Source organism: Sylvia atricapilla, chromosome 2, assembly GCF_009819655.1.
Source record: "Sylvia atricapilla isolate bSylAtr1 chromosome 2, bSylAtr1.pri, whole genome shotgun sequence".
Classification (NCBI taxonomy): Eukaryota; Metazoa; Chordata; class Aves; order Passeriformes; family Sylviidae; genus Sylvia; species Sylvia atricapilla.
The window spans coordinates 104645647-104763778 of NC_089141.1; the positions used below are offsets into that span (position 1 = coordinate 104645647).

General features: G+C 41.5%; 1 protein-coding gene across 4 annotated transcripts; it reads right to left on the reverse strand.

Annotated features, from left to right (window-relative positions):
- Window positions 1-3679: 3679 nt before the first annotated feature.
- TAB3 (TGF-beta activated kinase 1 (MAP3K7) binding protein 3) lies at window positions 3680-47577 on the reverse strand. 4 transcript variants are annotated; one of them, XM_066314013.1, is made up of 8 exons: window positions 47277-47575; window positions 21974-22162; window positions 17939-19070; window positions 17621-17698; window positions 14368-14528; window positions 12059-12152; window positions 10421-10504; window positions 3680-8259 (listed from the first exon to the last, which is right to left on the reverse strand). In XM_066314013.1, exons 2-8 carry the CDS (start codon window positions 22073-22075, stop codon window positions 8111-8113), a joined length of 1800 nt encoding a protein of 599 aa, XP_066170110.1. In that variant the 5' UTR covers window positions 22076-22162; window positions 47277-47575; the 3' UTR covers window positions 3680-8110. The 4 variants fall into 4 exon arrangements, 3 of the variants coding, with proteins under 3 accessions (XP_066170110.1, XP_066170109.1, XP_066170108.1); XM_066314012.1 differs by having other exon boundaries at window positions 17621-17794; XM_066314011.1 differs by having other exon boundaries at window positions 17621-19070.
- Window positions 47578-118132: the final 70555 nt, after the last annotated feature.

Sequence of the window (118132 nt, forward strand, 5' to 3'; positions counted from 1 at the left end):
AGTCTCTGCATAACTCTTTCTCTCATGAGAGAAAGCTGAATTCCTACTAAGAATTTATTTAAAAAAACCCCAGACACCGTAACAAATCAGAAATGCTAGGGCTTTGCACCTCAGCCTCACTGGAGGGGAAAAATCCAAAATTAGGAATTAACTATCACCAAGCAAGAGAGCACATTGATACAGTTAACTCATTCTTTTCTAGTATTAAATCCAGAGAGAACTTGAAGTTCTACATGAACAGTGGCCCTTACACTGGGATATGAATTGAATCAGCTGCCATTCCAGATGACCATCTCAGAATGTTTCAATAATGCTTATTTTTCATGACATATCCTGCCTGCACACAGCTGTTCAACACTCAAGAGTTGACTTTAAATGTTCACAGTTCATCTATTTTGATTTTGTCACTTCTGAGAGTCTATTCCATTTACAGAAGTGCTGCTGGAGAGAAGGTGATGCTCAGCAGGTGATCATTTGCACCAAGAACTGTTGTTAATTGGGAAAAATTTTACTGTCCATCAGATTACCTTGGCTAAGGAGCCATCAAATATATGGAGAGCCTCCTTAGCCAAAGTAGGATATATTTCATCTTGGGTTAGTAGCAAAAGGCGAGCAACAGGGAAAACATGACAGAACATTTAAAGGGCACGTGGTATTTTGCTGGCAAGTTTAATAGTGTTACAGTGAAAAATAAAAAGGATTTTGATTTCACTCTTTTGAATCATGGACCTCAGTTTTAACACTGTGATGCAGACTGCTAGATTAATGTTGTGTGTGCAAATCACTGATCACGTGATTGGTTAAATAAAAAACAAAGCCCAATTTACATATTTTTAAAACAAAATCCATTTGAAATACCTCACTTTGGTGTACAACACAAGGTATGCAAATTTTGCTGGCAGTTGCTGTTTTACTGGAGGTAACAATTCTTACTATCAGCATTGGTTTGACTTTAAAAGGGCACCAGGATCAAAGCAGCCAGTCTGCTTCTCAGTTTCATTGAAAAGAATACTAAAGCCTGCAGTAAGTTTCAAAATGACTCTTTTTTTTTTTTTTTTTTTTTTAAGATTTGCTTTTTTGATTCATAGAATATTTATCCAGTTCTTTCTTTGTGATGCAACATTGACTTGAGGTACCAGTGTTTTGAGGAAGAGTCACAACAAGAAGCTTCTCTTACAGCTGTTGGCTTGAGAGCCTGTGTTCAAGCCACAGCTGTTATCGACTCACAGCAGCTTTCAAATTTTCTGAGATTGAAGGGTGATCATCAGGGACAGCTTCATGGTCATACAACATTATTGGTCAAAAAAAAAGTACAAAGATAAAAGAATATCTGTTTGGCTTATGAACAATCAATTTTGAGACAAATGAGAGGCTGGGGAAAATGTAAAATCAGTCACCTGAACAGCAACCAAGCCATGAGGTTTCAGGAGCTACGGTGAAGAAAGTCACCCAAAGCTCTCCACCACCACAGCTCTCACCACAAAGCAAGGCAGATACAGAAACTTCATTAGAGGGAGGGATTCACAAGCTCTCACGAAGCTCAACTCCTTCTCTGCAAAGTTTTCTCAGACCCTGCTTACTCCCATCATCCACATGGAAAGTGTGTTTGACTATCACTCTCCGTGTCCTTGGGAGCCAGGAGGCTCCTCCACGTGGATCTGACTGTGAGCAGTCACACCAGGCACTCTCCAGCACACAAGGTATTGCCAAAACCAACTCCTGTTTTGCAAAATCATCAGATTTAACTGAATGGGTCAAAAGTAGAGAGTAATTATTTCAGGTGAAATGAAATATAATTCCCCAAGCTTGAAATGTGCAAGACTGGTTTGGGATACTATAGAAGGATCCAGCAGAGAGCCACTGAGATTTTGGGATGAGTATTTGAGCTGTGACTATTCTGTCTCTGCAATCAACACCAGATTTTGGCACCAATTGCACAACACATTGTTGAGCTGTACCAGTCTGGAATCACATTCAAAACTATGAAAACCTTCCTTACCTAGCAGCTTTTTTCCTTAAGTATTTCATATTTTCCTTAAACATCTTTTCCTAAAACTCTTCCAAAAAAATAAGAAGCCTTTAATCAAAAGCAAAGCAATACCTGCATTGCACATTTTTCATTCCCAGGCTTTGTGGCTTAGTTTCTAAAGCAGTAATGGAACCATATTGACTTCATAAGCAAATCTGGCAAGAGAGATTTTATTAAAGAAGGGACAATGAATTTTTATCTTCAAAATGGAGCTTACAAAAACAGCAAATACTTGCAAGGTTATAAGTCCTGCCTATCTGGAAAATTACCTGCAGGGTTTTATTTGTTTTTTGTTTAACTCAATACATTACTGTTTTCTAGAGAAACAGAGTATTTTCTGAAGTAGAGCAGCGCCACTGAAAGAGGCTTTTACAGGTCTGGCCTGGCTTTACTGTCAGACTGGAACATGTCACAATTTAGCCTTGACCTGTCAGCTAAAAATTGTTACAGCAAAGTCCTTTATTTAACAACTTCACAGGGGTTCCACAAAAAATCAGGTGACCCACTGAGTCTGGCTGTTCAGACAAAATCAGGTATCAGTCACTTCCAAAAAGTGCATTTACTACTAGAGATGGTCCAATAAAGCATACATGGCACCTACCCATGACAGCATGAACTATCCTAACTAGAAGCAGCAGCACTAAATTCCAGGAGTACTTAGCAGACCACAGGACAAACTATCTCACAAAGAGCCACAGGTATAACACATGGTTCACTGCTGCCAAAACAAAGTAATCCTAAGGAATTTATCAACCAGTTTATGCAATTCAGGCAGATCCTCCTCCTCCTGACTTCATGGAAACAACAAAAACATGGTGACCACTTGTTAGACTGGTGTCTTTCGGCACTGCGTGGTCTCCATTAGCACAATACACTTCACAGCTACCATATATTTTTTTTTTTTTTAACATCAGTTTCAACTGAAAAGATTTCTAAAGCGACAAAACTCAAATGCTTAATTAAAATACAAACCTCTCCTGAAACTGGGATAACTTCAACCTAGCAAAAAGAATGCAAAATGCAATTCTTACCTGTGTTTCCTGAGTGAAGGGCAGCAGGTTTGTCAGTGGGAAGGTGCTGAAGGACCTCAGTGTGTGTGAGCAGAAGGCAGCAGAGGCACGGCTCCGGAGCTGCCGAGGTCTGAGCTGTGGGGAGCTGATGCCGTCCAGGAGATAGAGAACACAGCCCTAGGAAGCGTCTGTGCTCGGATTTGTGCACTTCCACCTCTCCGCCCTCTCCCAGAGCAGTGTCTTTCCAAGAGATTAAAGCAGCAGAGGGACTGCTGAGAAGCAGGGATCCAGCCCATCATCCAGGCTACAGCCCAAAGGTGCTACAGCAGGTGAAGCTTCTCCTCAAAGGGAGAAGCGCTAAGGTCAACCTCACGCTCTGAACCTATGTCCTGTTTCCACACCAGAAGCTGCACAGAATATCCATCACCTAAATGCTCATTCACATCCATGGGAACAGGATTTGGGTCCCAGTTCAATATTCAGCAAGTGCCTAATGATCACCAACACAAAAACCCCAGAAGGCCTGAAACAAACTTGCTACAGGTCCAAGTGGGGGACCAGAAACATTCAGGCTATGAAGGCCAAAAACGGCCATACTTTGAAAATGTTTCCTACTACATACAAGAACAAATGCAGGATGTGATGTTTGCTTAGTTTTATTAATTTATTTTTGCAGGAATCTGCAACTTGGAGTATGCACTTTCTGGAGGTACCATGCATGCATAGCCTCTGAATGCTTTTATACAATTTCATCTCTTAGTAATAAGTTCATTCACAGCATACACAAATCCAGAATGTAGACACCATATATACAGGATTAAACAAGATTGTGTCTTCTTTTTTAATGAAAAAATTTAACAGGGTTTCACACAGCAGGAAGTATGGATTAGATACACTGGTGCCACCATAAATAAATAAGTTTAAAGAACACAGTTTTTTAAAATTGGTTTCAAAGATACTGGAAATCCAGGATTATAATATTGCATTAACTCCATTGATTTCTGATTATTCCAAGAAAAATATTTGCATTTATGGACATAAACAGCAATGAAAGCCCCAACTGAAGAAATGTGGCAAAACTCAGTCATGTCAGGGTTCATGTAAGATTGACATTTTGAAACAAAAACAAATGCAGCTGCACACAGAGACAGTACTGACTGTGAGATGTGATATCTGTGCATGTCTTCCTTCCTTGTGAGATTTGGAGTCACTGCAGTACAGAGCACATCAATTCTGTGGTACCAAATTGGCCGTTGAATTGTTTATGTCCAACCATCCACTTCTCATCAGGATAGTCTTGTTCACATTCTAGGGTACACCATTGGATTTTAAAAGAACTATCATCCTGATGACAAGCCTGTTTTTAACATATTTAATATTCTCACATTCTTTTTTAAAACATTCTTTATTAGTTTCATTTTGTCCCCATTTCTACTCAAGTATTTCTGTTTCCATTTCAAGGGATTTTACAATCAATATCAAATGTAAAAGTACTTAGAAATTGAAAAAGTATTTAGAAATTGAAGTGAGAAATGTATAGCTGGGAGAGATAAAGTAACTGAGAGAAAAGTTTGGTTTTTTTTAAAAAAAACAAGATGTGATTCAGTAGCATATCATAATCAGAAAGTACTGAGACCAGCTCTTAAGAATTATTACACCTTTTCACCACACCTCCCATTTTTCAAGGGAAACACACACATACCACAGACACACAGATACACAATTCAATCTGATCTAAGACTACATTTTACAAAGTACTTCCTTTTGCTTGACTTCCCACCCCTTTCCTCTTCACCCAAACAAGACTAATAATTACATCAAATTAAAAGTAGATCCAAAGCTCAGGATTTCTTTTGGCTTACCATGTTCTGAATAATTTTCCACAAGCCCCACTTTAAATAAACTTTTTAAGAACTACAGTAGTATCCTATAATTAAAGGGAATCCATCTTAATAGCACAGTAAATATAAAATAAGCTTTATAAAATTTCAATGAACAGTGAGATCATTTTGAATAACTGAATGTCCAAGTCAGTTACAAACTCTACCAATCTAGTAGTAGCATGATTGAGGGAAAGCTCAGTCATTAAGGAAAAAAAAAAACACAAGTAGTGCATTAACTCAACACAACATCAGCATCCCAACATTCTCACTCACACACACACACATTTTGTACAATACAGTGCATTTTGTATGCCAGCTGACATTAGGGTTTTATGTGCATTCAATAAATATTCCATAAACCAATCTTTTTTGGTATAATCTACAACTCAGTTGGGGTTTGAATGGTATCACCTGCTTTCAGAAGGAAAATGGATCTTCCAATATTGAAAATACAATTACATTCTAACAAACTAGAAATATTCAAGCACCATGTCAAGTCTTTACTATTAATATTTGAATATGGGCATTTACAAGTAAAAGAATACAACAGAAGGGTGTGGTGGGTTTTTTTTGTTTGTTTGTACAAGCAACAAATGAGAGTAATTGAAAAAAAATGAGTTAAACCATTGGTACAAAAGACTTATTTTTCAATTTAATGGCGCTCACTCACTCTTCCAATAAGTATCTTGCTGTGGTGGCAGCCTTCCTTCTCTTCCTCTGGTGAAGCTGGACTAAGATTTGCAAGTCTCCATGTATTGCAGTTCAGGGCATTTTTGGACTTAATGCATATTTGCACCTCCTCCTTCAAAAGTATCTATTTTGTCTGAAAATGGCATAACTATATTTTTTGCATGACACCCCTACTCTCATTTGCTGTCACTTCAGTTGCTATCTTTTTGTAATTCCAGCAAAAACAAATGCTTCCAGAACTTCACCAGAAGTACAAAGGAACAGAAAATTGAAATAATGCTATGGCAAAGGCATCAGAATAGAAAAGCCATGAAGTTACTGGCATTGTTTGGAGTAATTCATTACACAGCTGATAACAGCAATGCTTCTGCTCATCTGTTTTCTGTTTCTCAGTTTTGTCAAACTGTCCACTGACATGCACAAAATTAATATTTGTCTTTTAATTCCAGCTGACAGTAGTTGACAGTAACTTTCTTACCCCCTTCCACATGTGATGAGCTCCCCTCACAGCAGTGTACATCACTAGGAAGGAAGGAAAACTATCTCTGATGCCTTTGACTTCATTTTGCTCATCAGTGGTGCACACTGAATGCTGGAGATCTCTTAGCTTATTTAAAATTATCCTGAAGATTTAGTTAGTGCAAGAACATATTGAAAAATGCCAGATAAAATAGTGGTTCCTCATCTAAGATCAGCAGTTCAGTTCTTACTGTTGTCTTTACAAACTGTGGGGAGAGAAGACACCAGATTGAGCAATGCAGTCAAGACGAGTTTATCTCTACCCACCCCTTGCAAATGCTGTTTCATTTTAAATAAGGATTCAGACATATGATTGTTCTACCACAGCTTAGCATGTTATCACACATCAAGAGAACTGTGGTAATTGACAATATGGATGTGGCTACGGATGTGGTTTTAGCCATAAGCTAAAAACAGCTTAAAATGAAGTAGTTTAAAACTCTCATGGTATAGTTAATAGCAAATTTGGCCTTACTCAGTCAATTACCATAATTCAGCTGAAGTGCTTGGCTGCATCTTTGAATTGTGATGAAGCTATACCATAAAAACTCAAATGCACTGTACCAGCCTCTGACCAGTACACAGAACACCCTACACAGTCACACAGTTGTGTCACAGAATCATTCAGCTGCCCAAACCCAAGTTTGATCTCAAAGTATCGAGTGCTTTATTCCTGCAGCCTGAAGCATTAAGACAGATGGAACCACCTTTAGAATACAGTGTATCATAGGCAGATAAGTACCAGTAGGATTTTCAATTGCAAGTCTTGTGTTCTTTAACCTATGACAAATATTTCCTGACCAAAATAGAAAGAATGAAGTGTGTAATTCTTCAGGATCTGGCATCTGCCATTTTGTACAGGCTGGTTTATTAATAATGTGCAAGTAAACTTTTACTGAAGAGCTGATTAATTATCTTTCAGCTAATTTTGATCTGGGGCACAAAGTACCTTCTGTGCTGTAAACACCATGAATTCTTCACAAATTGGAAGCTGAAAAGGCCTAAGGAACTGGGTACAAACTCTTCTCAAACACAACCATGGCTGAGCCTAACTCTTCCAAATGGAATTTGGAGCAGCCTGTGTTTGGCATATGTCACTGTGCTGCTGCACAGCACAGGCTCAGAAGGTTGTATAGAAAAGCATCCTTTGAGTTGGAAACACGACGGCCCAATGAAAGCATGCAGCAGGATTTTCATCTGCAACAGGGTAGAATTCATTCTTGGTTTATTACCAGTGTTGACACAGCCAGGTGAGCACTGTACAAGCAAATGGGATTGTAAAAAATTACCTCTGATTACACTCTCTGTAACACTCACACCATTCCTCATTTAGTCACCTCGGGTCACTATTTCAAACAGCAATTTTTTTGTAGACATAAGTTACCCTGAAAAAAAGCAGCAATTACAAATACCCTTCTCCTTGTTTTTTTATACATTGCAAAATTTATCATTGCATTTACCTGTCTTCTTTTTCAGTAGCTTACAATCTAGAAGCACAGGGAGCCTTTGTTTTCCAGCTAGCTGTGGCCAGGTTAAGTCAGCTCTGGCTCTTCAGTTTTTCTGGTTAAGTGTAACACTTCACACCATTACTAAGAGTCCTATAATTCTCTTTTAAAAAAACAGTAGTTTTGGGTTGGTTTTCTTAGAGCCACTAAGCAGTAACTATAACCACAGGAATAAACACCAGTAGTTATTTGCTTTCCTGCATACATTCTTCTCAAAATTAATCCTTTTACATTTTCAGGTTTAGTCTTCTGCTTTGCTCACTGCAATGGGAAGGAACTTAACCCTTAATTTATTTATTTTCTAGTGCAGCAGAAGCAGAAACATTCTAACACATTACTCCCACCCCTTGCAATATGAAGATTGTTGACTGGCAAAGGCCGGGCAGATGGACTGAAAGGTTCCCCATGTTTCCTTCTCTTACAGCTGTTGGCTTGAGAGCCTGTGTTCAACCCAGTGCAAGCCCTGCCTGAATTTCAGGTGTATCGTGGCATTTCACACTGTTCACAGCGATTTAGTGCTGGGTGATTTAGAAAGGTGCAGCTACCACAATTCCATGGGGCCCCTTCAAAGTCTTCATCTCTTGGCTGAGTTCGTGGAGTCTGTTTGGAGCTGTTTTGATGCTCTAAAGAAAAGCCAAAAGAAAACATTTTATTTCAGAAGAGAACAATTAACAGTCAAGACCACACTACTGGAAGGTCACCTAACTGAACAGTATCTTTAAAAGACATAGAAACCTTTTCCTAAAGCACTTCTAATTCAGTTTGTGAAATCTGAATATTTAAAGTATTTCACTTTTGTAAAGTCACTTAACCTCAAGCACCTTAAAACCAAGAAGAGCACTCACCACTGTCAGGTCACTGGTACTGCTAAAGGTTGAATAGCTTAAAACATGTAAGTTTGTTACTGGCACTGCAGCACCATCCTAATAAGGTTTACACACAGCAGTCTATTTCCAAATTTTAAACTACAATAACACTACTTTACCTGAAGGGGAAAACTACTTCTAACTTAGCTGCTTCAAACAGTGACAAAAGAGATATTTTTCTAGCATTTATTGAGGCTGAAAAAGAATACAATCTAAAACCAAAATGACAGGCCTATTTCAAAACAACACAATTCTTCCTCATGCCATCAAGGCACAGATATAGGTATGTAAAGCAGCATTTAAGTCTGTTTTCATTCATAAAATCAGTATGTATGCAAATCACACACTAGACCTTAAACCCACAGAAACACTCAGTTTTCCATGTCTCCTGACACCATCTCAACACCTCAGGTTATCTACTATAAGTAAAAAATACTCTCAGGATGTGGCAACACAACACCTTAGAAAATGTTAATATTTGTTAACATTAACACATACCTAGAAGGTATGGCTAGGCTACCCAACTGCTAAACATCTGGGAACTTATGTCTAACAAAGGCGTGCAATTTCTAACTACACACAAAGTAATTTGCAGTTGCTGCCCCATCTGCTAAGAAATGCAGCAGATGCTGATAACACCCTACAGTATTTATATCTTCAGAGAAAAAGGAAGGAAATAAAAGTAACCTCTTTGCACAGATGCAAAGTCTCCAGCCCAGAAGCTGCACAGTCACATCAGCAGTGCTTGACCTCAACAAATTCCTGGTAAGCCAGGCAGTGTGGGCACTCACTGAGTTCCATTGACTGGCCAGATGGCAGCACAGAGCACACCCTTGTCTGCCCACACCCGTCTGCCTGCCCACGCTTTCAACAGCTCAATATTAAACAATATTTATTATTTAAGAAAAAAGAATTGATGTCTGCATGCAAAAATCCAAGCTCTGAATACAGTACAGCAACCCTAAAACTGATCCCTAATAAGCTGGCAGACAGAACCTGGCTTTACAAATCCTTACAAGGCACTATCTTCCTAACTGCCAATTAAAATAACTTATGTGAGTTTTGCACATTGTTTTGCTTTGAAATAATACATCAAATATGGCAGTGTAATTAAGAGAATGTCTTCAAGCACCATACAGTTAACAATTCCTTAATCAACCGCATGATCACTGTAATTTAAGGTGACCCCAGGCAGCTGCCTGCACACCATGGCTCACCTGATGCTACGGCTGTCCTGGACACTACCACCTAATGCAAGGAACTCCTCCCAGTGTTACCTTTCCTTTGAGCCACAAGCAGCAGGCTCTAGGCTCTCCTTTCTTTTGGGTTTCCATACAGTAAAAATTTTATTACATGGAATAATAATTTTATTACTTTTGCTTCAAAAGAGGGAGAAAATTTTCTAATATGAATTCAAAATTCACCTGCAGAAAACTTTGTGGAGTGTTATCATCAAACAGAACTCATTTACAAACTCTGGAGTGTCAGGGAGACTGTAGGACTACTGATTCAGAAGAGCTACTTCTTTTTCACTAACAAGTGCAGTACATGCTAGTTACAGCAAGAGGAGACACAATATTATAAATCTTATCACACATAACATTTTCAGGGAAAAGATAGCTGTTTTTTTCATATAAGAATATAGTATCATACATTGGCTATTTCAGCTCTTTTTTCTAATAGAGAATAACTACTCATAATCAAGGTGGTATTAACAGAATATGCATTTGCAACAATCTGCCTGAGGAAAACAAGCTGTAGCCAGGATTACTGCATTTACAGAAAAATGTTCCAGTCTGAATTACAGAGAGAAAAGTTAAATAAGTAGAGTTGCTTCCTGTCACCTTAAGGATTGTTTAAAAAAGAAAGAAATCTCACTCAATGCAGATTTGGTGATGATGCCTGTTTGTTGACCTACCTTTTTTATATGGCTTTGGTGGCACAACAGGACCAGGCTCTATGTTATCATAGAAGTTACATGCGGCTTTCGGATCAAAGTTTCCTGTCAGGAAAGAAAACAAAGTGTAACTTGAAGGTTATTTAAATGCCTACACCAGTGATATGAACATCCAAAGGCTTCTTATGTTATACATCTTTTTATTATGACATTATATCTTAGCTTTTTCACAAGTTTTGTCACATATTTTTAGTTTTCTGTCAATCATAGTAATTTTTAGCAGGGCAGTCCCATATATTGAAAAATTAACTCCAGCTCAACATTTTGTATTGCTGTGAAAACATGTGAAATGTGTGTCTTCCTACAGGATACTTCCTTGATAAAAAAGGATTGAGCATATACTAATCTTTTTTACTCTATTTAAGACAAGTTTATGTTGCAAAAAAGACTTTGGAAAACCCTAGTAAATTTCTGTTTGCCAGCCTCTTGGTTCTCAAACCACTGTTCAGTTCTGTATTACTTGGCCACAGGCTTTGTCAGCAAAAAGCAATAAATTTAAGTAAAGGATCTTCACAAAAGAGTAATTTTTTTAATATGCTCTTGACAAAGTTACTTTATGTCACCATTTTCTTGCTAATGCAATTTAACTTGGCCAACAGAAGTACGAACAAGACAAGTTTATCAGGTTGCAACTGAAAAAACACCCACCTTTTAGAGATAAGTTGTCACTGCTAATATAAATTGAACTCTAAAAACTCCAAATATTCACATTTAAGCACATGCCATATTAAGAACCATAGGATCATTCAGGTTGGAAAATATGTCGAAGATCATTGAGTCCAACCACTACCCCAGCACTGCCAAGTCAATCACTAACCCGTGTCCCCAGGTGCTGCATCTACAGGTTCTTTAAATACCTACAGGGATGGCAACTCCACCACTTCCCCAGGCAGCCAGTTCCAACGCTTGACAGCTCTTGCCCTGAAGACATTTTCCCTAATATCCAATCTCAACCTGCCCTGGTGCAGCTTGAGGCTGTTTCCTCTCATCTGTCACTTGTTACCTGAGAGAAGGCTTCTTTCAGTCTTCTTTCACATTATTGAAAAGAGCAGTAAGGTCCCCCTGAGCCTCCTTTTCTCCAGGCCAAACACCCCCAGCTCCCTCAGCTGCTCCTCATCAGACCTGTGCTCCAGACCCTTCCCCAGCTCTGTTCCCTTCTCTGGACTCCCTCCAGCCTCTCAATGCCTTTCTTGGAGTGAGAGTCCAAAACTGGACACAGGATTTGAGTGTGGCCTCACCAGTGCCCAGCACAGGGGGACAGTCCCTGCCCAGGTCCTGCTGCCACACCATTGCTGATCCAGGCCAGGTGCCATTGGCCTTCCTGGCCCCTGGGCACACCTGGATCATGTTCAGCTGCTGTTGACCAGCACCTCCAGCTCCTTTTCCTCTGGGCACCTTTCCAGCCATTCTTCCCCCAGCCTGCAGCTCTGCCTGGGTTTTTTTTGACACAAGGGCAGGACCTGGCACTTGGCCCTGTTGAACCAGTGTCCCATTGATCCAACTTGTCCAGAGCCTTCTGCAGAGTGGTCCCAACCTCCAACAAATTAACATTCATGACCATATCCAAATGATGTTTTTCAAAAAGTATCAATTCAATACCTCTAGATTGAAGGAGATCAACTTCTTTCAGTGTACAGTCAACATTTATCTGGAGTTGTCTGTTGAGACTTCTCAATCTTGTCATTTCCTCAGGCTAGAAAGAAACATCCCAAAATAGTAATTGTGGGAAAGTCAGCATCTTATTTGAAATAGAAATAACACTGCTATATCTTTGTTAACAGTTTTATTAAAAACTGAGTATACATAAGGCACTAAAATAAGTCCACTACCCTTAACTCATCTGCCCTCAAAAAACATTCTTTTATCGGCACATGAGGAAGAAAACAGACAAGTTATTTAATATTAAAATTCCTTAGTAAGATGACATAGCTAAAGTTTATAAAACCACATATTACTAAATTCTGTATAAATGGATGACTTGCTACCTGAGTTTGCATCAAGATAATAAAAAATAGAATACAAACTGCAGCTCACATTAACTGTTACTTGATTATAACTGAATGAGGTCAAAAATTTATTCATTTGCATCAACCCAAGGAGCTTCAAGAAGCCAAACCTTCTAGCCCAGTATATTTAAATCATTCAATGATGAAAGATTGTAATTATTCTTAACAGCATAATCAGTTATTTAAGAGTGTATATTTGCATATCATTAAGAAACCCTAAGTTACTGGAATGCAAAGCTTTCTTAATGCTAGCAGCATTAATCACTAACACATTTTATCCCAGGATACATTCCAGCATCACAGTAACAAAATCAAAGAATATTCAAGGTCACAAGGAACCTCTGGCGGTCATCTGGTCCAACTCCTCTGCCAAGCCTCCAACCAGACTTTGCGTGACTAATGGCCACACTTGGCCTGGCTGTTGGTCCAGTTTTCAATGAACCTAAGTGCTCATCCAGCCCATACTTCATCAGCTTCTCCATGAAGATCTTACAGGAGACAATGCTGAAAGTCTTGCCAAAAATCTAGACAATAACCACTGTCTAGGTTACCAGGAGACTGCATCCTAGAAGTTTAGCAAATTGGTCAAGCTTGGCTTCCCCATGGTGAAGCTATGTGACTACTGCTGACTACAGTCTTATCCTTCATTTGCCCGGAAACGGCCAGCAGCATTAGCTGCTCCATTACTTTCCCAAGGATCAAGGTGAGGCTGACCAGCCTTCTTGAAGTCCCCTTCTTGAAGACAGCAGTGATATTTACTCTCCTCTAGTCTTTGGGAACTTTCCCAAACACCGTTAATCAATCAAAGATTATCTGGAGTGGCCTTGCAATGACACCTGCCAGCTCCCTCAGCACTCATAGGTGCACCTCATCCAGGATTATGACCTCATGTATGCCATGCCTGCTTTGCCTAAGCATCCCCTGACCTGATTCTCTTCCACTAAGGGTGTATCTTCCTTGTTTCACACTTTTCCCAGGGTCTCTGGGACCTGGGACTCCTGAAGGACTGCAAAGACTGAACCAAGAATATATCCTACATCCCATTTCTATATCCAACAAAGCTGTATCCTCCAACTTCCTGAGCCCGCATCTTCACTGGTCTTCCTGCTGTCATCTAGGCAGCAACAGGAGCCTTTCTTTTGGTCTTTGAAATCCTGTGCCAGATTCAGCTCCAGTTGGTCTCTGGCTTTCCTAACCTCATCCTGGCACACTCACTGCCCCTGTACTTCTCCCAGGTACATCTTTGCCAAATGCTGCCCTGAAACAGGTGAGACATAGAACAGCCATAGTATCTAAGCAGCCAACAGCTCTTCTGTGCCTTCCAGCCTACACCTGCGTGCATTGTTTGTGTCAGTCAGTACAGCCAGTAAGTCTGAGATTATTTGCTTAACAACTGCACACAGTGGAAGCTATTTTTCAGCCAGATAAAATTCCCTTATCAGAGCCACACACATGTTTGGGCTAGAGTCACTTGCAGGTGGAAGTCACACAGATAAGAAGAATGAACAAGGAAAATAGGAGAGTTCCAACTACTTCAAGCAACATTGCCACAGAAAAGTTATTTGGCATATCCTGCACATACCAAATGAGAAATACTGTCTACGAGAAGCAACTACTCCAACAATAAAATAGCTTTTTAAAAACAAAAGTTAAACCTTCCTACATGAACACCAAGCTTTATATGGCTAAGGCTTACTGAATAGACTTGGACATACTTTTATTGGCTGTTAGGAAACCAGACACATATCCATTCCATAAACTACAAGAATTAGCTTATGACGAGTCAAACACTTAAAACAAGGTGTTGCCAAAGACTGAAGGTTTTATACTCAGAGGTATTTTTTGAACAGTACACAAAAAATAAATGTGTATGTTGAATTAAAATACTAACAAATTGCTTACTGTTGGAATTGCAGTTGTACAGCTGACTCTTCGAAGCCGCCTCTGCATCAGATCATGCTCCATACCATTGACTTCAGTCTTCAGGCGTTCAAGCTCTTCTTTCTCGAGCTTCAGTTCCTTCGCTAACCTCTCCATCCTTGCTCGTTGATGTAACAGCAAGGCTGATGTTTTGCACACAAGAAATAGTTACTAGCACATAAAAACCTAGAACACTGAATTCTTAACTTATGCGTGAGATTCATGAGTGACCTTTCTGGGAAAAAAAAGGTGATCATAGACACGCAGCCAAGTATCAGTGTGAAGATGCTTTCATGCCAAATGAACTACAATTTAGAACAAAGTTCTTCCAGAATAAAAACACATTTTATACAGTAACTTGAAGTTGTTATTACCATTTTGGTCAAAAGCTTCTTTTTTTGCATTTGGTCTTTCTTGTCTCAAAAATACAAAGGCACCTGTACAAGGAGACAGCTTCTCAGGACAAAACAGCAACCTAGTTATACTAATACTCTACCGACAAAAAAAATACCAAAAAAAACCCCCCAAAAAACAGAGGTAAGTTCAGAAGGTAACACACACTTCATACGTGCTTGCCCAACAGCTGCTGACACACCAGCCTTGAGACATTAGCCAAATGTCAGGCCCAAATTGGGTTTTTTTCCACTGATATTACAAACTGTGGTATCACTTTTAAGTAGTCTTAGCTTTTCAGGGAATATTGTAATCCTCAATACTGTAAGTTCTCCAGGGTTGTAACATAAAACTATAGTGCTTCAACAAAATAAACTAGAGAATCCAGAAAATAAAAAGTTGAGTCAGCTCAGGTGCTTCAGACTCATTTTATGACAGATTTCTGCAACCTCACTCTGCTGTTAAGTCACCCCCTCATTCTCATCATGGTACTGAAATTTATGACTCTCCGTCACAAGCTGATGTTGGGCTTCCAGAGAACCAAATAAAAGAATTTTGACTAGCTAGATGATAATATTCAGTTTCCTAAAAAAGAGCATTTCTCAGTATTTCATCAAGATGCAAAGCTGGCCACATCAGTGTCATACTTAATCCCTTCTGACTGGGTTTGTTTTACCTGATTGAAGTCTGCTAGGACAGAGAAAAATAAGATATTTGATGTGGGTATTCAGACAAACATGCTGCTCATACAACAATGTTCCAGCAAACTGTTCAAAGCAAGGACGCTGTAGAACCTGCAAAACCAGAACCTTGCCCCAACCAGAACTTGCCCTTTTCTTCACCTCATCCAACAATGGCAAAGAAAAAGCACATATCCAAGAATATTAACATATAAGCTAAAAAAAAATTAGAGAAATAAGTAACAACATTACAACTTATTGCAAAAGCAGATGAACTGCCCAACCTGTTAGAAGCTGATATCAGCATTCTGCACAAAAACGTAGCACTGTAATTTGGATTTTGTATGGATTCACCAGTTCATGGCCAAAGAATAAACACCAAAAAGCCTAGCCAAGAATAACATCAGGTGTTTTTGCACTACAGGCACCAGAATTATTGAAGAGAACTGTTCTCTACTTTTTCAAGCAGCATAAGTGATGCAAGCAAAATTAAGAAAAAAAAAGTACAGATATCAGACTGAATGATTTTCCACTGTTGTTACCAAACCCTGGCTCTGTGTGATTCCTTCAACTTAACATGGTGTGACTACCTTTCAGAGCTTCACATTATACTCTAGTACAACTCATCAAATATGACTCATATTACAAAGAAGCAGTCAAAGTACGGACACCAGAATGAATTTCTGGTAACACATTTTACAATGGCTCACATTCCAGTGCAAATTAAATAAACTTGTTCCCTAAATTGAGCTGTTAAATATACTCTTTTTTTATGACTCCTTTGTGGTAGTAAAGAATAAAATGTTTATTCTTCTACAGTTCTTTTTATCAAGAGTTCAGAGTACAGCAATAAAAAAAAGCTCTGGCAGATATTGCCACAAATGCAAACATCCCAAAAAGCATAAAATAATTAATTTTATTTGGTTTGCTTTTCAGAGACACAAATCTAGAGGAAGGCACAAAGGCAAAATCGGGTTTTACACTTCGGAACATGTTTTTCACAAGCTATGTGGAGCTACTTGTATTTTTCTCACATAAATGACAACCTTTACTGAAGCTGTAATAATAACCAAAACAAATAAAGCACAAGACCTACTGGCATTCATTTTTACTAAAGAATTGGCTTTACAGAATTTCTAATTGGGTCTACAAGATACAAAACAGCTTTGTTGATGAGTTAGAAGAGCTCAAAAGGCAGTAAGTGAAGTAAGAAATCAAGAACTACAGATCAGCACTATAAGCTGTCACTTCAGCTATCTGAAGTAAAAAAAGGCTAAAAGGAACAACAGAAGAATTGATTCTTCTTTCCAAACACAAATCCAGAAAGTACCTGTTACAGGTTATCATCCCATCATTACTCAAATGACTGGTTTGAATGCTTGCAGATTGATTCACTCGCTCAATTTAAAATACTGAAAATCTATACAGCAGATGACTCCAAGAAAAGTAGTTTTCAGCTTAGGGTTTAATGTTACATTTTTTTTCCTTTACTGAATAACCAAATTCTTAATTTATATATGGCATTAAAACTATGTTTTATCCCTATGCAGCAGAATACACACCCTAAAATTTGTCCACCAATCTCTTCTTCCTCTTTGAAAACTCTTAAATGGAAGAAGTGAACTTTTGATTTAAGTTCTTCAAAATAATTATTTTATTACCTTTAAAAAATATTTGTATTGACAAAGTTTTTTTAGCTGCATTCTTATCTCTGTCTCTCTTCTTTTTCACTTAACATTCTTCAATCTAATTCAAATGCAGAAGCCAGTTCTTCAGGTATTCTAAAACACTTGAATACGGAACAAATACAAAATATTATAAAAATTCGCATTTATATTTATGACCCAGTTCCTCAATGCAGAATTGACAAAACTGACACACGGTATATGAACAAACTACTTATCATTGATAATGGCAGTGTTTTAAGAAAGCCCCCTAACATCAAAAGCACAGCAACATTAAGATCTTTGAAATTCTACAAATTCTTTAGGTATTAGACCGACATTTGGTAGTATTTAAAAGAAAAAAAAAATCAGAAAAAACGGTCAGTTTTGACATACTTTCTATATATCTCTGTATAGGTTCAAAAATTCTTACTAAGTAGCAAAATCAAACTGAAAATGCATTTCACACCACCACAACTGGCAAGGTGAAACATTTACCTTGAGTGTAAGCATAGTCGTCTGATCCAGAACTAGAACTTCTCTGATACTTATGGCTTCCTTTTTCTCCTCCAGATCCTGGGATTACAGAAATAGGCTGAATAGGTTCTGGTGCTGCAGAACGCTCTTCTTGGTCCACTAAATTTAAAAGATTCTCAGTCGGTGCTCGACCTACTGTGATTTTAAAAATGGTTGGGTTTGGCTGAGATACCATTACCCGAGGAGACTGTGTTGGTGCACCTGCAGGTCCAGCTGGTTGAGTGTAGGTAATATATACTGGATTAACACTAAATGGAGGTTTGGGTTGTCCCGACATACCTCTGGATGGAGAGCTTGAAGGAGGAGTAGTGGCTGTGTACAGCGGGTGCTGGTTTCGTTGAGATGGTTGACTACTTATTGGTGAAGGGCTTCTGTTCATTGCAGTCCCAGGTCTTTGCGGTGGCTCAACTGTAATTTCTATTTTATTCATGGAACCTTTGGATAAACTAGGTCCAGCAAAAGGAGGAAGGTAAGATACAGAGTGACCACCTTGCTTTTGAAACGTCTGGGATGCTTGCTGATACGCATGGGGTGGGACAGTGGAAGGACTAGGAGGCATGAAAACATGTGAACTCTGGTGACTCAGCTGTGGAGGCTGAACTTGATGTTGAGGAGAGCCAAAGGGAGAGGGACACTGGGATGCCGGTGGTGATCGAAAAGCCGACTGAGGGATCTGGGGTTGTTTTGGAGAATACTGAGAAGGTTGGTAGTTCTGTTGATGTGGATATACAGGTAGAGGACGAGGAGTATAATGTGGAACTGGGCCCTGTGGCGATGAATGCCACTGCGTATTCTGAGGAGTCTGTCGTCCTGAAGAACTTTGAGATGTTTGTCTAATATAAATAGAGCCAGGAGTCCCATAAAGATTGCTTGGAATCTGTGGAAGAATTTGTAGAGCTCTGGGTACGCTCTGTCCAGAGGGGAGGTTTTGTGATACTGTAACAGTAATGGGATTTGTACTGTACCGAGGTATGTGCATATACGTGGGAGGGCCTTGCATAGCAGACGTGTTCATTCCTGGTTGTATGGAAGATGGCTGTGGAGGTGGCTGTGGAGGAGGAGTAGCTGCATTTCTATTCTGGTCATTCATGAAAAATGGATTGTAACTAGGAGAAGCTGCCACAACGGCGGGAGCAGAATGTGGTTCTTGAACTAAGCAAATCAGCTGTTTACCTGCCGTGCGCTGCGGGTCAATGTGTCCATCGCTTGAGCTGTGTACCAGTGTACGACCACCATTAAGTTGAGCTCCATCCCCCGCATGATAGCTGGTATGAGGATGAATACCCAGATTAATGTGCAAAAGGCTGTTTCTATTCATTCTGGTGTCATCAGGGCTGTGGTACTCCATATACAGATACTTGCTGCTCTCCTGTGCAAGGGCTCGACAACAGGCATCGAGGTTGTTGTTGTTCTAGGAGCAAGAACAGACACCTGTTACTGTCACAGAGCACAGGAAAGAGCCACCACTCAGTGTTCAACATCCAGCTGAGGCCACAACCAGGCCTAGCCTGGACACAACTAGGGGTGATGTTTCATACACAGGTATTGTGAAATAAAGGTCATACTTGCTACATGATATGCAAGTAATACATAGCTCACATTGCATCTGGCAAAATGCTCTGGTAACACTAGGTACACTATGACATATAAAAAAAAAAAGTCCAGTTTTAGGAAAGTAATGGTTACAACTCTCTGCATGTTCTTCAAGGAACAAGTCTGTACAATTAACTATTTCTAGTAACAACAGAAATCGAATTAAACTAGAACAAAACTGCAAACTCTAGAAAAGCAAAACAAAAATGCAGGTAACCTTTCAATGTTTATCTGAGTGTTTACTGTTTTCACTTTCAGTTTACTGTTTACCTGACTATTTCTCTTCACCCAGAAGTTTAAAACCACAATATATTAAACCAGCTTTTATTGGCAGAACAGTATTTAATAACAGTGAAGTCAAAGTATTGCTTGAAATATGGGGAATTCCATAAAAGACATTACAATTCCAACCAAATTTAAACTGCCTTTAAGAATTTCAAGGCTAAAAAAGGTTTATTCACACATCAGTGAGAAAACAAATAACCCTTTTAAATGTTTGATTTGTTCTGTGGTGCTGGCAGTTGAAACTATAAAGAAAATACATTATGTATCAAGTAAGAAATACAAGGGGGAATTCCTTTTCCTTCTTGCCCTCTCCACTCATTTTAACTTATTGTAGTCAGTTAAAAGAACAACACAAATGATAGCTTTTCCAAATGAGTAAAATCACTAGAAAGCATTCCAGATGGTGGACTTCTTTTTCTCCTCACTTTATCATGTAACATGGTTCAGATTTTAATTTAAATAGTAGCTAAAGAAAACAAATTTCACTTTAAGTTGAACTAAATCTGGCCCTTAGCACCCTAACTTTGTTAAACATGACCCAAGGCTGGCACCTTCTGCGACAGAGAGCATCTCCTTCCATGGCAAGTGAGTTCATATTTATGTATGCACATACACCCCTGCCTTCCTCAGTGTGCTGAAATTATCATTGTAAGGAATATACATTAATAATGGGTGCACTTCTATTTTAAACATGATCACTATATAAATTTGTATGCATATATTACATATATACACATATTGCCTTGCAATACAATTTTCGACAACCACTGGCTAGAAAGTCATGTTACGTTTCTTTTCTCATACCTAGTCAGTCTTAATACCAGAGTGAAGATGATTTTGCCAAAATTTCATATAATTTCACTATCAGATGAACTCACATATTCTGTATGTTCTCACATGAAGAGTTACTACTAAACACGACAGAAGAGTCCAGCACTTAAATAGGAACAGCTCTCACTCTACGGATACCTCTCCCTGACAACCTCCGTTCCTGCTGAGTTCTTGTTCTAGACATCAGTGGTCAGTGGGAAAATCCAGATGTATTGCTAAAAATTTAAGACCAGGATATGTGGGAGCCAGACCCTGTAATAACAACCAGCACCACAATGCCAAGACAGCAGTGTCAAAAAAGTGAACCACTACCATCAGCCACTTGCCATCTAAAACAGAACTTCATGAAGACAGCCTTCAGCTTTCTTAGGTCACTTGGCCAGTGTGCAGGTAAAGAGAAGGTATATAGGACAGACTCTGATCTGATTTTATCAGGGTATGGAATATATTTGTCATTTCAAAGGACCTTTAATTTTTGACAGGTCTAGAACTCCGAACTGAATTAAATCTAGAGCATTTATTGCAAATGGTTATTGGAAACCAGCTCACACATCTTTAAACATAAAGTGGGTTTGGAAACAAAATCTATACTTAAAACCATAACAAGTATTTGCTGTGCAAAGTTAACTAGCTATCCAGAATGCCATATTATAGATACAGCACACCATATGCTTCTGCAGCATTAGGGGTTCTTTAATTTTATCAGTTTTAAAATGTCAGTGACAAAAACAGTCCATCAAAGGATCATGTACTTAACAGTACAGAAGATGTGACTGTCACGAAAAGTAAAGCTTTAAATTGAAGGACTTCCTCTGCTTTAGATTTGCCTGAAAGCAATTAATTTTTACTTATATGATTTAAAGACAAAATGCAAAAATGACAACCCCTATTCTAAGTAAACCTACTCATCTGCCAGGGACAGGCAGGATGCAAGTACAGCTTTCCAACCTCAGCCACGGCCACACAAGGCCAAACCAGATTTTGCGTGTTCCTATTCCGTCCCTGAATCTCCCCATTAACTGAAGCATTCCCAGATGGCCACTACCTATTACATGTGGTAACTTATTATCACTTCCAATTTCCAATTTTAGATGAAGGCAGAGGGATGAAATGGAAAAGGAGTGCAGGGAAAAGAATCACCACCTGACCTAGAAAGAGAGAAGTATGACTTAACCTCTGGAGAGCCATGGGAAAAAGATACCATGAAGAGGGAAAACTCAGATTGCTAGTTAAGTTCAGCTCCTTATCTTGGAAGGATGCGTGACTGTTTACTAAAACCTCCTCCAGTATATGCATGTTATTTATGTAGCCATCATCAATTAACATCCCATTAACCACTTTCTTTATTACCCAATGCATACAGTCACAGGTCACATAGACAATGAAAAAACATCAGTGCAAAATAACCCCCACAAACCTAAGTGAAGAGTGACAAAATCTTTGTACCTAAAAGACAACACAAAAATGCAAGTAGTGGAATCTTCCAAGCTTTTAAAATAAAACCAGGAGAATAAAACTCCACGCTCCACATGTACCTCTAAAAAGGGTTTTCATACTAAACTCATAGTTCATGCCAAAATAAAATACACAGACTCCTCACCATACCTGAAGCATGCACTGAGATACCACCCCTTCAGGTATCTCAGGGAAACGCTGCCGGAGATCATGGAGTACCTGCACGTCAAGCTGCTGGCTGCCCTGCGCCATGCCAGATGGATGATGTTCCAGATTACCAGAGAACGGAAGTCAACAGGCCTTCCAATGGTTGTGGTCTTCTGAGGCTTCCGGCATTTTCTGAAAGAAAGAAAACAATCTTTTAAGCCATCACAACTTTTTATCCTTCCCAAACTGCTTGTGTAGAAAAACGACCATAATGCATTTTAACTACCAAGAGAGGCAATAGCTTAAATGTAAGAGTGGGAATAACCATGTCTCAAATGGTAATACTAAACCACTTAACATACCACAGGTATGTCTATATATATGGCATTGCACTGGACTGCACTAGTTCAGGTCTTTACTAAGCCCCACTGTGGCACCATGTGTAACTTTAATTAGTGTGACCTGCATAAAACAGAACTGTTATATATTTACTCCCTGTGAAATTCTGAACAGTCTGCAGAAAAGTCTGAAGTTATCACCAAGTACAGATGTCTTATTTACAATATACTAGAAATAATAGGCCGGAAAACTAAATAGAATAATTATCAAAAAAATACTCCTCTATTAATAGGGTTCAAACTCTTTTTGTCTTTGTATCACTACAAATCCAAGAGGTCAGAAGCAATTTTTGTGAAACTGAACAAGAATTAAACAGAATTTAAAGAGCTCTTTCCAGGATTAGATAATCATCTAGGTAAGATTTTTGTAATGTATCTGTTACATTCATACTAACATGATGAGTGACAAAACGCAAACCCTAAACCTCTTTCCATTTCAAAATTCTTGTATTCAGCAACAAAGATTCTATCTGAACTTCAAAACCCAGGGAGTACTGGAAGGCAAATACAGTCTGAGTCAACAAATACTTTTTGAGCTTGTGGCTCATGATCACAGCAGTAACCAAAAGGCAGTTGATGTCTAAGTAAAGATTCACAAAAACTTTGCATGAGGTGATGTATGACACAGCCCCTGCCACACATCTATCACTGCTAAGCTTCAAAAGCTTTTCCAACCATCTTGCTCAGTGGAATTCTGAACTGCAGAGAATATACTGCTGTGTTCAAAAAGGAAATGAAAATCAGATACCAGCAGAGCTGGTGTTTAATAATATATTAGCTACCCAAAGTCCCAAGTTTAAATCATGCTTATCTTGACCTCAGTACAACTGTGGGTGGCACACGGCACAGGTATTTCCAGTCAGCTTTTCATTTGTTAGTTCAACAGAAAAGATCCTCTCTGTGTCATCTCATATATTCCAGTACTCAGGGTGACACCTGCCACATCACACTCTTTCAAGATATATGAGACAAGTCTAAAGAACAGTGAGATATGTGAATTATCTTGCTGCGACTTAAGAAATACTGCAATAAACTTATACTGTATGTCATAATTAATTTCTGTCCACTGCAGTACATTTTTTAAAAGGAAATAGAACTTCTTCCACTTTAACCAGAAAATTCCCATTCCCACACTCACGATAGGGGATCTTTTATAAACTAATTTTTTTAAATGATGAACAAACATCATACTCTGAAAGGCAGAGCATCACAAGAATATTCAAAGAAAACCTGACACCAATCAAGCTCTCTGTGTTTCTACACAATTCTCCTTATCCCTGGAGGCAAAGGCTGAAATGCAGTAGTGAAAGAGTACCCTACCAGAATAAATTGCAGTTAAAAGCTCTGTGGAATAACAAATGATGGCATTTGAAACAGAAGTTAATAAGACTTTCAACTGCATGGGTAAGAGCCTTTGCATCACTTCCCTCTTCAAACAAAAGTTTAAATGTAACATGGGTGACTGTGTAAATCTAACATGCAGATTGAAGATCCATCATCAATATATTCCATATTTTTCTACCACAGTTTTAAAATAAGAGGTCAATTTTTTGTTTTCTAACATTTCTAAATATGTGTGGTGAGCAGAAGTATAACAAAGTAACTGGCAGTTACTGGTCAACTGTGAATTTTAACAGACTTCTAAACATAATGGGAAACCAACTTCCATTTTTATTTTGAGGAGTTGAAGCTTCCAACCTTTAAAACTACACAAATAACCTTACAAAGTCTATCAGAAACCCAAAATAATTATTGGGAAGCATGAACAAACACAATCATTCTGAAGTCCTTGGATTATAGAGCTAAGCTACTGTGGAAATTTCTTGGTTTTTTCCCCCCAGCCAATACCATTAAATTTACTACTGTCATTATGTACAAGCCCAGCCTTTTGTCCTACCTATTGTCCAGCATTTGGTTCAGCTTATTCTACTTGACCTGACTACAACTGATTGCACATTTTCCACTCTAAGCAGGCATGAACTGGCTGGAATACAATACCCACTTCCCATGTTGCTCCACAGCACACAGCAGACAGAGAAGCAAATTATTCAGAGAGCCAAGGGCTTACAGCAAAGGCTACACAGCTGAGATGCTTCCGACAAGGACTCCTGCTGAGCCACAACAGGCTAGGAAAGCAATCCTTCAAAGACTTTCTTCCACAGCATTCACAGGCTGAGACACACTGAGGTGCCTTACATGACTAGCCTTGTAATTACTGGAAGTTCAATGCACCAAACACCAACCCAAAATCAAAATGAAAACAAGATGCTTCATCTGTAGCAAGCAGGAAGGAGTTGAGGGCACCCAAACTCTAGATGAAAAGTATCTCATGAAGTTGGAATAAATTAACAGTGGCAGTTCTAATGGCAAAACCCCAGCATGCTGTCACAGAATTGGTCCTGCTGTGTTAACACACAGAGCAGGCCTGAGAGCCACTCTAAATCTCAGGGATTATGCAAACCATGACTCAAGTCCTGAAGAAATACAATAATTTGTTTTCTCACACCTGTTACATGCCCAAATTATATATACATGAAAACAATATATCAACATTTGATCTTTTCCTTAAACATTTGTGTATATTACAAGTTAAGAAAACAATCAACAGTTCCATCAATCAACTGATGCCTCTTTTCTGAAAGAATAAATTAAAAAAGCAGAACTGCTACAGTCTTGATCCTCCCCAAAGTCTGTTCAAACACGTAAAAAAGGAAATCTATTCCGCTACCATCATTTTAGAAACACTAAATCAATTAAAATGAAGATATCTAAATTATCAGGAATAAGATCCAGCTGAAATTATGTCAATAAATACTATCCGAAAATGTATAAATTACATATCGATGTGCACTTATACAATTACTATGTATGGAACAACTAAGTAATTCCTGAGTGAATTTCCAGAAAACAGGCCACCTGAAAGACAGTTTCTCAGGCCTTAATAATTTAAATTTAATTGTTACAGAGTTTTATAACAGCAGATGGGCATTGAAATGAAAGAGGAAATAATCAAGAGGCAGAACATAAAAATAAAATATCAGCTTACAGAATCATAAATATACTGGAGTCAGAAGCAACCCACACGGATTATCAAAGTCCAGCTCCTTGCCTGCATAGGACAGCCCCAAGAATCACACCATGCCTAAGAGGGCTGGCCAAACACTTCCTGCACTTATCAGGCTTGGTTCTGAGACCACTTCTCTGGGGAGCCTGCTCCAGAGTGCCCAGCCACTCTCACAGTGAAGAACCTTTTCCTGATACCCAACCTAAACCTCCCCTGACACACCTTCAGGCCATTCCCTTGGGTCCTGTCTGGTCACAGAGAGCAGTGCCTGCCCCTGCTCTTCCCCTCATATGGAAGTTGTGACTGCAGTGAGGTCTCCCTTCAGTCTGCTCCAGGCTAAGCAAGCCCAGCACCCTCAGCTGCTCCTCCAGACCCTTCACCACCCTTGTGGCCTCCTCAGCAGTTAAAATTCATGTAAAACTGAACAGCTTTCTCCACCTTAATTCCCACCCTCAGTCAACTGTACTAACTCGACCTGTTAAAACAATTTAAAAGCCAAACCAAATACTTTTTACTAGTTTAACGTGCATTCTCTGCGCAATGCATACCCACTGAACATCACACCACTGCATAAAGGAAGATGAAAGGTAAAGAGGGGAAAGGAATACACGACCAAGAACACCATACCACCTCCCTCTTTTCAGCACACCTCAGCCATTTGATCTATTAAAGTCATAAAAAGACACTTTCACCTGAAGCAGATTTGTAACAAAAGCAAAAGTTGTTCTTGTATCAACATGACAGGGATTTTACTAAGTGGTGTCAATATTGGAGTTAGACAAAGGCCATGCTGTGGCACTGCCAGAAAGCTGCCTGTCAGCTGAGCCCCAAAGCTACCACCAGATACCAGGTCAGAACCAAAACCGCACTTCAAACTCCCCATCGCCTGCTCACAGTCCAAGGAATACTAACACTATCTACAAAAACTCCTTCTGAAAACTACGACACACCAAGCGATTACCGGCAGCAGCTCCTTATCACTGGAATGATTACACTCCCTACATCTCCGTTGACGCATTGGTTAAATGTTTCCAAAGGCCAAGATACTGTCCATATACTCCTTGCCAACACTTAACACATGAGAAGACAAGAGACTCACTAGCTCAGACAACATATTTAGAAAGCACTTTATTAGACTGAGTATTAGTATCTTTGGGGTTTTAGCTACTACTGTCTTTTTAACAAATAAGTATGATTTCAGCCATTACTGCATCATCACATCCCAATTCCACTTTTGTATTTCAGTACTCAGGTAGATGTTATGGTGTATAATTATTGTGGTACTTCCTACAGTGACTGCAAACACACAGCAGAAAAGCTGTTGAAGAGCAACATTTCTGTAAATCAGCTTGTATACAACAATGACATGTGAAGATAAAAATTCAAACTGAGTTGCTTCACAAAAGGATTGACTATGCAAAAACGTGGTTTGTAATATCCCATCCCACACATACCTATTATTTAACAGGCATCAATTATAGCCTTGTAAACATGCCCAGCATATGATCTGGCTGCAGATGCAACTGTGTAATCCCACCTCTAATCCTTGAGCAGGCTCTAGAACCACTGCTACCTTAAATTCAAACGTGCCTGCCTGCAGTAGAAAATTACACTGGCTGTAATTAAAAATCATCACAATCTATTAATTCCAATACTGAAAAGAAAGACAACAGATTTGTATGCTAAGTTTGTATTTATTTAACCATTCAAATAAGCAAGAACAATTAACTCATCTCGCAGATATCAACTGCATCAATCCAGATAAAACACTGGACTGCTTTTGCAGCAAAGGCAGTCAAGTGATTTTATGGTAATGTGGCACTTTCACAAAGGCTAGCTGGAAGACCTTAAAATCTCAGAAATACAAGAAACTGAAGTGTTGTAACAGTGCCAAGAGCAATTTTTCCTCACGACCATCTTCAGTCACACACTCACTCTGTATAAACACGATACACGAGAAAATCCAAGGATTACTCTTCTGCAACTGTCCAGCTAAAGTAATTTTAGGATTATATACAGCTAGGTACAACTTCCCCAACTCAGAAATCAGAATGCCTATTTCTTAACAGAACTTTTCTTTATTTATAAGGTGATACATCCCACAGTTTTGGGACTGTATTGCATCATACAGTAGGAAAGACACAACAGAACTTAAAGACATTTTGTCAGCTCAGACAGACTTATAAAGTTCAACAAAGCAAAATTAAAGCAGTCAACATTTAAAGCTGAGCTCAGCATGCTGCTGCCACTGCTCTGAATGACTGGCTATGTCAGTAAAACCACAGCTTCCTGGTTTAACAAGCTGTCTTCTGATGAACAGTCATTCACTTGTGTAAAAGATCAACAGATTCATAAACCCCCGGATGGTTGGAAGGCGATGTGAAGGACAAAAAGAAGTATACAGCAGAATGAAACTAAAAATAAAGCTGACAAGCTATCACTGTTGACCAATTGATCTCTTATGGTAAAATTACACAAGCTCTCCTGACAATCCCACATCCCTGTCCATTTATCCATGTAACACTTAGCCAGATGTGTCATGTGATGGCCTAGAACAGCTCAGAGTACTGAAATGGAACGTAAATCATTAAAGTCAGCATGATTAGTGTCAATTAGAATACAATCATCTCAGATGGATGAAAAAGGAGTAGAGAGTAACAAAATCATTCATTCACTTGTTTGGAGTTTTTTTCCCCAGTACCTTGAACTTAAGTAGTGATCAGTTTTATCCATGTTTGAAACTCTTTCCACAGACTCTAAACGACTAATATTGCAATACAGTGTGGTGTGTCTTTTTGATACAAAAGCAATATATAACTCTGAGGTAACAGAAACCTGGACAGAGGAAACCCATTTTTGGCAGAACAGTGACACTGCCTAGAAACACGACTTAAGCATAAAAAGGTTTCATCTGTAACCTGTGTGCAAGCATGTTAATTACACAGGCTGTTACAAAAATTTAAAAAATCATGATCAATCACTATTCCCTCTTAGTGCTGTTTTGTGTGCTTTAGTATTTGGTTTGCTTTCCTCCCTTTAATTACACTCTGCATCCTTATGAGCCATCAACATCGAAATGAACTAGTGTTGAGCGTTCCTCATTTACTGTTTTCTCTCTTCCATCTATATCACAGAATCATTAAGGTTGGAAAAGACTTCCAAGATCATCAAGTGTGACCTCTAGCTGAATACCACTATGCCCACTAAACCGTACCACCAGGTCTGCCCATTTTCTGAACACTTCCAGGGATGGTGACTCCACTCTTCCCTGGGTAGCCTGTTCCCATGTTTAACCACTCTTTCAGCAAAGAAATTTTTCCTGTTGTCCAAACCGGAACTTCCCCTGGGACAACTTGAGGTCAGTTCCCTTTGCTCTACCTCTACTTCTCTGGGAGAAGATACAGACCCCCCACCTGGCTACAACCTCCTTACAGGCAGATGAAGCAAGCAACAAGGTCACCCCTGAGACCTCCTTCTCTCTCCAGGCTAAATCTGGCTCCCACAGCTGCTCCTTAGCAGAACTGTGTTCCAGACCCTTCATCATTCTCCATTGCCCTTCTCTGTACATGCTCCAGTACCTCAATGTCCTTGCAAATGAGGGATCTAAACTCTGTCTTTTCAAACTAAACATTTATATAAGACATTACTTATTCCATTGCTTTGGAAGCAAAATGGGTGAAACTCATCCCTATCCCATATGCAACTCATATCCCCACAAAGTAGAATTTACTTTTAATACCTACATTGCACTGGGAAATAGTAAAAACTGGATGATAATGAGAAGACCACTTAACTGGAACAATGATACTCCTTTTAGCAAGTAGCTAAGAGGTTCTTGGCCAGTAATTCCTCTACTAAGTAAGTCACAGCATGGTCTGGTTGAGATGAGACCATCAAAGGTCACCCCAGTTCCAAACCCCTGCTGGGGGGGCACTAGACCAGGTTGCTCAAAACCCTGTCCAGTCTGACTTGGGACATGAATGGGACATCACTTGTCTGAGCAGACTCTTCCAGTGTCTCATCACCCTCATCAGAAATTTCTTCCTTATGTCCAATCTGAACCTACTAAAATCATTGCCCCATATCCTGTCATGACAGACTTTGGTAAGTAAGAAGTCTCTCCTAATCTTTCCTCTTAAGTCTCTAGTACACTGAGAGGCCAGATCACATAGCAGTAAATACTTGGAAGGAACTGATGGTTCTTTCACTCCACTGAGCAAGTAGAAGCAGCTCTCACTACAGAGGAAAGTTACTAAAGAGAAAGTTTCCAAGGCAGGGGGGTAGCTCAGGAGTGATTGCAACAATGCAACAAATACCACCTTCCAGAAGGGTTCTGCTGATGAGGAACAACTACAAGTTGCAAAGACAAGTGAGTTTGCACAGCTCACAGATAATCCTGAGGTTACCATAAGTGTCATGATTGTACCCAAAGCTAAGAGAACAATGAACTGCCTTTCTTACGAGGACATCTGATCTATGATTTCTGACTGAACATTAGAGAAATGAGGCTGTGGCTGGAAAAAATCCTACAGGGATTTCCTAATTCATCAACTTCTGTTTTAGCCCAGATAAAAGCAGTTATGATGATGCAAGAAGTTTTTGGTAGTGATATCCTATTCTGGGAATCAAAATGAGCCAGAAAGGATATAAGAAAATGTGAATCTGAGTATATACTATAAAGCATTGAAGGTGGTCTACTGTAAATCCATGGATCATAAAATTCAGCTTTTTCTTCGTTTTTAAGTACAGTCTGCTATTCATATTTCCAAGTTTAGCAATTACTAGAAGCCGAGGTTTATACAAGAGAGAAAGTTATCTAAGAAAGTGCAAAAGTACTGGGCTATTGTTTCATACACAATCAGTTTGAGAAAGTGAGCTTTCTTCTCAGAAGTTTGAGATTAACACTTCTCAAAGAAGCAATGTCTCCAAATATTGCCACAGACAGAGAGTTATCTGCACAGCACCAGTCTGAATCCTGACCAGCACAACAGGAATTCAGTATTGTTCCAGCCTGAGAAGTTTGACAGCTCCTACACCAGGTGATTCTCAGCATTAACTCCTACTGCTACATAACAAATTCATTGCTATGTACTGAATTCACCTGGAAAACAGTTGGAACAGGCTTTGTTCCTAAGATACATTTACAACAGTCAAACACGAGTCTGTCCACAAGACACTTCTACAAAATCAAACACTGCAAGTACTTTTGCAGTAGTTCACATGAGTAAAAATTGACTAAAGCAAGAAGTTGTAAAAAGTCTCAAGACAGAAGTCATAATTTAAAAAAAAAATCCACACAACCACCAACCCACTAAATCTGGATTACTCACACTGAACTTGTAAAATTTCAGTGTTACAATACTCATAAATCAGCTGTTACACATTTCAATGACTGGTCACAAAATTAGCCTAAATGTGTTCCTCACTTTTCTTTACCTTTTCACTTTTACTTGGGCTTCTCCCTATTAAAAATTACTTCTCTAAACAAACAAATTGCTATCAATAAATCTGAAAGAGGCTCCATTTGCAGAGTAAAAGCAACACAATCACCCTGATTTCTCTGGGCCCACAGATACTTCTATAAAAGGCACACCACTGCACTTCATACATTCAGGGCTATAGTATTTGAATTTTTAACCAGTTTTTAACCTGGATGGCTCAGGAAATAATTTTACAAAAAAATCCTCTCAGAACTGTAGCTGTGCAATAACTACAAAATTTAATTCGACTTAGTCAATCATGCTGTGAATCAGCAATACAATGAGTTATACTAACATAAAATCTGAAAAATAAAATCTAATCACTTATGCTATCAAAGAAAATTTCACCTATTTGAATTAAAACCTGAAGTATTAGAATTAAGCAATTATCAAGGCAGAAAGAAGAGGACAAAAGTTCTAAATCAACTGTCTAAATATCAGGTTTCCTGCTCCTGAAATACCTGTAGGACTTGTGTGATGGCTCGCCATAGTAGTGTTGCAAACAACAGTAGAAAACAAACAGACCAGTACAGTTTCTCTGTTAAGTCTCTGATGAGTTTTTCTATAAGAAACCTTGCAAATACTCTATATTCAATACACTGAATCAGAGCTTTCTAATATGTTGATAACTGCCTATATGCAAACACTTTACAGGATGCAGACAATTTCTGTCACACACCTCATCTTAAACATTCACATTTTTCTGCTTCATTAAGAAAATAATCACAAAGTATATTTACACCATAAAGTAGAAGTATTCCTTTTCCTGCAGAAACAGAAGAGACTGTAATTACCACTAGTTTCAAGTTAAGTGACCTGTGTAAGTTTATTAGCAGGCCATATAAGCGACAACTCTACAAAAAGCAACATCAATTGCAAACTGCCTGCACAATTTATTCCCTACGTTTCTACACCCAATGTGGCAAGATGAGAAAGGAGAAAATGATACTGGGACAAACGACATTAAACACTCTTTGGAATGATGACCACCAGCCTCTCCTCACTTTGGCCATCTGAAACTAGAAGAAAAACCCTAGACTGGAAAGAAGTGGAGTGAGGGGATGACAGAACCACCTTTCAGGATCCCCAACAAACACAAATTGATAGAGAATATCACATCTCTTCACACACGAAACTGAGGAGGGAAGTAGACAAGCACATATAAACAGGAACAAAAAGTAAGAAACAAAGAGAAAGCTGATAGAGAAAAAAAGAAGAAACAGACAGGAGTCAATACAGAACAGTACAGAAAAAGATGAACCGTACTCACTACAGCAGAATGCATCAACTTCCATTTTTTAAGTTTTGAATTAAACTTTGGTGGCCTGACTGTGTAAATTTCTTTGCCATGAATAACTGCTATAAAATACGTTGAAATAGTTACACAGCATGCCTGTCTTTTCCATCATTCCAGAAGAATTTGTTAACATAAGGAAATCTAACACTGACCTTGCTGATTCTGTGGTATCTTCTGACAAGTCTCAACAGGAACACCTGCTCATGGGAGTGTTCCAAGACAGTCACATAAAGAGGTTACACACCACTATATATTAATGTTATTTATGTTTACTGCAATATAATATATTGACATAATATTGAGATTATCCATGATCACACCTGTGCAAGTGCTTGACCATCTCCATAGTCAGGGAATTGCTGTGCCAAATATCCTGGGACAAAGCAGGAGGCATCTTAAAATAAAAAATTATCTGCCAACAACATAAATATAAACAGGTATCTATGTGTATGAACTATATATGAATAGATACAGATGTCATATACATCCTAGATCATGCTTTTTACATTTTTTTTTCTTTTGGGGGGAGAGAGAGGGAAGAATGCTTTAAAATCAGATTGTTTCTGCAACATGAGACCACAATCATCGTCTATTAACATTATTTTATCGCATCTTAACCCCAGATGGACTTTATGGGGAGATGTGCCTTAAATACTACACAACGCAGACATTTTGAAATGTTTTCTTCCTACACTGACTTTAGCATTCTGTAGTAAAAAATACTAATGCAAAAAAAAAAAAAAAAAAAAAAAAAAAAAAAAAAAAAAAAAAAAAAAAAAGTCTGGTGAAAGGAAAGCTGTGAGTTTCCCCTCTTTCCATAAGCTTTCCATCTGTTACATCTGTTGAAGGAAGAAGGAATGCAACCTTACATCACTGGTATGTAAAGTAATGTTTAAACAATCAACATTCAGATAAAGCTGTAGCTATCCTGTCTGTGCAATTGCTTGAACAGCAAATCTTTATAAGGAAGTCTCAATATTATTTCAGATTCACTTGTTCCATCATTTTGGGCCAGAAATGGAATAAGTCAAAAGAGATAATGGAAAGACTAGAATGTGAATATGACTGTTAGTCCTAAAATGTAACGATGCATTCCTGCCAAAATTCTTGTACAGATTCAAAGGCCTTGAAGATTATCCAGTATCTCACTTGATGAGAGTTTTAGAGTATCCTCTTCCTAGAGAGAGCTCCAAACCAGGTGTTTTTTTTCTCAACACCTGAGAAACTATAGATAACAGCAGGAAAATTGCAGCCATCTACACTAAACCTTTTCATGAATAAATTAATTTCTGCTTAGGGTCACAGAATGGGTTGAGCTGGAAGGGATTTTAAAGATTACCTAAATCCAAATGCACTGCCATGGGCAGTGACACTTCTTCACTAGATTTGTGTGTGTGTATATGTTTGTTAATATATTTATATTATTTCTATTTCTTGTATTTATTGCTTCTCCCAAATTAAAAATCTAATAGCTACTTGGTAAATTTTTCTGTTCCCAACTCAATCCAAAGTCTGTACACTTGAAAAAACAACACTTATAGCTAAAATATTCCATTCTAATAACACAGCAGTCTTCATACTGTCACACTTTCATGCTCTTCTGTATACTCTGGGCACAATTTTCAACTGATTTTTTTTCCTAACATTTATCCTAGTTTTCTTATTTTTCTAAAATTAAATTGGAAGATTAATTATAATCACTTGTAGGTTCGCTATAGTTACATGAAAGCACAAACTCCTCCTAAAACCCACACATCAGCTCTCTTTAAGGCTGTAAGTCATGGCTTTGGTAGGTTAACCAGATCTGTGCTTGCAGTCTGGACACCTTAAGTTACTCAATGACACTGCCTGCAATGGCAGGTTGGCAGTATTCAGGTCATCAGTCATAACATTTGTTTATTTTTGTTGGTCTGACACCAAGCCAGAAAATTTCAAATCCAAGTGATGAGATTAACACAGTTCCTGGCTGGAGCATGTGTAACTTTTTACATATAGCTGAGCATAAAAAGACCAGTTTTGTGATGATGGGGCTGGATGCTCTTTCCCAGAGCCTGTGACTGCAAACTATAGGCAAGAACATGCTGAACAACCCTGTGGCTTTACAGAAATCAGCCTTGTGGTATACAAAATACAGGGAAAGAGGTCCTTGACTACTAGGCAGTCTTGCCAGAGCTGACACTGAATGGCTGGCTGATAGTGAAGTTACAAGTAAATGTTGCTTTCATCAGGCAGAGATACCAAAAAAAAAAAAAAAAAAAGTATAAATCTGAATATGAGACAAAATTAATGAGGAACACTTTCTGGAATTTTCAGGAATAACTAGTATTTTAGGAAACAGTGACTTTTCAAAGCATTTCACCCGAAAGTTCCTATTCATAATTTCAAAGGTATCATTTCAAGGTATTTTTACAATACTTATTTTTATTCTACATGATAAATATCCTTTCAAGTGTATGTTACACATGCAAGTTAAACACTTTAAGCAATCAGCATCTCTCTAAAGCCAAATCATTTCCACACTGATCTGCCTTACTGTACTCCATTAAGGTTGGTAGGATAAACTGCACTGATTTCATTTCCCTTTTAGGAAGCTATCCTCATAATCCTGCTTTAGAAGAAGAAGAAAAAAACCACTAGGGCTCAAAGACAGCTTCAACCTAAAATAGTTACTCTTTCTACTCTTAAAGAGGTTTGTTTTATTTCACTTCTCAAAAACAAAGGGATGCTGGCCAGCAGCTCAGGGTAGGTGCAGCCTTCAAAATCCATGTCCTCCTTTGTTTTAACAGACCTCTCTCCTAATCTCTGTTAGGATTTATGCAATTTTGTGGGTAACTCAGTAAAGCAACAGCTAAAGAACTGCTGAAACATTCTTTACAGTACACTGACCCTGCTCTGTTATTTGTGCTGGGCTCAGAGCTCTTCACCTCCATCAGAACCCAAGACTGGAACTGACACCCAACCACCAATTTGAGTGTCTCAGATGCACTACAAGAACACAAAAGTCTTTCTTTCACCTGATATGTCACAGTGGTTTCCTTTGCTTAGACACTGCAGCAGAGGAAGAGATGGGGCATTTAGTTCTTTAACACATCTCCCAGTTTCTTTACCGTCAAGCAGTGGGAGTGTCCATATGGTTTGCAGAAAGCAACAATGCGGAGCATGTCCAGCTCTTCAATTAGTAACTGAGAATTTCAACCTTTTCAAACCAGTCTTCTTGTTTAACTCCCTTGAGTCTTAAAGGGGCATCACATACAGAAAACACAGAGGGAAAAAATAAGAAAAAAAAAAAATCAAGGTCATATCTTCCCACAAATCCAATGCAGTCTTATATACAATAGGAGGTTAGATGGTAGAAAAATCTGAAGTTTAAAACAACTTGCTGTCCCCCCCCCGGCCATCCAAGCACAACAGCCACCAGAGTATCCCTCGAGGCACATGAGTGATACATAACGCCTGCCCAGGACAAAGGAGCACAAAGTGAGAGATTTGTACATTTCTGAATAATAATAATAATAAAAAAAAACCCTAACCAGCTGAAAGCAAAAATACATTAAAATAACATTGTAATCTGATGCCTCGATTCCAAAATCATAGCACAAGTAGTCACACCCTCTGCTCCACCAAACAGCCCAATGACTCCTTCAGAATTCTCATAACATTAGTGCAAATAAACTCGGCTCTAAGCATTTACATAACCCAGACTCAAGCGTAAGCTTTGGGTTCCCTCTGCTTTTAAAGGAGAGGGGGGAGAAGGAAGGAGATGAAAACCTTTGACATTTCAGTGCTGTTTAAGCACAAGCCTTATTCTATTTTGTTCTGTGTCATTCCTCCCCCACAGGATGGAAAGCAATGCTGCACATTCAGTATGTGAATGGCCACACGAGCTGAGCAATACCATAACAAACCTGTTAAGTTTGACTATAAATCATATGCAGATTCTCTGTTCCTTCCAGCTGCTGGAGAAATATGTGAATTGAGTAATTAGATACCTCTCAGAAGCCTGTCCTTTGATTCAGCATCAGCTTTAAAAAATCAAAGGTTTTAATATTTAAAAAAAAAACAGACAATACAAAAAATAATTGATGTTTATTTTCACGACTATTTCACCCCACCAGTTTTCCATTATGGCGAACCAAACTCAGTACTGTTCAAAGTTTGGGGGTTTTATTGGCTGAAAAATGATGAAATCTTTCTTTTCTTTTAACAGTGTTTACCTGAGAACCACAATCAAAAGAACCCCCAGTTCTCAAATTTACATTATAATACCATCTCATCCAGCCTTACTGATTCTCTGTTTTAGCCACCCTCTGCCAACATGGGTTACTGGGCTCCCGTCAGGGAATACACAAGACATGGGATACTCAATAGCCACTCATTCTCTATTACTGTCTGCATAGTTTAACCTATGGAGTTACTCTTAATTCAGTATCTTGTTACATATTTTTCCTAATTTTCACATGGATTAAAACTAAATTTCACACAAAATTAAACACTTACAGAAGACAGTGTACATTCAACTCTGTACACACCTCCTCAAATACACAATCGCTATTACTTTGTCAGATTTCCACACCCAACCACTCACTTTGATAAGAGCAACTTTCTGCCTATTTGCAAAGTTAATGAACTGCACACAGTCCATGGACAAAGCAGCCTAATGAGAAACTGCCTTTATAATAACACCTTTTCAAGCATGTGTAAGGGTAAAGACATTCCTTCTGTGTTATACATGCTCAATTCAGCTGAATTAAGCCCAGAATAAATAGAAACTAAACATAAAAAACCCCAAACAGGCACATAATAAAGCCACAGGTTCAAGCACTGTAGTATTGACTTTCTATTTACTATTCACTATGTAAACTTTCAATGACATCATGAAAGAATCATATAAGCATGATTAAATACTATTAAAAATTCTCAATCAGCATGATTTATTACAAAAAAGCAACTTCTAAAGTTCAAATTCTTATTTTCAAATAAGTAACAAATATTTAAAGGAAATCTCATTACTAGAAATCAAAAGCATGTGTCCCTAATCAACAAATTTTTTCATACAACTGCTTTTACCTAAATAAAATGGAACTTCCAAATGTTTTTTACATTTTAAAAGCAGTTTTTAAATTAATAGCACAAAAACACATCTCTAATGAAGACTATGTAATGAACATATGCTAGACTGATCTGGGAGTCATGAAAGACAACTTAACAGTGAATTCTGGAATATTAGAACTGCTGAGTAAGAGGAAAAGGAGAGGGAGAGGAATTCTCAAACATCAAAAGTGCAAAATAATTAATGGAAGGAAAAAAAACACACCCAAAATTATGAACATAGTACACTCAAATACTGAGCTGCCTAGATAGTGTCACAACACAAAACACCAAGGAAACCGCAAACCCAGCAAAAAAAGAGGTGATTTTAATACTGCTGTTGAACTCTGAAAAAACATGAAAAAAATTAAACAAGTGCGTATTAGGCACAAACCCCCTTAATTTCAGGAAATAAGTTGGGGTGGTAGGGGGAATCTTTGTCTAGGGAAGTATTCATCATCATAAAATGCTCACCAACAGCACACACTCTGGGCGCTTCCACAACAGACATTGTCACAAAGGAAGTATCATCTGACTGTTTCATAATCACTTAAAACCAGTAAAAACACAATAATTCTGAAGGAAGAATTTGCTTCTCCTTTCCTTTCAATGCTTGCTCCTCCCAAAACACCACCACCAATCTCGAGACCAAATGGCAACATGGGCATCACTAAGGCTAAACTTTGATTTAAAACACTAAATACCCAAACTGGATCAGCTCCCTGAGTCCCCTCAAAACCCCACAATATCTTGTGTCACAGACAGACACAAAACTTCGAGACAGAAGCAGTCAGGGTGAGCGAGAAAGAAGTGTTAAACCAAAGCGTCAGCATGAGATATGGCCATGAAGACCTCAGAGCAGACTCTCCCTTCAGGTAAAGCACAAACTTATTAGAAACCAGACTTTCTCCTTAAGAAAGCAGTCCAAGTCACAGTCCAAGACTTAACTCTTTGATTCCATTTAGCAGTTTTACAGGAACATCATAGTAGCAAGGAACTATGTAACCAACAGTTCTGGTTGCAACCAATGTATCCAGTGGGTCACACTTTACTCAGTGATTTAGATGCTAAAGTAAAACATGTAACATTTTCTAGAAGTCTTATTTTCCACATTAAATGATAGAAAAATCAGCATCTCCTTGAAATCCAGATGATCTATAGTCAAGCAGTTCAGAAACCTAAACCTTGGAGAACACTGATTGATTGTTCCCAACTTCATGGAAATCTGCCTTCCTGAATCTCCATCTTCTTTTTTATTTGGAAGAACTGGGGAAAGTTCTTAGCCTTGACCACAGGAAAAACAAAGCCATCAAACCAGAATAGTTATAATTTTCAGGGATAAGCAAATACAAATCACAGAATGGAGAAAATAATCCAAAAACCAGAGCAAACTACACAAAATACTAATATTGTGATTGAAAAAATGTTAGTATTTTGAGACACATAAAACAGATATGAGTTTAATCCAGTATCAAATAAGAATGAAAACAAACATCTAAAGGCACGTTTACAATGCTCACAGATCCCTCCTGAAAAGTTATTCTGCAGAAAGACTTAGTCTCAGTATTACACTCAGAAGTTACTCATCTTTGAGCATTTAACAAAACTAACACAAATGTGATGTACTTTAATTTATGTGTAATAAAAACCTATTATAATTCAACCTTGAGGTATGCACCTTAGTAAACTCATTTAATGTTTAAGCAGTCTTTTTTCATAGCTAGTAAAATCATTAACCACTAAAGGAACCCAAATTAAATACTGCTTACTACAAATGCAATAGCTATTTAACTGCTTTTAAATAATGCATTATTTAAATCATCATCAAAATACTTTCTGAATATTAAAAAAATCCAATTTTTTTGTAGAGTACTTGTCTACTGGATAGGTTTCTAGTGGCATTCTGCCATAATGTACATGCTATGAGGTAACCAAACAACTAAGATGCTCATAGTACAGAATATGGGATCATTAGTAGTACTGAACAAATAACCACAAACACCAAGTTTTTCTCCTTGCTTGACTTTTATTATAGTTTTATAAAAATTAAGATTACTTTTTTTATTATGTAACACGCTTACATAACTAACAAATTCTATTATACACAGAAATAACTTGCCCTACAAGTCTAAGTATACCATACACTTGCTGGGAAAAGAAAACAAACACCGCCCTCATCCCCCATAAAACCAACTATAGTGAAAAACAAAACAAAACAAAACTCAGAAAAGCAGACAAAAGAAAGCCCTAAGCAAGTCTAAGTGTATTCCCCTTAAGTACATAGAGCGTTCGTTTTCTGAACAGACTAAACAGACTGTGCATAAACAGTTTCATTTAAAAAAATGAGTGCAGCTTACATAAGCATGTGGCAGTCAACCATTTTTACTGATGGCACTACAACCAACAGTGGCAAAAAAAGATCAGAAAGCAGCACTTAGGAAGTAATTCAAAGTATCTATAGTCCATACTCCAAGGCTGACTAAGTAAGGCTTCTGGCAAAGCTTAAACTCAAATATTTCACGAATTGTCAAGTGGATAGAGCAATCCAAGGATTATGCCCAAGAGAAGCTATTCAGCGTAGCCCCAAAGCAGAAATTTGCTACAAGAACACAACTTCTCCCATAAGACACACCTGTTCTTTCTGGAATCTGTTTTTTAGCACATAATCAAAGCACAAGAACAAAACATATCAAAATGTCAAATGTCACAACTACTTTCTTCTCACCTGAATCATAGAAATTCTAACACTTAAACCTATTTCTTTTTTTTTCCTCTTCTTGTAGAGCTCACAAAAGCTTTACCTTTCAAAACTTTCAAAAAACAAGAGATGTTTAGAGTCTCATTCTTTAAACTTCTTTACAGGATACTGGACAAAACAAAGAATGGTCTGTGGCATACATTTTAACAGGATTCAGTGGTGGGGGAAAGCACATAAGGACTGCTTGGTTTTATGGAGGTCTTTCTAAAACTCAATTCACAGAAGAGAGTTAAATTTCTTTTGCTCCTTTCCTGTCAGCTCCCCAACACCAATCCCCCTTCAGCTAGATCTCTGAGCCATCAAGACCATGAACTACAACCTCACAGTGACCACAGCTTCACTGAGCCCAGGACTGGCAGTAAGAAATTTTCTCCACCTCAACCAACCACCAGAAGAGTGAGCAGAATCTCTCAGAAGATATGGATTTCTAAAAGGGTAAGAGAAGTAGGAGCTCTTCTTCCACCTCCTCTCTGTTTCCAGGACAGGAATCCTCCATCAGACTGGAGACACCAGTCCACTATTACTGTGCTTCAACCTCTCAATAACAGATGGACATGAGAACAAACTGCACTGGGATTGCTGAAATCCAAACCCAAGAACTGAACAGTGCAGACAGGAACCAAACAGCACAAGCCTCCATGCCCTGATCACATCTTGGATAACATATGCTCTCAGGAGAAGTGTCATAAATTTTTGCTACAATTTTTACAGTAAAATGTCTCAGTTATGGAAAAGCAGCTTTTAAGTGACTGGGTGTTCCTCCAGAAATAGAAGTACTGTTTATCACAGTACCAGAAACATCTGTGTTGTTGGGACTAGTGCCTCCATGAGTAACAACTAGAGAGATCACTGAAGATGCCTCAGTGTCCACACTACTATAGGAAGACGTCACTCACCTGATGGAACTAAAGACCATCAAGACCTGCTGTACAGAGCTGCTGAGAGGATTCTTTCTTCTCTTTGGAAAGCTTCTAGCTGTTCTCTACAGAAGCCATCTCCCTCTTACAGACTCTTTACTCCTCGATGAAGGAACATTATTTCAACATTTATGTATTTTTTGACTCTTTTTCTATCTCTTTTTTAATACAGTAGATCATAATTTCTAAAGACAGACCAAAATAGCTGATCTTCCTCAGGTCTCTCGCAGGCCTAAGGCTACCTTCAGCCTCATTTACCTCAACTCCCAAATCTTGAAAAGGATTGGTAGGTAGAACATTTACTTGACTTGGAACTTTCTTTAAAGCAAGAGAAGCATTTACAGCATCTAGAGGCTGGGCTTCAAAAGCAAAAAGGCAGATTTCATTTAAGAGCACCTACATTCTGCCATTTATGAACTTAATTCAGCTGCAATAGATGTGGTACAAACTCGCTCTTCCCTGTCTGACCTCTCTTCCTTTAAACTGGATATTCCAAGAAAACACTAATTAAAAATGTTTGTTGCAGAAAGTGCCAATGAACTCAAACCAACACAGAAGGAAGCTGGATGTGAACAGGGATAATTCTCACCGTCACTGCCTGCTACTGAAACCAGTACACACCAGAGAGTAACAGCTTCAGTGTAAGAGCAGGACAAAGTACTCAACTGCATATTCCTGAGCAGTTACTCCAGAAGTTCTTACCCCCAATGCATGAGGCATTCAGCCCAACAATGAGATCCATTGTGAAACACCTCTATAACACATTGATGCTCATGAAGTTGGGACAGTATGCAAACTTTTATAACCACATTTTCATGATGTTGCCCAAACAGCAAGAAACAAGGCACAGATAAAAGACTCAAATAGCTGTTCCCCTGTGCTGTCCACTTGAAACTTACTAATGAGTTGAAAAAAATCCATGCTAATGTACAAAAGCACTGACAAAAGTTTTAAAATATGATTTCATGTAGTGTTCCAAATTCAGCTAAAACACTTACTCAGCAATTATTGAAGTCACATTTGCAAATGTCCCAATCACACAGCAGCTAAAACTTTATTTTTATCAGGAAAGAACATGAAGTGACTTTTCAGCAGAATATCCACAAAATAACTCAAAAATTTTAACCACATTGAAATCAGCAGTGAGAAGATGATTTTTCATGCAACGTCTGCTAGTAGAGATTCAGCCTATTGGTATTTTTTGGAGCAAATAAGAAGCAACCGAGAAATTGTACTGAATTAACACTTTATCTTATCTAGACACATCATTTCTGATCCAACATTAGCAGGATTACAGTGAGAATTACTATTGTTTCAAGACAAATAAAACAATTTCAAGGAAAAAAAAAAAAGGCAGATACACTTTAATGCAATGCTCTGCAACAGCTTAGTATCTGGTCTAATATTTCTGCAAGCTGATCTTTGAGAACATCCACATGAAAGCAAATTTCTTCCATAACTTCTACAACATCTAGTGGAAAAAAAAAAAAAACCAACAAAAAAAACCACCAAAACCAACAACAACCATCTCCTATTCATAAACTATTATTGATCCTATGCCCAAGTGAAAGAACAAAACAAATATGTAACTCTTTCAAGTGCTAGGAAAAAATGCCTATATCTTGAGTCAAGCCAAAGTATACAAACTCCCAACTGAAGACAAAGAATTACACTTGAGGATTTATACCAACAAAAAACATACATAGAACAAACTAAAACTTTTTGTCAGCCATTTTCTAATGCAGCTGTGTCACTGTAAACCAGGAAGAATTGTTCAAACAGATGAGACTTGGGGGCAAATCACCCCAGAATATTACCAAGGAATGGAAAAATGCTTAAGCTTAAACCTGTAGCAAGATTAAAATACCAGCACTGCTGTGGTTCTTTTTACCAAATCTGGTAAGAAATAGTCAATACTGAATGCAGCTTAATACAAGGTTTTTTTCCTGCCACAACATCCAAGACAAATACTGATAGCAACAGAGTTTTTTTTTTCTAAAAACTCTCCATTTGCCCCTAGATCAACCATGATTTCACAGAAATTTTGACCCACTTTTCAAATTAATGTACACTTTAGTGGATAGGCAATTTCATGTGAAAGAAAGTATTTTATTCTGAGTGTGGAACAAGACTGAATAGAATCTGCTGAAAGGTGTTTTCCAGAAAACACTCTCAGTGATGCACCAGGAAGGCCACATGCAGGTAGGAAAACATCTGTACTTGAGCTGTGACAGCCAGGCTGCTCAACATCAGCACAGCAGAATGACCTCTCTCTGTCTCTTTGTGACTTTGCTATTTGCTTACAAAGCCCCCTGCTTTAAACAACTCTCTGAAAAGAGCAGCAATTTTCCTTTTAATAGAGCCAAATTAGGACAAAACCTGGTAATTCAATGCTTTTAAAATACCACGACTTTGCTTTCAGGCCCTTAACAAAACAAAGCCCACCAGAAGAAGTAATGCTTTTTAAAAACACAAAGCTGTATATAACCTCAAAAGAGATGGTATTTTTCATTTTTACACTGTAGTGCTATGCTGGCCATTTTAAAACAACACTTGAATAGGGAGAAACATTCAACATAGTAATCAATGGGGTGTAAGAATACTGACATGTTACTTCTACTTTGATATTAAGCTGAGACAGACATTGTAATCTATCTGGTATAATTAATCTTCAAAAAGAAAAAAAGTACAAGAGAAATGCCAAACAATAAGAACTCACTGCACAACTTGAACTGTATCAGCAATACAGTAGCATTGTCTCACATTATATTTTGTGACATATATTTCAGCTTCTCAAGTCAATGAAATCACCTCAGTGACCTTTTTTTTCTGGAAGTTGTGCACATGAGTCTCCTGGATACCAATACCACAGTGCCACCTCTTAAACACTGACTGACACAGCACAGAAGTTGCTGACCAATCAATCACCCTCCTCACACAGAACAGGAGATAGCCACTATAGATATTCAGTACCACAGAACACCTTCAATGCCACCGTTTGTCTGGAGCTGCAGAGAGCATTTTGCTTAAGTATTATGAGCACATTCACAGTCTGAAAGCCTTTCAAAGGACAACTGATTGACACTTGATGGTTTGGCAGACTACAGGGACTTATTCCACCAGTGTTTTCAACCAACACCTTCACCATTTGCACACACGAGTCTAAACAAGTATTTCAAAACTCATCTTTCCATTTACGGCGAGAGCTTCACAGGTGAGAACTGGCAACATGACAAAACCACACACTGAACTTTTGCAAAAGGGTCCTCGATCTCCCACAGAAACAAGGCAGGCAATATTGCCTTGTGGACAGTATTTTAGTCTACTATGCCCATACAGAAATAAGCCTAGGAAAAATATGTATTATATAGGAAACCAAGAGTTTGAACTCAGAAAAGAAAAATACAATAATAGAAAACTTTGCCAGAAGTTCGAAAGCAAATCCCTAATATCAGTTTACTGCACTAGGCAGCCCCATAATTTTTCAGTTTGGCTTTATTTTTCTGTTTGAGTAAGGACAGTAACAGGGACAGGAAAAGATATTGCCAAACCACAACTTACAGACACTTCTACCATGTACCTTGCAGTCAAAAGTAGTCCAAAAACTTATGGTACTGTTTCAGGCTTTGTATGAACCGTCTCAGTTTCACACTCCGTTTTTAACCACATCATGTAAGAAGAGTAACTTCCACTGGCAACACCTTTAGTTACACTTTACTTGCACACAGGCACTGCACCTACTTCAGCCCACAGCAGTGGAACAGCAGCATCAGAGATGCTCCCAGAGCACGATGTGTCACAGCATGGTTGAGTTGGATGACTAAGCACGACAGACTTGACGTTACCCAAAACTCACTAGATTTGATCATTGACTCAATGACTCCATCGTCACTAAAATACCTTTGGTGTCAAAAAAGCAAATCAAAGGCTTTTGCTTGTGTTGGTGATTTTGCTGAAACACTGAAGCTGTGAAAGTAGGGATTTGAAAATCATCCCAGCTGAAGACAAAGGGCTTTGAAAAATAATTCAATAAAACATCTTAGGTTTCCTATTTATTATGTACTGCAGCACATACCCATGGAACTCTTGCCCTAACCAAGAACACTTTTGCAGGTCACACTTTGAGGCTCCTTATGCTGTTTGCAAAGACATACAAAATGAACCATCACAGGTTTGAAGTCAGGAGAAAGGCTCTACAGAGCAGCACAATCAAAAACTTTATTTAAGCCCTACATTAGTCTTGAGGGGACAGAGGAGAGTTACTGCTGGATAACCCAAGGAAGCATATCAATGTATCCTCCTGGATGGCTTCAAAGGAGTCTTTTTCCATTAGGATTACCTGCAACTCAACAGAGAGACACCAGCACAGACATCACTAAAGCTGCTTGAAAGTCAGGTATGTTTTCACAATACCTCTTCAACTTATCTAGTCTTCCTCAAGATGAAAATGCATGGAAAGAAAAAGGAGGCTCAATGAGATTCAAGAAACAAGAATGGACACAGATCTCACAATACCCTCATTATATTTACCTGCAGGCATTATCTGTAAAGTTTATGACCCAAAATGGAAAAAAATACATAATGAAAGTATAATTTCATAGTAAGAATACATCACACTTATCCAGCTACCTGTGTTTAAACCAAAAGGTTAAAGGCAAGCTTAAATGCTGATTTCACTATTCTTTACTAATGTATGCAAAATTAGGTATGTTGGTAATTTTATGGACAAACTGAGACAATCTATATATACTTTAATACAGGTTGCTACAGCACTCTTCAGATTACTGCAGTCAACAGATACCATTCACAAGGCAGGACAAAGTGCAAGCCTTAACAAATGTTGTGAAATACTTTATTTTTAAGAATGCTGTTCCTCTCTCTCTATAAAGAGGAAATGAATTTAACATTTCTTCTTTTTACATGAAATATGTTAACTGCAAATATACTTAAGGAGGGGCAGAAAAAAGTATTCCTTTTCTCACAGATTGAGAAAACAAAATTAAAGTTACCAGAACAGTGACTGGCCTTTGACCATACAAGCTTTACCTGTAAGTTTTAAGAATTCTGTTATACTAAGTCCCCTGGAAACATTAGTGATCAGGTGGTCCTGCTACAGAACTGTAAGTCCATAAAGAAATACTACTCAATTTTGTTACAGTAAACACCAGTACTAAAAATAACAAACACATATTGACACATCAGCAGGACAAGTTGACCTGACCATCCTCAATATTTATTTAAAATTGAAGAACAGCATCTTCAAACCTATTAGCATTGAGACCTTCCATGACAGTTTTATGCATGTTTACCTGAACAGTGTCTTACTTTGATTTTTTCCATCACTTTCCAAGTGTGGTGTATCTGAGCCATTCCATTATTTTGGACACGGGGAATCTCCACCAAACCCTGAAGTACAGATTCTCCCAAGCCATCTAAGCAATTGTCTTTCCTCTCCTTGTTTTCTCCTTGCCAAAGCCAGGGAAACAACGGCGAATATCATGTTACAAGTTATGTTTGAGCAAGGGGAAAAGCATAGCGACTGCACAGTCCTACACTAACACTGAACAGCACAAGAGCTGCATCCATCCACCATATCCATTTACGTTACAAAAAAAAAAAAAACAAACCAACTAAAATGAAACTCGAGTTAATCTTCCTCAGAGCCAATACAAGCGGTCGATAAGATCTCAAACCAGACCTGAAGCCAAGAATCTGGACAGAGCATAGCCAAGGCCTCGCTACCTTTGAGGGCCTTCTGTTTCTAGAGCCAAGGCACAGCAGCAGCAGCATCGCGCTGCAGTCACGTCCAAGGGGCAGTGGCAGCGTTTACCTGTGAATCCATTTGCTTTTTATTATTTAATTTATTTTTAGGCACCAAGAACAGCATCAGTGGCCCGGCGGACACCACAGCCTCTGCCGAGGGAACACCCGCACGGGATCCCCGGGCAGCCCGCCCGCCTCACTCCGCACAGGGCTCCAAAAACAAAGACCAAAGTTTTCCCTGCTCGGTGCGTGGGAGTGCGGCAGCAAAACAGGAGCCAGGATCAACACGAGCCGCCTCCCGTCACCACACCCGGGCCCACGCAGGGCAGGACAGCCCCTGCTCCCTGGGGCAGCCGGTCCGTGTCCCCCGGGACGGCTCCAGCCCGCTCCCCCACGGGGAGGGGGGACACCCACAGCCCGGCGGGATCGGGGACCGCGGGGTGTCACCCGAGCCTCCCTCACTGACCCTCGGCAGCGGGGTGGCCCCGTCCGCCCCCAGACCCACGCCCCGCACCTCTCCCTGACCACCGCCCCCCCTCACCGTGCTGCGCTGGGGGCTCGGCTCCGGCTGCGGCTCCGGCGGCTGCATTCCCGCCCCCCGGCTCTGCCCCGGGCCCCGCTGCGGGGGCCCCCCCGCTCCTCCTGAGGAAGGGGAGAGGGAGAGGCGCGTGCCCCGGCGGGCGCGGGGAGCGGAGGCTGGAGCAGGGACGGGGTCCCGGGGCAGAGCGCGGCCGGGAAGCGCTTCCGGGCTCAGTGCGGGGCGCTGGGGCCGCCGGGCGGGGCGGGGCCCCGGCTGCGCCCAACGGCATCCGACATGGCGCGGCCCGCGCGCGCCGGACCGCACGGCTCTCGCGAGACTTGGCGGAGGCACCGGCGGGGGGAGAGCGGGGGACGCGAAGGCGGGCGGCGACTAGCGGGGGAAGGCGTGACGGGGCGGGGCTGGGGGCGGGACCGGCCCTGGGGGGCGGGGCCAGGCTCGGGGGGCGGGGCCAGGGCGGTGTGAGGGCGCTCCGCGCTGGGGCTTCTCTGCTGTCCCTCCTCTGCCCCTTCCCCGCCGGGATATTCAGCGCCTTTAAACGGAGCTTTCCCGGAACCGGGGCAGGACACAGTGCTGTGTGCTAGATGTGACTGGGGGCCTTCGTCTCGGGTTCCCCCCTCTAGAGAAGCCTGAGCGTGGTTGGGCTGGAGTGACTGGAAATAAGGTGTTATTTTCTGAATATTGACGGCAGCGATAAGGTGCGTGGACACAGTGGCTACGGCACAGTTCACAGAATCACAGAATGTGTCAGGTTGGACCACAGTGGGTCATATGGTCCAGCCCCTCTGCCTGTGCTGGGCCATCCCAGTGTACGTGGCTCGGGACTGGGCCCAGGCTGGAATGGGCTGGTGCTGGGCCCCGGTGCTGGAATGTCTCCATGAGGGGGACTCCGTGCCCTCTCTGGACGATCTGTTCCAGTGTGTATTCTTACACAGCACGGGATAGCTATGAGCAGAAACATGCTGGTGTGCTATGCTCTTACCCAAATGTGTCATCATCTTGTGCCAGTCCAAGTAATATTTTTGTGTCCCTCTGCTTGCAGGACGGACTTGGGGCAGTTAGGATTAATATGGATTGATCCAATGTGAACTTTTAATTGACAACTACGGAGGCTGAAATCTTCCTGTTGAGGCAGAACCTTGCAGATGGTTTAGTGGGTGTACTCTGATTTTTCATCCACTTACTCGGCCCCGAGATTACACTCGGTTTGTGTGCCAGAGTAAACTGGTCTAAAGCAGCTTTTCCCAACCATGATTTGTGTTTTTCAGGATTTATGTGCATGTGTTTAGGTATTTTTCTTTGCTTAGACAACGTCTGTCTTTGTGTAGGTTTTTTTTTTCTTTTTTACTTAGCGCAGTTTCACAAAACAGCACTGCATGGATACCGATGAGAGCAGATGCTGAGCTCTATGACCACCCTCTGTCTCTCTCTGGTAGAGAATTAGAAGTGCAGGGGGGACGTGTGTCTTGTATTGTCATTACTGGCTCTCCACGTCGTCTTCCTTGTGCAGAGGCCTCGGCTCCTGTGTCAGAGGTTGTGTGAAGTTAATTAGGGAATTCCTGTATTCTGATCCCTACATCGGAAACACGCCAAGCCTGACTAACAGTTCTGGAGAGGAAAGATGCAAAACCGGAAGTAAACAGGATCTCGGTGCAACAATACTTGCATCTAAAAGAGATTAGTTCTTATCCTGTGATTGGAACTATTATCAAGATAGTGAAGTGCATATTCCTCAGCAAAAATCCATAATTTCCAAATATATTTCCAAATAATCCAAAATATACATGTGTGCTGCTAATGCAAATTAATAACTCCCATAGCTGTATCTAGTCTCCCTTAAAATGTAAGAAGCAGCCCTTGGTAGAGCTGTTGGTGTGCACATGACAGTCTTTGTGCCCTGGCTTACACGTGATGGCCCTGGCTTCCACAGCATTTTTGGTATTGTCCAGCTACTGTCTTAGTTCATCCTGTCATTGTCAGTTCCAGGTTGATTTTTCAAATCAACATCTGAGTCACTTTGTCACTGCCTCTTTGTAAACTCCTTGTACTAAAGCCCCAGTGTGTCTTGGCAAACCACTGTAGCTTCATACAAGTGGGCTCCATGGCTCCATTTCACTTCAGAAGCAACCAGTGCTTTATTTTTGTTTGGAAATTACGCTTTTCCTCTGCAATTTCCCTGCAATGGAATAATGGAGGACTAATCCAGCAATTGCCTGACTTTTATCCCACTTTCAAAGCAGGAGTGTTCCAACAGAAATTGCAAACACTCAGAATTTTTCATCTACTTTTAGCTAGTTGTAGGCTTGAGAGCAGGATTGTGAGACTGGGAAATTAATCAGTTTTGAAACTTCACAATTAATCACAGCACAGCCAGGGCTGTGCTCAAGAATTTAAGAAAAAAAATCCTTATGGGTATTAGGTGCCTGATTACCCTAGAAATCAAAGATTGTGTGTGTGTTCTAACTTTGCTGAACACATCTCTGAGGGCAGTTAATTTTATTGCTGATCCAGCTTTTCTGTCTCTTAGCCATATGACAACTGCAAAAATTGATTATATGGAAAAGTAATGTTAGGAAAGCGCTTAATGCATTTTTAGCTGCTTCTAATGGGATTTAGCAGCTGGAAACAAGGAGAGCTGGCACTGAGTAATCAGGGCTGTTCTTAGATAGCTGTGTGGGAACCAGAGTATCAGGACTCTGAAATAAATCACCATTTTTTTTCTTGTATTTTAAAAAATGCAATATATGCAATGCAGAATTTGAAAGCTAGACCTCAATACTTGCAGCTCAGACAGTTGACTCAAAGTCAAATGGAATTCATTGTTAAATCCAGTCTGTGTAATGACTTCTGGATGAAAATGCCCCTGGGTTCTGTGTGATTTTTTTTTTTCTATTTAAAGCTTATGGCAGTTACTACTTCCCATCTTTGAAAGGCCTCAGGTTTGGATTTAAATTCCATGCTACATTAATTTTTTAGCAGAACAAAAATGTAGTTATTTCTTCTCCCCTCTTCTCTTTATGAGCAACAGTCCAAGAGACCCATTTTCCTATTTTGGAAGAAAGCAATTTTATGCATGTTTGTGCCTAGGAACTACAGTCAGAAAAGCATCTTGGTAAAATGACCCTTCCATAGGCTTTCTGTCTGAATAGTTCCTATGCTCACTTAGTTCCATTTACAAATCAAAAGCATAATTTTCCAATGTAAGCACTGTAAACTGAGTCTTGAATCTAAAAAGTCAGGCTGCATTCTTTCCCCCTGTTACACTACGGGTGGTGTTTTGTCACTGAAATGCACCAAATAAGTTTATTTGGTGATGCCTAAAGGGGAATATACTCCCACTATGTGGGAATGGAATGCATCCATTTGTCAGAATTTTATTAAAAAAAAAAAAGTTGTATTTTTTGGTCCTAAAATACTTCAAGTATTTAACACTATAAAGAAAAAAAAATCAGGAATGTGTGCCTAGAGTGAGAAGGTAACATTTTTTTTCATACTATTTTCCTTATGGAAGGAAATTACCTTGGGATGAAATCTGAGCAGTCATCTCTAGGTCTCTAGGTCTGTGGTTCTACTTGGTGTCAGATCCTGCTGACCCCCTGTGGTAGTTTGTATTCAGGAAATTGCAGAATTCAGGTTCTAAGCAGGATTATTTAGGTGGATGCCTATGGAACTGGAGCTCACAGCCAAGGATATCCTTTCTATGATAACTTTAATTCTGCTTGCATATTCTTTAACAAGTCCTGTGCCATTGGGTTGTAATTCTGCCCCACTTCACTGTGTTTCATTACATTTGAGGAATGTATCCTTGGCCTTTCCTCACCTTAAGGTGAATTCTCTGCCCTAAAAATATTTTCTAGGGCACAATTCATCTACTAGATTCCAAATTTAAACAAAACTTTTTTGAATTATGCATCATCCTTTGTACTTTTCCTTCTGCTAAAGCTGTTTGCAAAGCTGTTGTAAAGCTGTTTTGACTGCTAGATACCCTGGTTATTTTTTCATTTCAAATTGGTGTCAGCCATGTCACTGAGGTAGCAGTAGAAAATGTTTGTTTTAACAGGGATATGGATCAAGAAGTTGAGATCAAATGAAGGTATCTTGGAACTTGTTAGTAGACACAGCAATAGTGAAGCTGAGAAGTCAAAATAAACCTCTGAGAAAATGGAAAATGTTCCCAAAAACAGTCAAAAATGTTATTGCTTTATCCTAAGGTGGAATCTTTTGCTGCCATATGAAATGCAGATCTAAATAACTACATATTGTTAGACCCTCAGAAGGGTCACCTGACACAGTTTGAGGAACCTGTTGGTGCATGTTCAAGAGTGGATGTGTGTCCAGGAAAGGATAAGTCATTATCCCCCACTATTCCCTTTTCCTCTTATTCTCCACTGCAGATATATAATGCTGTGGTCACATCTCTTTTTGAACCAGAACATTTTCAAGGCATGCCTTTGTACTTTGAAGTTCCGTGAGTGACTCCAGCAGGCAGGGACAGAACTCTGCTGCTCTTTGGGAATGATCTTCTGCCCTGGAGAACAAGGCAGACACTGGGAAAAGCTACAGAGCTGCTCCCCCAGGATGCCAGCCCCCACCTCTTTGTTGGCTTGCAGTCATCACTTTTATTTTGCAATTTCCATGATTAAGTTTGCTGCTTTACAGATTAGTCTGTGACTTGGAAGAAGTAGACTTTTTGAAGAACAGATTCTTCAAAAGCATGCTTAAAAACTTATGAAAATTTCAAGTGTTCCTTTTCAGAAGCTCCTTAACTGCTGCAGTCCTGGCATAGTTTTCACTAGAGCTGTTAAGTTGGTGCTGAAAGACTGATGAATTAAATCAGTCATAACATATAAGGGATTGGGGCATAAGTGTTTTCTCAGTGTTTGAATGGAATCTGTAGTGTGAGGAAAGTGAAAAGACACCCTTGTGTGTATGCCTTTTATGAGCATGCATTTTTGTGGTTAGGGTTCAAAGGCCTTAGTAATAATTTAAGTGGAATTTGTGATTTTTTGTTTTCCTGAAGTGACATGAAGACCGTGTTTCTCTTTTGGATGATATGTATAAATATAATTGATTCCCTTAGGGGTGTTTTTCATCACTGTTAACTTTGGTGCTCTGGTCAGATGTAGTTTCTGAATACCTAGGGTTCCCCTGTGGTAGCAGAAATTTAAATGAACGACGTCATTTGCTCCTTCTGTGCCAGTGCTATTGTGTGGGACCTCTGTATTCCAGAAAATGAGCTTCCGTTTTTATCTTAGGTGTGGCTGTCCTTCCGCAGTGTACACAATGCTCCTGGTCTGCGTCCATTGTGCCATTTATGTGTTGCATAGATGCACCTAGATTGGGGAGTCTGACCTGTAAAATTGCTTTTACGGATGTTTAAATTCTTGACAATAAAAGAAACACATTTGTAAATTGCCGTAATAGACAATTCTGTGTGCCTTCCTTAACTTAGCATGATTTGGTGGTTTGCAGTTCCCTAGGGAGGAGAGTAACATTTCTGCCTCAATTCCTGTAATCAGATGTAACAGTATCAGGGTGTTTTTTCCAGTTCCCAGATTTTTCACTGAAGTGTGACATTTGAAAAGGAGATAGTGCTTTTGAGTTGTACTGACTGCTTGTCCAAACTCATCATCACAAACAGTCAGTGGCCCAGCCCTTGCTCAGAGCCGGGCAGAGAGCAGATCACCACATCACATCAAATATGGCTGCTAGTGAAAGCAGTCAGAATGATGGCAGGGCAGAAAAACCCTGTCTGTAGAAACGAAATACTCATGGGAATTCAAGAGAGTTCTGTGCAGTGTATAGAAAACATTACTGCCTAAGGATCAAATGTTCTTTACACTCTTTCTTGCTTTCCTACTCATTTGTTGGGCAAGAGAGATACAAGGGGTGCTACAGCCCTCTGAGTTGTTACAGAGAGAAGGAACAGTGTGTTTTGACTGTGAAGCAAATACTTCGCTTTAGTCTCTGTTGTTATATTCCTGGAAAGATGCACAAGAGTAATAAAATATGATTTTCAAACTACGCTCTGTAATACCACACAAAGGTGCAACCCTGCTGTGGGACATGAGGTTTGGGCAAGGTTCCTATTTATTATATAAAATACAACCAATTTCTTTCTGTGATTGTTTTGATTGTATTTTTATAGCGTGCTATGAAAGTTTCATTTCAGCCATGCTGAAATATTTTGGGCCAGCAGTAAGAGTGTAAGTTGTGTGGAAAACTCTTTCAGCATGTGTCTATTGAGTCAGCACTTGCAGTGTCTTTACTCAGTAAATGATGGGGCGTGACCACGCCAAGTGTAATCCAGCTAGCACACAGTTTGACAGTCATGTTAATATAGCACTGTAGGTTCTACTGACGGCTCACAAACATCATATATAGAAAAAATATATAAATATATTAAAATATTTTAAAAATATAAAAAATATATATATTATAAATGTATACGTATATGTAGGCATTTCTGCAGGTTTGTAGAGTCAGTGATGAAATGTGTGCTGCTGAGTCTATATTACTTCTGTTTCTAGCTGGATGAAAGTTAATGTAAGTGTTCCTACTACACCAGAACCAGCTCTTGTGGCAGAGGTATCTGCAGAGAGGCTGCAGTGGTATCATAGTACAGACTGGGTTACTGGCCAGAGATTTAGGTAATTTATGACCTGCATGTGTTCCTAAATAGTAATGGAGAATTTTGTCTCAAATCACTGGGCAAAGCTTGTAACTTCTTGCACCTTGAAAAGGAAGCTTTAAGGTACAGCCCTGTAATTAAATATTTAAAAGTGTCTTGACTGTTGATTTGCAGTTTATGACATCTTGCAGTACTGCAGAACAGCCTACAGCCAGAGCAGTTCTATAACTCGAGCACTTTTGGAGGAGGACTGGGGTGGTTGAAGAACACTGGTAATTCAGGGGGAGTTGAGGCCCGGAAGTTTTTTAAAGTACAGCGTGTGCTGCAAGACTTTATTGAAACAGTTCCCCTCAATTTTTGAGAAACTAACACTTAACTCTGAAGGCATCTCTGACTTCCAGTTCCAAACTCTCTTTCCAGGACAATAATCAGTAAAGTATTGAACTCCCAGCAGCATGGGCCATATTGTGAGTATTTTATAGGTGTAATGATAATGTAAGGCCAGGGCAGGGCACAAGACAGTGTTAATGGTGCACAAGGACTGTGCACAACATGACCTCAGTGATTTTGCAGCTGGGACACTGTGGACTGATGTGTGCAGTAAGGGGATTTTGCAGAGTCACTCGCAGACATTTCCCCCAGAGAGCTGGGGACAAACAGCTGCTATTTCCAAAGTGACACCAAGTCATATGTGGGGTTTGAGCTGTTAGTTAACTTGCTTTGCTGAGGACACTAGTTTATAAGCAAGGGACATCTCTTGTCTCAGCCAGCTGAAAAGCACTAGCCCTTCATTCTGTGTGATGCTGGGGTCAATAGTAGCAGGTGCCTCCTACATTTCTGGTGTGGTATACCCTAACTGAACTGGAATGGGAAGACAACTGACAAAAAAAAAAACAACATCTTCTTACACCTGTCTTTTTGCTGAGGTCCTTTTGCTAGCTGCCATGGATTCCTCAGTAGTAACTTTAAATCCATTAAAATATTAAGCAACACAGTATCAAATAGTATGATTCTCTTTTGATCCAAAGACCATTGGCTTTTTCCAGTTACAGGACCTAATATAAAGCATATGAAAACAGAAAACAAATCCTGCTGTCATCAGGTGGAAGTAGATTAATGTTTCCTTTTTAGGAAATTCCAGATGGTCTATGTAAAGGTTTTCCCTGGGACACTAATAATAAAGATTCAACACCTTCTGCTCTCTTCGAAAATATACACTCCTGAAATTGATTCCACCATTCTTCTCCTTAATGAACAGAAGTAAATTTTCTGAAGACCAGGAAGAACTTCCTGCTGGTGGTTTTGTATGGATTACTTAAATTTTATAAAATTGGGCAACTATTCTAACATGCAGGGCTTAAGATACATTTGTTCTGTACTAATCAAGGCTCTCATAGTCCAGCCTTCTGTATTTTTTTTCTACACAGATTATCAGAGCATGAAAACAAGTTCTGAATAACCGTCTGTCAGGTACTGCAGAAATAAGAGCAAGTAAAGAAAGGACAGAAAATTCCAGCAATTCTCCTGAGTTATATGACCACACAAAATCTGGATGGGTTTTCTTCAAGCCAGTAGTTTGAAAAGGTAGGCAAAGTTTACAGGGGGTAAAGGAAAAAAAATCAACCAGAAAAAAAATAAAATATGAATGTTGACTTTCAGAGAGATGTACCTCAGGGAACTAACACCTTTTAAATAAGCCTTTAATCAGACATTCAGCTTTCCAGCACAGAAACTGAACATCTTTTCCAAGCAATGTATTTTCCTTTGTGTCAAATCTGTGCCAGCACAATAGTAAACACAATGAATGCAGGTTAAAAAGAATTAAAATCTTCATTATTAGAACAAGATTAATGGAGAAGAGGAAGTAAATATTCCATATTTCAGTCAAGGAGTATCAGGGAGCTAAGTGAAGCAGTAAACAAATCAGGGTAAGTATTTCACTTTTCACTATTAATGGTGTGACTTAAAAAAAAATCACATTTTTCAACACTTCCAATTATATGTGAAACAAGGGAACTGCTCATTTCCAAAGACGGATAATTATTTTTTTTTTAAATTTATGTTTCCACACAATCCTTTATTGCAGTAAAACACAAAGCATGTTCTTGACTTTTTTCACATCAGACAGCAGCTGACAGCCTACTGTTGGAGGTTTCAAAGCTTACTTTTTTGTCTGTTTTGTCCCCAAGGCAATGTTTTGTTTCAAAGTCTGCTTATGCCTTTGAAATTGTACCTTCAGCAATATAATAGCTGGAATGGTGTTACTCATCCTTGGATCCAAAACTGTTACGCGAAGTTACCAGGCTGTGTTGCATGTGGCTTCAAGTGAAAGCCATTCAGTTTTCCAGTAATTGGAAAGTACAGTGAAGTTTAAAGGAACAGCTGCTTCTGCTTTTAAAAATTGCCTTTCAAACCTCATTCACACAGGGTCTGCTACTTGTTAACATTCGAGTCAAGGCAAAATTATCTGTGCTTCCTTTGGCACAGAAGCTAATCCTCATGCATGGTTTGCATGGGAAGGCAGCCAGACCCGAAGTGTAGACAAAACTCCGTGAGTATCCCCGGAGCGAGGGTTTGCAGGACGCCTGGCCCTGCGCCTTTCTTAGCAATGCCATAAATCTTCTGGAAGCCATCAGCATAGGGGAGGCTGAGCTTCATCGCTTCTATTTCCTATCTCACTGTAGTCTTTCAGCCAGAAGATGTGTCTGCCAAGGTGTGCATAGAGGGAGCTGGTGTAGTTCCAGGAGTGAGTTTGTGCTATTGAATTCTGTCAGCACTGCAGCTTCACCCAGATAAAAATGTTACTGAAATCAACAAGCTTGCAAGGACTTGCAAAAGCTGTGTGATTTGCTGTTTGGTTTGGTTTTGTGTAAGGATGAGAGGCAGGTTTTAGGACTGTTGCAGCAGCCATCCTGTTAGAGGGTAGAAATGAGCTGAGACACACACTTCTTGTTTATCACAGCATGTAAAGGGTCCTGGTTTATTGCTCTTTACAGCTCAGCCATCCTGACTCCAACTATTCACTGACTCTGGCTACAGCAAGCTCCTGCTGTAAGTTTCCATTGCAGCTTCTGACTACTGGTTACTTCCTGCTAAACTCTGACTGCATACATTAGTTGGCAGACTGACTGCAGGCTTTTACCCAGCTAGACTGTGACTGCAGGTTCCAACACCAGACTCTAACTGCTAATTGAGACTGACCTCACAGCAGCGACCCTCTCCTTCCCCCTTCTTCAAGCTTCCTCCTCCTCCACAATCCCCCTCACCAGCTAACTCATTCCCTTTTATCACACTTGTCTTTATTGGATGTACTTGTGACCAATCAGGGGTGGGGCTGTATTGGGTAACTAACACCGCTGTTGCTTATCCAATGCAAGGTTACCTGTATTCCCTTCTCCTACATAGGACAATATTCAAATGGGATCACCATTGCTTATTTTTTAAGTAACTATAGAAAAATTACACTGTGCATAGAAATTAACTCTTAAACCCTTCGCAGCTGGTTTTATGATTAGATTTTAAGGAACACATTTAAACCTAATGCAGCTGGAAGATTTTTCAGTGATTTAATGTGCGCAGACTCAGACCCTTAATATCTGAGAAAAGAATTAAGAGAAAGACATACTCATTTGAAAGAGATTAAAGCATGTAATAGCTTTCCTCCTAAAGGTAATTTTTTTCCTGGATTTTCTTCTCAGTGAATTATGACCACATGCAGATTTTCTTTGCTGCACAAGTTTTGGTTGTTAATTACAGGAGCCACAGACATCAGAGAAACTTGTACTGTCAATTTGTATTCCATTTCAGCCCTCTCAGTTGTCATTGTAAGCTGAGAGTCTTATCTAGATTTTACTATGGCAGGCTAATACCCCTGAAACCAAGTCAGGAGAGAAGAGCAGGGTCAAAGTGTGTATGGGGTTGGAATAGGAATATTTAATTGCCATTCAGTGCTGGCAAAAAAGAATACACAGGATGATTTTACATTAAATAAGGTGAAAAGTACCTGCATCTGTTCCACCAGAGCGTTTGTAATATGTGTCACCAAATCCTGAAATTAGCTTAGAAATTCTGAGGAAGTTTAATTTTTCTCTTGCTTGTGATTTTGCCGGTACAGTTAAATAGTTTTATTGAGACATTTGCTTTCCAAAATACAAAGCCTTTTTTTTTTGTTCTCCAAGTGTTCATTTACAGCAACAGTTTAGCTCATATACAGCAATTGCTTCCTAAACAATAAACAGCAGAAATGTATACTTCCTAACGGATCTCCTATTCATCCTTCCCAAAATATTTAAGGTAGATAATTAACACTGGGTAATTAAAAGTATCTTCAGTCTCTGTAACTGTACAGCCCATAATTTCTCGTAGTACTATGATTCATTTTATCTGATATTGTTCAGCACATATCTTTGTAACAATTTAATTTGCGTGCCTGGTTGGTATACTGCCTTTCCTCGGTTTCCTTTATTTTGTGAGATGCTCAATTAGTCACAAGTCTGAACAGACAGATTCAGGCAGACTCATGGCTTGGAGTACCCCTTGCTCACTGAAATCCTTTATAGGACTTAGAAAGCACAGTATCCTTAGGGCTAAGCCTCCAGTGCAGCAACACAGCCCTCAATTTATAGATAGCCCACCAAAAGGGAGCTATTCCATGGTCATTACTTCCTAGCTAAAGGAGGCATGCATCCGTGAAGATGGATCTGTTAGCCATGTGCATCTTTTTCCACAGCTTTACAGAAGGCCCAGGATATTGACATCCCCGTTCTCCCCATCACGGGCTTTGTGTGTTCTCTGAAAAAGCCCAGCTTCTCACTACACCTGGTAAGCTGTGGTAGTTTTATGGCCAGAGTGCTGCATGAATCTGAAACTGCAGGTTTGGCTCGGCAGAATTGACTTCTAAGTAACAACTGTATTCTAATATGTTACATGAAAAGATAACAGTTTGATATTTTCATTCAATAAAATGTTTTATGAGTTAGCTGTTTAGAGATTAGCACCCTTCTTCTGATAAAATTGCTAGGTGAATGCAGATGAGAATGCAGATGTTAACCTATCTATGTTGTTGCTGTCTAAATATTTTAACAGAAATACCCTTAATAAGAACGTATTTCCAAAGTGATTGTCAATTTGGTAACAATTTTGATTCAAATCACAGAGAACATTGGACTATGTTCTGTATTTAGCCTGGCACAAGGCTCCAGCAGAGAATAAGGTGGACAGAAGTATTTTCATTTTGTTGCTGTGCTGTCTGAATTCTGGGCTAGATTGGGTCTGCTTGCTCTAGGCCACAAAGCTCAAGGGTCAAAAGTCATAACTGTGTCAAATTCAGAATCCACGTAAGAAAAATTAAACTTAGCAGAGCTTGGCACTAATGTACAATGCTTTTGTCATGGGGTCAAAAATCACTCTTGATTATATTTTTGATAACTCTTTGTGATGAACTGTGTTGCCCAACGAGAAGAAAAGTTTATTTGTACATGGGAAAATAAATTGTTCCTACCATGACTCTCCAGAAATGCCTTATATTCTGTGCCAGCTCCTACATTCCCCTGGCCTTTGATACTCATGAATCATTTCAGTAAACCTTATTCCTTCTGGCTTTATTTGATTTTTCCATACTGAGATGTATCATAGTGGATAAATGTTGTGCCATTTCTTTGTCCAGTGATCACTTTCTCTCTGCTTTAAAAAAATCTGTGAATTTGGTTTTCCTCTTCCATTAGATCGTGTAGTGAAACAATTGGATCATTCTTAAGTATTATAATTGCATTTTTTCAAAGTTCCTTTGTCACATTAGTTGCTATACACACATTTTTCTTTCCATGTTATTTCTAATCCACCCTATCAGAATTACCTAAGCTCAAAGAATCAATGAAGAAGATGCTGAGGAGGATTGAGAGGAACAGTAGCTAAGAAACTAGCCAGGCTTCCAGTGAAGAGACTGAAATATCAGCCTCCAGTATAGAAAGACACTTCTTTTGGACATTTTTAATGTTTGCAGGGAGCAAAGATTGGGGTGTTTTATTTGCCGTCTCCAAAAGTCTCTTAGCAACTAGATTCCCTTCTTTTAATTTATAACAGTTCATGACTATTCTGATGAAGACCGAAGACATAATAAAGAAAAAAATATAAGGTTCTTTTTTTACAGTGCATTTTGTTCACAAGAAAGGGTGCCACAGATTGTACACCCTAGGGCACCCTATAACGAGTTGTATAAGAAGTGTGTGGCATGGACATGAAGCAGATTGAGTACATTATTTCTGCGGCTTTCTCTTCCTTTTGGCAAGGGGTGTGTGAAATTCTCACCTGGCAGAAATCCAAAAGCTGAGCATTGGTAGCAAAAAGGTAGATGTAAATAGCTGAAGCCTTTGTTTCCCAACCTATGTTGTGCAACTTTGCTAGGTCAGAGGACTGAGTTTGTGTGAGATCTATGATGTAGAGAGAGTTACTGTACTTTTTTGCTTTCAACTGCTGATAATGCTTGTGCTAGAGTCCAAGACCAAGTTCAGAACATGTTCTGATACAACATCATCACCACCAAAATAACCCAAACTTCTGAGAGAATGCATCTGAGTGGCATTGTGACTTGCACACGAATGACTGTCAGCAGATTTGAGTCAAATTTCATTCTCAGTTGCCTAGCTGAACTTAGATATCCATCACCACTTTGACACACACCCTTCTGGGCCGGTTCCTGCTGGCAGTCCCTCCTGTTCCAGAAGTATACAGTGGCATTGCCTCTTGCCCTAGGGAGGTTCAGGCTGTGGATGTGGGGTGGTTTTCAGGGACTGAATCTGTAGTGATCAGCTGACTCCTTTCTGATCCTTTCATTGATACTGCAGTCCACTGCACATGGCATCACATCCACATGACAGATCTGGAACAGAGCTGGCTTCCCTGCTATCATTAACTTTGGTTCATCATGACCTGCCAAGCTCTCCAGTAGTAATGGGATAAATATAACCCGCTGAAGCAACAACACGAGTGTAAGCAGCAACTTTATCTTGCCATTTCAACTTTACACTTTGGAAAAGGAATGACTGCTCTGAACAGCTATCACAGCAGTTGCTGATATTAGCCTGAGCTGTTGATGGTGACAGGGTTTCCAAAGGCGTCCCAGTGGATTCACTTTTTATATATGTCAGCTTGTAAATGGTTGGAACTTCCTTTTGGCATTACAAGGGATCAGCAGTAAAGAAGGTACATAAGCCAATTTCTCTCTTGTAGTTGATGCAATTGGCTTTTCAGACAACCAGGCCCAAAGTACACATTTAATGCTTTCACATTGTACACATTTAGTGCTAGTTTTTTTATTCATTTTAGTGGAACAGCTTTCTTGGGTTTGCCCAGGATATATGTTGATATAAATAAGGGGTACCAAATCAGGTTCCTAAACTTGACCATCGAAGAATTCAGTGCCGCAGAAGAAGGGCTAAATATTTATCTCGTCCCTACTGCTGTAAACCCAAACTAATACCAAAAAATTGAAATAATTTATTTTGACAGGAAACTATGGTACCTAACATAGAATATATATAGCCTTGAGCACCCACTGTGGTAAATCTCTACTGATTTCACTATGGGACTGAGAGCAAAATGTGTCACCTGTAATTTTAAGAGACCAGCAGCCATAGAGACCAGTCTGCAGTCTTTATGTTGAATGGATGACATTTTATTAAACTTCCTCTAGGAGTGCAGATATTATGAGTAGGTATAGGGTGTACCTGTGCTTCTCATTAGTCGCTCAAGGATGACACCTTCTGTGTTATGCTTGCTACCATTGTACATTAATCTACTTTACAGTTTTATGTCAAATACTTCCTTGAAATCCAAGTAGATTATGTCCATTAATCACTTTGCCCAGTCTGTGTTCCTTGTGATCTCATCTCTTATTAATATCTTTAGGATCTTGCCTACCACCAAGGTCATACTGGTCTATAATTTCTTAGCTCCACCTCAGGCCTTTTTAAAGAGGGTTGTGTTTGTGTTATGGTGTCCTTCAGTAGTTGCTTCATTTTCAGAAGGCTATTAAGAATCTTTCACCTGGTTTGTATGGTTTTGATTTATAAAGTTTTCTAGAAGTACTGAAAATGTTGCTGTAGTTGGCCCTTTTGGTGTTAAACCTGGACTCCTCGCTGCCAGAATCTTTCTACATCTGGCACCATCTCATCTTCTTTTACTACATAGAAAGTACCTCACTTCAGTTTTCATTTACCTCTTTATAGTGTAAAGTTTATAACTGCAAATCAAAAATCCTTTATCCTGGTGTTTTGTGGGTTTTTTGTTTGTTTGTTTGTTTGTTTTCCCTACCTGCTTCTGTGAACATGTTGGGGGTTTTTTGTTTTGGTGGATTGTGGTGGGTTTTTTTTTTTGTTTGTTTGTTTTTGTTTTTGTTTTGTTTGTTTGTTTGTTTGGTTTTTTTTTTGTGGACAAAGTGTAGGCAACATACGGGATTGCTGAGGCTGTACAAGTATTCTTGATTAGATTCTGTTTTTCAGGGGTGGAAATAAAAAAAAACCAAAGAAAATCCCAACTGTTATTAATAACTATCTGGCTCTCATTGTATTCTGTCTTCTCTTTATATATCCATCAAGTTTGAAAGAAGTCCATTAGAGGCCAGACCACTTTACTTTGAATCCTTCAACACATTCCAAGCATAGCAATGGAATTTAGAAAGTAAAAAGAAAGCAAAATTGCAGCACACTAAACAACTATATACAGATTACAAGCTAAAGCTGATTGAGTTGAGGAAAAGTTATCAGACAGAAATAATATTTTAGTACATTCTATAGATAAAGTCTTTGTCCAGATTGGAGTAATTTCAGTTAAAAGTGGTGTCCAGAAAGTTAATTAAATAAATAGCATCCTTGCCAATAGCTTTAACAGAAATCCAAATAGGCTAAAAGAGCTATCAACAAGAAGTACTGTACCTGTCATAATTAGAACCAAGCCTGGCTACTGTAATGAGTCACAGAGAGAAGTTTTGACTTCATTTTGTCAAATGTATGTGTGATATGCAAGTAAACAGGAGATTTCACTGGAAATCTTTATTAGAAGTCCTTCAAGAGAATGAAAATATGTTAAAAATAAACCATGGAAATTTGCTTTATTTATTTCCAAGGAAAACATCTTGCTGTTCTAAACTTTCTTACCCTGATAATTTCAATCAGAGATATGAGTGTATATATATATTTGACTTGGATTCTCTCCAAAGTTCTAGTTCTGAGCAATATTGCCCATTCATGTTGTATGCAGAGTAGTGCAGGTGAGGGCATTGAACATGCCACATATATGGTGTCAGCATTCTCAGCATGTAGCATAGCTTCAAAAGCATGTCACAAATTAAGATCATGTTTAATGTACTGTTGTCTTTGTTGATGCTTATGAAATTTGCCACTAGTGTTACAGCTTTTTTTTTTTTTTTCTGTTTTGGCACCCAGTCTCTTCACCACGGTGTTAACATATGTGACTTGATCAAGGATGAAGCATAATGGTGTATCTTTTGAAAAAAAATGTGGGGTTTTACCACAGTAACTACAAATATGGTGGAGGGGGCCTGAGTGGAGTTCTTGGCCCTTTCAGGGAAAGGGAAATGTTTGGGCAGGAGTGGGCGCCTTCAGTGGATCAACACTTGGTGCAAGGCTCGTGTTGCAGACAGAAGTTTGGCTCCTACCACACGTGCAATTAGGAGGAGTAAGGATTTAAAGCAGGAGAAAGATCCATCTGACAAGGTGTGGCGAAGAGAGTGTCTTTGGGAGGCTTCAAACCTAATGAAGGCAGCTTGAAACTGGTAAATTACTCTATGATGGAGAGCAAGCATACAGTGTTTAATCTCATGGTGCACCGTGTTTAGACTGATTTCAGAGAGACCACACACTAAAACTTAAGTATGAGTAAGAACCATACCAAAACTGAAATCTAAAATCCCTTATTTTTTCTTTTTTCTTTTCTCTTAAAACACCAAGTAGCTACATTTTCTTTTCATTTCCTTCACACAAATACAAATGACCACCTGAGAAAGAGAGGCCATAAACAGCAACTCATGTATTTGCTTAGTGTGCACTTGAGCAGAAAGAGGGGCTTAAATCCCTCGTGTTGAACAAGCTCAACACAGTAAAATCAGTGAGCTCCCAAAGCTGCTCTATCACTGCACCCATAAGAGGGCAGCAGAAACTTGCAGAACAGGCCACAGATGCTGTTTCATTGCTTTTAATTTCACACTCAGGAAGAACCAGAAGAGAAAAGAAACAATTCAGAAAAAGAAAAAGAAACACTTCAGAAGCACTTCTGGTAAAAGCTAGATTCATGCCTTATTTTAACAGCTTTGAAGTGATCTAGTGCAATTCTGAGCACAACAATTTCCAGCAAAGCAGTGTAACTACCTGTTGGTGAGAGCAGCTGTTTTGCATGTGGTAGTTGGAGCATTAGTGGTGAGGATATGAGGCCATGTTAGTATAATGGTAATTAAGGGAAAGATATGAATAGTCATTACAGTGACTGAACAAAACATTGTGGTAGAAGAAAACCAGACTAGTTTTTTAACAAATCAGTGTTTGGTAGCATGGAATTTTGGATGAATGCCTTCAAATAATAAGGAGAAAAATATGTTGGAATTTGCAACAGGGATATACAGGTTTGTAGTGACACTCAAACAACACCTGTTGGAAAATAAAAAGATTATTCCCTAATTTACAACAATCTATGGATTTCCAACACTCGTGCATTTTCAGAAATTGTATCCACAGTAATGAGTAGCATTTGGAAACAATAAAAAAGAATTAACATGGGATACAGGGACTGTCAGCCTAATGATCTCTCCACATGTCTACTGTGTCATACAGAAGGTATGAAATTAGTGTCAATAGTTTTTATCTGTAGATGATACCTTGAATTAAGTTGGGAGTAGCAAGTGAATATAAATAAATGATGCATTTTTCTTGCTATTTATCTGAGTTATTAACAGTATTTTGAAGGGCCTGAAGTAATTGTCAGAAAGTAAGTAAATCCAGTATTATTACCCTGAAATAAACATTGAGAGTACTTCTGTGAGTAAAATTTTATTACTGTACCAAAGAGGCACCCATGAGAAGAGGAGATTTAAAGGGATTCAAACATAAGCAGAGCCCACTGTCTGTAATAATCTATGAATTGCACACTAATCTGGACAGCTAGCAGCTAGTTCATCTGCTTAGGAACTCCTTGCAAATTTCACTCAAATCTAATCTTGCTTTCCCATCTGAAGAATTTTTGGTATATAGCATGTACAGGCAGAGTCCTGGAAATGGCACTGAAGCCTGTTCTGGCAGCTCTAAAGGCATGGAAACCAGTTAGCTGAAATTATTCAAGCAGCCAGCTCTTCACTTCTTCCCTCAAGCAAAACCACAAATCAGAGCTCAAGGAGAAAAAAGCAAGAGATCCTTCCTCAGAGACAAGAAAGGTCTGCTTTGCAGAGGGTTTCCAATCCATACTTCTTCAGGAATGTACCACTCACTCGTGGCTCAGCTGACCTTGTTTCTTTTTAAAATCACATCCATCATCATAGAGCCTTCATGCTCTTTGTGTTGGATCAGGCAGGTGAATTCACCTCTCCATCAAAGGCAGTACCACAGTGATTTCCCAAACTAAGAAAAATGCAGAATATCGTGACATGGAGCAAGGATTTGGGAGGGAAAAAAAAAAAAAGCAGACAAACTAAGGCATGTCAACTGTAGGGTTTCTGAATTGTGTTTTTTTCTTTGGCTTTTTAGAAAGATATTGAGAATGTGTAATTCTTGGGGTTGAGACAGAAGTGCATCTAAACCCAGTTTAGCAGAAACTGTGTTTCCACAGGAAATGTTCATTCTTACAGAATCTGTCCAGATCTTGTGAATTTAAGAGGGAGACTGCCCTGTGTGGGATTTTGCTTCTGCTGAAAGGCAGGAGCTGGCAGTACTCTCTTCCATCTAATTGCTGACATCAGTGAGAACTAGGTGGCAAGTGATGTTATTTCTCATAAAAGCCAGATGCTGCCAATAAACAGTTAACTCAGTTTGCTGGTGTGTTTTTAAAGTGTTTTTTCCTCACACAGTGGTACATCTTACATTGCTTTGAATATTCATTCCTTTTTTCAGCCCTGAGTAAATGAATACACCACTTTTCACTGTCTGTAATTTATGTAATTACCTTTGTCATTTGGATAAGATTTAAGCAGATGAAAGGATTGAAGAGAGGACAAGGGTTTTTTTCTGTAAGTTTTAACAATAAAAGTAAACGTGTGATTTTAGTAAAATAAAACAACAAACATTCTTTGTCACACTTGAGAGCAGCCCTTGGAGGCTGCAAGCAGAATGCTAGATGCTAGCTAGGATGATGCTTTCAGTGCTGTCATGAGTGGCAGAAGGAGAAGCATGTAGAATTATTATTTCCCCTGAAGACTCAGAACACAAAATAGTTTAAAGCTGATTATGCTTCAGTTTTTTCTCAAAAGGGTCTGAAAGAATAATAGAAAGCAGGCCTTGGGCGACAGCATTTGTTCCATAAATGACACTCATCACAGATATTGGTAAAGCATCTTACAAATGTCCTATATTGGACTAGCACCTTTTGCACCCAGTGCTGATTTTGCACACTTCTTAGTCCATCTAAAATCAGGTTTGTGTCATATTAGTCATTTTTTTTTTATAAAAACTGAAATAGCCGTGCGGGGTAGCCCCTGGTGTAAACACTGCTGTAAATGAATAACAGTTATTAGATTAGCATAAACAATTCTCTCATGGAAGGATATTGTTAACTCAGCACAGCTAAACTAATAAGAATTTTCTGTATTGAAAAAACCTTTGAGAAATGTGAGGAGGTCCTGGAGAAATGTATCTTCAATCCTTTTACAGTCCCTCTCAGGGAGTAGTATTTTAGTGCCAATCCCCACTCAGTGTTCTGTTAGCATTTCCTCATTACTGCTAAACCTGTTGACTTCACTGACCCAGGAACTCTTGGCAAAGAATCCAGCGAGCAATTTGCTTTATTACTTTTGCAGATCGTAGTCTTAGTGAAGCTGTTTGTGAAATGGTCATCATTTGTGCTGCCCCTCTCTGAGCATCTTTCATTAGACTCATCTGATCAGTCTGTAACTGGACATAAGCACAAGGCTAAACCTTAGGTCATCGATGATGCTGACACAGACAACATAAGGCAAAGAAGAGTGGGGAAAGGGATGAAACAGAACTACTGGGAAGAATTGAGAATGAAGAACAGGAACGACTGCAATTTGGGAATTTGTAAACTTTCCTGCCTCAACCATAAAACTTAAAATAGAATGTATTTTAAATCAAATACATAACAGATGTATTTCTATCACTACCTCGTCATGTTTCCTTAATTCCTCGTGAGTCACAAAGTGTTCTTCCTGAAGAAGCTTGTCTGTCACTTTCAAATAAATTTGTACATCACTAAGTACTTCATAGATCGGAAGTCAGTAGGGGTTAGGAAAAGGCATGCCAGGGCCTTTAATTTCTTCATGGTTAAATGAACAGTAATTCATTCAGAGGCTAAAAACGCAAAATAAAAGGAATTATCACTTGAAGTGGAAGAGTTTTTTGTCATGCAATGGATACACAGGTACAAAGACTATGACAATCCTTGCTCTTAGCCTCTCAGAAAAAGCATTTTAAAAGTGAATGCTGTTTATGAGAGAAAAATGGACAGGCTAGGGTTTTTGTTTTTTTTTTTCTGTAATATCCATTATCTTCTTCCAACATGGGCAAATATTGCTGTTGATCCCATAGTTCTGAGTTCACTAGGCAAGGTAATACTGGCAAATTAACCCATGAGACCCAGAGGCAGGAATTTTCTGGCTTTTTATTAATTTTTCAGCTGAAAAGTTTTCTGGAGTTGTTGTTCTATGAAATTGCACTTTCTCCCTCTAGTGACTGCTTCTGTCTGTCGTCTCAGGTTTAACATGGAATTCTCAGAGACAAGGCCATTTACAGTTTGTATTGCAGTCAGGTACCACCCCATCAATGCCCCAGCACTCAGCTGCTTTTATTGTTGCTGTTAGGTTTGCAGTGTTGGTGTGCAACAGTTAATGGGGCCAAATCAGGCTTAGGGATTCTATCTTGCACCACAGCAAAATCCCACACTGTGAGACAACAGCAATCCTTGAACCAGGGACTAGAGGCACCCCATGGAGCACGGTGCAGCCTCTGGATTTCTTTTAGTGTCAAGGGTTAACGTCGAACCAAAGGACCACACGCTGCTGTCCAGCAAGTGCCAGGTTCCATAGTTCAGAACATTGAAACCCAGAGTGTTTTCATTGTCATCCTGAATTGCAAAGTGGGTGGCCAACATCTGCTGTCACCCTATGTTTGCAGTTCAGCAGGTAACACTTGCTCCATTTACTCTGGTGATTTTAACTCTTTGCCATCTGGGTCATACATCCAACATCCTGCTGCATTAATATTGAGTGTTATTCTCCCATATGTGTTAGAAATTTTATTGTTGACAGGAACCTACTGGAATCTGAATGTATGGGCCATTGTGATGTCTGCATTGATAGGATTCCGATTGCTGGATTTCAATTCTGCCTGATTTAGGGCTCCTGCAAATCAGCCACCTGAATTGGGTCAAATTGGGCAATTTTCTGGGTGTGGTGTCCCCATCCACCCCAAGGTTTTGTAGTGCATCTGGCTTCATGCATGTGGCAGAGGGGATTTGGAAGAGATAAAGGATCATTTTCCCCTAGTTCCTTATCACAGGCATCACTCCCTGTATTTCCATTTCCATTTCCTTCAGGGGATGTAATTAGTTTTCTAATCTGGACAGAGCTGGGAGATTAGCAGCCTGCTTCAGCATCATCTCTACCTTTTCTTACAATTTTTGTTTTTTCTCCTTTTCTTCCTGTAACTATTTCTGGACCTACCTCAATAACAGTAATAATTCAGCTGCTTTCCTTCCTTTTGTGGCCTCAGAGAAAAAAAAGAAAAAAAATGTTGCCCTATCTCTGCATGTCCCTCCTCTGCAGGCACATTTTGTTCTAATTTGTCCATTTGTTATTGGTCCTTGAGACTCAGCAAAGAATTAACTCCTTGTTGACAGAGTAGAAGTTAAAGATAAAAATTGTCTAACCTAACACCGTCTTCTCGGCTAGACCATGGCACTAAGTGCCACATTTAATCTTTTGTTAAACACCTCTAGGGGTGGTGACTCCATCACCTCACCACAATGCCCAGTGACCCTTTCTGCAAATAACTTTTTCCTAATGTCCAGCCTAAACCTCCCCTGGTGCACCTTAGGAATATGTCCTCTTGTCCTGTCACTGGTTGCCTGGGAGAAGAGACCAACCCTCACCTGGCTACACCCTTTTTTCAGGGAGTTGTAGACTATGAAAAGGTCTCCCCTAAGCCTCCTTTTCTCCAGGCTGAACACTCCCAGCTCCCTCAGCCAATCCTCATAGGACTTGTGTTCTAGACCATTCACCACCCTTGTCCTGCTCTGGATATGCTCCAGCAGGTGCTGCTGGAATCAGCAGTTCCATCATGGGGATCTCCTGTTTCTTTTCAGGCTGTTCCTTTTAGGAGGGTGGTCCCATAAACTGCAACACCCAAAGGCTTGCAGAAGCCATTGTGTCACTTATTTCTGACCATCAGATCTTGACCCACAGCTGGAGGCTCAGCCACCTCTGGACACAGTTTGATGGGTGCGGGGAGACAGCCTTGTGCACACAGACCTCCTGCTTTTCTCCTGCACTCCCCTCCCAAAGTGGGAACATTGCCTGTGTCTCCCAGGCCGCTGAGAAGTGACTCTTGGCACAGGTGGAACTGTGTCTTTGGCCCAGGTGTTCAGTCCTGGCAGTGATGGAGCTGCAGGGGAGGCCCGTGTGACAAGAGGGAAGATGCAGCACGGGGGAGGGAGGAGGGAGGAAAGAATTGTGAGGAAGAGCCCTGCCAACAGCAACCTGAGAGCAGGATGAGGAGGAGGAGCAGGAGAAGGAGGAAGATGAGGTTCTCCTGGCACCAGAGTAGGGGCACATGGACACATGGACATTTCCTGGAGAAGGTGTAGCCCATGCAGCCCGTGCAGTGCCCCTGCGGCAGCAGGTTTATCCTGAAGCTCTACAGCCCTTGGAAGGAGCCTTATGCCAGAGCAGGAGACAAGTACGATGAGGATGGAGCAGCAGAGAGGAGCAGGTGGAGTGTTCCCATGCATTCTGTCACAGGGTCCCAGGGAAAAGAGATCAGCAACCCCCCTCTCCACCTCTCCTCAGCAAGACATAAAGAGCAGTGAGATCACCCCTGAGCTTGTTCTTTTCCAGATCAAACCCCTCAGTCACTCCTCATAAAACAGCTGCAATGCTGAGCCCTGGGGAACATCTCTGGTGTCTGTCTAGGAACTGGATGTGACTCTGTTCTTTGGGCCACGCTCCACAGCCAGTTTTTTAACCAGCAAAGAGCACACCATGAGCAGCCAGTTTCTCCAGGAGATTGCTGTTAGAAACAGTGTTAAAAACTTGACTAAACTCCAGGGAAATGAGACTCTCAGCCTTTCATCTGCTGAGTGGGTCGGCTTGTCCTGGGAAGAGATGGGGGTACTGTAGAAGGCCTTACATTAAGTACTTCACTGCCTTCCCCCTCCTCCCCTATCATTGCCACTTTCCCCCCATCCAGTAAAGGCTGAAGGTTCTCTTGACCCCTCCTTTTGTTGCTAATGTAGTTATGCAAATGGTTTTTATTGCCTTTTTTGGGCACTGGCCAAATTAACTTCCAGTCAGACATTGGCCCTTCTGATTTCCTCTACAAAAGCTGTGTAGTCTTTCCTCTACAAAGGCTTGTGTAGTCTTCCCAAGTGGCTGTCCCTTCTTCCAAACCCTTCTGGTTCTATGTGAGTTCCACCTGAGTTCCATCCAGTGCCCCAGCTGACTGCATGAGCTGTTGCTGGGGGCCTCTGGTGACATCAGAGGGGACAAGTCCAGATGCCCCATGCAGCAGTACTGTCACAGCTGCAATGCAGCTCACATTTGTCCATTTTCAATCTGTGTTCAGTGCTCCGAACCTGCCTAGCTCTGAAGAGCAAAAGGAGTGTGCAGTGCTCATAAGCTGACCTTTTTGAGTTCAGGTGTGTGCAAAAACAAATTAGAAAATGAAGGAGGCGGCAGGAAGTGCTGGGTTATCCAGTCTTGTATTGTTGTGATCTCCACTGAGAGATTACTTCAGTGTATTGGAAGAGGAGAAAAGTAAATGTCAGATCTTGAAAAAGATTATCCTCACCTTATCTTCAGAAAGTTCATTTTAGTGAAAGGAGTCATGAACTGAAAAGCATTAGAATCAATGGATAATCCAGTGGTTTGAGGTCTCATTAACCAAATCTCCCTCTCAGTGGGAGTGGCTGTAAGCCTGCAGTGACCCTCAGCACTATCTGTGTGCTGCAGACATGAAAACAGAGTTTGGATGACTGCTTTAGCTGCTTTTATAGATTTTATACTGTGTTTTAAGAAGCACAATTCAAGAACACAGAAGTTCTTGAATTACTAAATGAAAAGACATTAAGTAAAAAAAGAATTTAGCCTGTTACCTGTCTTCACTTTACCTTTTTTTGATTTTTTTTTCTGTTCAGCTGCCTTATACGTGGACTCACCTGAAAATTGTATTAGAAGACAGTTTTAATGTCATTTGTTGAACTGATGTTTATGCTACATACTTTGCAATCTGTGTCAGCACAGTGCAGCATCACGTAAATCATCCATCCTCTGCTACCTGGGTGCTTCTGACAGGAATGGTGGCATGCAATGACATTTTTCATACACTTTCAATAGAGGTGCGTAAAATCATTCATATATCTGTTCTTTCAGAACAAGATTAAGGAAAAAGCCTAACATGGGAAAGCATTTTTACTTTGAGCTTCTGATTTGTGTACGTTAGCAGTGGAAACTAAACACAACTTGCATTTCTACCACATATCCAATTCTGAGCATTTGGAGACAGACTGGTACTCTTGGAGAAGTTCCACTCATTTATAGAAATTCAGTTCTGAAAACTGTCTCAATTATCAGGGATTAAGGCTGAGGCCAGCTGCTACACAAACTCTTCTGAAACTGTAGGATGAGTGTATTTGGCCACATCTCCCAAGCCCCATATCATGAGTGGAGGTACACAGGGTGCAGTTTAGATTTCTCCTTGCCATGCATCCATGTATTAATTTCTCAGGTTCGCTGATTTAGGCATATCAGCCGTGAATAGCAGTAAATAATAATCACTTGCTCTTTCACAGCAGTTTCTCGTGGAGACCACATTGCCAAAAGGCAGTATTGCCTCAGGTTCACAGGTGAGAAGCCACTGAGGGCAGAGAGCAGTCAGTGAGAGTACAGTCTGGATTTCCTGATCCAGACAAGAGGGGAATTCCCCAGTCCTAATGTGCTGTCCGTGTTTTTCTGTGAAAAGGTGCTGCCAGTGCTTTTTGTGCTGTGCACCTCTGAAGAGCTTCATGTGTGCTCACCCCTAATGTAAGCAATCTCGACAGAAACCACTGTGCCAAACTCTGAAAAGCTTTGTAAGCTGCCAGTGCTGTCTGGCTGTTTTATCCTGCTGGACCATATCAGTATGCTGGATCAGCTTCTAGAGCAAGAATTCTTCCTTTTAAGAGGAATCATACATGTAGCTGCAGAGTTTGTTCCCTTTTCCCTGATACCTTGAAGCTGTAGCACTGTTTCTAATGAATTAAAGTGGAATACAAGGCAAGATTTGAAGCATTTATGCAGTCTGTATGTTCCCCAACTCTCTTCTGTGTTTTATTTTCCTTTCATGTTTATTTGATGTTTCTGTTTCCTTGTGAAAATTAGTTTCTCTTCAATAAAGGAAAATCTGAGAGTAGACTGAGACTCAGGAGTTCTCAGCTATGTGGTGGCAAGTGAAATTTGGCATACTGGGTCATCATGGATGAGCTATTTGTGAGAGACTGAAAACATGAAAGAATTAATGGATACATGAAGTAATTAATGTCTCAAGCACTTTGTAGAAGAGAAAGGGTATGCTACCATACCAATGAGACAAAGTGGGGTTAAAAAAGAGATTCTTGTAGAGGCAGGATAACATTTTCTGGGGACCAACTTCCTTATCTTGGTAACTATCTCTAAAAACAAGTTTGAGACAGAGTTGCATTTGCATCTCTGACAGGGATGAGGGGAATTTAAAGCACACCAGCTTCCAACCCCCTTCCAGGTTCAAGAATAACAAAATGTGCGTGTGCTGCAAATAGCACAACTGAGGGGGCTGTGTTTGTACTCACCATCCGGAGGAACTGGACCAGAGACAGCACTGGAACCCTGGTGGTGACCCAGATCTTTTTTCTCTACCTCTTTTTTTCTATCCTTCCTTCTTCCCTTCTTCTACTTCTTAAAAGTTTAATTAGTTGCTGCCATAGACTGTTCAGAAATGTTTAAATCATGTTTGGAAAATTCACTGTCAATGCCCTAATGAGTCTTTATCCACTATAAACAAACTCTGTTTTTTTTAATGCTCACCACTTACAACACTTGAGTAGGTAGATTCTCCTGACAGTGATGAGGACATGCTGCTTACATCAGCATGACCCTCTCTGTCATACCTCATTTTTTTTTACAACCAACACTTTTCTTTAATTCCCTGAAACAGCTGGATCACAGTGACTGAAGCTTAAAATCAACAATAAGGACAACTCAAAGCAAGCCTCTCATCTTGAAAATTTTGGTATAAATTCTAAAGCTTAGTAAATGCATCTGAAAAAGACATTAAAGTCCACCAACATTAGCTAGAGGAAGGACTGCTAGGCACAATGATGACCTTGGGTTTCAGTGACCAATTCATACCTAAAAACAGCAGTTGCAAGGAACTTGTACTAAAACCAAAATCAATTGGCCTATTCATTACACCACTAGGGAAAACAGCTGGAGGAGAATGAAATGGAAAAGACCAAAGGAGGGTGGTAAGCCTGACAACTCAGTAGTGCTTGTCATTTTGGATCCCTGCTGGATGATCTTTTCACAGAGAGAAGTTTCCTTGGAAAAAATGTATTAAAAATGGAGGAGAAATGGGGCTGGCCATTTTGTATCAGGGAGCGAATTCCTGGATAAGTAAGTTAAATCAAATGCAGATAACTGATTAGAAAGACCTCTGGCCAAAACTGTTGTTATTCTGTGAGCAGAAGGAGAATAAATTAAGCTTTCTCAGACAGCTACAGTAAATATGAAGTTATTGCATAGATTAATGTGCTAATGATTTATGCACCTGCCCTTTACCTGTGACTCCTTTTCTCTGGGATTAACTCTAATTTTCAAGGACTCAGCACATTGAAACAGCCTATTTTCATTACTGATTTTACATTTTTTCTCTTTCTCTCATATCACTTTCTTTCCCCACATTTAAAAAGTCAATATTCAGTCTTTCGCTGTTAAAAAAAGTTTTAAAATGCACAAGGTTTCAAGTGCAACTACTAGAGATATTTTCAGTCCCTCTATGTAATGTGTAACTTTTATTTCTAATTCTAAAAATGTCTGTAAAGTGTAGCTGTTAAAGTCAGTATGTTCTCATGCTTAAAAACGCCAGTTTCCATCCCTTTAAGGCTACTAAAGGGTTATTAGGATTATGCCCTGAATATCCAGTGTCAGAGGGACTCTGCTGCCTGTGGCCTCCCCAGACTCTTTGCTGCTGGTCAGGCATCTCTGAACAGCAGCAGTGCAGAACTGGTGCCATGGTTTTGCAGGAGGGCTGAGGTGAGGCTGCACCTCAATATCAGTCTGCCCCAGTGCCACTCACAATGATGTAGTAAAGCACCACTGCATACATACTTTGCTTTCCACCACTGAGATTTCCTTCACTGGAGACCCACTTCTGTGTTTTGCATGACTGGGACAGCATGGCCTGGGACAAATAAAAACATTTGGCTTTTAAGCAAAGAGATTAAAAAATTGCTTCAGTAATAACTTCAAAACATTCGTGGCTCCATGCATTTTGATCTGGTGCACCCTTTTTGTGGCTTCCAAGGCAGTAGTACCCAAACCATCTGAAACAGAGACAGAATCATGGCAGTGTGATGTAAGCACTTGATGCTACGTGGTTGTCCACTAGCACTGACATGAGAGCACCATACAAGCCTCAGACAAAGTACATAAGTTTTATCAGCCCTAATTTGAGATGCATGACCTGAGTGCTGTACTTCTCTTGGCATGTCATACCATGTGAACTCCAATCAAAACTTTATACCCTCCTATCCCCTCAAGCCTCAGAAACATATTTACAATTAGAGGTGAGGAACCAAGTATCAACAGAATAAACAGAACAAGGGTCAAATTGTCAAGTATTCCTAAACTGCTGATTTATTCTGTCTTTCTGTTCATATTCCATCTCTCCTTTTAACCCAGAAAGTGTTTACCCTACAGAGATTTTCTCTGTAAAATGTATCAGTGAGGTTGGGCTTCAGATCTCTGACCTGCAACTCCTCTGCTGTATTACAGGTTATGTTATGTTTGTTCTTGTTGTTTTGAGCATCAATAGTGCAGTAAAAAGTGTATGTTTGAATAAACATAGCTTTGCACAGGATGTGCCAAAAGGCAAGATCATAAAGTTTAGCTTCTGCAAGGAAATATTTTGAGGAATGCAGATTCAGAAGGGAGCACCATGACCCTTGCAAACTATTCCAGAGGCTGTTCATTGTGTAAAGTGAATGGGGTTTGTATTATACTGCAAACACCTAAATGTTGCAGGGCACAGAATACTTGCCAGTACTTCCTATAGTGAAGCAAAATATAACCAAAGCAAGTGTAATGTAGCTCAAAAATAGAGAAGGTGATAACACTAGGTCCCTGACATAGCAAGGGGTGTGTTATTTGACATAGAAAACCCAGAGGGGTGTGCAACTCCTCATGCAACAAAGAAAGAAAGAAAAAAAATCATAATATAAAAGCTTTTTTTTCAGTTTTGTTGTTGTTGTTGTTTAATTAAAATCTCTCCTGTTTTACCTACATCTAAACTGATCCATTTTCTGCATTTTGGGGCATTTGATCTGGTCTCTCAGATAAGATTCGGCCAGTTAGTGGCTGGTTCTGCTGCTATTATAACCACCAGGGGACACCTCAGAGCTGGCATAAACCAGCAGGGCTGCAGGGACAGCCGCAGAGCAGCACTGCCTCCAGGCTGCCTTAATTTTAGCCAGTATTTTAAAGTGTCCTGCTTTTTATTTATGGCAATTTTGATAAATAGGTATTCAACAGAAATTGCTTCTAATGCCCTAAATTGATTAATAAGAAGTTTATGCAATACTTAGTGCAAAGTAATTATTTGGCTCATAATTAAATATAAGGTTATGACAAAGAGTGATCAGGTCAGTCAGGAGGGGCTGTAACACAGCAACTGTAAGGGAGTCAAGATTTCCCCTATGCTTTGTTTACTTAGTCTGTGAGTCCAGTGCTCAAAGTTTTATATTCACACCTTCAGAATTACCAAATATTGGGAAACAAAGTAGGAAATTTTTCATCTTTTCACTGTGTATAGGTGTGTAAAGAGTTTATGTTCTGTTCTGAGCCAAGAATACAGTTGTTGGGACTCATTTATCTGCAGAGAAAGCAATGTCAAAAAACATTAATATGTTTATATAGTATAAATAACAAATCATCACGAGTTTTTATTAAAGACTGGTCTTTTGATTTTCCTATGGCTTTTCAGTGAAAAAAAAAAAAAAGCAGAAGCTAAAAAAAATGAATGAACATAGGTTAATTCAAATTAGAAAGAGGACGTTATAATTCATAATGTCTGTCTTTTCTATCTTAGAGTTTTGAAGAATAGTTTATCACAAACCAATTAATCTCTCTAAGAGACCTCCAGTTTCTTTGAGCGTGTGCAAGAAATGGGCATGGCTGGACTTTGCTGTGGGAAAAGGGTTTTTTTCTCACATTAAGTGTATATCCTCAGATAAAATAAACACCAGTATGGCCTCATGTGATCCTCTTTCCAAAGAACACACAGAGGTTGTAACTGAACTTATTATTCAGATGTATTCAACTACTGAAAGCACCTAATAGGCATGACACGTGCCTTGGGGATTTTTCAATGTTCTTAAGTCACAATGTGTTAAATGACAAAAGCAACCATATCTGGCACGTTTTTCCAATCTGAAACTTGATTTAAGGACAAGTTGAATAAACAGGGCCTAAATTCACAAAATCCATAATTGCCAAGTGTTTTTATTCACAGGTTCCCCCATCAATGTCAACAGCTCAGGTGCTTGGACAGCTGTGTGTGTCACAGCAGAGTCACCTGTGAGTTCAATGCTGCACCTCCCTGGACTGCTGGGAGGGCTGCTGTCAGTCCTGCTGTGCCCTCAGGGGGCTGCCATGGGGTTCGCTGGTTTTGCAACTGGTGAGACATGCACTTAGAGAAAGAAATTCCAGTCTTTCAATTCACAGAGTCAAGTCAACTTCTTACCTCACAGTGAAAAGCCTAGCTGAAGAAGGCAACTTCCCTGAATTTTAGAAAAAAAGAAAATGCAAAGTTATTATCTTAACGTTCTAGTGTTGCATACCAAAAGTCCAATTAAATCTAAGTGACTGCATCCCCCCTCAATCCCCCCTGCATCCTTCCACAAGACCATTCTTAATCTCAAAGGATCTGAGTAGACCAACTGCAGAGCTGTCATGTGGAAAAGGGTGGAAGCTCTGCTACGCTCTTATCTCCTCCAATACTGCAGTGGTTCAACAGGACTTTGGTGTCTCTGCTTGAAAACACCATTATTTTGGTGCTTTACACATCAGGATTTGATGTGCAGCTCACATATTTTGATGTTATACCTCCCCCAATTAGTGTGTCATCACATAGCTGCAGAAGGGGAGGCAGCAAAGCAATGCTCAGATCGGTGGGTGTGAGTCAGGTGGATGGAAACGTTTAAATGCCTGGTGCTGAGCCACTCCTTCTGCTCACAGTGCTCTCGTACAGGACCCTTGTCAGAAAACCAGTGTCAATTGGAATTGTACTGAACCTTATCACAACTCCTGTCCTTTTAAACCACTGAGATCTTTGGCTGATTTGTGCTTGTGCCCTCTCACGAAGGCGATCACTTGTCTGGATGAAGAACAAATCCAATAGTACTAAAAATCCTTGAAAATTATAAATCTTGACAGAAGGACACTTACAGTCATTTGGAAGTGGGATTTATGTGACACAGTTGCTTTTCAGATTAAAATGGTTTCTTTTAAAAGGTTTTCTCCCTGTATTAAGTTCATATAACTGGATTGTGTTTGTACAAAGGCCTATAATGAGTGGCTTTTTTTCCTAGCAAACTGCTGCTATAGCTCCTGTTGTCAGTTTGATTAGCCTGCCTGCTTGTTTGAAGTAATGTCAAGGAGTTTTAGTTTTAAACATCGGTATAAATAGCTTAAGAATTGTTGCCATTTATGTGGACATAAAAATGTGGACTCATATTTTCTCTATATCTTTTCCACATTCTTTGCCTGCTTTTTAATAAGAGTTTTTAAATTTAAATAAGTGCTGAGCATCCAGTATTTCACTTCCCTTCTCCTTTCAGCATACATTATTCAGCACCCCATCATCTATCCCTGTGCTGTTTAGCAGCTGGCTCCAGCTGAAATGTGCTTTCCTTTTGTTCAGACTCTGGCCAGTCAAACTGCCCACAAACACAGTCATCTGCAGAGCAAGGTTAGGAAAGGTTTGATTTCTGTGGGGCAGGAATATTCTTTTCCCATTTGTTTGACCAGGTAACAGAATAGGCCAAAATTAAGGTCGTATGTAGGGACTGGGTTGAATCTGGGCCATTGAAATCAATGGAGGTTTTGTGGAAAACTGAGTATCATACATGGGTTTTTTCAGTGCTGGCTATGTAGAAAAACATTTCTGAACAAACATTGTCTCACTTGCCACAATTTCTATAGCCGCAGGCTGGTGAGAGGGGATGCAGACCCATTGCTTTGGGAAAGATTCTGTTGTGTCTGTGCTTTCTGTTTCAGCTGGTTGGTGCCATGAGTGTTCCTGCCGCAGTGAGAGGCATAGATAAGGATGAAATTTAGGAAGCATATTCCAGACCAGCCCTGCTCAGAACCCTCCTCATGCCCCCTCCTGTGCTACAGCCGCTGGGGGAAGAAGACTGTTGATGCATACAAGTCTCATCCTTGATTTATTGATTTGGGCTCATCTGGGAATTAAATACGTCCATCAGGTATTTGTTGTTAGCGTGGGGTTTACTGTGATACGTTAGACAAAGCCCTTTTTTGAGATTTACTGCTTGGCTTCTGCTCATCTGAGTTCTCTTTGAAGCAGAGAGGAAAAAGGGCAGCTTTTCAAACTTCTTAATGAAAGCAGTGTCAGCTGATGGCTGGTATCCTTGTGACAGTGTATGCACAGATACATGATGTCTGCAGAACTGCAGTTTAGAAGGACCTGAAATATGTCACAATGATTTTCAGTAAAACACAATGCAATCATTTGAAAGTGTTGTGGATTTTTTTCCTAAATGCTAGTTTTGAAGGTATGCACTACCTCAGAAAACAGAAAAGCTGTCTTTTGATTGAAGAATCACAGGAGGCAGAAAAATAAAATAAAATATATTCAATTAAAGTCTAATTAAAGTCTAATTAAAGTCTGAGACAACTTGTGTTGAATGAGCTAGTGATGGGTCCTCTATGGAGAGAGAAAACCCTTAATCAAGATGAGTGCAAGGTGGTGCAGAACACCTGAAGGCTTCTATTGCTGCAAATAGCAGCAGAGGAGAAAAGGCTGCATGTGAAGCTGTGTTTGCTGTAAGCAACTAGAAAATGGACTGAAAAATGAGTGACTTCTTGCTACTAGAAAGCATGATGGTGCATGGAACTGTTATTATTCCTTCAATATATTGCGATTTTTTCTGCCTGTTGCCCATCAGCAGCAGAGAAATGGCTTTGGACTTGCCTCTTGCCAGCTCTGTGGTGATGCCTGCGTACCCACAAAAGTACAAAGGAACAGAAGGACAATTTGTACTAAATAGGATAAAATTTTATGGGACATGCGAATGTGCATGTGCTAATGAACGTGCTGGAGGTGAGGCAGCCAAATATCCATGGGCATTACCAATCACAAGGACAGAAACGGATGTTGGCAGTGCCATGTGCTCTTGCTGCTGTATTTTAATCATTTTGCCATGGTTTTGGTGCCCTCCTGTTATATGCTGCCTTGGTTTTAGATCTTTGGAAAAGTATCAGTACCCTTGTGTATGTAGGTGTTTAAGAAATGTTCTATTCCTTACCTGGGAATTTGTTCACCTCAGGATTTAGTGAATATTACATCCAAACATGGTGCATGGTGAGTTACTTCAACTGTTAAACTTTGTCTTCACCGCGTGTGAAAGGTAAGAACCCATTCAGCAAACAGCCAAGGCAGAGAGAACAGTTATAGAGCCCCTTTTTAAAGTCAGAAGTGCTCTCTTTGGGGCAATTCCAAGTGTGATACTTTAGAGTAGTAAAATGCCATGAGTAGTATGTGCTTCAGGGTGAATACTGTAAAACCTGCTACAACTGAATGGCATTACAGACCTGTGGACTGCCTCATCCAGCCTTGGCACTTCATGCAAACTGGGATAGCAAAATAATGTAAGCTTGGCTTTCCTAGATAAAAGAATCTCATTTGTAAAATACACTAAAAATAAAGTCAAATTAAGGAAACATAAAACCTAAGAGATTAATTAGGTTTAGGTTTTTATCCAAATCCTCTTAGTCTTTCCCAGGATGACGTTTAAACAAAGCAAAAGCTAAATGTAATAATTCCTATCACCAGTTGATTTTGAGAAGTGATTACTCTGAGGCAGGCTGCTGCATATCTGCAGGAAAAGAGCCTCTTAAACATCTTGTTATATTTTCCTGCTTAACCACAAGATGCATTCATGCTGATGTCCCAAAGCAATGCCTTCAGAGCCTGTATTTGTCAGAAATTGGAGGCATCTGTGCAGATATTGGTGATGTCTGATCTTACCATCAGCCTCTGGCATCCCTCAAAAGGCTGCTTAGACATACCAGTCCAGCTGATTAGAGCTTCTGTCTTTTGCTGCTCTGTTAGGGTGGCACATGATCAGGAACTGAGTGTGTCCTGGTGCATGTGGTCAGGTGCTGATTCCTATTGGTGCTGCCCACCCCAAGCTGCCAAGAGGCACAGTAGAGTTGCAGCCAGAGAATATCTTTCAGCTGTCATTACATATTTGAATACAGCAAGAAGCTAGAATGGCAGCTAGAATAGTATATTTATCAGAATTTTTTGTTGCTGTTCTTCGGGATTTGCTACAGGTGCCATAAATATTCTGGAATTTATTTTATCCTCCCTTTATCTGGGTCAGGGCAGCAAAACAAGTTAGGGCAACATGACCTCAGAAACTGGTTCCTCTAAATAAGAGGATTTTAAGGAGGTTGAAGTAAGTGGCCTGAAGAAAGTCCATATTCAGTTACAGTAAGAGGACATTCTGGCCATTTTGCCTTCCAAATGAATTTCTGCCTGGGAAGAGAGCAAAAAGTCAAGAAAGCAGGATCCCTTTATAATCTGGAGGGTTAGTAAAGATCCATCCTGATCAGATGCCTGGGAAGCTTGTCTGCTGATGCACACAAACACTGACCAGCACAGAAATCAGAAATGTTAGAGTTTATTTCTGTGTACACTGTCAGCTTAAGATTACTTTTAAACCCATTAAAATATAATATATAAGGCACTTTCTTCTTTTTGCATTCATCAAATTCTACCATCTCACAGTTCAATATATTCTCCTGCTGTGCAGAAAAAGAGATTTTCTCTAGATGCCCCAATGCTCGTCCAGTGCTGAAGAAGAAGAAGCTGCTCAGCAAGGGGTATAGTTGACACTTTAAAATGCTCAAAACAATACCCCTGTTGACTGACTATCAGAAGCAAAATCCAGTAACTGATTGCAAAGCTTCAAATAATATTTGTACCTCATGTTACTTGGCTGCTACACTGACTTCTGTCAGGGCATTGTACCAAAAGTCTGAGGTGGTAAAACCCAAGCAGCTCCTGAGAAGCACAGAGCTGCTGAAGTCAAAACCCAGGGAATGAGAAAATGTCTGGGGGTCTTGAATCAGCACTAACTAAGTTTTAAAAGCAGGCTCTGAACAGGTTAGAGACCCATTCAGGTCCCCTTTTTCAATTAAAAAAGCACTGTAGTGAATGTGAAAAGGGGACAATTGTGGGGCTGCCTTTGGTGCAACTGCAGCTCCTTGCTTCTCCTTCACTCAGTCACACTTGTGGGCCAGCTTGATACTGCTGGAAGGGCTGTCTGACCCACTAACACAGAAAGAGGGAGAATTAAAAGTACCTGGGGCGGTGGGAGAGAAAAGAAAATCAGAGAATTACAGAATCATCAGATGGTTTGAGTTGGAAGGGACCTGAAAGATCATCCAGTTCCAAACTGGCTGCTGTGGTCCGGAGCACCTTCCACTCACCAGGTTGCTCATCCATGCCCATCCAGCCCAGCCTGAAGCATTTCCAGGGATGGAGCATTCACAGCTTTTCTGGGCAACATTTAAAGTTCCAGTCTTTCACTACTTTATGAGCAAAGAATTTCTTCCTAACATCTAATCTGAATCTTCCTCCTTTAGTTTACAACCAGTACCCCTTGTCCTATCACTATCTACCCATGTAAAAAGTCACTATCTCTTTTGTAAGCCCTTTCAAGTACAGGAAGGCTGCTATGAGGTCTCTCTGGTGCCTTCTCTTGTCCACCTCCCAGCCGTCTCCTAGAAGCTTTCACTGAACTGCTCAGGGTGCATTCAGCCCCACACTGCTCCACAGTGACCCTCTTGTTTCTTGATAGAATTGCCCTTTGCTTTTCTCAAGAAGATGAGGAACCTGAAGCTGATGAGATCATAGACCAATATTGCAGTCCTTGAATGATGAAAGTGAGAGGATCTTGCATTGCAGCTTTGGGCATACTGGAATGGAACCCCTCCCCAGTTACATCAGACGTATAAATGCACCAGAGTTCCACAATCAGGGAGTATTATTAACAAATTAAAAAAAAAAAAAATCAGTGACCCTGAGGAAACACACAAACAGAAGCAACACAAGCAGCTGTTTAGTTTTAACATTTTCCTTGGCCCGTGTTGCCTTAAGCCAGCCTCTTTTCACATTGTGTGTCTGATGTGGGGATCTTAGTCTCAAAAACTTGGAATGCAAGTGAGTATGTGCAAGCTGCACCAAGTTTCAGGGTCTTTAGAAGGACCATGAAAATGCCCTTTTAGGGTGCAAACAAAGACTCATTTGCCAAATCCATTAGCAGGAATGGATTAGCTCATAGAGGAGGCAGGATACCTCTTTGGGGAGAGACAGCTTTTAAGTATCTGGCTACCAAGATATGCTTCCCAGCTATTAATTTGGGTATTAAAGATCATCATAGACGTGACAAGGATTCCATCAGCCATTTTAATTTCTGCTCAGAGACTTGCTATGTATTATTGTTATATATAGCACTACTTAAGTAGATAGAAAGAGTAGAAAAAGCTCAGTTCTTCTGATTTCAATTCCTGCCTTCCTCAGTTCCTTTCAACTTTCTGCAACTGCTGAGTCTGTTTTGCAGTCAGTGCATGCTATTAGGGACATTAGCAATCTGTCCCTCTAGCTCCTGTGTCCTGTGTTAGATCCATTGAGAGTTTGATGTTGGGATACTGCTCAAGAAGCAGAGATCCCTGTGCTTCACACGTGTCTCTCCCAGCACAGTGGCCATCCCATAGGTCCTGGAAGGGATGTGTAATAGTTTCTCACCCTCACTGGATAAAGGAATGGAGTAGAGGAAGGATGCATATTGCAGCAGGGACTGGGGATTTTATATATGTAAATATCATTCACACACACACAAAAAAAGAGAATCAAATGACTTTGTTACACCAATATAGCAGGTGCTTCCTGTGCTTCCTGCACAAAAGGTTTTTGGAAGTCAGCAGAGCACTGAAACAGAGAGTACAGCCTTTTATCTCTAGAGGAGAGGGCAAATTGCACCTAGCACGCCTGGACTTTTTTCTTTCAGAATTGTTGTCTCCTCTGCATAAAATACTTTTTCCTAATATCATCTGCAGAGTCTTTTTTTATTTATTTATTTTAATAACATTTTAATGAAGCTGCTGCTAATGAGAGCTCTGTCAAAATTTTCCAATTATTACCACAATATCCCTTGATGTTTGTGAGGAAATGGAGCATTGGAGTATTAATTGACCTCCTGATAGTAAAGAAGACCCCTCTAGCAGAACAAGAATTAAAACTGAGAAGCTTTTGGAGTCCAGTGCTGCAATACAGGAAAAAAAGAGCTCTGAAGGTGTTGGGAAGGTCGTCATGATGATCCAAAACCAAATTTCTCTGCAGGGAAGTGAAAACAGCTGGATTAGCAAAATACCTGCCTACAAAATGCAGAGTTTATCCAGAAGTCAAAAGGACTTTTCCTCCACACATGAAAATATGAAACCTGGGTAAAGAAGGAAAGACTGCTTCTTGCTTACCCTGAATGCCTGCGGGTGACATCAATGCAGTTATAAGCTGTAGACTACTGTACACCATATTGTGAAGAAAAGATTTTTGAGAGTTGTTTTCAGTCAGTTTTATTTTTGTTAAAAAAACCCCCGACCAATCAAACCAGCCCAGACAGCACTGGCATCGGTAGTCACAGTGGCTGCTGCCCTCTTGGATTGGTAGTCTCATAGAGAAAAAATAATTGGTTTTCCTCATTGCTTTACTTGTCCACAGCCTTCTGCCTTCAAGACCTGACTCATCTCTCACTGAAGCTGATGAGAATGGTTTTTCCGCATTCTGGTTGTAAAATAGACTGTCTCTGAGCTTCTGCAGAAAACATTAAAAGAATGATGGGCATTATTTCAACAGGACTAGCTGGCTACATCTCTGTGAGTAAATTTAATGTGTTGAGAACCAAAGTTCTTTTTCAGAAGAGTCTACATCTACTCTGTTGGACTATCTTGGCCTCCTGAACAGGGTAGTCGCATGCAAGATGTGTCATGAAGATATGGAGTATGGAGAGTATGAGTTACTCAGAGCCAAAATTGTCCCAGAGGCCATTGTCATGTTTTAAAAGCCTACCTGCTCAAGTGCAATGCCCAGGAATGTCTCAAGGTGTCAAATAGTAAAGATATAATCTCTGTTGAGACCCAAGTATAAATACTGAATACAAGCTTAATTGGTTACCTTCTTTTTGCTTTAGACCTGTGAAAATTCTTACTCGATGTTTCTTCATAGTCTTTTGAAGTAAGGTCTTACCCTGAAAGAAAGCTCAGTCACATATTAATCAGAAGCTCCCCATTTACTGTGTTTCATTGTAAACCAGCTTTTTTTTTTTTTTTTCTGGGGAGAGTTTGGTGTTTTTTGGTGTTTTTTGGGGTTTTTTTAAGAAAGGTGTCTGTGCTTTTTGCTATTTAATTCTGTTTAACCTGGAACATGGCACAGAAAACTGCAAGTTTGCCCATGATGAATAGAAACAGAGATAATGTAGCTGACAAATTCAGTCTGTTAAATCATGCAGGGTGTTGCTGGAAAGGATTTGGTGATGATAAAAGTGTTTGCAGCTCTGCTGAGGATGTAGGAGACACAAAGGCATCTGAAACAAATACTAGAAAAAACACAACAGACTGTAAGTAAGGCCCAAAATTTGCCAAGAGTAAATTCCAGAAATATTCCGACAGTTATTCTATCATTATTCATGTAAATAGCAAAGCTGAAGTCATTCAGAATTTTTAGATAGGATAAAACTTTGTTTAACACAGCCAATGACTGTAACCAGATGTGATATATTGCTCTGTGTCACCACTGGTTCAGTGATATACAGGGGCATTGTTGAAACAGCAGATTATTAGGGAAGTTAGCAGCACTATAAAAGACAGTAGGATAATGCCAGATTTGTGTTCCCAAGTTATGTGACAGAATGAGTACAATTTTGAAAGCTTCAATATCAACCGGAATAGAAACACAGCTTTTAGTATTTTAGTAATAGTGTTATTAACAAACTATCTCTAACCCATGTCAAAGTACTTAATGTGCTATAATAATGTCAATTAAAATACAATAATGGACTTAATAATGTGGTCCATAATGGGAAAAAATATTCATGTGGATTATCTCTTCATACCCAAGAGAGAAATTCTAATGAAAGACAGTATAATGAACATAACACTAAACAGCTTTAATATAATATGAGTTAAAAATATGCTAGGATAGAAAATAGTGTGGGTAAAGTCAAAACCATGCCCAAAATGTTCATTGGCTGCTTTGCTTGTTGTTTGGAATTCATAAATCTTCAAAGGACCACTAGAAAAAGCTGGTCAGTGGCTCAGGTAAGTTTGATCTGCACTTTTGAGCCAAAATTCCATTAAATTCCATTTTTCCAAGGGCAGGTCATCTTGGTGTCCTCTTCCAAGACTTGCCTCTCTCCCAATGGCTGGACTCACATCAGTGGGCGGTGGTGTAGCAGGGACTGCAGTAACCATTCTGGGTAGTCAAGGGACCCTGGCCCAGTACTGGCACTGCAGGATGAGGTTGCTCACTGCTGGCTTCACCCAACAGCTCTGGTTTGTCTCATCCCAGCATGATGATAAACATCCCATTTTGTTTAGCCTTGGGCACAGAGCTTGGCTTTCTGCTGGAGAAACCTCTTCATAAGCAAGGTATAGGAGGTGATGCTCAAACAGCACAATTGGGATCCAGCAGCCTGGTGTCCTGTTGGACAGGCTGAGGCTTTCTGTGTATGTTAGCCTGTGCAGGGTATGCTGTTGGCTAGAGACAGCTGCTCTGGAGTTCCTCATTTGGGAAGTTCCAGGCTGTGTCTGCACCACACAACACCAATGTATTTCTGTTTGTCAGCCTTCTCATGGACATCAGATATCTGATTCATTAGTCCCTTATATTAAAATATGTGCAAGCAGCTCATTTATTTGTTAGGCACCACTCAGTTAGCAAAGCATTTACTTATGCTTACTGGCCTTTCCTGAGCATATTTGAAAATCCAGCTGCAAGCAAATGATGTTGCAGAGGATGGCTCAATTCACTTCTACCAGGGTTTATTTCACCCAGCAGGACCATGCTGCTGGCATGCGAAGCAGTGACAGTGCCTGTCACCTGCCACCTGTGGCCAGGCACCTGAGTGGGTCAGAGACAGCAAGAGGAGATTCAGGTTTTCCTTTGGGGAGGTAGGAGAGGCCACTCCATGTTTAAGACCTGGTGAGGTCCATCCTTCACTGTCTGCCTCCAGGGCACTGAAATTAGGCCCCATGCAATGTTTTAAAGCTTTCACCTGCAGTTCCAGGTTCCTACTGAGGGATTGATTACAGGGCTGAGCTGTGTAAATTGCATCCAGAGACTTCCTGAAACTGAGTCTGGAAAAGGAGAATGCTCTTAAAACTATGCTTACAATGAGCTCAGTTCTAATGAGACTTCATTCTGCAGTTTTTATGGATTAAATTTAGTTTTATATTTAAGAACTCATTTCTACATTGAAGTAAAATACATCAAAAGGTTACCTTTCTTTCCATAACCTGCTTATTCCAGCAGTGTAAATTCTTTCTGTATTTTACTGGTTCCAAGACAAAGTACCATCAGAATTCATGAACACTGACAGACAGCTAAGTAATTATTCCAGAAAGCAAATCTACTGAAAAAGTGTTTCGAAGAGGCACTCAAATAATTAAAAAACAGTGGTGCAGAATGAACCATACAATGACCTAAACAAGAAAATATATAGCACAGAAAGTAAAGAAAATGGAATATAATTGGAGTTCATTAATTTCCTAGCTACATGCTGCCTCTCTTAAAATATGCTGCTACACTCTTCTCTCTTTTCTGTATCTCTCAGTGTACCTTTCCAGCAATGTGATTTAACTGCTTATACCCACTGTACACCCTTGTTATGTTTATTATCCATAATGTGGTTTGTGTAAACAAATAAGCAGATAGGCTTTATTGGGCTTGAAATCAAAAAGCTCTAGTGAGAAATGCATTTAACTAATGCTCTAGTACAAAGGCACAAACTAAAAAGAACTCAGAGTAATACAATAAAAACTACAAAAAAAAAATACACTGAACAGGACATTCAAGATGTTGTTTTGTGCCACTCCAGAAGCAGCACAATCCCTGATCACTCTGGTTCAGCCTAGAACCTTCTATATCTCACATCAGGATCTGCTTCATTTAAATAGTTTTAGCATAAACATGTTTTCTAAATGTACAGTAAAACCAGCCCCACCTCCCAGTCAAGCGGCTAAGGACATTGTAAGTTAGTACAAACAACAGCCTTTGGTATAATTAACATTCATTGCCAGGTGCCTCAGCTTTGGTGAAATAACAACGGAGGTAAGATCTAAGGCTTACTGAGGAGACACTGTAATTGGTGAGTCCCTGACTTTAAAAATCAAATGGCTAGATATAAAAAATGCTGGGGAAATGACAGAAAGGAAAGTGATGGAAAGAGGAACACAGTACTGTGTCTCAGTTTAGATAGACAGGTATCTGCCAGGGAAGATTGGAATTTCTCTTGGAATGTAAGCCCCTTCCTTCTCTTTTCCAAATATTATAAATTTGCAATTAAAAGGCTGTCAGGCAAAGATTTTGGGAATAGATATAGCAGTTTTTTACTAGGGATATTAAAAATACAAATGTTGTAGTACAGAAGAATAAGCAAGCAAACCAACAAATAAGAAATCCTAGAAAACTGTGAAAGAGTCAGAAATACAACCTGATGCCCAGTTGGTCAGGGTGATGGAAAACAGTCCAAAAGTCAGCCCTCCTGGAGTGCCAGATGTGGTCCTGTTGGAAGCAGAGACAGTTCTGTGGAGCCAAGGGTCCAGAGATGGGTCTGGTCTTCCTTTGGGAGTCCCGTGGGAACACTGGATGTCTGGTGACCCTTGTGGCTCTTTTTATCTAGGTGAAGATGGTTTGGCTCCTCCTCCCTGGGTAGAGCATATTACAATAGTATGATGTAATGTGTCATGTCATTGGTGAGCTTTAATGGTCCATTAACAGAAGATATCCCCACGGGGATAGTGGAAGGATGAACAGAGATAAGCAATACTACTCCACCCAGCTGGCTTCTTATCAGAGAAGGCAGTTAACCCCTCCCTAACAGATAAAGAAAAAATCTCCCCAACCAGGTTTTGGCCACCTCTTTATTTCAGTTAAGTACTCTTAAGTATCCAACACTTGATCTCCTTGGTAACTTACAGGGAAAAAATTCTTTACAATGAAAAAGGAATAAACCTAACCCCCAAATGCTGTTTACTGGGTGAAGGCACAAAAAAACTGATTGGAGAGGAACAGTTGAAACTGTCACCCTTCGGGTCACACCTTTGCGAGGTGTGGAGTACCCTTCAGGTGGTGTGGAGCACCCTCCACGTGGGGAACCTTGTTTCTCCATTTTCTGAGCATGGTACCAGAGTCATTCAGCACCTTGCCAGGTACAAACCCCATCAGGGGACTTTCTGGTGTCAAAGAGGCATCAGGATTAAAGGTTTAAATAAAGTAATGACAGAGGAGCTTGTCTGATCAGGTCGTGATCTCAAAGACAAGGTGCTGGGGAGGAGGGAATAGATCAAATGGGAGCTTACTGGTTATTGAAGTACCCATGGCCACATGTCTGCAGCAAGCTGAGGCATAACTAACTCAGACAAGATAATTGCCAAATCTCTCTGCTCCCTCCTCTCCTCTCCTCTGGCGGCTTTCCTGTTATATGGTTTGGGAAATCAAAAATCTCAGCAGCTAATCTATACCACCAGATTTCTGTCACCCCAGCAGTTTCTTTTTCTAATGAATAATGAATGTGTGCTGACCCTGAGATGATAATGATGCAGAATATTTTCAGGTTCTTGAAGGTCACAATAAATTTTGGAAAGCATTGTCAGCATTAAAAGGCTTTCGTGTTCTTTCACCTAAAGCTAGATATAGATGTGCTATGACCTTTATTTGACTTGTATCAATGTTTGTGAACAATGTACAGCTCAAATGATGAAGACACCAGCCACCAGCATCTTTTGCTCAGTTTGCTGCTGTGTTACAGTTGGTTGGCTGATACCTGTGCAGCTGCTACTGGGCAGAAAGCCTCTATAAACAGGCTGTCAAGTTTAATTGGACTACCTGGTAAATATATTGATAATAAATAAGATGTGCTTTTGCTGAACTATTCTCCTTGGATTTACAGCGGGCTGCAGCAGCTCAGTACTTCCCAGGATGAGACCCGAGGTGCCTGCTGTTGCTGGCATCTAATACAATTGCAATTTCATCATTGATGTTATTACCAGCAGGACTAAGCCTCGAAACTTGTGGGAAGGCTTTTGAACTTCTTTTGATCTGTGCACGACATAGTGGCGAGGCTCTACAACGCTATTAAGTGCGTATTGTAGGAGCCTGGAATAGGCAATACAAGTTGTGACAATGCAGCCAAATGAGCCGCGTTCCTGAGTGTTTGTTCTCTCAGAGCCCCGGAGACAGGTAGTTACAGGAAAATCTTGAGTTCATTAAAATCAAAGGAGCTCCTGGAGTGCGTGACTGCTGAGAAAGGTGACAGGGACTGTTCCCTGGACAGAGAACAATGTACGTGTGTAAGTGCGTGTGCCTATGTGATAATATGCCCACTGTGCTTTTTGAGTCAATTTAATGAATTCTAATAGCCCGACTTAATGCTTTCTGAATGCTGCACAGCAGTGGGATGTGGTTGTTTGTTAGTAGGTAAAATATTTTGCTGATGGCTGAAGTGGGAATTTTTAGCAGACGTATTTATTTAATGATAAAAAATGTTATTGAGTCAAATGTGCTGATTTTAGTTCTGTAAGCTAGCCTGCCTGCTCGGTCTGATAGCCCGACTGCACATGCATGAGTGATGCTGGTCTTAAGAAAAAAGAGTGTCAGCATCCCTTCTTGGTAATGACAAATACTATTTGCTCCAGAAAGGCAGATCTTTAGCGAGCAGAAGGAGTAATTCCAGGTTTACACAAGGCAGCAGGGGAGAGAGAGTCCCTCTTTCCTGGAGTCAGTCACACAGTCCCATTCCTGCTCCCAAGCCCTCTTGGTCAAACGTGCCCGAGGCTGTTCATGTCACGGTCCTCTGGTTCAGATAAGCAATCAGAAAAGCGTCTGATTTCTACCCTTAAAATTGCATTTCGTGTTGCTTTTTCTACAAATGTTAGCTTGAAAAGCTGCCTAAAAAATAGCTGACTTTGTGGTCTGCTTATCATTACACCTCTTTGGAATTGAAGACAGCCCGAAACAAGTCGAAATAAGCAAAGCCACTGACTGGAGTTTGTCTCTTTCTGAGCCCGGGGACCCAGGGATTGCAGATGCCTCTGGGGCATTTAGGGGAAGTGTTCACAGGCGCCAGGACTGAAAAATGTACAGATTTACTGCAAAAGGCCGGAGGAGGAGAAGTGTGGAAAATGTTCCCTGCAGCAAACAAGCAGCCGATTATCGCCCTCGTCCCTAGTGAGGGATGAGTGAGGGACGCTCCAGGCACAGCCCGTGTCACACTGCGGCTTTGTGGCTTCAATGCTGCTCTTGTGCCGCACTTTGCAGGTTAGGGAGTGCTGTGCTTACCTCCAGCATCTGGCCTGAAGGGAAACACATATCCGTAGAAATAACATAAACAACCAAACCCAACCTGGCTCTACCTTTAAACATACCTAGAAATCACTACTTTAATCAACATAATGTGGATGAGCCATCCTTGGGAGTGGTCAGGGACAGGTTGGATGGGCCTTTGAGCAACCAGGTTGGAATTAGATAATCTTTAAGGTGCCTTCCAGTGCATGCCATTCTGTAATAATACTTGAGGAGAAAAATGTTTTACTGCTTAACCTAATGCAAGACACTGTATAGCTCATTTGACATGGTCTCCCAGCTAAGGAAAGTAAATAGAGCAGTGTCTTTTCAAGAAATGTATCTATGCTAGTACGAAGTAGCTACTTCAGCTAGAAGAGCTCAGATTCAGGCATCATCAGTTTGCAGTGCTGCATGTAATCTTTCAAACCCCTGCTTCTGGACAGGCGGCTTCTTGCTGACCGCAGCCAGAGCAGTAAGGAAGATAACTTGACAACTTTATGCCTTCTTCTGTCACCCTGAATGCTGGAGCCACTTGTCCCTGCGTTACAAAACATCAAACATCTTCTTTCCATCATCTGACAGTGAGATGAATCTTACCTGCCGACGTGATTGCTGCTTTCTGGCCAAGAATATACTGATTTGCCAAATACATCATGTTCAAAACTGAGTCCTAAAATAAATCTCTCACCTCTTTATGTCTCCCATGTTGGAGTTTGGGAAGAATAGACAGAATCACATGCTGGAGTAAAATAACACTATCAAATTACCATATAGAAACCAAGAAAAAGCTAAAATAGCAACATGGTGCTGTTTCATTCTGGTGCTGGAGCATAGCCAGTTTGCAGTCTCCTTTTCTCTGCTGCACCCTTTCTATGATAAATAATCCATTATGCAAGGGTACCTTGGAAAACCACCTGTAATAGACTCTCAAGTTCTAGAAAAGAGAAATTAGTTAGATGGAAAGGCTGATTTTACATACATGCTACAGCCCAAATGTTTTAAAGACAGCTTTGCTACCAGCAAAAATGTATTTAACTAATCATGCTTAAAAGCCAGCCATATTTTCAAGCTGAGTTTATTTTATGATTCTTATAAACACAAGTAATAATAATTGTTACTAGTGGAAAAACAAAAGTATTTTCTTTATTGTACAAAACATAAAAGGAGACACCATCTCCTCCAATTCAAGAGCACTCAAATCTACTGAACTCTTGAAAATTTTGGACACAGAGATAGTACATAGAGTGGCTGCCAAGATATCTCAGTGGAATCACTCTTCATAGAAATCCCCTTTTCCTGGAGTACAGAGTTGATTCCCCTCTGTCTTCTTGAGGGTCTGCTTTGCCCAGGCACTGATTAACAAAAGCTGCACCAGAATTCAGGCACTTCTCAACCCTCATGAACCCTATGACCTGCACCAGAATGAAAAAAAAACCAGAAAAGCCAAGTGAAAAGCAACCCTGCCCAAACCCCTAAATCTAGTTCAAATAAGTATTAATAGAACTAATTAGTTGGTTTTGATTTGCTGAATCCAATCCAATAAACATGTTTCAGGACCAGACAAGCATCCATCATCCAGACCAGCTGCTCTTAGACAGGTCATTATATGTGAACAATGACTATTGATTAGCAAAACCCTTGGCCCAGAGTTTGCAAAACTCTGAAATTTATCACCTGGCTTTCAGAGGGACCAGATATTCAGTGCTATTCACCTCAGGGGAAACTGGCAGTAACTTGGTACTTCTGAGAGTAGGGGCATTTACTTGGTTGGATAAGCGTGGATTTTTAAAATAGACTTCCTTTTCAAATATTCAGGGATTTATAAGCTTGCTAAATCAGTGCCATTTTATGAAAATAAGAGGATGAAATCATAAGATAGGCTCATGTACTTTAGAAAGCTGTGCTCAACACGTTTTTTCCTGGCTGTGCCTGATACCCCTTTATCTGCTCCATCTATCTCAATGAGGCAGAGAAGACATCACTAGTGGAGGTGTATGGACCTGCTGGTGATGGCTTCACTCCTTTGTGAATTAATTTTAGGAAGGGTTGTGGGTTTGGCCCCGCCATGCCTCCCTCTCTCCTCAGCAGCAGGGTTGGCTGGGTGCAGCATGTCCCTGCAGACCTCTGCCCAGCCCCGGGGCACTCTGCACCACAGCTGTGTGCCAGGTCAAGCCATGACCTGATCCCTGCCATAAATTGCACAAACACTTTCTCTCCCACAAAGGGAAGGATGCAAACCATGTCCTTTCTTCACTGAAGAATAGAAAAGGAGGCTGTGTCAGAATCACTAATTATTTTTGCTAACAAAATCGGACAAAGAGTGTGAGTGTCTTGAGCAAATGTTATCTCCCACTGCCAGAGGAAGATGAATTGTGCTAACTCTAAAGGCACCAGCACTCATTTGGAGCACCCTGTCAGGATTGCAGTACTGCAGCAGTGTTACTGGCCATGCTTTCATCTTCTGCAAATCACTCTGCTTTCAGAAAATGCTGCCAGCACTGGAGCTGTCAAAACCAACTCTATGTTACAGAGTTTTCCCCCTTTTATGTGACCTTGGTGGTAATTAAGTGTCTCTTTGTCACAGGGAAAAATATGTGAAGCATGAATTGGACCTGTTGGCCTGGCTGCTGATTTATGGGTCAAGTCTCTAGCTGTTACAGACAAAATTTTAAAGTCTCTGATTAAGAAACCCTGCTGATTTAAGGATCTCACAAGAAATGTGTGCATAATGAATTATCTACAGATGATAATTCAAATTATTCCTTGATGATTCATATCACCTACTTCTATTAAATTACCATTTTAGAAGTTTAACAAGGGCAATGCAAATGGACAGGTGGTGATATTGCCACATATGTAACAGGTCAGCAGAGCAGCATTCTGCAAATTTGGGTAAGTGGCATTTGGTCCCAATCAGAGATGTCAACAGAAAGCAAAGGCTGAAGGAGATACAAAAGCCAAACTTATATCATTATAGGGTAAATGTTTGCTTCTTGTGTGTCTGAACCTGTGCTAATTTTTTTCCTCCCTTGAGCAAAAGTTTCCAGAGAGCAGTCTGCAGTAAAGTCGTGCTCCAGTACTATTTGCCATATTAGCATTGGGTCTTAATTACAGTATTATCTGCCAGTAGAAAAAGGGCACTGTCTGTTCTTGCTTAGGAAACACTGAAAGCTACCAGGCATCACCAAAATATATTAGTAAATGGGTAACAGGTTACAAAAACATGTAGAAATGTGTGGCAGAATGAACATTTTTTCCTTTTTGGCTTCAGCTTGTTGGATCTTAAACCTACATACCTGGGACCTGGAAATACCTGGAAATGCTTCCTCTGGAAGGGGTGTGTTGCAAATCAGTGCTGCAGACACCATGTGTCTCTTATGTTCTGATGGTGGAAAGAAATAGTGAGCTTGAGTAGTGGGAACTGGAAAGTGCAATTGGAACTGGGAAGTGCAAGTGCACTGATCCTGATGTTGCTTTAGTGCCATGCATTATTTTTCTCCAAGCAAATACATGATACTGATCGCTGTCTCTACATCTGACATACATCAAGAAAGTACTAGAAAATTAAATTAGCCACTGTTAGTTTTATATGACATGTCCCAGTAAGAAGGCTCCACAGATTTCTGCCTGTGTTTCATAAGCTGATGTGGGCAAGGTCTGAAAAGGAGCTCTGTACCTCCAACCTTCTCCAGCAGCACCATTTTCTCATGGTTGGGTGTTAAGCAGAGAATGCAGAGCAGATGGCAGGGGGTGGTGGTCTGGACCACAGAACTCGTGTCATTGCAGCTCTGGCAGGGGCTAAGGATCTGCTCCCAGTCACCATGTGAGCACCATCCCAGGTGCTGTGGGGTCAGAATCAGAAAATAGTGTCTGTGTTCTGGAGGTATTTAATAAGTGACAAAGGCAAACGGCACAGTTTCATATCTGCGGCAGTTTCACAAAGAGATTGTGCTATTCCTGAGAAACATTAGCTCTGCAATTGCTTAAACCCTGGGGTTTTGTATTATCTAGTCAATACATAGGCTAAAAATGAACAAAACCATATTCAGGACTCCAATAATTTTTACATTCCATTGCCTATAACAAGAATCTTCCTGGCAATAACTTAGTAAGCGCAGTGAAACAAGGCTTCAGCAAATGCACTTAAAATGCAATTAATATACAGAAAACCAGACCTGAACGGCTTGTGCAAGAAAAATTACTTTCAGCAGGAGGATTTCCATATTTTCCACAGGGAAATTCTGGAAAACTGCTGTGTATATACTTATGCAGTGCATGCACAGTAAAATCCAGTGTGTTCTGCACACCCAGGGCTTTGCTGAGCTTCCTGAAGTGCTGCTTATTACACAGAGCCCTGCCTAATGATTGGCACACAGGAGTCAGTGCACAGCATGTGAACTCTGGCTCGGGGTCTGTGGGGTCTCAGGGCAGAGCCATTGCCCCAGGTGAGTCCTCAGATGACCTGAAATCCTCAATGACTGCCCCCAAAATCTTTTCAACATTTTTGGATGGGAAAAAAAGGGCTGTTGGGGCAGTGGAGGTGGTGGCTGCTCAGGATGCTCGAGGACTTACCGTTCCAAACAGCCAAATCAAGCCCCAGTGACACCTGTCTTCAGAGGGTGATGAAAAGTGTTTGAATTGCATTTTCTTAATTTGTGATTTTCTGTAATTTATGAACCAGTTTCTTCACAGCCCATACAAGAATGCTATTGAACCACAAAATCGTATTAGCACATCTCTGTGCTGGGGAGGAGGGTGCAGTTTATCTATGAGACTGGTTTTTCCATAGCCAAAAGCCTCCTGTAACACTAACTCCTTCAGTCACAGCAATGAAATGGCACTTCTCACTATCCAATCTCATTATATTCCTCTTCACTTGATCCTAATTATTCTGCTATATGCTCACCTCAGAAAGCTTCTCCAGTAGGGCCTAACCTCTCCTCAAGCACCATTTTTGTTTCAAAAGCCTCTCAAATTTAATTCTAAACCTCACTTCTTCCATAAGCTGCTTTATACCTCCAGACCCCTTAGCATCCTTCCAGTGTCATCTCATCTGCCTCTCTCTTTTTTAATCTCTTACCAGGAGTATTTCTGTATCTGCATGTGTGGAACCATGAAGGTAGTGACCATGATCCTTCTCAAAATCTTTCACTCATTTTAAAGAGCTCTGGACTCACTTTGGGGATATTACTGAGGCAAAATAGGTGATATCTAGAGCTCTCAGAAGCACCCAAAGGAGTCTGTTATGTCAGGCCACTGAGGTGGCCATTGCCAAAGACAAAAAGACAACGCTTGTTTCAGGCTGCAGATGAACTGATGGGCTGATGCCAGAGCAAGCCCTAACAACAGGTTTTATGACAAAGCCAGTGAAAGGAAAAGACCTAAAGCCACTGGAAAATCTCCAAAGGTGCCAGAAAAAGCAGGTAAATGTCTGGATCAAACAAACAGCGAGTGCAGCTCCAGCTGGGGACAGGCTCATGGAGGAGGTGATGCCAAGACCCAGGCACAGGCAGAGCTATGTACATACAGTGCAGAGAGAGGCTTTAAATCGTGCTGAGTGGGGCTGTGGCTCCAAACAGCTCACCGGGAGAAATGAAATGTGGGAATTGAAACCATTACGTTAGCATTTCCTGAAGTGTTTTTAAGGATGAATTGCAATGTGGTTCTTGGCTTACTTTAAAAAAAATTTATCCTTCCATGAGCCTTCAGTGTAATCTTAGTGGCTTCAGACAGTTTTACCTAGTCATAGACACTTTTTGCAGCCTACGAACACTAGCATCTAGTTTTTATTTTTTTTCCTGTACTTCTAGGGGTGAAATTAACACAAATCAGTCTTTTAATTAATGATATCTCTCTATGAATGTAGGCTCTTTTGCACTCACTTCTCTAAATTTCTAACGCAGATCCTTCAGTATCTACTTCTCTTCTTAATGTCTATCCTAAAAATGTAGTATTCTTGTAACAAAACTGTTAGTATTTCTTTAATAGGTCTCTTAAATTCTCTCTCAGCAGGAGTATCATCTCCTAGTCTATCATGCTTTTATTTTTGCCTCTCAAAGTCTGTTTGTTATGAAAATTACTCAGTCGTAAGTTGAGCTTCCCTCCTTTTTATAGTGAGATCTGAAGGATAAGATGTGAGAGAATTATTTTCAAGAGTGCAGCTGGAAGAATGAAAATAAAAGCAAAGAGCTAAAAAATTCATGTTACTGATTGAAAAGCCTAAATGCTGGAACCCAGGCTATGAAGTGCAGAGAACTGCTATTTACCAGCTCTTCTGGTATCTGCCAAGGATTAAAATGAGTAACCAAGTGAAGTTTCGGAGCACAAAGAGCAGTACTCCATCCCCAGAAGTGTTTGAGGCTGGGTTGGATGAGGCTTTGAGCAGCCTCATGGGTCTGAAGATATCCCTGCCCCTGGCAGAGGGGTTGGAACTAGCTGGTATTTGAGGGTCAATTCTGACCCAAACATCCTGTGACTCCACGGTTACAGGATTCTCATGCAAGTATTTCCTGCTGGTAATTAAAATGATCTCAGTGTCTTGGTGATGGTGGTGTGGCAGAGAGGTAGGGAGGGCACAGGCTAGCCCACAGGGCCTGCCAGCCAGCTGCCTCCCTTCCTGTGCCATCACTGCTTTGAAAGAGGAGCAGAGCCAGGGGAGGGTAACTTGTCCTGCTCATCAGTGGCACAGCTCCTGGCTGCAAGGCCGTGAGGATTTCTACAGCTATTTCTAGCAAACCCTGCAGTGTGGATATAATATTGTACCTCTTGCAGAAAAGGTTCCACCTACACAACCATTGTGGTTTAAGAATGGTACTCCCAAATTTAGTGTTTCCATTGAGACTCTCCAAGCTGTGTGCTGCTCCCTCAGTTCCCCTCCTCCTTTTGTGGCAGGCTGGAGAGAACTGGAGGCACAGATGGTGAAAATCACAGGTTGAGTTAAAAACAGTTTAATGAAAACAGCAATGGGTTAAGCAAGAGAACAATTACAGGAATTATATTAATAACAAAGTGCACAAGATAGAGAAATTATTCACACGTGATTGCTCAGAACTGATGTTACCTGACAGCTGCCTCCATCACACTTACTCTAGCAGAAGGAACCCCTTCTTTTCAGAAGAGATTCCCTGCCCCTGCTCCCTACAGTTGCATGAGGTGGTATAGAATAACCTTCAGGTCCCAGCCATGTCCCTCCTGCCTGCTACAAATATTACCCTGCCCTGGCTGGAACCAAGACAATGACTTACACAAAAAGGGTTACTTTTCGCTTCACACTCCACAAAGCAGAGTCACGCTGAGGTTTTCATAAGTTACGCCTCTTAAAGTACAGTTCTAGCTGTCTCTGAAAGCCTGGAAAATTTACTTTGGTGTAATCAGATTATTTGACACGGGTCCTCTCAGTTCTGCACTGGCTCATTTTCACATTTGAATGCACTGGCTCATTTAAAATGTATTTATTTTTCCATTTTCTTATTTTCCACATTCTCCTTCACCGCGTGTATCCATGTATTTGCAGATGAAAAATTAACCTTGCAGACCATGCTGTTCTCCTTGTCAGAAGATTTGTTCTGCTCCTGTAGTGTTTCACTGTCCTTTCTCTGCCCTGTCCTCCTCCTCTGCCTCCTTTCTGCAAGCAGCAGATTGAGGCCAGCCTACCACCCAGCTTGTCTCTGCCTTGTATTCTCTCTCCTCACACCCCTTTCATCCCTTCTCCTTTCCTTTAAAAATCTGTACTTGCCCTCATCCCAGGTATGTGTGAGTGCCTGCCTGCAGGACATGCTGGTGGCAGGTGATGGCAGCTGCTGAAGGTGATGGCACTTCACCTCATCATTCCCCCTTCCATTAGGGCACCATTAGGTTTATTGCTTGTTATGTTTCCAAAACCTCATATGAACTTGAGAGCAGCTGGGCAGTGTTGAGTTATGCAGAATGAAGGACAACAGTGAGGTGGTGCTGGAGGGACTGGTGTTCTCATGCATGGAAGGGAAACAGGGGCACAAGGCTGAGGGGAGGGAGACATGACCCTGCTCCTGCCCCTCCTAGGACTGACACTGGGGTGACCAGCCCTATGGCCACGGGACACTTTATTTGTAATGGGGTCAGCAAAAGGCAGTTGGACACCTTTGACTTGCCCCCCACCACAGCCTGCATGGGGATAAGGGATGTTATGGGGCACAAGGTAGAGCATCTGGGGACTCTGTGTGACTTACAGGATGTTTCAGGGTTGGGAAGGAACCCAAAATGGGAAAGAGGAGAGACCAAGACATTTTTGGGAGGAACAAGCAAGGAAAATATAAGGAATAAAAGTTAAAAGAGGGTGATTGTGTATGTAAATTGCTGGTCACTGTACTTATCTGGACCCGCTCTGCACCTGGCCAGTGCTGTCTGTCCTTGTTTTCTCATGAAATACTGTTTCTGCCTATTTGTGTGTGTGTGTCTCAGTGGCAGCAGCTGAAGTGGGACCCAGAGGGGCGTATGTAGGTGTGTGTGTCAGCCTGTGCCACCGGTGAGCACCAGGCTGGACTGTCCAGAGAGTAAATTGAGTGGTCTGGGAGCTGGGGAGAGACCAGGGGATTTGCCTCATGGAGGGACTGTGAGGCTCAAGCCAAGGACTGGGCAGGGTGTGAGGCCTGGAACTGTCCTGAGGGGTCCTGTATAGTGTCTGTACATGCATGTCCACTGGCAGCACTCAGCAGCCCCTCATGGCTCTGGGCTGCACAGACCCTGAGCAGTGCCATGGCTCTGTCCCCTCTGAATGTCTGCTGCTGTGATGGGAGCGGAGTGGGGCTGATGCTGACAGCCTTCAAAGCTCTGCTCATGCTGTCTAAACTGGAGGAAGACTTTGATAGAGACTGTCAAACCTCAAATCCCTCCTGCTTCAGCTCACCTGGAAAACATAGTTCTCCACCATGAAGGCATAATCCCTAGGGAAACCTCTCCACAAAGGAATAAAAGGAGAAGAAGCTGTAACACAAGTCAGGCCACTGTTTCTCAGTGTTTTGTATTGGCTTTGTAGATAAAAGTGTTTGCAATCAATAGCTTTGAATTCTATTTCTGCCTAGGTCCTTTTAAGTGACAAATAACTAAGATCACAAATTTGGACCAAAACCTTGATATAGTGGCATGAATAGTTCATAATACTCAATATCTGTGCCCTTGGATTACAATTTTAATACAGCATGTGTGGCTGCTGGGAGTAGTAACTCACATGTAATCAGCCATTCCACTTGTGTGGCAGAACAGGGAGGTATTTCCCCTCAAAGGAGTTGAAAGAAAATAGATATGCTGGAACCCCGGAGATTGGTCATGCAGAAAGGCCAGCAGAGTGTGCACCTTCAATAAAGTGAGGAGCAAATAAAGCTGAAAGCTCTTGGAATAATCCTTCTGAAGTAAAAGGCATGCTGGAAGTGATGGGGATAGCCACCTTTGGGCTTCCTACCTGCCTGACTCCTAGGGGAGGGCAGGGAACAGGATTATCCCAGTCTCCATAAAGAAGGATAGGAAAGCTGTAACTGAACAGCGTGCAGGAGGAAAAACAGAAACTGCATCAAACTTTACTCAGGCCCTTACAGATTACAGGGGAAAAGATGAATTTGGACTATGGCAGCTTCATTTCTCCTGGCCCCACCTGCACTCGGTCAGGCACAGTGAGTCATTCCGGCCACTTGCTCCTGCCTGCCTGTCACAGGTGTGCCACAAAGTGTCAGGACACCTTCTCCTCCTCTCCCTGTGCTATTTTTGCTCTTTTCTTCCCGTACCTTTTCTTTGCCTTGAAATTTTCATCCTTTCCCCCACCTTATTGTTTTACATCCCTCCCTTGCCTCGTCGCTTGCCTCTCCACCATCTCTCTGCCCTCAGCTCTCCCCCTGGTCCCCGGAACCTCTCCTGTCATTCCCTGGCTGACTTTGTCATCTCTTTCTCCTCCCTGCCTCCTTTTTTGGCAATAAGCTGAGGTATAACAGAGCAGTTTTCTGGCTGGAAGCTGTGTCTTCCCAAGCAGGTCTCTTTCCCTGGGCCCCTCTGTGTTCCTTTGTGCATGGAGCTGAATGTCACATCAGAAAAAGAGACTTTGCACATACAGTTTTTCCCTTTCTCTCTGTCTTCCCCTCTTCCGTTCTCCTTCTTTCTCCTATATCTTCCTATTTTGTGTGCACTTGAACAGAGTCATAGCCTCAATCTGATTACAAATTAGTGCTGTCTGTCAAAGCCAGCAGACAGGGTTGAATTAAAAGTTCATATCACTGCAAAGTAAAAAAGAAAGCATCTTCTTTTCAGTAGGAGACAGACTTGATACAGAATGATGAAAAAGTAGAGTGGATTAATAATGAGGACAAGGAAATGGTAACAGAAGCGTACTTCATAAGCCTACCACTCTTCTGTGGCTTTTATGAATTTCTGCAATATTTTCCTGAATAATAGAGAGAAGCAGCTGCAGACAAAGGCACAGACAAATTACAAGCCACTGGTAATATCTGTATGCAGGACAGGTCTGAAATAAACCCAGATGATGTCCTGTGAGATATTAAATGATAGTGTTATTGCATTAACCTATGGTTAGTTACTGCTCTGTCACAAACACACTGCACTGTCTTGGGCAATTGCTTTGCACAAGGCTTTCAAGGACAGCAGGGATCTGCACAGCTTCAGACAGGTTGTATGGCTGGATATAGGCAGATCTGTGCTCACTCCAGCCATGCTCAAAGTTGTTTGGGCAGAGAAAGCCCAGGGCCATATATTCTCATTAGTGTGACACTATAGCAGAGGGAGTGTGCAACTGGACAGTGTAAGGGCAGGGACACCTGACTATGTGCATCACAGCCATGTGCTTAAACACCTTAAAAAAATAGATCTTGGCAGAAGTGATGTCCCTGACCCCTGTGTGAGGCCATCAGTATATTTATGTATGTACATGTATATGGGTGTATGCACGTATATATGTACTATACATGTGTAAAGATCTATAAATTTCAACACACACAAAAATATTCTCCAGGACAGACCTTCTAAAGGTTCAGTGTGTTTTGGGTTTTTTTTTCTTATGAGAAAACAAGTACTGAATAAACTATCCCTTTTACACCTTAGAGCATAGCATAAGTCCTATTTTGCAAATGCATTTTTCCTTTTGGATTTTCAGTGATGTTTGTAGTTTACTTTTTCTCTCTTCCCCTGACTGTGTCCTGTTCACAAACCCTTTGGCTGATGGAGGCACAAGCAGAGTCTTGCCTCCTTGTCCGTGTCTGAGCAGCAGTTCTTCCCTGGATGTGACAAAACACCAGACCCAGCTCTCACTGGCAATTGAAAAAATCCCCAGAAGATCATACTGAGAATTGGATTTTGAATCAGCTTAATGACACTTAAATATCTATGTATCTATTTTTAAGCTGTCCTGGTGACTCTGACGCTGAGTGCTCCTGAACAAGTAACCTGAGAGGAGTCCCTGTCTCCTCTCTCTTACAAGAGACATTGTCAGACATCCCATGAGGTGAGATACATCCTGTGTAGGCAACAGCTGCTCTCAGGCTTCACTGATCTGAAGGGGAAAGAGTCCTGAATTGGGGAAGGAGATTAATGGAAGCAAGGTTTAGTTGTCTATAAAAGCTCAGGAGCAAGAGGCACATGTCTGTCCATTCCACCTTGCAGTGGCAGTAGGAGCAGCTCTGGTTATTGAGAGACAGAGTGCAGAGGACACAGAGGGAGGTGAGAGCCCTGGGAAGTTTGTCCATCTGCCCTGCCCAGCCCCAAAACCTTAGAGATGAAGGTGGCAGTAGCCAAAGGGGAATCTGACCTTGCTTGTCTTAGGTATAAACTCCATTGTCATCCATCAGAAATAGGATGTTGCATTAACAGAACTGTCCTCCTTTGGGAGCTTTGAAATAAATCAAAATGACTTTACGTGGCCAAGCTTGCTGCAAGCTCACATATGCTTGAAGCATCCCTTTTTAAACCGAAAGAGTTCTGTCTTCTTTCACTTCTTTCACTTCTTTCACTTCTTTCACTTCTTTCACTTCTTTCACTTCTTTCACTTCTTTCACTTCTTTTATTTCTTTTACTTCTTTTACTTCTTTTTCTCCTGCCATGTAGCCCTCATCTTCTCTCGCTCTCCTTTCGTCTTCACATCCATTTTTCCTTTCTTCTTTCCTCTGGCTGCCCTCCAAATGTAAAAATCGAGAGGACGGCAGCACGAAGCTCTCGGTGAGGAAACCAGCTTTTCATCCCGGCTCACTCTGTTGTCAATGGACAGTAGGTGGAGCACATCCACTGTTTTAAGTACCGGTGGCTTTCATAATTTTTTTTTCCTCCTTTCTCTTCCTCCTGTAAAACAATCTATCATTTCTACTGCAGTGAATCAGTAGCTGCAAGGCAGTGCAGCGCTGTACAAAGCGGCCACTCTTGGCTGGCCCTCGGCAAAGGGCATCGTGACTCACGCCGAGCAGCGCGGGGCCCAGCGCCGGCTGGTCCAGACGGGAGAGTAAGATCTGGGGGAAAAGCAGTGTCTGTACAGGTTCTGGTTCTGGGCACAGCTCTTCTTTTTGTTTTGTTTTGCTTTGTTTTGTGTCGTTTTGTGTTGTTTTTTTGGTTTGGGTTTTTTCCCCCCTAAGAAAGATCTGTTCTGTGAGTGAGCACAGGCTGGGGTCCATCTCCCTGCCCAGCTTTCCTGCCATTGCATGCCAGGTCTGCATCTTCGTGATGGTTTTGCCCCACTGCAGCAGCTGAGGCTGCTGAAGGGCCCTGGAGTGGCTGGAGAAGGGCTCAGCATCAAACTCCCCATCCCTTCCACACGAGCACTGGGCTAGTGGGAAATCTCTGGGCAGCTATTATTTCTGTCTGATGTTTCACTTCTTGTCTCCTGTGTATTTTTCATGGGTCGGGGGAAAAAATGAACAGTGGCAACAGGCATAAGCTAGCTTTTAGGCAAGAAAGTCTAAAAGTCCAGTGTGCCTGAATTCTTCTCTGTTTTCTCCAACTTGATCAGCTGCTGTAATGAGAGAGATTGCAAATCTTGATCCACTCATATGCTTGAATCACCTTGGCTACATCACTCCTGTCACACCACAGGTTTTCTCACCACTGCAGGCTTCTGCATTTCCCTGTGAGCCCTGAGCCCTCTCTTGCTCCGTGCAACCTGGTGTGTGTGACACAGCTCTTGCAGAAAAGCAAACCCAACCTTTCCAACAGCCCAGCTGCAGAGGTTCATGTTGGGAGGGTCTCAGCCAACCTTCCTGGCATTGTCACTGGCCTACCAAACCAGCACCTTGTCCCCAGCAATATCCCACCCCCTCTGCTCTCCACTGAGCCTTGGGGACTGTTGGTATTTAAAGCAGATGCTCATCTTTCGTTTTCAGGGTGTTTTCCTGTTAATGGTGAGAGGTGAGATGGTGATCTTTCCAATCTATCTGCCTTAAGTTTAGAACCTCCAGTGCACCCCCAGTTGTGGGCACCATACAAATGTCCACTGGTAGTTCAGAAAAGGAGTGAGGGATGCACAAAGTAGGACAGAGAGCCCTGGGTTGAACTCACTGGACTGAGCTAAACCTGCCCATTCCTGCTGTGTTCAATGGAGACCAGCAGATTCACACAAGACACCATCTGCCTGATCAGTGTCCTCCTTTGAACAGACGGATTTTGTCTCTCCCTCTCTTTGTGTCAGAGACATTTTCTTGGCCCTCAACATTCCAGCAAGAGCAAGGACAGCTTCACCAGCTGCCCCTCTGCTGCATGTTGGCTGCACTTGCAGCACTTTCCTTCCTCTGGGGGCTCTCTGTGAGCCGGCATCTGCCCCCAGAGATGGGATTTAAGGTGCCTCCCTTCAGCAGTCGTATAGTAGTGGTGTAGACAAGGGGACAATTTTACTCTCAGTTACACTGGCAAACCCCAAGAGGCTTTTTGTTAAAAGCATCTTTCCTCCCCCTCCTCTACCTCCTTCCCAAGATCCCCTCAAGAATTCTCTCTTTCCCTTCTCCTCACAGTCGCTGTGGAGGGAGGCAGATGCTTCATCTCATGCTTTACTCTGCCAGAGAATGCCTTGTCAGTGCTGGTTTTGAGGTGGGACATTGAGGTTACTATTTCTGCTGCTCTTGAGGCCAGAGGAGGGGAGGAACAGGGTCTCCAGCCAGGTCTTGCTGCTGGTGACCCACTGCCAGTGCCCCTTCTCAGTGTCCTCTCCCTGCCAGCTGTGCCAGAGGACAGGGGAGCAGGGCTGCATCCTGTGCAGGGTGCTCCGTGCCTGGCTGCACCCCTGGGAGCAGCCTGCCCTCCCTGTGTCCTGGTGGGGCTGTTGGGGCTAAACCCCCTCCTCATATGCAGGACCACTGGTTTTCCTCTGCCCTGCAGCACAGCAGCCAGCAGGGAAAAACAACAGGCACGCCTGAAGGAAATGGATTACGACCAGCGGTCATTGCTGTGTGTGTTTTCCAGGGCTCGTTTTATTCCCTGCTGTAGTCCTTCAAATTAACAGTGGTCTAGTTATTTACATTTGAAAATTGGATGATATGCTGGACTGCTATTTCTCTATTGACTCTGTGCCGCTAATACATTTGGAAATTGTCTGCCTGCTGCAGATAGGCACTGCCTGCTTGGAAACATTTGGAGTCCCTCTATCAGCGTCGCAGAGGGAGACACAGAAAATAGGAAAGGACATCTGATTGTTTGTGCTTACCTTCCCCCAGCGGTAATGGAACAGCGTTTGTGTTTGATACATCCCCCTGCCGTGCACCAACAACCTGTGCTCTGCCCGCCTGAAGGAGGCAAATGCTGGCTGGCATTTCTGCCCCTTTTTTTTTTTTTTTTTTTTTTTTTTTTTTTTTTTCAGCTGCAGAGGCTGTAACCAGCTCATCCAACCCTGTGTGTGTCCAGACCCTGTGTGTGTCCAGAGGGACAACTTGCTGGGAAATTTGAGTGGTGCACCAGGGCCTGTGAGCCAGTGGGAGCTTGTGCTGCCCTGAAAGCCCAAGGCCAATGCCAGCCAGCAGCCAGGAGAGTCCTGCTTCCCACTGTCCCTCCCTGCTCTGCCAGTGGTATCTCATCACCCTGCACTGGGTCACCAGAGCAGGTCCCATCCTGTTGAGTTTCTGGGGTGGGAAGCAGAACAGGAGCTGCTTTCCCATGGGCTTGAACAGCTGTAGGTGTTGGGGACAGAGTGGCTGAGGGCTGGCAGGGCTGGGTGGGTGGATGGATTCCTGTTCTCCAGGTATGGTCTGTGCCAGTGAAAGGCCTGTGGGGATGGCAGGAGGTGGCAGGGGAGGGGGCAGAGCCCCCAGAACCTTTACAAAGACAAAGAAACAGAAGAATTGCTAACAAGATATAAGGGGAATAAGTCACCCAGAGAGGGAGAGCAGGGTAAAAGCCTTCTGGAAAAGGCAGGCAGCCAGGAGGAGCGTGGCACAAAGGGCAGCAGTAGCCGTGACTGGGAGTGCCGGGTTGTAGCTGAAGTCAAAACTGCAGCAGAAAGGTTTCTGCTCCTTTGAGCCACCACTTGTGAGGAAATAGTGTGCCACAAACTCACCTCTATGCAGGGCTGAAATTGAATTAAGCTTTCATTTTCTTTCTCACCCCTTCATCTCAGTTTTGCTGCCTAACAGACAAGACTCTTGCTGCTTTGAGCAGGATGGCTGAGAATCTCTTCCTGCCTCCAGGTGCTTGGCCCTTCCCTCCACCTCTGCCCCACCAGAATGAACCTTCCTGTGGTCCTTTTGGTCCTCAGCTCCTTCACCTCCTACTGTCATGGCCATGGTGGCTCATGTGTGCCCCTGTCCCTGCTGTCCCCAGGGAAGCCACCATTCCTTTGGCAGCAGAGCTGCTGTGCCATGCCCCTCAGAAGAGGCTGAGGAGGCTCCTGCCCTTCGTGTGGCACCCCGATGGCACCTTGTGGTGCTGGCAGAGGGGAAAGAAAGTCTGGAGTGTGGGCATCCCCAGAGGTGTCCCCCAGGACACAGAGGGGAAGCTGGGGGGTGAATGAGAAGCAGTCCCTGGAGCAGGTGGGAATGGGCTGGGATGGGGTGAATCAGGGATAGTTTGCAAACAAGTTGGTACAGTTGGGGCAGTTTTAGGGGATCCTATGGGAACTACTAAAGAATAAAGAACAGAAACTTTTGAGAAATCTGAGAGTATCGGGATTTTTGCACAGCTGGCTAATATTTGGGGCAAAGAGTTCCTTGCTGCTTGCTTGGTTTAGATACAAGTGTCATCTCTAGATCTGTTTTCTCCACTGGGATGTTGGATCCAGCACTCCAGGCTGGCAGCAGGAGCAATCAGCCCTGACTCCAGATGGACACTCCCATCAGGCTGATGTGAGGGTGCCACAGGCTCCCAGGTGTCAGGGGCTGCTGTTCCCATGGCTGGGCACCTCACTGAGCTGAAATGGAGCAAAAAGCCACACAAGCAACCCAAATCGAGGACTTCCCAGCTGAAGCCTCCTCATGTCACCTCTCTGTCAGAGACACTCTCCTCCCCTGCTGGAGGGGTCCATGTATGGGTAGGGAAGGTGCTGCACAGCCCTGGACACCTGGTCCCAGTGCCACCCCTGGGCACCCCCTCAGGTCAGCAAACCATGAGCAGCTCTCAGAGCTGCCCAAGGGCCCCTGGCAAGTGCTGGCACATAATGAAACCCTTCACAGAAAATCAGAAGTCATTTGCAAATGATTTTCCACTCAGTCAGGAGGCTGAAGCCGTGACAAATTGTGGCTGCTTTGACCGTGCCTTTTTTGAGCTGGAAGGCTATGGGTTAATAAAAGTTTGATTAGATATAGATATTTCTATATAACCCCTGCTGCTTGCAGGCACATCTGTGCCCTCAGTTGCTTTGCAGACTGCAGTGCAATCACCAAAGGGTAGCAAAGGCACTGGGGCTGGCTGCAGGAGAGAGAAATATTTGTTGTTTGCTTAGCTGTGACTGAAGAGAATATTCCCGGTGTGCAGGCAGGTTTGATTGTCATGTATGGCTGCAGTTAGTCATGTACAGTTGCATTTAGTGTGCTCAGTTAGGGACTCACACTTCAGACTGGTACAGCATCCTACCTACACATCATATTAAATATTAACTGGGGGGGGGTGTGGGGGGGAGCAGAAATATTTATGGCTATTTAGTTAGCTCCTATAGTTTTAGAGCTTCTCTCCTTCCCTCTCTCTCTTTCCCTCCCCCCATCCCTTTTCTCCCTTTCTCTCTTTCTCTCTTTCTTTCCTTTAGATTACAGGAGAAATGTCAAGCTCCAAGTAATTTGCTCCTTGTGTTGCTATTTGCTGCCTTTACTGGAGTGCAGCGTAAAACCTGGGGTCTTGCCGCATGTAAGAACAACTGAAGTGAAACCCACGACACTGTCAAGTGCTTAAAATTAAAATGCTGGTTTGTGCTTACAGAAATGATGTGCACCAGAGCTTAGCAGAGGGCTGTAGAGTTCAGGGAAGGATGGGGAAATCGCCTGTTAATGGATGACTGCCTTGGAAAACATCAGTTGCCTTGTGCTCCTGCCTCAGCCAGGAAAGCTCCATGTGAGCCTTTCTTAAATTAAACTATTTCTGCCTTAAAGAGGCCTCTACTGCAAGTACACTGCTGAACAAGGTGCCCCACAGCCTGTGCCACCTTGACATTATCTGCTGAAACATCTGGAGCCGTGTGTAAACCAAAACAGCTCAAGCAATGAGTTGCCCTCTTGCCACTTTACTTCTCCTGTGTGTCCCTCCTTATCCCCCACTTCCACCATCGGGAAGAATGGATTTAGATTCCTCTGTGCAAATGCCTGATCTTGCTCCAGGGATTCTCAATTTCTCATCCCTCTCAAGAAGTGGCCCCAGCCTTTCTGTGCTGTCTCCCTGAGGTTTGTCTGATAATTTGGAGGTACTTCTACAGGGGGCTTCCCAAAGTTAAATATGTGCTGGCACAGAGGCACACCCCTCCAGCACCCACTGGAACAAAATGGTATTCACCTATATTCTCTTTCCTATACTTATATTCACACTTTGTGGAAGGATAGAGACTGCAGTGAGCAAATATCCTGGTGCTGAGGAAAAAGCCCAGCCTGGGGGAAATGTGGGGTGGCTTTGCTTTGAGGCTGCTGTCTCCCTTGAGCTTCTGCAAACTGTGATTTGATATAACCCCCTTCTCAAAGCCATCATGAGGGCTGTAAGTGCATCAATATTTCCAATAGCATCGTGCACGTGTTCCTCCTAAGTAGGTTATCCTTCACGCTGCTCAGCTCCCAACCTGCTTGCTGCAATTTATCAGTGGGGAAGGATATTTTGGGAATGATCCCGTGTCTCCTCTCCGTGTCACAGGATAACGTGCTGCACATAATGGATCCGACCCGCAGGATTTCTCAGTTTCTTGTGCAGTAATGACACCACAAAATGCATGCAGCTCTGTGTCTCTCTAGATCTTGTGTCTTTTTAAGTGACCATCCAGTTCATAGCACTAAGAACTTCCCTTGGTGTTAGTTATACCCAGACATCCATTAAAGTGCTCAGCAGAGCCACTTGGAATCACAAATGGGAGCTGCAGGACACCAGGACCATCGTACAGACAGCACTGCTCTGCTCTGCACTTGGTCCTGTGTTTGCCTGTGTGCTCTGGGGCCATCGTTTGTGACCTGGCACAGGCACAGTTTGGTCACTGTGGCACTTTATGTCTCACAGAAGAAATTTTATGGAGCTGAGCTGATTCTGTGTTGCACAACATTTGTTGTGGCAGCACCAAGAAAGCCAGTGTGGGGTCAGGGGTGTGGGTGATGCTGCTGCTGCCAGCTCAGGGCCACTGTTCCCACAGCTCCAGAGTGAAGGCAGAGGAGGCAACACGGAGGGGGAAAGAAAGAGGGAAAGGGGTAAGACCAGGAGCACTAACTTCAGTAGCTTTCCTTTTACAGGTGAGATTATGAGGTGCCAGATTTTGGAAATGCTGAACTTAGATGACATCATTAACTTAGGTTAAAACTACTGCCCCAAAAGGGAGGGGCGAAGTTTCTCAGTGCGAGGCCTCACAATGCACAGAGGCTAAAGGTCCCCCCATCATTCCACACAGACTATCCTTTAAAGTTATAGGGAAGAGCAGAAGTCGCCTAGGCACATGGAAAGTCTTGGCTCTGGAATGTGGCATGGGAAAGATGAGGGAAGTGAGGGCCTTTCCGTTGAGCTTCCTCTGGTCCACAGGGTCTTTTGGGATGGCTCACTTCCGTGCTGCTCTTTTCTTAAATAACTCAAATCAGTGTGAAGTGGGTGAGGAAGAAGGTGGCTCTGACCAGCCCTGACCCCACCAAAATTCTGGTGCATACATTCCCGAGGGATGAAGCATGTGCATGGCCCTTACTGGGAGTGGCAGCTGCAGCAGGTGACAGTGGTGACTCCCAGGCAGAAAGGAAGCTGTAGGAAAGGGAACTAGAGGCAAGATCCCAACCAGTAATGCTATCAGCTGGCCTGGGCAGTCAGGAAGCTGTGGGGCAGTGTCTTTGTTAATGAAAACCCTGCCTCAACAGGCATCCCAATGCTCTGCTCCTTCTGTGGCATGCTGGAAGGCTGTGCCACACTCAGCTGGCTCTCCTTGGCAGTTCAGTGCTTTGTGACTGAAGGAAAAGGAAGATCAAATAATTTGTATAGAATGGATGGAAGTCAGGAAAGGTATTCTGCAGGTGCTAGGCAAGGATCAAAGTTCTGGGATCATACACAGAGGCTAGCTGGAGAAAAACTGTGCACGGGAGCTGAGAAAATGTCACCTTTTCAATGGAAATGGAATCCTTCCATTGGGGTTGGGGGGAATGGGTGGGAAGGCCACCTGAGCTCAGCAGTCAACAGTCTGGAAAATACAATACCCAGTAGTGCATACAATAACAAAGCAGCTGCCTTAGCAATAACTGATGTGAGATACTTCATGGCTGTGATTTCTTTTCTTATACAAAAGCAAAAATATGCCCTTTTATGGCAGGAGAAATCAGATGTGTCTCTCGCTGCTAAAGGAGTTTTCCTCTAAACTAGGAAACCATCACGATTACTTTTTCACAGGTAATTACTCACTGCACTTAATTTGGAGCCATATTCAAAGTGAAATGGAGATATCCTGTGTTGCCCTTTCCCCTTAGTCTGCCTTGGCATTATTATCATTCCCTGCTCCGATGCCCGTAGCAACAGCCCCTGCCATCCCCAGCAGCCTGAGGACGTGAGAGCTGCTGATGCCTGACATTTATCCAGCTGGGATTGTCACCACGGGCTTTGCCTGCTGGGGATCACGCCTCCCTAAGCCCCTCAGTGCTGAGGGCTGGGTGAAGGTAAGCAGCAAAATAATGCATTTAGTGCCTGATTTCCTCAGTAACATACTTCAGGTTTGGCTGCTACATCTGCAGTAAGCTCCTCTGCGAGGTGCAGGTACCCACAAGCACTGTGGATAACGACTCTGTGTGTTTATCTCTTTAAAAATAAAACTGAAATGGGCCACTCGAGTGAATTGGCTTCCCAGGACATGAGCCGTGCAGATTGCAGCCCCCTTTGGAAGCAGAGTGCTTTGGCAGTCACGGCTCACAGGGAGGGTTGTGCAGCCTCAGTGGCCGTGGGGGCCAACACAAATCCCAGAAGCAGGTGAGGTGACAGCCCCGTCTGTGGCAGCGTGAGAACGATGCTGGGTCCTGGAGAGATCCCGGTGTCCCTTAGCCCCCGGCACGCTGCTACAGGATAGCTGCTGGAAGGGCGAGAGTGATGGGCTTGTCCTTTGAAGATCCTGAAAAAACAGGGCTGTTTGTTCAGGAGCACAGGCAGGAATAGCCAAGGGGTCCAGGGATGCAGGATAGAGGCTCAGGGATGCAACAGCCTCCAATAAAATCCAGGAATGGGAGCGAGGAGGGGGCCAAGGGCCCAGGGTTATAAACGAGATAACTAGGGTGGGTCTGAGGTTCAGGTTCAATAGGGATGGGAAAAAGTCCTGCAAAGGGGTAAATATAAACTAAGGGGACTAATGGGGTTACAGGAGTGTAACCCTGTGGCAAATTTAACCCAATGGGGTTCAATAGAAGGGAGAACATTCTAGGAGGATTGCATATATGGTGAACGGGGCTGAACAGGGTAACATAAACTTAACAAACCAATAGAAGAACGAAACCTAAGAAATATTAACATGTGTCTGCAGAGGTCCATGGGAGGAAAGTTTACCTCACCTATCTATCCTCACTGAACTAAAAGGTTATCTTTCCCCATTTGCCTCTGTTCTTCCAGGATTGAAGCATAGCTACCTTAGGGATAAGCCCCTGGGCCTCCATACCCATCCTTAAAATACCCCAACCAAAACCAAAAAATCACCCCAAACTCCTCAAAGACAGAACACAAGGAAAAAAACCACCTGTACAATCAAAAGAAAACCAGCATACCTTCCTACAGAGACTGTAATCACCTGCACCAGTATGTTAAGAAAAGAAGGAATCTCTCACTGAAAGTCTTCAGTGTGAGAGAGACTAAGATAGAGAGTAAGATAAGACAGAAAATCAAGCCCAGGGTTATGAGGGAGGAATGGGAGCCCATGCCCACATGTTCCTAAATGCATGGAGAGCCCAGCAGGAATGGGAGATGGGGGCTGGAGGGGCAGAGCCTGCTCTGTAAGTAAAGCTATGTATTAGAAGTGGCACAAAGGAAAATGTTAATGAAGCACGAAAAAATGAGACTCAGTAGGGAAATTACTGGAGGGGAATAAAAACCTCAGCAGGAGGAAAGGCAACACGGAGTGTTGAGCAAATGAATTGCACTGGAAGGGATCTCTGGATCAGGTTTGTGGTGAGATGTTGTTCATGGGGTTCGTTAAAAACATGAGGGGAGAGGGGATAAATGAGGCTGTGGCAAGCACAGCCCTGCGGTGTTGGCTGCCTGATGGGGAGCTCTGGGTGGCTTCAGTCATGGGGAATTTTGGCAGGAGCCTGTGCCAGAGTGGGATGGGAATGGGATGTCCTTGTCACTGAGGGGTGGTGGGTGGTGGGAGGTGGGGTGGGTGCTGTGGGCTGAGGGGGGGCCTGGGACACCATTCCATTCTGCTGCCCACGAGGACAGGTTTGGATGGGGATAGAAGTGAGGTTGGGCACAGGGACAGGCAGCCTGGATGAGAGAGAGAAGTGCCTGAAGGTAATGGTACAGCCAGGGCTGCCTTCAGCTGTCCAGCACTGCAGGAGACTGGGCAGCCAGACCAGGGCATTAGAAACAAAAATGGGTGACTACAAAGTAAAAGTGAAGATATTTTTGTTGGGAGACATAGAGTATCAAAGGATTGGGAAACTATTTAAAGAATCCTTATATAGTGAAAAAAGTGTGAGGGGAGTAGACTCCCTGTTCACAGCCCCTGATAAAAGCCTACAGTACTGCAGCTTTGCAGTATGAAAATAGGAAACTCTGGGGCATCATGTGAGTACCTGCAGCTAAAAGACCTAGAGATGCAAATAGTCTTTCCCCTTCATATACTGTTTTGACTTATGCTTTTTTTTAATGTAGAAGAGGAAGCTGACAAATTCAGGTAGAAAAAACCACGTGCATGGTAAGTCATTGAAAGGCATTTGTCTGCCTGCAAGGTCTTGCTGAAGAAAGGCTTTGAGCTTATCAGTGAGGTTAAAAAAAACAGAGGGGGGAGAAAGAAAAGATGAAAGAAACTAAGTTATAGGCTTGATGGCTTTTATTATCTTCTGCCAAGGCTGGAAGGCCATGCCAGCTCTGCCAGGTGTTTCAGAAGAATAACAAAAGCAGACGTTAGATTGAGCCAATGTGCTTACAGCCACTTCCTTAGGAATCAAAATTCCTGAAAGAACTTCAGCAAGTGTTTCATAAAATACTGCTCTGCTGCTGCAAAACACAGACTGTTATAATTTAACATAGAGCTGAATTATTGCACATTGTCAAGCTCTATCTCCTTTGACACAACTGATTCAGGTTCATTTTTTCTTTAATTGAATGTTTCACAGGCTCAGCAGAGCAAAGGGCTTGTGTGAGCACGTCTGGGGATGTGTGTGTGCCTTCATGAATGTACACACACACACAAGGAAGTCTTGTGTTTCATGCCTCTCTCTGTCTGTGTGCGTACTGCTGCATATCCATGTCTCTAGCATTTGTTCTAGCATACCTAATATTTTCTAATTTCTAATCACATATTTGTGGTTGGTAGGAAAAACCCCAGTAGTTTCATGTCTTATCATCTGCAGCTGGTTGCAGCCTTTATCTAAACATTCACTGTGGGATGCAGCAGGGAATTATATTGGCAACTGCCATTAATCTTGTGTGCAAAAAGAAGCATCTCCTACATCAGTGCTAGAATAAACCCATTTGTCTGGTGAATGAGGCACAACTAAAAATTACCCTGATGCAGAAGCAAAAATCCTCTCATGATGATACTTTTGATCATGTACTAACCCACCCGAGGCCATCAGGAAGGGCATCTTTAGTGCAAAATGAAAAGCAAGGAGTTTGAACAGTTTTAATTGAACAGTTTTAGCCTTATTTTGGGACACACTACCTGGTCTGAAACAGCTCCAATCTCACACTGTAACACCACCAGTGTATAAAAGCAGCCTTGTGTAAATCTCCCTATGTACACGACGCCTGAGTTTTGTTCCTCCAAACACTTTGGCGTTCCACTCTGCCTCTTTTGTCCCCTGAATGTCCCGTGGTGTGGTCCAGGTGTGGTCCTTGGTTCTTGTGGTCCCAGCTGGACCTCTCTGCCTCCCAGGTCAGCCTCTCAGCTGTTTGCTGGCTGCCTCCTGGTCTGAACAGAAGGAGCCTTTGCCCTGCTGAGGGGAGAGCAGGGCTCTGGGGATGAGCAGGGACGTGGCTCTCTCCCTCACACACGGCAGGGTGGTGGCAGTGGCTGCAGCAGCTGGGAGATGTGGAGGTGCTGGCAGCACTTCACGGCACACAGGCATGAAGTGAGAAGATCACGTGTGCCAGGGACCAAGGAATCTTCTACAGCCTCACGGGGGTCTAACCGATGGATTTACTAAACTTGTCCTTGACTTTATATAATACTGTGTTCTTAAAGACTCTCATCTTGTTCAGTATTGTTGTTAATAGTTTGAAAGAGATAATAGCTCCAAAAAGGCACTGCCTGTTGGTTTGGGTCATCAGAGCATGTGTGAAGGAAACAAATAAAGGAATGCTGAGTAAATTAACAGAATTTCTTGGTTTCCTGTGTTAGAAATATATGTATATAATTATTTCTTTTTCTAACACTTGCTGCAAATTTAGACATACAAATAGGTTGGTGTGAGGATTCTGCTTTTCCTGGAGATGATTTTTTTGAGGAAAAAGCCTTTTCCATTCAGCAAAGAAGACAATAAAATACTGTACTGTTGTTTTTTCTTTCTCTATATCTGTGCATGTGTGCATAGAGCAGCGTGAGAGTGAGTGAGAGAAAGAGGAAAGCGTTATAAGCAGTGGGTTGCTTTTGTCAGCAAATAGGGACAACTTGCTTGGACTCAGCTTTTTACAAGCATGTTCCAGCTATTAAATAAACGGCATATCCATTGTAATGCTCAGATAATAACAACAAAACGAAGACTTTGCATTTGGTAAACAATTGCCAAGCTGACTAACATGAGCCTTGGGTTGGCAAGCAGTAGGGGTTTAGGCAATAGGATGAAAGAACACATTGGATTTGTGGAGTCCCACAGTTCACCTCTATAGCTCCAAGATTTCCTTAACTCTCATCCCTCCCTTAACCACAGGCGATTTTATACCAAGTTTTTGGCACTATGAGCTACTACTTATTTGCTGCAGTCATATTCCTCAGCTGGTGAGCAGCATTATCAGCTTATGGGGCTCATGTATGGAAATGTTACACCTTGGTTGGTCTCAGCAGGGCCATTTTTCTTGCACAGATTTATGGCACTTTCTAGCAAGTTGATACGCTTGCTCAGAGCCGAAACAAATTCCTGGTGAGTTTGAGTCAAGAAGAGGAAGATTTATTGTTTTTTCAGCCTGACTGCACACAGTGCCCAGAGGCACCAAGATGGGTCACAGGCAGGGAAGTGCCCACTGGGCTGGGGCTGGGCCCTGGGGGAGTCCTGCTGCTCCTGCACCTTTGCAGGGGAGGATCCTGTCCATGCAAGGTGTCAGAACTTCAGCCCCACCCCGCACAAAGCTGGCAGCTGTCCTTCACTGCAGGGCACCCAGGTGCAGAAGTGACTGTTTGGAGCATCACAGGAGCTTGGAAGGTACCCCTGGGCAAGGAGTGCAGGCAGCTATTGCTGGTTGCATGTGGGTTTTGGGTTTGGAAGCATTTGTGCTTCATGCAGCACTGCAAGCAATGTGCCTGGTGTGTGTACCCAGCCCAGCAAGTCTGGGGATGCTCTGCTGCAGGCACCACCACGGAGTGAACCGCACACACTGGCAACTCCAGGTCTTTCATGCACCCTGCACACTGTTGTTTTCCCTCCTTTTCCCCATCCTAGCTGAAAAGACAGGGGTGTTTCTTCCACTCAGCTTGTCCGCCTCCCTGGTTTCTCCTGCCCTATCAGTGCAGCAGAGCAGACTGTCCACACAGCCCCAGGAGCTGGCAGGGTGTGCTGGGCTCCCAAAGGGCAGCACCAAGCCCAGGGCTGGGCTGGGCTGGGCAGCACTCCTTGGCTGAGCATTGGCAATCAGGGGCCGCGCAGCATGGGCTGCCCTGAGATGTTTGATATGTGGGGAGCAGAGGAGACATGTGGCCTCGTTGAGAAGGGAACCTCCAACCCCCCCAGTATTGCTGTCCTGGCCAGCAGGGCCACAGGATTTCTATCTATCTATCTATCTATCTATCTATCTATCTATCTATCTATCTATCTATCTATCTATCATCTATCTATCTAATCCATCCATCTATCCATCTATCATATCATATCCATCTATCTATTGAAAAGGTAGAGCAAAGACTGAAGCCGAGGAGTAAATGGCAGCACATTAACAACGCAGACAAAAATCAAAGAGAACTAATCTTCCCCTCTGCCCAGAGAGCAAAGGAAACACACTGACCAGTCCTTAAAATGTGGGTATTTTGCTGAATGTATGTATTCCTAAGAGCCACTCAGGAACACCAGGTTTTATTGATGGGATGTTAGGAGCTGTAAATCATAGGGTCACAGGTGTGGGGAAAGGAGTGGAGCTATCCTCCCTCTTGCTTAATTGAACTCAACAGTCACCACGGGGGGCTGCTGTGCTTTGTGGACTGTAGAGTTTTCAGGGAAGACTTCAGTACACGCTGATTGACTTATGTAGGAGTGAATCCAGAGTAACTCAAATCTGTGAGAGTGGATGTGGGATGTATATTTATTTCCTCAAGTGAATGAAACGAAGAAATTCCCACCTTCTCCTTCACTGTACTATTGAATTTGTGGCAAACATATGATGTTTTTGCCTTTGAATTTTTTTTTATTTTCCAACACATTATTTCTACCACCAAAAGGTAGCTCAAAGGCAGCATCGTGACACAGCTGAGTGGAGTCTGGGTATCAAAGCCTACACATTTCCTAGATCAGGGAGATGTGTGATCAGCCCCTTTGATGGGAACACACACTTCCCAAAGCCCCAGAGAGGGTTTTCCTACCATTATGCCTGGTGGCAAGGAGACCACCAAGTGTTGGACTGAATCAATCTGGCCTGAACGTCCTGTCAGGGATGAGGCAGGAAGCGTGGGGCTGGCAAACCCCCAAAGCTTGGGGAGCACAGGAGGTTCAGAACTTCAGCATGGGAGAAAACCCCAGAGCAGGGAGAGCTGA

Excerpts from the sequence above, each read along its gene's own strand:
- TAB3 (XM_066314011.1), bottom strand. The coding sequence starts at position 22,075 with ATGGCGCAGGGCAGCCAGCAGCTTGACGTGCAGGTACTCCATGATCTC. Across the intron at positions 19,071-21,973 it reads TATCTCAGTGCATGCTTCAG|AACAACAACAACCTCGATGC; the intron begins GTATGGTGAGGA and ends TCTTGCTCCTAG. Across the intron at positions 12,153-14,367 it reads GTACAACTGCAATTCCAACA|CCTGAGGAAATGACAAGATT; the intron begins GTAAGCAATTTG and ends GTTTCTTTCTAG.